The sequence below is a fragment of the Acomys russatus genome, chromosome 3 (assembly GCF_903995435.1).
Source record: "Acomys russatus chromosome 3, mAcoRus1.1, whole genome shotgun sequence".
Lineage (NCBI taxonomy): Eukaryota > Metazoa > Chordata > Mammalia > Rodentia > Muridae > Acomys > Acomys russatus.
In genome coordinates this window covers 37963075-38069743 of record NC_067139.1, presented here as the reverse complement: position 1 = coordinate 38069743, position 106669 = coordinate 37963075, and the positions used below count along the sequence as shown (strand labels likewise).

The 106669-nt window shown below is 44.6% G+C and overlaps 4 protein-coding genes across 5 annotated transcripts; all 4 read right to left on the bottom strand.

Moving 5' to 3' along the window:
* Positions 1-5231: 5231 nt before the first annotated feature.
* Ddx46 (DEAD-box helicase 46) lies at positions 5232-58355 on the bottom strand. Its single transcript, XM_051172419.1, is given in 24 exon segments — positions 5232-5450; positions 7733-7806; positions 8574-8718; positions 9199-9417; positions 11284-11457; positions 12281-12430; positions 12779-12916; positions 18302-18495; positions 19498-19660; positions 20034-20198; positions 23821-23903; positions 25550-25628; positions 29583-29704; positions 30568-30743; positions 31347-31467; positions 31953-32118; positions 32534-32647; positions 39942-40093; positions 42669-42717; positions 42719-42835; positions 45004-45100; positions 52225-52368; positions 54123-54311; positions 58164-58355. Coding segments are annotated over 24 exon segments (3096 nt in total). The 5' UTR covers positions 58181-58355; the 3' UTR covers positions 5232-5402.
* A 5587-nt stretch (positions 58356-63942) lies between these two features.
* Camlg (calcium modulating ligand) lies at positions 63943-72871 on the bottom strand. Its single transcript, XM_051172254.1, has 4 exons — positions 72596-72871; positions 70407-70867; positions 68463-68528; positions 63943-64287 (listed from the first exon to the last, which is right to left on the bottom strand). The coding sequence occupies exons 1-4, from the start codon at positions 72759-72761 to the stop codon at positions 64096-64098; spliced, it is 885 nt and encodes a 294-aa protein (XP_051028211.1). The 5' UTR covers positions 72762-72871; the 3' UTR covers positions 63943-64095.
* A 15112-nt stretch (positions 72872-87983) lies between these two features.
* On the bottom strand, positions 87984-97033 carry B4galt7 (beta-1,4-galactosyltransferase 7). Of its 2 annotated transcripts, XM_051172236.1 has the most exons (6): positions 96897-97033; positions 92549-92911; positions 90209-90434; positions 89269-89352; positions 88878-88982; positions 87984-88473 (listed from the first exon to the last, which is right to left on the bottom strand). In XM_051172236.1, the coding sequence occupies exons 1-6, from the start codon at positions 96944-96946 to the stop codon at positions 88318-88320; spliced, it is 984 nt and encodes a 327-aa protein (XP_051028193.1). In that variant the 5' UTR covers positions 96947-97033; the 3' UTR covers positions 87984-88317. The 2 variants fall into 2 exon arrangements, with proteins under 2 accessions (XP_051028193.1, XP_051028194.1); XM_051172237.1 differs by lacking the exon at positions 89269-89352.
* Positions 97034-98881: 1848 nt separating this feature from the next.
* Positions 98882-102369, bottom strand: Tmed9 (transmembrane p24 trafficking protein 9). The gene is made up of 5 exons (XM_051172313.1): positions 102154-102369; positions 101898-101998; positions 100682-100807; positions 99910-100056; positions 98882-99751 (listed from the first exon to the last, which is right to left on the bottom strand). The coding sequence occupies exons 1-5, from the start codon at positions 102335-102337 to the stop codon at positions 99602-99604; spliced, it is 708 nt and encodes a 235-aa protein (XP_051028270.1). The 5' UTR covers positions 102338-102369; the 3' UTR covers positions 98882-99601.
* Between the last annotated feature and the right edge of the window lie 4300 nt (positions 102370-106669).

Below are 106669 nucleotides of genomic sequence, written 5' to 3'. Positions count from 1 at the left end.
TTTTTTTTTTTTTGAGACAGGCTTTCCAAAAGGTCTCAAACCTCGGCTGAGAACCAACTCTGCCTCAAAAACAACAACAAAAAACAACTCTGAACCAAGGCTCCATTGGGGAAGGTGGGACTGTCTCACAGGAGAACACTGCTGATCCTCCTGCTTAGCGATTGGTGAGTTTTAGTAGGAAGCTTAGGGACTGGTCAGTTTGCCTGCTCAGGGATTGGTAGGTTTTTGTACAGACTTTTCACCTCAAATTAGCATAATCTGGGATGAGTCCAACTGAGGGGCTGGAGTTGACAGTGCTGTGTCTATGGGCCACTGATCTGTTGAGGTGATGGTCTCTCTGCTGAGGTTGTGAGACGCCAAGAGGTTCAAGGCTCCACTGTGGCAGCCAATCCGTCCTCATGGCAATGGGCTCCTTCAGCTATCTCTGCTACTGCTGCCAACACTGTGGGCCACTTTGGTCACAGAAGGCAAGGCAGATGCAAAGCCCTTAGCTCGGCTAGGCTCCAAGGATCTGTGTTGCTCCCATGGCCGTCTCCAAGGCTGAGGCAGTGGGCTGCCATGGCTCTAGCCCTACAAGGACAGCCAGGACTGTCACACAGTGAAACCCTCTCTCGAAACCAAAACAAGACTCAAGAACAGTTCTGCCTTCCCACAGGAGATGATATTATGCCTGCTAGGATTCCCTTGTAGGTAGTATCAGGAGGCTCACTAGTCTTCAGGAGATCCTCAAGGGGCCCCTCCTTTGTCCTACATTACATAAGAGGAAGAGACTGTTCAGTAGTGTTGCTCCTTTCAGCTACCTGTACTCCTGTAAGCAGCCACAACCACTTCCACACCAAGAAGGCAATCAATCTGTTGTCTTCCCAGTCCAGCCTGGGAATAAAGAGCCTTTACCTGCAGATAGCTGGATGCATTTATAAATTTCACAATTCATGAGTGGGTTTCCCTTTTAAAACAGACAAAAACTCTAGTTAATTACTAGTTAACTCTAGTTAATTAACTAACTTGAGTTAATTAACTCTAGTTATTTACATTAAGTTGTGTGTGTGAGACATCAACAAAACCAATTCAGTATCTAGAAAGTGCTACTCCAAAGGAAGACACAAAGGTCACAAAAATACTGTGGTGACCAGTTAGGCTATGTGTACCAATGAGGCCAGTTACATGTGGAGTACTGTAAAGGAGTGTGTGAAATCAGCTGCAGGGAACTTTGTGGCTGTGATTTCACACTCACGCCCCCTTTTTCTTCGACTCTTCTGTGATGATGAAGAACAAAGCCAGGGCCTCGTGCAAAGCAACAAAAGTACAAAGCACATACATTTCACATAAAACATTATTATTAAAAAGAATGTATATTTGAAAAAAAAAAAAAGAATGTATATTTGATAATCAGAGTAGATGAAAATTTTTGTGTTGTTTGAGACACGCTTTCCCTGTGTAGCCCAGGCTATTCTAGAACTTTGTAGACTAGGCTGGCCTCAAACTCAAAAGATTCGCCTGCCCCTGCCTCCTGAGTTCTGGGATTAAACATGTGCACCAACACCATTCAGCTGGAGACAATTAAAAAAAAAAAAAAAAAAAAAAAAAAAAAAAGAATCCTTTTTTTTAAAAAAGAATGTAGTTTTAAAAAAATGTATTAGGCCAAAGAGTTCCAGGAGAGCCTGGGCTACACAGAAAAAACCTGTCTTAAAAAAAAGGAAAAAAAAAAAGAATGTATAGGGCTGGCAAGGTAACGAACTCAGAGACCATCCTGCTCATAGTTCCTGAAGGCAAGGGTTACAGGGGTGTGCCACCACACCTGCTCTAAACCAAGAAAGCTTAAAGAACTTTTCTGTTTCTTCAAATTCTTAACTACTCATAAAGCTTTTTTTTTTCAGTTGACAATATTAAGTTTTTATGTATGAGGGAAACCAATATCCTCTTCTGGCCTCTGCAAGCACTAAGCACACCCATGGTGCACAGATATACATGCAAATAAAAAACAAAAACAAAAACAAAAACAGATCAGGTGTGGAGGCATATGTCTGTAATCCCATCACTTGAAAGGGAGGCAAAGGCAGGTGGATCTCTGAGTTTGAGGCCAGCCTGGTCTACAGAAGCAAGTCCAGGATAGCTAAGGCTATACACAGAGAAACCCTATCTCGAAAAACAAACAAACAAACAAAAGGGGGGCATAAAATTAACATAATTTCTTTTTAAAAAGAATGTATATTTGATAAACATGGTAGAAGAGAATTAAGAAACAAAAAATAAAGATGCACACTATGCATGCCACCAACACTTGGGAGGCAGAGGAAGGTAGATCTCTCTGAGTTCAGGACCAACCTAGTATACAAATCAAGTTCCAGATCATCTTAGGCTACACATCGAAACTCTGTCTTTAAAAACACAATACACAAGCTGAGAGATGACTCAGTGGTTAAGAGCACTGTGTGCTCTTCCAGAGATCCTGAGTTCAATTCCCAGCAACCACATGGTGACTCGCAACCATCTATAATGTGATCTGGTGCCCTCTTCTGGCCTGCAGGGGTACAGGCAGACAGAGCACTGTATACATAAGTAAATAAATCTTTAAAAAAAAAAAAAAAAACAACTATACCAACACTAATACATCTCTTAGATGTCTACAAAATACAAAAAAAGATTAGAGAAAAGGCAAAAGAGAAGGCATTCAAAGAAAAATAATCTGAGACAAATGCAGACTAAATTAAGTTTATTCTGTAAGGAATTTAGAGAACACGAGCACATATTGATATTGCGTTAAAAAACAAAATCTGTACATCATTCAAACTTTAAAAATTAGTCAGTGTTGACACTATAAAATGTACTGAGCAATAGTTCACTTTAGAACAATATACAATCAGTGTTTCTTCACAGCTAGATATACAAACAGAAAATGCGAATGCTGTAGCTTCTGAACCTCAGGGGCCCAGTGGGTTCCAGGGAGCACCATTACACCAGTGTGACTGCCACAGACCCTATAAAGTAACAAACTACACCTGGGTGGTAAAGAGAAGCCAACACATAAACCAAGGCAGGAAGAAGTGCTGATGACTGTAATTCTAGTGAAAAGTTTGGTTTCATATTGTTATTACATATATTTCCTCTATTTTCTTGGAGTGAAGTAACTAGGTATGTGAAGGTCTAAAAGTATTTACCGGGCTGGAGAGATGGCTCAGAGGTTAAGAACACTGACTGCTCTTCCAAAGGTCGTAAGTTCAATTCCCAGCAACCATATGATGGCTCACAACCATCTATGAGATCTGGTGCCCTCTTCTGCTGTGCAGGCCAGAACACTATTAGCTAACTAAACAAATCTTTAAAAAAAAAAAAAAAAAAGGAAAAAAAATTTACCAGTTACATTTTACTTTTCCAGTACAAGTAACCTTATACTTAACAAATAGGATATTCATCTGTAGCTATGACTATTAACTATGTCATTTTTTTTTCTTTAGATTTATTCACTAGAATTAAAGACAACTTTTAGCTGCTATGTGGGTGCTGGGAACAGAATCTGGGTCCTCTGTAAGAGCAGCAGGTGCTCGTAACAACTGGATCACTTCTCTAAGCTTAAAAGCATTTCTTTTAACTATACTATGCTCTGATTTAAAAACAACCTCTAAATCAAGAATATATACATATATATATGTTTGTTCTCCTTTATAAGACAGGGTCTCACTGTGTAGCTCTTACTGGCCTGAAACTCACTATGTAGAACAGGCTGGTCTTGAACTCAGGGAACATTTGACCTCTACCTCTCGAAGGCTGGGATTAAAGGTGTGCACCATCGTACCTGGTTTAAATCAATAAACATCTTTTCTGTCTCTTAATTTAAGGAATGTTTATTTAATACCTGATAAAGCTTTTTTATGATAATATGGAGTTTTCATATATCAAGAGTCTTGAAAATAATTTTAGGTTAATCTAACCATAGCCATTCAGAATTAGACCCCAAAGGTTCTGAAGTGCATTTCTTGGTTCTCTGTGCACTTAATTTTACTAACCGATGTTGCAGTCTGAAACTTAAATACTACTATTTGAAATGTCATTTATTTCCATTTCTACATCTATTTATCTATGTGCGCATGTAAAATGAATGTCAGAGAAAAACTTGCACTTTCTGTTATGTGGGAGACTGAACTCAGGTAACTAGGCTTGGTACCAAGAAGCTGACACACTAAGAACCAGTGATTAACAAAAACGTTTTGTTTTTTTTCTTGTGCTAGACCTTGGGCATGGTTAAGCAAGTGTGTTACCACTGACCTATAACCCCAGCCTTGTTTTGGTTTTGTTTGGTTTTTCAAGACAAGGTTTCTGTGTGTAGCCATGGCTGTCCTCAAATTCACATCAACCCTCTTGCCTCTGCCTCCTGAGCACTGGGAGTAAAAGCCTGTGCTTTGTTTTATTTTGTTTTGTTTGACATGAGGCTTTACTATGGAGGCCCTGGTTGGCCTCAAATTCATGATCTTTCTGCCCCTGCCCAATAGGGTGTTAGGATTACAAGCATGGAAAGCATGTCTTGTTTTAGAGAGGGAGAAATTCACAACCTACTCAATTACCCTGAAGGAAAATTATACTAAAAGTATTAAGGCATCTGTATGCACCGTACTATAGCTGTCTAAGGGGATCATGAGTAGCGTGACTGACCACAGTCACTGTCTCTAATCGAAGTCGACAGACAAGTTTGTTCTTGGGCAAAGCCAGAGGCTGAGAGAACCTGAAACAGCAACACTCATGCAGTCAAAGAACTAGAGAGCCGAGTGTGGCAAAAGCACTGTGAAGGCAGATGCAGTGGGAGCATCACAGGTTCAAGGACAGCCTGGGCTCTACTGCAATTCTCTCAAAAATAGGAAATAAAAAGAAAGAAATGCAAAAATCCCAGTATACTACTTAGCAAGCCAACTACTACTCATTTCTGATGATAAAGTTTAAAAAACTCTGAGCCGATTGTGTAAACTTCTATTATATCATTCTTAGATCCAGTTCATATGTTCCATTCGGTCCAGTTAGATTTAAGCTCAACAGGTGGCAGCAAAATATGACAAGGACTTTTACCTTTTCTTAGGCGGGTGATCACGTGACAGTTTCATTGAGGGAGGATAGATCAGGGGACTTGAGTGGCGGAGACCCTTTATCACTGCATTCAACACAAAGCTGCAGTGTCCCCAGTGTCCCCAAGTGCTGCATGTGAGGCTTGCAGCGCACAGCATCACACCCTGGAAACCGGTCTGATCTGGATGGGGTTTGGATGAGTGTGGCCTAGTACTGACTGACAGGCGGCTTCTTTAATAAACACTGGTTTCTTGTATTTAAAAAATAAACACGACAGAATTTTAACAGTCTTACTTTACAATACATTGTAAACGTCACAGACCAGCACAGGTACAAAGTGGCTCCGATGTTTATAATACTTTATATCGTCCCTTATTTGTCGGTTGGTACGAATTTTGCTGTGATAGAAAATAAAAGACACAAGGTTAGAACAAGCACACACACAAAAAGTAAATGTTTAAGTTCATTTTCTCAAACAATTCGTAAAACTATCAGATAGCTGAAATAAAAAGGCTACTGCTAAAAAAAAAAAAAAAAAAAAAAAAAAAAGCTACTGCTAGCCAGGTGCAGTTGTGCAGACCTTTAATCCCAACATTCCCTAGAGAGAATTCTAGGACAGCAAAAGTTACAGAGAAAGCCCCTCTTAGAAATGAAAAAGGGGGTGGGGGTGGGGCTCCTGTTACTGCACAGAGGCAAAGGAATTCCTCAGTAAAGAAGCCAGCACTTCTTTCCTGGTAGGTCTATCAACTACAAGCATCAAGTCTTTCCCTATTACTCTTCTGCAAAACAGTCACACAAGACCTTTGTATAAGACTGTATTACTAGTACGTCCTGAATTTATGAAATCCTCTGGCCTCGGCCTCCCAAGTTCTAGAATTACAGGTATGAGTCACCACATCTAGGTTGAAGTCCTTGATTGAAAGGACTTGTCTATATTTTCTCTCTAGTTTTATATTCCCTCTTTTTAAAATTTCCCCCTTTAAGCTATGCACACAAACTTAACCCTAGGATTCAGGAGGCAGAGGCATGAGGACCTCTGTGAGTTCCAGAACCACCAGGACTACATAGAGAGACCCTGCCTCCAGAAAAAAACAAAACAAAACAAAAAAATTCCACAAAAAAATAAATGAATAAATAATCTCCCAAAATAATTCAGTAAGTTGTAAATATATCTGTCCATAAGATAACCAACTAGACTCCATTCCAAGGCACCTGCCAGTTACAACCCATAAGTGGCATTTACGGTGCAATGATGTTATCAGTTGCCCTTAGAAATATTATCTTTAACATGCTGCTCTTTTTCCAAAATTAAGTGACAGCCTAAACTTAAAAATACTGACTACACAAGCCAGGTGGTGAAACACGCCTTTAATCCCAGCACTCAAAGCAGAAGCAGGTTGATCTCTGAATTTGAGGACAGACTAGTCTACAAAGCAACTTTGAGTTAAACTGAAAGGGAGAAGATACAGAGGAATTTTAATCCAGCACCACGGCTGCTCTGATCACACCCAAAGACCTTCTAGGAAAGCAGCATGCCCTTAGTACACACCTTTAAGCCCAAATAATAAAGGCAAAGTTTGTAGAAAGAAGCACCCATATTTTGAAAGTGATGTCTAATTGAAAGGCAGACAAAGTGACTAATCAGAGAAAGAGAGGCTACTGAAGGGAGAGCCACACAGAAAGGGGAAGAGAGGAGGTAGTTTTCCCAGGACAGTTATACAGAGACAGGTTGCTGAGAGAGAATAAACAAGACACAGGTGAAGACAGACAAGCCAGAGAATGAGAAGGAGCCAGAAGATTAGAACAGATTGCTAGAGTTAGTTTGAAGCCAAGGAAAGAAATTCAGTAAATTCAGTCAGAAGCTAAGAGAAGCCAGTTTGAACCAGTCAGCCTGGAAAGGAGTTAAGAGCCAGAATAGCTAAGTTGAATCAGCCAGTGAGAGTTCAGAAAAAACTAGTAAGGGTAAGTTTATTTAGCAGTAAATCTCAGAGGCTGAAAACATTCTAGGTCTAGGTAGATTGCATAGAGGAAGCTGGAAGCTTTCAGGACTAGGCCTAGGCTAGAAGACGAAGGTAGTAAGCTTCCAAGCTGACAATTACACCAGGTGAATAAAAGACACTTTTACAAATAGCAAACAGGTATGTAAAGGAATGACCTGTTGCTACCTACACCAACAGACTGGCCACTCAATATAATGCTGACACAAAAGTAGTGGACAGAATATAATCATTACACAGAGGTGAAAATGTACAAAACTAATGTCCACATTTAGTCCCAACGTGGCTGTATCTGAGGGCAATGACTAGTAACATGGAGGTCGTAGGCCAGACTTCCAGATACTGAGATGGCCTTCAGTGATGCACCTATTCTAAAAATTCATCATCCCAGCACTTGGAGAAGCAGAGACAGGTGGATCACGGTGAGCTTGCCAGCCTAGTCTACAAAGTAAGTTCACAACAACGAAGGCTACACAGAGAAACCAAAAACAAAAGATATATTTGTGTTGAGACAGGGTCTGAAATAACCCACCAGCCTGGCCTTGACTTCTAATTTAACTGCTTCCACTTCCCAAAGTGCTGGGAGTGCAGGTTTTATGATCATGATCTCTACATCTGTTCGTATTAAAGTTCAATGAAATAGTCACTAAAACACATAAGGCCTGAGGGCTTCTTTCACTCACCAGTCGGATCAGTTCTTCTTTTATGAGCCTGGTGATTTCCGCCTTCGCTTTCTGCACAGCCAGTTCATTGGCACCTGATGATTCAGCGGAAAACACACAGTTAATACTACAGAACTACACCAGCTGCTTCTCCACACTAAGGATCCAGGGGACAGCACTTCAAGTACTGTTAGCAAGTGCACTGCCTGCCATGAGAGCCAACGATACAGCTGCTTTACTTTCTAACTTAAACTCTGACCCAAATATGTGAGAAGTATGTCGATTCTGTGCTCATGTGGACAGCACCCACACTCAACTCTGAACAATGCAGAAGAGATGGGTATGGCCCTTGCACAAGTCATGAAGTGCTCCATATTTAAATAAAGAAAAGAAAGATGTATGTCCTTAAAAGTTACTCTTTTTTTTCTTTCTTTCTTTCTTTCTTTTTTAAAGATTTATTTATTATTATATATACAGTACTCTGCCTGCATGTACACCTGCAGGCCAGAAGAAGGCACCAGATCTCATTATAGATGGTTTTGAGCCACCATGTGGTTGCTAGGAATTGAACTCAGGACCTCTGGAAGAACAGTCAAGGCTCTTACCCTCTGAGGCATCTCTCCAGTCCCACACTTTCTTTTTTTAGAACAATTTTCAAACTTAAATCCCACGAACAGATCTTTCAGCTTTCTATTCACATGGCTCCTGAGCTCCCAGGACAGACCTCTGGCAGCACATGGTCTTGTTCTTACAGGCGTTCCTCATTTCCAACCTCTCCTCCTGTCAGTTTCATACTGACCCACGTTACCTCTCCATCAACCCTGATCTAGCTCCAGCATCAAACACAAACAACAGTGCGTACTTTCAATCGCCAAGTAGATTTTCCGCTCTCCTTCTTTGGGTTCTTTGCCAGGAGGAAAGTAGGTCCCTCTGATTGTGATGGCAGCTTCAGAGTACTCACTGATCCTCTGCAAGGCTTCCTTAGAGGTGACCTTCCACCTCGCCGTCTGAAAGAGAGGGTGGGGAACACATCACAATAGAAACTCCAAGCTCAGCTCAGAGCAGGTGAGACAGCTCAGAGAACAAATAAAGGCTCCTGCTGCCCAGAGCTCAAGCCCTAGAACCCGCCTGGCAGGGAGAAGGAAACAACTCCTGCAAGCCGTCCTCTGACTTCCAAATGCGTGTCCTAACACTGTGCCCCACCCCTGAACAAGTAAGATGTAACAAAATTAGTGTGAAACCCTGAGTTGAAAAAGCAGAGAGTCAACGTCTCCCCTCCACAGGAAAAAGTCAGGCAGTTCAAGTTCACTCAAAGGCAACCTGTTTCAGGGGCTGGAGGTCCAGCTTAGTGCTAAAGCACTCAAGTGCTAGGTGCCTGGCAGGTGTCAAGTTCTAAGTTCTCTCTAGTGCTGACAAAGTAAATGAGCAGACAGTGCTGTGGTGAAGCATTTCTACCTCACACATAAAACCCTAAGTCTGTTACTTGCCTGTGGGAAGTCATTAATTTCCAATTCTTCCTCGTATCTCTTGAAAGACTCGCTCTGCCCGCCCTCCTGTCTCTCCTCTTCCTGCTTCTCCAAAGGCACGTAATTGAGCTTGGCATTGATCTTCTCAGCAAGCTGTTCTGCAATGGTTTTCGCCGACACCGTGGGAGCCAGAATGGTGCCACCTCTGAGGATGGCATTGGTGGCCTGCTGCATCACATCCTGTGGTTTAAGAAGACCGCCAGTGAAACTTCAGCTCAAGACAGAGACAGAACCAAGGACCTCACCATAAACGATTCTCCCAAAGCCACTAATTTGGCTTAATAACAGAAAGTATCTTTCTAATGCAGCCCCTCATGCATGCAATTTATCCATGTACGTGTGTAACTGACAGTCATTTACCTCTCATCCTGAAGAAAACAACGAAGGGATGTTCAGGGGCCTCCCATGTATCACTGCACCACAGACACTGACCACTACTCACTCTCCATACTACACAGAGTAGTTATTCTGAATCCACATTCGTTGTGACTACTAGGCATTTATTTCTACCGCATTACAACGCTTGTGCTGCCACCATCACCAAACCTCCCCGTACCCACTGATCCAATGAATGACCCATCCATTCAATAAATTATGGTAAATGAACCAGAGTCCTTTTTTTCTTTTTAGTTTTCCAAGACAGGGTTCTTCTGTGTAACCTTAGCTGTCCTAGACTCACTTTGTAGACCACGCTGGCCTCAAACTCAGAGAGATCTGCCTGCCTCTGCCTCTCTAGTGCTGGCATTAATGACGGTGCACCACCACACCCGGCTATCCAGAATCTTGAAAATACTGTCAAAATTAAATCATCCTTTGAGCATGCTATAAAAATACAGCTTTACTTAAAAGCAGACAATGTCAGACATGATTACACTCAGCTCAGGAGGCTGAGGAAAGAAGTGACTGCCAGCTCTAGGCAGGCTAGTGAACAAATGAGACCCTATGTTTAAAAAACCAAAACTTCAGCCAGGCAGTGGTAGCACACACCTTTAATGTCAGCACTCAATAGACAGAAGCAGGTGGATCTCTGGGTTCGAGGCCCAGCCTGGTCTTTAGATCAAGTTCCAGGACAACCAGGGATATACAGAAAAACCCTATCCCCCAAAACAAACAAAAACCACCCCACAACCTCAAAACCTTTCCAAATCACAAGTCATGTAACATATTTAAAGAAGAAAAGCCACTCAACTGTTTAAACATATTATTTTAAATGAGAACTAGGTATTCATAAGCCGGGGAACAGTTTACGTACCCAACAAACCCACCCAATGAAACGGATTAGGAAAGAAAAGGGTTTTTTTCTCAATTTTGATAAAACGGCAGTACAAGCTGGGGATCTCTTATCCAAATGCTTGAGGAGAGAAACATTTCAGAGCTTAAGTTTTTAAATTTTAGAATATCTGCACAAGACTTTACCATTTGAATATATGGAACTAATCACAAACAATCCAAAACCTGCTGTGTGGTGGGGCATGCCTTTAATCCCACATTTTCACTATCAGGTCACCAAAGGGAAAAGTTTCAGATTCTAGACCGGGAATGCCGGTCTGCTCCACATAACCACCCACAGGACTCTGGACCAGGGCTGCTGATGTGTTCCACACAACCACCCATGGCATTCTGGACCGGGGATGTTCTATATAAACCATCCATGGATCACACGCCTAACAGGTTTTCTAGAAGAGGCGCACAGAGAGCTCTTCCTATATTGAGCACGGTGTATTCTTGAAAACTCAATTTCTAAGAAAACTTGTTCATTGTGCTCAATTTAATTCCTGGAAAGGCTCTGCAATGAAATTAGTGTCTGAAGCACAGGGCCAAGGAACACATTCGTAATCTTGACTTGTAGGAAGTACAGACAGGAGGACCAGCAGTCCAGGGTACAACCTTGGCTACAACAGAGTTCAAGGCCAGCCTAGGCTACACAAAACCCTGCCTTTTTAAAAAAGAAAAGGTCATTTTCCCATTTTGGGGTCTTTACTCTGAAGGTGCCCATGCCACAGCAACAAGAGCAGCGACTAAGACTCGGAACAAGTTACTTAATACCTGAGACTCAATGCCCAGGTTCTTCTGAGCATTGATTCTAAGAGCCAGCCTCTTGGCGATCTCCAGCTTCTCAGCATTGCCCGCAGTTGGAGCAGGCACACTGGATGTGCCAGGTGCAGCCATGTCTTTTACTCTCTTTTTTGAATTAAACATGCTTTCAATTTGTTCATCAATCTAGGCCAGAGGGGGAAATCAAGGATTAGTAAACACTGTTAGAAATACTAATTTAGTTGCGTCTACAAAAACAAGAAATGTTTCCATAAAAGGCTAGAATTCAATTTACATAAATTCAAACACATGGATCACCAGAAATATGCACCAGCTTTTCTTTCAACAATTTATGTCTGTGATGGAAAAATTGAAAACAAAGAATATGTAACACTGCATGATTTACTTAGTCTTGCCAACGAGGACATGCAAGCTCAAGTCAGAACAGTACAAATGATGCAGTGAACTACGCACTAAGCCCAAGGCCAGCAATTCTCAGGAGGAGCGATGGAGTGTGTTCCTAAGGCAGGACTCCCAACTCACAAAATGAGGATTTTTCTTTTTCTTTTAAGACAGGATATCATGTATGTAGCTCAGACTGAACTCAAACTCACTGCATAGCTGAAGATCATCCTGAACTTTTTCTTTTAATTTATGCATTTTGTTTTATGTGTGTTTTGCCTGCCTATATGTATGTGCACCATGTACACCTTGGTGCCTTAGGAGGTTATCTGTGGCTATATGAGACAGCTTGCTGTGCCGCCCAGGCTGACCTTATTTTACTCTGGGGTTCAAGGCCTCAACCACAGCCCTCTGCGCAGCCACAGGGAAGTCAAGCATCACCACACCTAGCTTGGAATAAAGTTTACTGTGATATGTAAACAAATGTCCTATGAGCAGGCAGGCTGGAAAATTCCTGCCCTAAACAACGTTAAACTGGTTCCTTTGATTCCTTTTCAACTTTTCATACACTGCTACATCGCACACAGGCAGAGACCCTGGTACTTACATCAACGGCAGCGTCCTCATCATCTGAATCTTGCAGGCCAAGAGCGGCTTTCTGTAACTTTTTCCTCTCATTGGCTAGAGCCTGTTCTGTTTCATCAAACTTGAATCCCTTGCCAGAGAAGCCACTACTCTTTTTAATTATTTTTCCTTCCTTTTAAGAAAAAAGTTAGCAAAGTTAATTTTTAGAGGAAACACCATTAAATATTTTCAAAGTAAGAGTATATATGCCAACTGAACAAAAACACTTAGGCAAAGGAGACAATTCTAATTTCACTGGTTTTCCATTTTAAAAATGTAAGATGTACACCCTTAATGAGTGCACTGGGTAGGCAGAGGCAGATAAATATTTGAGAGGTCAAGGCCTGCCTGGTCTATATCCAAGTTTCAGGACAGCCAGGGCTACCCAGAAAGACCCTGTCTCAAAAAACAAAAACACACAAATGAGCAAAGCACCACACAGCCACGCTAACAACTCATCTAGGGAGGTTTAAGGACTCACTGCTTTCTGTTGATCTTTGAAGTCACTCCAGAGCTTCTCGAGGTCAGGAGGCACCGCAGTCCCTGACAATTCAAGAGCTTTAATTATGTCTCCAGCATACCGAGCTTGATCTTCTGTGATGAAAGTGTAGGCATAACCCTAGTAAAAATGAGAAAATAGAATTAGACAAGATGATTCAAAACCAACATAGAAAACCCAGTACCTTTTGTATAAACCAGTAACAAACACAAGAAAATGAGGAATGCCTCATTCACAGAAGCATTAAAAACAAGAAAAGGAGGCAAAGATTTCCACAGTGAAAACATTAAGACACTGAAGCATTCCATTGAGTTCCATCCTGCACACAGGTAGAGACAGCTACATTGTGAATGCCATGCCCTCCTAGGCTATGAGACTCTTGTCTCCAAAGAAAAGGAGAAACTGAAGACAATTCTACAAGGTGGAAAGACCTTAGTATCTCTTGACAAGAAGGGTTAGCAATGTGACACCCAGAAAATTGCAGTGACATTCACTAAAAACAATCCTGATATTCACAGGAAGCAAAAGTAGTGACAATAGTGAGAGCAACAGTTACTTAGACATCACAACTCTGTCCTTAGCTCAGTGTAGACTTCTGACATCTCTTTGAAAAACAAGATGGTTATGGCTATGTGGTTTTGTTTCTGGACCTTCTATGTTCTGTTTTGTCTGCATGCGTACTTTCTTGTCGATATAATGCTGTGGTGCTGTGTTCATTATTTTGGCTCTGTTGTATAATCTGAGGTCAGACATGATAGAGGATCAGAAAGGAGAGAACAAGCAAAGGTAGCACTACCAAACCAGAAATGGGCTGCGGAGGCTGCCCTGCGCTGCTGTGTGGCAGGCCAGGGTGGAGGAGAATGTCCCCTCCAGCAAGGTATCCCAGTAACAGAAGGAGTAGCAGCAGGCAGACAACGCCATTCACCTGAGCCCTTCAGCCTCTCAGCAGACACTGGGGCAGCAGAGGCAGTTGGCTGCAGCTCCTAGTTCAGAGTGCACTCTCAGCCCCTCCATGGACACACAGCCTTTTGCCTTCTATGGGCTATAGGCTTTTTACATTATGTTCTAAAGACCCTGTTGGAGGTGATTTACTTTTAGCTCTTGTTTACACTGTCTTGCTGCTCTCATCCCTTATGGTTAGAGGCCAGGCCTTTCCTAGACAGGAGGTCTCGCAGGGTACTGTGAGACAAATATGCTTGGGTTGGGATGGGGGACATAGCTCCGCCTCCACAGCTAGCTTCTCCCTGAGCTTCACACATAACAATCTAGCAATGTGTCTACTACAGGTACATACAGGACTCCAACAGGACAGGAAATAACCCCACAAATCGGTAAATGGAATCACATGAGATTAAAAGCTGTTTTATAGCAAAGGAAATAATAACGAGAATTAAAAGACATCATTAAAAAAAAAAATGAAAGAAAGGCTGGGCATGGTGGCACATGCCTATAATTCCAGCACTCGGGAGGCACAGAGGCAGGTGGATCACTATGAGTTCCAGGCTAGCCTGATAAGCCAATAGCCAAGGCTACACAGAGAAATCTGCCTTGAAAAACTAAAAAAAAAGAAAAGAAAGAAGGAAAAAAGAACAAAAGGGAAAACCTATTCATGAAAAAGAATTTTAAATAAGTAAATGTTAATGCATAGGAAAAGAATGAAAGGGAAATTTTTGCCGATTATACTTCAGAAAGAGGCGTAAGATCTCAGACATGCAAATAGCTGACAGAACTACAGCAGCAAACTCAGCTATGCCTATCGATGAACAGAGGGCCAGCACATGCTTTATTCTTTACTTATGTGAAGGTGCATGTTGAGAGATGGCATGTAGTAGGTGGGTGAAGAAGACAGCCTTGGGTGTCCATCCTCAGCTGGTGCAGGGTTGCCAACTGGCCTGGAGTTTGCCAGGTAAGCTTGGCTGGCTGCCAGCGAGTCACAGGACAGTGCCCACTGGTGTGCCTCAGCTTCCTTGGCAGAGGATTGCAGGTGTGTGCTTGCACACTGACATTCTACATGGGTGCTGGCGGCTGAACTCAGGCCCATATTGACTTAACCATCTTTCCAGCTCAACATGCTTAGCAGGAAAAGGCAAATTAAAACTACTGCAATATTTCATCTCATCCCAAAGATGAGATGAGATGAGATGAGCCTGGATGGAAGGTGGTGGCTTTAAGTACTCCTGAAATTCGGGGTCGAATGTCTGTGAAGACCATACCTACCCAGGAACGGTTTGCTTTGTCCCTGTCCTGCCCTCATACTGCCTGCACTAACAAGCTGCCGGAGATCTGAGGGCTTCACTTTGTAGACTCCCAGGAAGGTGGCTTAACTGACTTCACTTTTGCAAAATAGTTTCAAAAGCAAGTAACTACATAAACAATGTGTTTGGGTACATAATCAAATCCAAACACACTTTTTGTATTTTAAAAGCAGGAGCAGACATGAAGGTACGTTCTCTAATGCCAGTGCTTAGAAGTAGAGGCAGAATCAAGACCATCTCAAGCTGGCTATACACTAGACTCTGACTCAGAAAAGAAACCAGAAATGGAAAGCTAGGTATATAAACACCCTAAAACTAAGACGTTAACACCGAGAATGGTGATTCATGCACGCAATTCCAGCACTTAGAAAGCCCAGGCAGGAGGCTTGCCGTTAGTTCCATGCCAGTACTGACTATAGAGAGAGACTATGCCTTAAGAAAAGCAAAACAAAAATAAACAGCTTGAAAGGAGCCGGGGAGATGCTCAATGGTTAGAGCACTGGCTGCTCTTCTGAAGGAACCTTGATGTTTCATAACTGCCTGTAATTCCAGTTCCAAGGGATCCAACGCCCTCTTCTGGCCTCCCCAGGCAGTGCATATATGTAGTGCACTGATAGTTATGTTTTGTGTGTATGAATGTTTTACTCGCATGTCTGTGTGCCATGTACATGTCTGGTGCCTGCGGAAGTCCCTAGAACTGGAATTATAGAGGGATGTGAGCCACCATGTGGGTGACTGGAATAAAACCTGGGTCCTCTGTAAGAGCAACAAGTGTTTTTTAAATGCTGAGCTATCTCTTTATCCTGGGAAAAATTTTTTTCTTAATTTCATACAAAGTAGTGGTTTTCATTATGATGGTTTAATAATATCTTTTTGTTTTGTTTTGTTTTTCCGAGACAGGGTTTCTCTTGTAGTCTTGGCTGTCCTGGACTTCCTTTGTAGACCAGGTTGGCCTCAAACTCATAAAGATCTACCTGCCTCTGCCTCCACAGTGCTGGGATTAAAGGCATGTGCCACCACACCCAGCTGGTTTAATAACATCTTATTGGAGCCAGGCGTGGTGGTGGCGGTGGTGGCGGCGGCGGCGCATGCCTTTAATCCCAGCACTTGAGAGGCTGAGGCAGGAGGGTCACTGTGAGTTCAAGGCCAGCCTGGTCTACAAAGTGAGCACAGGACAGCTAAGGCTACACAGAGAAATCCTGTCTCGAAAGCCCGGAAGGGAAAAACAAGTTTTACTGGTCATTCTCTGCCAGTACTTACTCCCCCCACCCCCTTCCTTCCACAGCCCCCTTCTGCTCTCATGTCACATGTGCTCTACTCACTTCGTTCTTCCCTTTCTTGTCCTCTTTCTCATTCCATGATCCACCCACCCAAACGCATGCATACATATATCAAAACTAAAATCTAAGACCCACGTTTGGTATTTAATCTTTTGAGTCTGCCATATTTCATTTAACCCAATGGCACAATTTTCTAAAATTCCATGATTTAAATACTTTTTTACATCTGTATAAAATTCTGTGTGTATATGCCACCATTTCATTATCTAGTCACTGTTGATGCTGCTATGATGGATCTACTGCTTAACAATCATGAATACTATAGTGTTTTCTGTCATTTGTTCTCTTTTTCTTCTTTCTTTTCTTTTTTCTTTCCTCTTTTAAGTTTTTTGAGACAGGGTTTCTCTCAGTAGCCTTAGCTGTCCTAGAACTAGCTATGCAGACCACGCTGGCTTCAAATTCAAGGAGATAGGCCTGCCTCTGTCTTCCAAGTGCTAGGATTAAAGGTGTGCAGCAACTCTCCTTAACCTTTTTAAAAAATGTATTTATTCACACATTTATGTGTACATATGCTTGAGGTATGCCTATGTACTACATCCATGCAGGAGCTGGCCAGCCAGTCATACTAATAAACACTTGTAATCCCAGCACTCGGGGAGGCAGAGGCAGATGGATATCTGTAAGTTCGAGGCCAGCCTGGTTGACAAAGGAAGTCCAGGACAGCCGAGGCTCTGTCAAACAGAAGAACTCTGTCTCAAAACCCCACCCCACCCCCAAAGGAAAAAATCTAATATATCATTATTAATATTTCTAACAACAAAATATTCTCAGGCCTTTACAATTTTTTTTGGTTTAGGGGCAGGGGAGACTGAGAGACAACTCAGTGGTTAAGAGCACTGACTGCTCTTCCAGAAGACCTAGTTTGATTTCTAGCACCAACATGAGGGGATCCAATGCCCTTTCTGGGCTCAATGGACAATGCATGCACATAATGCACAGATATATGTGTGGGGAAAATATCCACATGCATTAAAAACTAACTAATCTTTTCTTTTCTAAAAAGGAATGATTGGCTGGGAATACAGCTCAGTGGCTAGGGTCCTGGGATACAACCTCCGCACTGCAAAATAGAAAAAGAGAATTGCTTTTGTTGTGTGTGGCGGCATGTATACAATTTGTGGATAGTCTTGATAAAGCAAGATGTCATTCTCCAAACGAAACAGCGAGAGGCCTTAGACCAGCAGTTCTCAACCTGTGGGTCACGACAAATTTGGGGTCACATCCCAGAGAGCCTGCACATCCAATATTTACATCATATCCATAACAGTAGCAAATTACAGTTCTGAAGTAGCAATGAAAATAATGTTATGGTTTGGGGTTACCACAACATGAGAGACTATATTAAAGCGTGGCAGCATTAGAAAGGTTGAGTAACAGCCTTAGACTATATATTGCCTAGAACACAGTCAATCCAAGAGAGCAAATAACAAGCAATGAAACATCCTGAGCACACACAAGTGTCACTATGTACAGAGAGGAGAAAAGCTGCCGAGACACAAACACTGCTACCTCTACCTGCTAGAGAGCTCTAAGGTCCCTGATAATCTCAATTTTAAACTTTAAACGTGTTTGAGTTTTCTCCCGTATGTCTGTGCACCATGTGTAGGCCTGGTGCTCGCAGAGGCCAGAATACGGCATTGGGATCCCCAGGAACTGAAGTTCCAGATGGTTGTGAGCAGCTGTGTGAGTGCCGTAAACATAACACAGGTCTTCTGCCAAAAGGAGCCAGTGTTCTTAACCCCAGCACCATCCCTGATCATTTTAATCATACAGGGGCACATGTATATGTGATTAACAACATCCAATATGTTCTGCTATTTAAAGATTTTCAGAATATTACCATAACCCATTATCTGTCGCTTAAACTAGATGCCTGTGCTTTAATATAGCCATGACTATAAAGACCTTACCTTGTTGCCTGCTCTTCCAGTACGTCCAGCTCTGTGCACATAATCTTCATAATGGTTGGGACAGCTGTAATTTACTACAAGAATTAGATGTTTCACATCTAGACCACGAGCGGCAACAGACGTGGCCACAAGAAGTTTGCAGGTTCCATTCTTAAAGTCATTTATGATGCTGTCCCTGTCATACTGATCAATACCTGCAAGTAAATTAAAAAGACAAATATGTTTAAAATTTCCATTTCCACTGAGAACGTTCTAAATGCAGACACAGGAAACAAACTCAGGGCTGCAGAGATGGCTAAGTGGTACAGAGCACTGGATGTGTCCCAGAAGGTGCAAGACAATTCCCAGCACCCATTTGCTGGGTGCTCACAACTGCAAATAACTCTAATTCCAGGGGCTCTGAACCCTATTCTGACCTCTCAGGGCACAAGGGACGTATGTGGCACACGTGCACACATTCAGTCAACACACTCATACCCGTACAGTAAATCTTTTAAAAAGCCAAGTAATTCCCAACTTTATTACAGACAAATGGAACACACAATTACATATTAACCATGAGATAAGACTACATCTCAGCCTCTGAAGGTAAAACTGGCTTAGCAGAAAGCAACCCTAAATTTGCTACACTCTGGATGGTGGTGATGCACGCCGTTAAGCCCAGCATTTGGAAGGCAGAGGCAGGCAATCTCTATCCCTATAATCTAGTCCTGGATGGCGGAGACAAGCAGATTCTGGCAGCTCAGGAGCCAGAAAGCCTAGCTGGTACAGTGACAGAGACAATCTAAGGCAATGACGTGACGAGCAAAAGAGAGCAGCCTACCCCACCATAAGGTGTGGTGGTCTTGTCAAACCTGAGCAGGGCGTTCTCATTTCTTCCACCTTCATTACTGACAACGAAGTAAATGCTATTTTTCAGAGCACAAGGAAGCTCTTGCCAAGTTAAAGAAAGGCTCATGGGTAAGTTAAATAAATGTCACTACAGCTTCCATAATGAGATGTGGTGTGTGTGTGTGTGTGTGTGTGTGTGTGTGTGTGTGTGTGTGTGTGTTTTGGGGTGTGTGTGTAGCGGGTTGCAAGGGCAGAGAGTACCATGGGAAGGGGAGATGAATGGGACAAGATGCATGATGTAAAACTCACAAAGCATCAAAAAAAAGTTAAAAAAAAAAAAAAGAAAAAGGCTAAGTAAACGTTACCTCCGTGAAGAGACATGCAAGGGTAAGACGCTCTCATCAAGTCCTTCAGAAGACCGTCCGCATGTTCCTGCTTATCCACAAATATGATGACAGATCCTGACTCCTGATAATGGCCTAAAAGCTCTAGTAATTTCAAGAATTTCTTTTCTTCTTCAATCACAATCTGAAAACAACACATTGTAGCAAGTTTATGTAAAAAATCACAAACGTGTCCTAGAACAAAAAATTTGTAGCTTCCTACACCTTAAACCGCTAAGCAAATGCAGACTTCTAACTGGTAGGTTTGTAGCTGCAGCAACTGGTCATTGGCTCTCTGTCCCTTAACCTGGAATCCTACTAATCAAAGGCAAGAAAGCTGTGTACAATCTCTGTCAGCCCTCGGTGCCAGTGGAAAAACTAAAAAGAGCTTTAAGTGAGTTCCATGGCAACAGACGAGCGACTTTTAACTTTACAAGTTATCAGTCATCAACAACAGTAACAAAGTGAGGCCCACAGCCTGAAGGGCAGCAACCGTGGTCTCCTGAGACAGCACCTACCACTTGCTGCTCCACATCCGAGCAGACCACACTCCTGCCTCCAACCTGAACTTCAATAGGCTTGCTCAGGATCCTGCGGGCCAAAGCCTCCATAGCTCGAGGGAAAGTAGCTGAAAACATAACTGTCTGTCGGTCAGGACGAACATTATCCACAATGCGCATGACCTGAGAAAATGATATATAAATACACTGAGTCTCCATCCAGAAACTTATACAATGCCCAAATTAAGCAGAAAAGAAAAAAACTTTGGAGAACTATTTTAGTTACTTTAAAGTCATTATCTTAGAAAATCTGAATTTACTTTATACCTGAATTTGCTGTTCTCAGCTTCACTTTATCAAGAAAGGACAAGCTAGGCTGAGTAAGCATAAGAACCTGCGTGCCAAGCCCAGAGCCAGGTGAAAAGCATAGCATGCACTTGTAACCCAGCCTGGGGAGGGGGAGCGGTACTGGCCGCATCCAAGCGACAGACCTTGCATCACAAAACAAGGTACAGCTCTTGAAGAACACCCAGTGCCACCCTGATTTCCAGACACATCTGCATGCACACACATGTGCATGCAGGACACAGGAAGGAAGGAAATGAGGAGGGAGGGAAGGAGCAAAGAAAGAAGGAACCTCAAAGCCTATTTTAATGTCGACTCAACAGGGCATTCAAATTACAGCTCTCTGCAAGACAGTGGGATCCTTAAAAATGACTGTATAATTGCCAAATACATTTATGGTTCCATTCTAGCAAGCCTTTAACCCAAGCACCCCGGAGGCAAAAACAGGCAGAACTCTGTGCGCTTGAAGTCAACCTGGTCTATGTAATGGAAAAAAGAAGAAAAGAAAGGAAAGACAGGGCTGGCAAGATGACTTAGCCAATAAGAGTACATGTCAGACAATCTCAACTTGATCCCAGGACCCACATGGTAGAAGAGAAGAACCAATGTCCACATATGAACCACAACACCTGCATGACATACACACTATACAGCAAATTAGTAAGTATGCAATGCAAATCAATGTAACTTTTAAAATGTAAAACAAGGGTGAACGGCATTTCACATTGTGTCAACCCCAGCCAAATACATCTACAGAGGAAAAGCATGTCCTTTAAGAAGAGCCGAACCCTCCAGTCTCGTTTCCTAATGTTCCGCTCACTTCCCTTACATCTCTGCTTCTCTCCTCTCCTCAGGTTTGATAATGCCTACTGCCCTACCACCCTTGATTCACTCAAATGCTCAAATCTCTCAACAGTTAAAAATACGTCTATTAATAAGTATATTTTTCTTCAGTCAACTAAAAACAGTTAAGTTTTATGAAAGAAGGAAACTAAGCAGTGAGTCGTCTGTGAGTTTGGCCCTTTATTCCTCAGGTACTATTCGACTTTTCCTTTCCCTTGAGTCAGGGTCTCTCACTAGTCTGGAACGCACCAAGTGGGTTTGCCACTGAGCCCCAGGGAGTCACCCATCTCCAGTGGCAGGCACCAGGATTCACAGCCAATCACCAGGCCCAGCTCTGTGACTACACACACATCCTGGGACTCCAGCTCGGGTTCTTGCAAGTATTGTGTTGACCACACTACCTTCCTATCCCTAAAGGCTTCTTCTTCTCCCTTGAATTTTTGTTTGTGTTTTATTTTTGAAGATTTATTACATATACAGTATTCTGCCTGCATGTACACCTCACACCAGAAGAGGGCACCAGATCACACTATAAATGGTTATGAGCCGCCACCATGTGGTTGCTGGGAATTGAACTCAGGACCTTTGGAAGAACAGACAGTGAGTGCTCTTAACTTCTGAGCCATCTCTCCAGACCCTACTCTTGAAGTTTTAAGTTTAAGGCAATTTTATTGGTTTAAGTACATAGAAAAGTGAAAACCTACCTGCCCCTAACATCTATGCCACTAAACAGTTTACTTCAGTGAAAGATGTAAGCTCAAGGATACGGTTTCATTCTCAGTTTTCATTATTTTCACTATAGACCTAGAGCCCAGGAGAAGATTCACACTCAGGAGTACCAGTTCTAATTCAGGCACAATGACTTTTCTTACTGTATATCTACAGTGATTTGAATGAAAAACAGTTTTGGGCACTTGAACACCTGGTCCCCAGTTGGTAGCACTGTCTGAAGAGGTGCAGGAGGCAAGGACCTGCTAGAAGTGTGTCACTGGGGCTGGGATTTGAGAGCCTAAAGGCACATCGCCACTTTTACACTGCTCTCTGCTTCTTGACTGCAGTCCAGTACATGAGCACTCAGCTTCCTGCTCCTATCACTACACTTGCTGCTTGTTGCCATGACTCCACTCTGCCATCATAAACACCAAAATAAAAACTCTTTCTTCCTCAAGTTCTATTAGTCATGGTGATGTATCAATATCCAACTAGCATTATCCCATGACACCTGAAGCCCTACGTTCCCTGTGTTTTTTAACCAATGCAGCTCACAAAAACCATCACTCTCCTAATTCTCCTTTCCGCAGGTTTTAGTGATAACAAACAAAACAATTGGCTCAGGAGATTAAGGAACTTGCCCCCACGCCTGACTGCCTGAGTTCAACCCTGGGCTCCACTGTATGATGAAAAGGACTGACTCCTGCAAGTTGTCCTCTGACATCCACATCTGAGCTGTGGGGCAACAGCCCACTCACCCCACACACAAAATAAATATGACTACTAAGCAAACAAACACTACTCAGTTCTCCCCTCAATGACAAGGCAGCCAGCTTCATCGTCTTACAACAAAGCTTGTTCAGCCCTCCCTCATGTTAAACTCAGTTCAAGTTCCCTTTGGGAACAGTCACTATGCATCCCTGCAGCACATGCAGCCTCCCAGCACGCTCACAACTTGCACTGGTTTGCATGACTTTGCTTTTGACACAGGGTCTCTTCACACAGTGACCTGGAGCTCACCCTGTAGACCAGGCTGGCCTCAAACTCAGAAATCCTACCTCTGCCTCCAGAGTGCTGGAATTGTAGGCTTTTGCCACCGTGTGCAGCCAGTCAAAAAAAACCCCACAGTTTTAACACCAGTTCTCTAATCCCAGCTTGACCACTACTAGTGTTCTGACTGCTGGGGAATGTCTGAACAAAAACAAGCTTTAAGTTTTTTTTTTTTTTGGGTTGTTTTTTTTGTTGTTGTTGTTGTTGTTGTTGTTGTTGTTGTTTTGTTTTGTTTTTCAAGACAGGGTTTCTCTGTATAGCCCTGGCTGTCCTGTCTCAAACTTACAGAGATCTGCCTGCCTCTTCCTCCCATAGTGTTGGGATTACAGGCATGAGCCACTGCGCCAGCTAAAGTTTTAAAGAATTTAATCTGAGCTTGGCAGTGAGGGCACATGCGTTTAATCTCTGTGAGTTAGAGGCCAGCCTGTCTACAGGCAGAATTCCAGGATAGCCAGAACTAGGCAGAAAAACCCTGTCTTGGGGGGTGGGGAGGAGGAAGAATTTAATCTGAAACATAAATATTTATTTCAATTCCCTATGCTGCTAGCACACTGTAATACCAAGCAACATGGAATGAGTATGAATTTCAAGTCCACACTAATATTTCATTTTCACAGCAATTACAAAATCAACATTAATGAGGGTCAAGAGAGAAGGCCCAAGTCCAGACCCAGTGCCCAGCTAGACTCACCACCACCGTCACTCCAGCTCCAGGGTGATCTAACACTTGCTGCCTCTGTAGGCACCTGCACCAATGTGCATACACTCATACACAGACAACACACAGACACACACACACACACACACAATTAAAAACAGAATAAACCTTTAAAATTACAAAGAATGTAATGATTACCTGTGGTTCAAAACCCATGTCAAACATTCTGTCTGCTTCATCTAAAACAACGTACGTCACTCTTCGAAGATTTGTGACACGACCTAAGGTAAGAAGAAAAAGAAAGACAAAAAGAACCACTAACTATCAGTCACAACTTACGATGACAACCAAGAACTTAAAAAGCCGTAAAGGGAACTAAAATGCCTGACTTAAACACAGGGGCAGCTAGGTCTCTTAAACAGTGAAAAGAGACTTTGGTCTAGAGTCTTAATCTAGTGGCAAGTACTTTCTGACAATGGGTATATGAGGCCCTTTATTTTGTCAAACTCGTCTCTTGCATACCATCATAGGGCCTGAAGAACCTGTAAAATTCAGAAAACAGCCCTCTCCAAAACACATCATAAAACTAAGACTGAGAGGAAGCATCAGCCACATCAGCCATTATCTGACAGCATCACCTAGAAAAAAACATATTAGAGATTACAGCGCATGTGTGGAAAGCAGATTCAGGTGCTAACTACTTCAGAGGCAGATAACCTCTCTCTTACTTCACAGCCTACTTCCATACAGTTAGAACACCTTAAATGGGCACGTCAAACCAATAAAAGGAAATTGCTCAAAACCTCTGGGTAATACTATATTACACAAACTTTAAATAAGTGCATTACATATAAATATACTTTTCTATGCAAAGATATACATTAAATTATTAATTGCTGCCTCTAGTTTAAATAAATAGTCCTAGCTCCTTAGCCAGTTAAAAACTAAAAATAGAGAAAATCTTTTCTCAAATGATCAATATACTAAGCATTGCTATCAATTGCAGAGCCTGGCAAAAATATGTATAAAATAGTTATTAAAAGATAAACAAAAAGAACAAATAAAGGGAAAAGATAAAATTAATCAAGATGGATTTTTGGAGGTTTAATTAATACGAAGGTGAGAAAAAAACAAGGGATTATCCAGTCAACATCCATCCTCAAACCTTCATCCGCTCCACAAGCGCAAGGCCTCACCAAGCCACCTCAGGGAGACTCGAGTTTACCCCAAGCTTCAGGCAGAACACGAGTATAAGCATGCACTTCTTGGATTCCAACACTCAGCTACATACAGACTGAACGCTGCCACGGAAACCTCCAAAAGCCATTTCTTCAAGAACTAAAAAGAGCTAATGCTCACACTGACATCTCCAGCCGCCAAGAGCCTCGAAATGTTGAACAGCATTAGGGCACCTACCTCTGACGATTAATGTCTCGGAAGCCCAGGTCTATAAATCCTCAAGGGCCTTTCTCCACAGAAGTTAAATAATGTCAACAGTTTAGTATCAGTTTTGATAGGGAATATTTTAACAAAGCATAACATTTCAGCTAAAAACATGCAGTATTTACAAAAGATGAATTTCTTGAAGCTGCAATAACTTAATTTGTCTATTATTATAAAATATTAGCTCCTGTGGAGAATTTTGTAATAAAAAGACTATGATGCCACCTTTATAATAGCAAGGAAAACAAAACAACAAAATGAGTCAAGTTAAATAGGAATAAGGTCCTACAGAGTTAGTTATGGAAAGAAATTAATATGCTAAAAACTTGTTAATACTTCTAACAATGAATGTGTTAAAACTCACACTTTAAGATATTACAGCTTTAAGAAGAAACAGAAACCCTCTGTTGGTTTCTCGTATCTGCTTCAACAAAACGTGTCAAGTTCAAAAGAGAAAAGAAATAATAAAATACCTGTGACTTACCACTGTTAGCTGCTAACATGTCAATCATTCGACCAGGTGTGCAAACAATAATTTCAGCACCTCTTTTCAACTCAGCAATCTAATGAGACAGGATGAAATTTTATAGTATCATCATTGGTACTTTTTAAACAGAGGTGAAAACACTGAATGCGGCCCTCACACGGCTCTACCAAGTGAGACAGTGTGAGTGGTAGAACTCAGAGGCTGGCACATGACCCCTTGGGCTGCTAGACACTGACAGCAGGGAACAGCAGGACAACAACGCAAGGTCAGAAATCCAAAACCAATGAAAGTAAAGAATTTCACAATTTTAAGTTTGCAACTATTGTTGATAACCAAGAAAGGAAGGTAAGAATAAGCAATAAGATGTATACTCTAGAGTAGAGACCAATGCTTTCCACATAGGAAACCTCAACATCAGTTTTCCAGGTACAACTAGGAGTTTTCCCAATAGCACCGACAATGAAGGGCACTATGGTCATGGTAGCTTTTGCTTGCCCGGACACAAACACTCATATATGCACCAAGTAATTTTTTGCACGCACTAGGTCATTCTCTTTCCTTTATTTTATGTATATGGGTGTTTTGCCAGCATTTATGTCTATGTAGCACGTAAGTACAGTGCCTGCAAAGACCAGAAGAGGACACTGAAACTGAAATTATGATGGTTTTGAGTAGCCATGGGGGTGCTGGAAATCAAACCTAAGTCCTCTAGAGGAGCAGACAATGCTCTTAAGCACTGAGCCATCTCTCCAGCCCTAAAGCAATTATGATTTCTGGAGTCTTGGCCTGAATACCATCTCTTATAGTTACAGAAACCACCAGAAGTGATTTCTTTTACAGCAAATTTTCCAGATAGCCTACTATTTCCTACATGTGTTTTAAGAAAGTATATTGCCAGGCAGTGGTGACACATGCTTTTAATCCCAGCACTCAGGAGGCAGAGGCAGGTGGATCTTTGTGAGTTTGAGGCCAGTCTGGTCTACAAAGTGAGTCCAGGACAGTCAAGGCTACATAGAGAAACCCTGTCTTGAAAAACAAAACAAAAACAAAAACAAACAAACAAAAAAGTATATTATAGCCAGGCATAGTAGCACATACCTTTAATGCTAGCACTCAGGGAGGCAGAGGCAGGCTGATTGCTGTGAGTTCGAGGCCAGCCTTGTCTACAAAGCAAGTCCAGGACAGCCAAGGCTACACAGAGAGACCTTGTCTCAAAAACAAAAACAAAAACAAAAACAAAAACAAAAACAAAATAACAACAAAAACATATTTTACAGGACTAAGGATATGGTGCAGTGGGTAACAGTGCTTGCTGCCAAGTCTAACAACCTAAGTTCAAGTCCCAGATCCCACAAGGTGAAAGGAGAGAACTGATTCCTACAAGCTGTCTTCTGACCATAACACATGTGTTGTATGGCATGTGCACATGGGCAAACATATATAAGCAAGTTCACACACATGCGCTCAAAAAAATTAATGAAAATTTTAAAAAGTGAACTTAAAAAGACAGAGGATAATAGTCCTTTCCAACAGAACTGAAGTTGTACTGGCAGAGATCACAGGCACACACAGGCTGCTTCTAGCCACGCTTTCACACTCGTCCTGCTTTTTCTCTGACAGGGGTCTGAGAAGCTTCTCTGATCTCAACACTAAGGTGACCCTGGCAGCATCACCCTCACCTGCCCCCTGACCTGTGCCACACTCATGGCAGAGGCTCTAAAATGTATTTCTGTTGTTGTTACTTTTGAAGTTGTGTTTTAGCTGGATGTGGTGGTGCACGCCTGTAATCCCAGCACTCAGGAGGCAGAGGCAGGAGGATCACTGTGAGTTTGAGGCCAACCTGGTCTACAAAGTGAGTCTAAGCCAGACAGAGCTACACAAAGAAACACCCTGTCTCAAAAAAAAAAACAAAAAAACAAAGACAAAGACAAAAACAAAAACAAAAACAAACAAACAAACAAACAAAAAAAAACCCAAAATTGTGTTTTGCTGCCAGGCATAATGGCACATATTTGTAATCCCAGGATTACTGGGAAGATGGGAGAAGAAAGATCAGAAAACCAAGGTTATCCATGGCTACACAGCAAGTTCAAATTCTGTCAGGACTACCAAAGATCCTGTCACAAACAAATACACACAACTTGTTTTATAGCCAGGCAGTGGTGGCACAAGCCTTTAATCCTAGAACTCGAGAGACAGAGGCACGTCTTTCTCTGTGACTACAGGGCCAGTATGGTCTACAAAGAGTGTTCCAGGACAGCCAGGGCTACCCTGTGTCGTCACCACCGTCACCACAGTAGTCGTCGTCACCACCACCACCATCACCACCACCAAAATGGTTTTATAAATGTATTTCTTTACTACAGGTTGTGTGGTCAAATAAACTGGCAAAAATGAACAGTTCAAGTATTTAAAATAGCAGAAAAGTGAAAATTCCCAAAGCATGTTCTCACAACACTAGAACTAAAATAATTTTCTTGCTAGGCATGGTGGTATATGTCTTTAATCCCAGCACTTGGGAGACAGAAGGAGGAGGATCTCTGTGAGTTCAAGGCTAGCCTGGTCTACAAAGTTAAGTTCTAGGAAAGCCAGAGCTACATTATAGGGACACCCTGTCTTGAAAATAATGCCAAATGAAAGACAGTCAAGGTTTTTTTTTTTTAAGTCTTGCTATGTATCATTAAGAATAAAGATGAAAATCTAACACCAAAACCTAACATTAATTAGCACCTTTTAAAGAAGCCAGAATGCATTAGAGAAAGTAAGTGTTGGTCTGGGAATTACAGTAAGTGTTGGTCTGGGAATTACAGAACTAGGTTTTGAGGCAAACTTTAGCTCTAATTAACATAGTTAAGCAATTTATTTCAACATTCTGATTATTTTTCACGTATAAAGTAGAAAAACAGACATGCATTCTTGGGCAGGAGGACATGCTAATACTAAGAATAATTTCAAATTTCTGTATCAGACACATTGTTATTTTTCTTTATTCCCCTGGGCTTTCTGAGACATAATTAACAACAACAAAGTATGTATGCTGGGAGCCAGCGGCTGTAGCTCACCGGTACAGAGCTCTATGCCTAGCATTCAAAGGCCCCTTGGTTTAATAATACTCAGCACACACACAAAAAGTATTTTAGACACACAAATGATGTGTTCTGATATACACACATGGCAAAATGATTAACACACCAATTTTTGTCTTTTGTGGGAAGAATCTTCAGGTCTTACTGTTGGCAAAAGTTAAATCTATAAGAGCATTATTAACTGCAGTCACGCCATGCCTGGTCTCTACAGAGTATGCGCTTGGGTATTACATCATTCATCCTTAGGGGGCCAAGGGTATGAGGCAAGGTCTTGCCATGTATACCTGGCTGGCCTAGAACTCATTATATATACAAAGCTAATTTCAAACTTGCAGTGATCCCCCTGCCTCTGCTTTCTGAGTTCTGGGATTATAGGAATGTCATATCTGCATATATATACACACACCATTTAGAGACATGCCTTAAGCTGGTGATCTTCCTCACTCTGTCTTCATTTTGTTCTGTTTTGTTGGTTTTTCAAGACAAGATTTCTCTTATAGCCCTGACTGTCCTGGAGTCCCTTTGTAGACCAGGCTGGCCTCACAGAAATCTGCCTGCCTCTGTCTCCCCAGTGCTGGGATTACAGGCATGCATGCACCACCACCTGGCTCCCTCTGTCTCCTTAATGCTAGGTTACAGGTACATAATTCATTCTATAATTATTTTCACACCTTTAGGATTTTAAGGGCACCTAGAGAGGCAGAGGCAGTAGGATCACTGTGAGTGAGAAGCTACAAAGTGAGTCCAGGACAGCCAAGGCTGCACAGACACAGAGAAGCTCTGTCTCAAAAACTAAAAAATGAAACAAAAAAAAAAAAAAAGAAAGAAAGAAAAATTAAGGGCAATCACTTACATTCAAACACTAAAACAAAAGAATCAATTCTTAACTCACTGAATCACTCAACATGGAAAGACAGAAAGACTGAACGCTTTGTTCTAACTACCTGCTCGCTGATTCCTGTCCCTCCGTAGACACAGACCACTCTGAGCCCCAAGGTCTTCGAAAACTTCTTACATTCTTTAGTGATCTGTAAAGCCAGTTCTCGAGTTGGAGTCATGATGACAGCTGAAAAGATAAATATGTCAAAAGCCTAACCACCCAAATCCTTGAGGAGAAGCTTTAAAACGCTACATTTAACCTCTGCAGAACAGTTCATGCCTCACAGTCAAGCTTGTCTCGTCTTTATGAAGTCTGAAAATTGTGTTTCAGAAGCTTAGTAATGGCAGAGACCGAGGCAAAGGACAAAGAGATTCTTAAGATGCTACAAGAAAATTAAACACCACACTTAAGCCTCAGAAAAATACTTGAACAAAATGCAAATAGTTTTCAATAGCAAATCATGGAACAAAGAATCAAGTGACTCACTGTGCTACACAAGCCACAGGCGGCTGCCCAAAGCACTTCATTCTGAGGCACTGATAGAGAACACACTGTTACCTTGTATGTGCACAAGAAGAGCTGGGTGATTTTCCCTACTCAATTATGCAAATAGTAACTGCAAAAATGAGAAGAAATCTGAGTCTGGAGACCTAGTCCTACATGACACATGTGTGGCACTACCACCTTCTGAGGCCAAGGATCTCCTTGGAGTTAGGGTCCTCCTCCTCCTCCTCCTCCCCTGAGTCTGGGGTTCACTGATGCTGCCCCAAGAGCACACCTCAACGTGAACGCACAGATGGATGCACGAGGGCTCTACCTGCCGGGTCACAGCTTTAACACTGAGCTGTGCCAGCCTGGTTTTTGTACTTCTGAGATGCCACTCCAGAGCTCTGAAGATTCTCACTCCACCTGCTGGTAAGGGGGAAATCAGCCCCAAACTGCCGTATTGATAAAGGAAACGCACAGAGACATCTTTATTCTCATGATTAATAACTTTCTGACGTAACAACAAACAGCATCAAAGAATCATATAATGAGAAGACTTATACCTATAGGTCCCTCTCCTTCTTCTAGTGACCTCTGATCCATGATGTGTCTAAACATGGGCAAAAGAAAGGCAATCGTTTTTCCACTTCCTGTCTTGGCAATTCCAATCAAATCTCGTCCAGACATGATAGCAGGAATTGCTTGACTTTGGATTGGTGTGGGCTTTTCATAGCCATGCCTTAAGAAACAAAAAGGAAGCAATGTAGAAATCATGAGCTTTAAGCCCCTCAGAGAACCACAGATATTAGCTCTTCTAAATGTGACATATCCACCTGATAAAATATTATTGAGTGGAGAGCAGAAAAGGCCAAGGGCTGAACTGGCAAGACAGTTTAGTGAGAAAAGTGCTTGCACATACAGGCCAGGACCCGAGCAGCCAACACCTGGGGCCCACAAGGTGGCAAGAATACACTGCAGAGTTCTCTTCCACCCTACCCACACAGACAGCATGGTGTGTGTGCTCAAGCAGGGAAGCAATAAAATACATGGAATAAACAAATGAAAAAACATTTAAAGGCCCAGCATGGTGGTGCACTTTATGCCAGCACTCAGGAGGCAGAGGGAAGACCATCTGTGAGTTCAAGGCCAGCCTCGTCTACTACATAGTGAGTTTCAGGACAGCAAGGGAAACAGAGACTCCATCTCAAAAACAAAAACAAAACAACAACAACAACAACAAAACATATTTTTAAAAAATTACCTATGACTATAATTGAAATCCAGAGAGATATTTGTGTGAAATGGCTACTGTGAGTCGCAGGACACTGGAAAATGCACTTACTTTTTGAGGGAATTTAGTATCTTCATGGAAATTCCACACTGGACCCATGATTTAATTGGTTTGGGACAACCTTTTCCTTTTACTGTAATGCCCTCCATTTCCAGCCGAAACACATTCACCTCTAGAAAACAAAGCCCCCGTTAGAAGTTCATACACATTGCTCTGCTGGTACCGTCTACCTATATTAACCAGGAGGTCAAAGGTCAAACATCCTCACCTATGTTTAAGTGGTATCAAATAAAAACCAACAGCTGTACAAGAGACAACAAAGCTCAAAGAGACAAAGTAGTCACTGCTGCAATAAGTTAAGGAAAATGGGATAGGCCCAGATTTCAATACTTTGGTTTTTACATTTTCTTCAATTGCAACAGAGTAACAAATGACTGACCACACAAGACTTGTTCCAGCTGAGCTGCCCAAACTGCCTTTACTTGACCAACAGCAGATTGACAGTCGTTAGTCACACCAACTGTCTGGCTTACAAATGGGCCAGTGGAAACATTTTATTTCAATCTGAGATGAACAGCACTCTCAGAACATCAACCATGCGACTAAATCCCTCTGAAGTCACCATAACGGAGTAAACAATGGGCAGAAGCATCTTACCCTCTTGAGACATTTTTGCCAATTCTGGAACTTCAACATAAAAATTTTTTCTGAATGGCTCATATTCAATTTTTCCATGATCAACTGGTTCTAGAAGTTTCCTCTGTTTTGTCTGGTAGCCTGTGAGGGCCGTCTGAAGATCAACTTCTTCCTCCTCTGAAGAGTACTTGAATTTTTGGAAACAAAAAGGAAAGTGCATTATTCGTTTCCCTTTCCAGAAGACAACAGTCCTGGTGGTCAAAGCGCTCCACTCTCCTGGGAACCACTCAGCACCATGGACCCCAGGAACCTTACAACTTAAGTGTTTCCTTTATTCAAAGTTTTAATAGTAAGAGAAATCTCCTCATGTCGTCATCAGTTAGTTAGACCTTTACAGCACAGGTCAGAGGAAGGAGTGCCATGGCAGCAAGTAGAGAGGAAGGAATGAGAAAGCAGGAGACAGCAAAGGACGAACAGTACCGGAATATTCTCCAACTCCAGACAGTTCTACTACTACCACAGTGCTGAGAGTAGCAAGACTTCCCCCACCAGCCGCTCCTCAGAGGCGAGCACAAAGCAGAGCACAATGACTACAGCCTCACCTCCATGGCATCCTGGTCGTTCTCCATCAGCTCCCCTTTCTTCTTGTCAGAATCTACTATTGCTTTCTTGGTTGTGACCACAGTAACAACTTTTGTGACTGTTGGCCCAGACTTCTAAAATAAAAAAGAAGTACTAAAATGTTTTGCAAAAGTAATACAAAAACTAAAATAGGTTTTAAAATATGTGGACACTTGATACAAAACAATGTTCAATCTCACAATTTGCAACTCAAACTAACATGAGTCAAGTTTGAAGAACACCAAGGGACATGCGTTTTTGATTTGTGTGACCTTTTCGTGGGACTACATGACAGTTCAGATATGCTCACGTGCGCAGAGCTGACTGCAGAATATGTACGCTTACATAACAACGTTTTAAATGTACTTTTTATGTGTACGGTATTTGGTGCTACATGTGTGTCTGAGACAGTTTCTACAGTGCTCACACTTTGTTGTGAGACACCGTGTGGGTACTGAGACATGAACCTAGGTCCTATGCAATAGCAGCCGGTGCGCGTCACCACTGAAACATCTCTGCAGTTCCAACCTTAGACTTCACTACAAACAGAGGTTCATTTCTCATCATTTCATACTTTTAAAATTCTACTGAATGGCTTTTCACTCATTAGACAATCCAGCATTGTTCTGAAGAGCTTCAATAAATCAAATAAAACAGACTGAGGTCCTTATTTGTTTGATGTCTTAAATGACTTTTTTTAAAAAACAAAATTTTTTTTTGGTTTTGTTTGTTTCTAGTTTCTCTGTGTATTCATGGCTGTCCTGAACTCTCTCTGTAGGCCAGACTAGCCTCAAACTCATAAGATCCACCTGCCTTTACCTCCTAAGTGCCAGGATTAAAGGCATGTGCCACCAAGCCCTGCTCTAAATGACATTTTTATTGCTTTCTTTTCTTTCAAAGTACTCTTCAGCCACAGGGAAAAAATGGCGTCTTATTTTTAAATGTTATTAATTTATGTGTACACCTGCCTGTATCTATAGACCACATGCAGATGGTGGTACCTGCCAATGCCAGAAGAAGGCATGCGAATCCCTGAAACTGGACTTGCAAATGGTTGTGAGCAACCGTATGGATACTGGGAATCAAACCTGGGCCCTCTGAAAGAGCAGTCAATGTTCTCACATGCCGAGTCATGTCTATTCCTAGGACTGCTTTCTTAACTTAAGATACTGTACTCTTTGGACCAGGCAGATGGCTCAGCGGGTGATGGTACTTGCTGCCAATAAAAAAACGAGGCATATCTGTGCTTGTTTGCAAGCTGTCCTCTGAAACTCCCGCTCCCGGGCACACTGTAGTATGCACATGCTCACATATACACATAAACAGATACACACAGGAAATGAATGTAATGAAAAGAATTTAATACAGGCTCCTGTTTATTTTTATAAAACAGTGTTTGTTCCTCTCAGCTTGCTTGCTTATTTATTTATTTATTTATTCATTCATTCATTCATTCATTTATTTATCCATCCCCCAAGACAGGGTTTCTCTGGGTAGCCTTGGCTGTCCTGGACTCACTCTGTAGACCAGGCTGGCCTCAGACTCACATCAATCCACCTGCCTCTGCTTCCCAAGTGCTGGAATTAAAGGCATGCGCCACCACTCCCGGCCTTAGTTTATTTCTTAACCCAGCTATTATACAAATAATTGAGACTCTTATAACACAACGCTTTCCAGCACAATGTTCTTTTTTTTTTAAGATTTATTTATTATTATGTATACAGTGCTCTGCCTGCATGTGTGCCTGCAGGCCAGAAGAGGACATCAGATCACATTATAAATGGTTGTGAGCCACCATGTGGTTGCTGGGATTTGAACTCAGGATCTCTGGAGGAGCAATCAGTGCTCTTAACCTCTGAGCCATATTCCAGCCCCATAATCTGTTCTTAAATCTCTGTTATTTTGTCTCACTCCCAACAAACTTCCCAGCAATACTTGTACTTCTTAGCTTTCCACAGCTCTAGATCCTTCCTCCTGATCTTCCTTGGATGTCTACCCCAAGCTGAATCACCTGCTTCCTCTCCTAACTCCTCCTCCCCAGGCTGGCAGGAAGTCCCGCCCTATTCTCTCCCTTGCCCATTGATTGGCTGTGAGCTGCTTTATTGGCATATCAAGGGGACAATATTTACTCAACATTTAGACAGAAACCAGAATTTAAACTACATAGTAGTAACCTTATGCCTATAGCCTCCTGTAACAGCATGATCACGATAAGGAGCTTACAAAGACAGTCTAGGAATCAAAAAGACAAATTTTTTCTTAAAGCTACTATCTAAGTTTTTTCTTTTCTCTTTCCCCCCCCCCTCCTCTGGGGGCAGGGGGTGGGGGTGGGGGGGAGTGTTCAAGACAGGGTTTCTCTGTGTTGCCCTGGTGATGCTAGACTTATTTTGTAGACCAGGCTGGCCTCGAACTCACTGCAATCTGACTGCTGCCTGCCTATGTCTCCCGAGTGCTGGGATTAAAGGTGTGCGTCACCACACCCAGCTCTTAAGTGTTTCTTAATATTGAATAATAATGTCCTTACTCATCTGGAGGATGAACACACATCAATCTTAGGTTTATATAAGATGAAGTTACACTGTCCTAAAAGGTCAGCTAATCTCCTTAGAAAGTAGGGCTCCCACGTTCTGGTGCCAATTGGCATTTTGGCCTAAAAGGGATATTCTGTTAATCAATAGAGGAGCCAAAACTAGGCTGGAAGATGACCGCAAGCTACATGACTCCCTCAGCCAAAAGCTATTAAATGCTGACTGAGGTGAGGTGTCACCCTGCTCTGGATGGCCAACTTATTCCTTTAAATGTGAGGTGCTATCACAGGGGACAGGTGGTGGTCATGCCTGGTGCAAAAAAGACACAGAGGACAATACAGACAGCAAAATACATGCCAGCCTAAGTTAGGTCCCAAAACACAAAGGCAAAACTGCCCATTCCATATGGAAAAAGGGGCAGGACTAAGATAGCCACAGCAAATATAGAAATCCAGATACAAGATTCCTACAGTATACTTAAACACTAAAGGTAAAAAGGAATTTGAAGTTGATTTTAAAAGGCAATGACTTTTCTGATGCTCTGGACACCAGTTTATCCCTTTAGACATGAGGCGCTTTTGCGAGGGACAGGTGGCAGTTCACAACAGGTGCCCAGGGGCCCAAAGAAGGATATTTCGATCTATAGTCATGTTTTGATTTCAACATGAAAATGATTGTAACTCTGTAGGCCAGGCTGGCCTGAAATCACACTGATCCGCCTGCCTCTACCTCCTAAGAGCTGGGATTACAGGTTTGTACCACCATGCCCAGCTTTCCCCATGACTTATTATTACATACCATCCTTCATATGGCAGGAATAAAGATTTACAGATATATTTCTTCTGGTCATACAAAGAGCAAAGAACATCCTTAATCTGTGCATCATGAACATCTGATGTGTTTACTATTTTACAACTATATATTACTTTTGAGAAATTATACATTTTTAGAACAAAAGAACTGGACACTGGTGACGCTGGATCAAACCTAACAAGAATCATCCTCTAGCATGCTGTGACACTGACACACCTGCTCCAGCATCCTGTACGTTCCAGCCCCAGCTGTTTTGGTTGCTGTTCCTCATCAGAGCCTGCTCCCAGGACAACTTCAAAGAAAGCTGCTGGTCTTAATTGGTTCAGCATTTCAGGCTGTTCCAAACAAGACTTGTTTTTTGTTTGTTTGTTTTTTTAAGATTTGCTTATTTATTTATTTATTAAATATACATTGTTTTGCCTGCATATATGTTTGCACACCAGAAGAGGGCACCAGATCTCATTAGAGATGGTTGTGAGTCATCATGTGGTTGCTGGGAATTGAACTCAGGACCTTTGAAAGAGCAGCCAGTGCTCTTACTGTCTGAACCATCTCTCCAGCACAAACATGACTTCTATTAAGCCAGAAAATTCTCAACATTTACAGACTGGACTACAAATGTTGCTAGCTTGCTTAACCATATTTTTCCCAGTTTCCAGTGGGACCCCAAATAGGATTCCTATGCCCCAAATCAGCAAGAAGTGGCCCTGAGAAGAACGACATCCCGTACCTGAAGGTAGGAGGGATACATTTTGGTTCTTCTATGGGACATGGATTTAGGGAGTTGGTTACAAGTTATTACTGCTCTTAATCAGAGGGGAAAAAGATAAAAACTTAGCCTCAGCCAGGCATGGTAGTGTACACCTTTAATCCCAGCACTCGGGAGGCAGAGGCAGGCGGATCTCTGTGAGTTTAATCGCGTGGTATACAAAGGGAGTCCAGGCTATCCAAGGCTACACAGAGAAACCCTGTCTCAGAAAACACAAAACAAAACCCAAAAAATTTAGCCTCAGGGATTTCTCTTTCCTTTTCTTTTCTCTTTCATTCCTTCTTAGGTAAGAGGGTAAAGAGGGAAAATAGAAAATATACAGAAATGATAGGACAAAAGGCAGATTAGTGAATCTACTCATCAACTTAAAGCTTTGTTATTTTCAAATAAGGTTTTTTTTAAATTCATTGGTATAGAAATTTATATATTAATGCAAAAATAAGTTTATTTTGATACACTGGTATATAATTCAAATTTAAGGTTATATTTCTCTCTCTCTCCCTCTCTCTCTCTCACACACACACACACACACACACACAATACTCTGGTATGAGGTACTATATCCATATAACTCATTTAGAATACAAGGTTTACTTCCATTACTTTTAAAACTGCTATTGCAGACTGTTTAGCATAATTAAAATAATACAAGTTAATAGTTAATCAACCTCAGTCTTGTCAGTTATTTGTCTAGATTATCACAAGATTATTCTTACTAAGTTAAACAAATACTCAGTAACTAAAGGTAAACAATATTTTGCTTGTTCAGATATCATATAAATAAATAATGATTATATGCACAGTTAAATAGGTGGTCCTCAAAAGCCTCAGAGACCCACAGAAGATGGCATTTAAGGATCTCTTATTAATTTAAGGACTCTTTGACAACGAGACATCAGTTCCTTGCATCACCCCAGTGTACCTCAAAGAAGATGATGCGCATCAAAGAACTTCCACTAGGAAATGGCTTCAGATATGACAAGCCAGCCACTGGGCAAAGAAATGTCCTAGTCCCTCTCTGACAGAATTTGTCAAAAATGGGCTAAGTTGGAGTAGGGGAAGTCAACTGCCAAGCTCTGTCAGACATACTGGGCCAGAAGGCTGGAGAGGATGCTCCAACATTATAAAACGTTTCTGGTCACTATCTAGGCAGCAAACTGTCTCTGTTATATTTATTTTTTATTTTGAAAGCAGCTAGCCTGCACTTCCTGTTTACTCAGTTAGTTAATTTTATTCCTTCTCACATTTCTGATGAGGCTGAAGACTAGATACAGCTTTACAATAAGCTTAGTTATACAGGAGGTAAGCTGTTTTAAGGTCTAGATAGATTGATAAGTATAAGTTATGATAGAAATAATTCAGGTACAAAACATATTTTTTAAAGATTTTATTTATTAGGCTGGAGAGATGGCTCAGAGGTTAAGGACACTGACTGCTCCTCTCAAGGTCCTGAGTTCAATTCCCAGCAAGTACATAATGGCTCACAACCATCTATAATGTAATCTGATACCCTCTTCTAGCCTGCAGGTGTATGTGCAGGCAAAGAACTGTATACATAATAATAAATAAAAGTACCACTCAGGCACCCCCAGAAATCTAAAGTCAGGACAATTAAAAAAAAAGATTTTATTTATTTTATGTATATGAGCGCTCTATCTGTATGTATACCTACATGCCAGAAGAGAGCATCAGAGGGTATAGATGGCTGTAAGGACATCATGTGGTTGCTGGGAATTGAACTCAGAACCTCAGCAAGAGGAGACAGTGCTCTTAACTGCTGAGCCATCTCTCCAGCCCCCTTAGGTACAAAACTTTAAACTCATCAAGATAGGATAATATTTTCTTTAGGGTTACCTTTTGACTAGACATTATGTATATCTTACCTATTGGTTTTTATAATTACTTCATTATTGTTCTTACTCTATGCTGTTACATAGGCTTTATTTAAAAAAATAGCCTTTTTCATCTGAGAGAGAGAGAGAGAGAGAGAGAGAGAGAGAGAGAGAGAGAGAGAGAGAGAGAGAGAGAGTGTTGTAACAGCATAGTCTGGTGCTTTGTGTTTGATTGTTAACTACGCTGCTCCCCAAGGCCTGCTTGTGGTCTTTTATGAACAGATGCTCACATACCCCAAGTATTGCTATGTGACCTTGCCTCCATGATTGGTTGAATAAAAGGCCTACACCTACCTAGGCAGGGCAGAAGAAGGGACGAAGTGAAGGCTCACAGGGTTTGGAGAGAGAAGGAGCTTGGGTAGAAGGGAGGTACAGGAGGAGGAACCAGGAGGGAGGCAGAGCTGCCATGATGGGTTAACGTGGAGAGAAGCACATGGCCGGATGGGCGAGATGGAGGAAAGCAGCCCAGGTGAAGAACACTAGCAAGTGTTTAGGGACTGTGGACGGGAAGAAGCCCAGATGGGAAGGATTAAAGAGATGGCCTGGGATGGGGGCTGGGAAGTGGTAAGGACAGTTTACAGGGTTGATATCTGCCCTGTCCTAGGTAAAATGAGGCCTATTATAAAATAAAACTGTCTGTCTTTGTTGTTTATAATAGCAGGTTAGAAAATACTGCCGAAATAATTATAGGATGTAAACATTATTAGATATTTTTTTTAATTTACTACTACAGCCTCTTTTTTGGTTGGTTGTTTTGTTTTGTTTTTTGAGACAGGGTCTCTCTATGGAGTTCTGACTGTCCTGGAACTCACTATGTAGGACAGGCTGGCCTGGAACTCACAGAGACCCACCTGCCTCTGCCTCCCAAGTGTTGGAATTAAAGCTGTGTGCCACCACAGAGTCCAGGAGGTTTTTTTTCTTTTTTTCAGGGGGTGGGGGGATTGTTTGATTGGTTTTTTGTGAAAAGGTTTCTCTGTGTAGCCTTGGCTGTCCTGGACTCGCTTTATAGACCAGGCTGACTTCAAACTCACAGCGATCTGCCTGCCTCTGCCTAGGTTTTAACTCTTTGAAAAGTTGTTTTTTTTTTTTTTCCCGTTTTTCTTTTGTTTTATTTTTCAAGACAGGGGTTTTCTCTGTGTAGCCTTGGCTGTCCTGGACTCACTTTGTAGACCAGGCTGGCCTCGAACTCACAGAGATCCGCCTGCCTCTGCCTCCCAAGTGTTGGGATTAAAAGTGTGCGCCACCACCGCCCACCTTGACTTCACTTTTTACTTAACATAAAAACCTCACTAAGTTCTTAAACCTGCTGGAAAACAGAGCGACACCACAGTGGCGAGCACAGCTCACAGCGGCGAGCACAGCGGCAACGAGCACAGCTCCCACATACCTTCTCGTTCCCTGCACCACCCTTCACACTCCTCATGTTAAACTTCTTCACTTCTTCTTTCACTTCCTCCATGTAGGCATCTAACGGATCCAGCTCCTCGCCCTCCATTTCACTCCCTTCCTTTTCAGCTTCGGCAGGATCATCTTCATCATCTAGGAGAACACAACGTATTTCCTTTGTATGAAAAGGCAGTGCACAGGCAGGCCAGCCAGATGCCTGAGGGTAAAAGCATCTGCTGCATAGGCCTGACTTCCTGAGGTCATTCCCATATCCCGTGTGGAAAGAGAAGTAACTCCTGGCAGCTGCCCTCTGCTTGTGTATGTGTAAGCATGTGAATGCACTGCACACACAAGCACACACACGCACACACATTAAGTTTACAATTATTTTTGAAGAGACATGCCACATCCATTGTTACTTCCATCACTTTCCTCCCACTATGCCATCATCCCTCTTCCTGGGTCAAAGTTCACTCCTTGTGCAGTTCAAGTGCTCACACCTGGAAGATCTACGTTTTTAAAAACACGTGTATTACTGTTACATAAAGTAAGCAAAACTAGTAAATCACTTAGCTGAACAGAGGTAAAAGACGACTTATGCTTAAATGTATTTCTAGAACTGGGAACACATACAGCTCAGCAGTAGAGTGGCTTTTCTAGTATGTATTAGGTGCTAGCCAGACTTTCCAACCCCACACCCAAAAAATTCACACCCACCTCCTCCCCAAACACCCCACAGGTTTTATACCCAACACTTTCCCTGATGAAATGACATCTGTTTCTCTCCCTCTCCACTGTGTGCACATGTACCACAGGCCGACTCGGTCTGTCCTTCTTCGGGTGCCAGCCATCTTAGTTTTTGAGACAAAGTCTCTGTCACTTGGGCTGGAACTCAGCACCGAGGCTAGGCAGGCTGGGCCGAGTCAAAGGATGTGTTCTCTCTCTACATCCCCAACACTGGACTACGTAGACTTCGCTATGCTTTTTCCACATGAGTTCAAGGAATGAGACTCAAGTCGGGTCCTCACACTTGTACAGCAAAGAACTTTACTGTACCCGGTCCCTGGGTAACTTTTTTTTGGGGGGGGGGGGACAGGGTCTCTCTGTGTAGCCTTGGCTGTCCCGGACTCGCTTTGTAAACCAAGCTGGTCTCGAACTCACAGCGATCCGCCTGCCTCTGCCTCCCAAGTGCTGGGATTAAAGGCGTGCGCCACCATGCCCAGCCTCAGTGACATTCTTACCTCAAGGAACTCTCCTCTTCCCAGCATGAGCACTTATAACAGAAACTATGTGTTTGGAACATTCACAGAAAATAAACCAAAGCCCCATTTTCCACTTTACTAAAACTCCAAGAGTCAGAATCAGAAAGGAAATGGGCTGGGGTACAGCACAGTGAACAGTGCTCTGACAGCAGATGCTGAGCCTGGATCCAAGCCACAGAACCACAAAAGCAAGCTGGGAGAACAGTCCTCTCCTAGATTACAGGAAGTTACAGGTGTATTTATCTTTTTTAAGGATAAACATGTAGTGCACATGCCTTGGTGCTGTAGTATGGAAGGGGGGCTGGATCCACTGGAGTTCTAGTCAGGGCGAACCATCAGGTGGCACTTACTCTCACGTAACAGCCATACTGGCAGGAATTACATTAGCGCCATCTACTAAACCCGTAAGTGAATATAACTGGGCGCTCTGAAGTCAAATCAGTGATTCTTATTGATGTTATTCCACAAATAAAATTTCTGTTGGGCGTGGTGGCACATGCCTTCAATCCCAGCACTGGGGAGGCAGAGGCAAGTAGACTACTGTGAGTTGGAGGCCCACCTGGTCTACAAAGCGAGTCCAGGACAGCCAACGATACACAGTGAAACCCTATCTCGAAAAAAACAACAAAAAAAAGGAATGTTAGCATCCACTGTGGAAGCATTTAAAAGTCTCCATGTGGCCAGGCACAGGGGCTTACACTTACAGGCCCAACTGCTCACGGGGCTAAGAGAAGGAGCACTTGAGTGCAAAGGCTCCAGGCCAACACAGACAACACAGCAAGGCCCTGTATCTAAAACTCTAAGATTCTTAGTATGAATCCAGCAAACCTTCAGATGTCTAATAGCAAGTGAATAGATGGACAAAACGTAGTGTAAACCGGACATAGGAGCACAAGCCAAAATCCCAGTGTTTGGGAGGCTGACCTAGGAGAATCACAAACTTAAGGCCTACCTGGGTTAGAAAGAGGAACCTGGCCTACAAAGAGCAACTCTATCTTAAACAGGAAAACAAAATAATTCCACACCCCTTTAATCCCAGGACTTTAGAGGCAGAAGCAGGCAAATGACTGTGAGTTCGAGGCCAGCTTGGCCTACAGAGCAAGTTCCAGGACAGCCATCCACAAGGAAACAGCAATAGTATGACTGCACTATGAGGGACATGGGCAAATTCTCAGAGACAAAAAGCAGCACGCAGCACAAGGTGCTGGGTGACAGGATGGTGAGACCTTTAATGAGTAGTTTCTACTGGGATGACCAAAGGGCTCTGGAAATGAACAGTGATGGTGGCTATACACTGCTGAACACAAAGGACATAGGTCAGTGCTAGGGCATATGCTAAGCATGAACAGGGCCCTGGCTCTGACCCTCAGCCTGACAGAGGGTCTGGACAAAAGGCTAAAATGTAAATACAACATTGTTCATATTTTCCACAACTTAAAAAAGCATCACCCACGTCCCAACCATACCATCATCATCTTCTAAACTCCATTTTTTCCCTTGTTTCATTTCTTCAATTTTCCTTTTTCAGTTCCCCTATGTTTTCCATGGCCTTTTTACGCTGTTCTTCTCGCCATTTCTCAACTCTTTCTTTTCGTTTTCTCATTTCTTCCTCCAGCTTATTCTGGTCAAAGTTCTTTGAGGAGAGAAAAAGGGAAAAAATCAGAATCAGCAGGTGTACGTCACATGAGATTTTTAATACGTTCTCCAAAGTATAAAAGAAAAATGGAGCCGGGCGTGGTGGCACACGCATTTAATCCCAGCACTCGGGAGGCAGAGGCAGGCAGATCGCTGTGAGTTCGAGGCCAGCCTAGTCTACAAAGTGAGTCCAGGATGGCCAAGGCTACACAAGAGAAACTCTGTCTCGAAAAACCAAAAAAAAAAAAAAAAAAAAGAAAAAGAAAAAAAAGAAAAAAGGATGTGTATATGAATTTCTAAACACAAACAAGATGTAGTAATCATCCATGTTTATAATTATATGACAAGCACCAGGCAGGTGGTGGCACACGCCTATAATCCCAGCACTCGGGAAGCAGAGGCACAGGTGGATCTCTGAGTTCCAGGCCAGCCTTGTCTACAAAGTGAGTCCAGTGCAGCCAAGACTATACGGAGAAACCATGTCTCCATAAAAGAGAGACAGAGAGAGAGAGCGAGAGAGAGAGAGAGAGAGAGAGAGAGAGAGAGAGAGAGAGAGAAAAAAGAGAAGAGAAGAGAAGAGAAGAGAAGAGAAGAGAAGAAAGGAAAAGACAAAAAAGGAAAAGCAAAGGATGCCTCAGTAGATACAGGCACTTGCTGGCAAGCCTGACAATTTGAGTTTAATCTTGAATCTGCAACATGGTGGAAGCAGAGAATTAACTTGAAGGTTAGACTGACCCTCACACTTGTGCCATGGTATACCATGTGTGTAACCCCCACAAAAATAAATGCAGTAATAGAATCACAAAGGCAGAACTGGTCACTAGCACCTGTAACCCCAGGGGCAAGGGTAGTTCCAGGCCATCCTGAGCTATATACAGCAAGAAAAGAGACACGGTGAGGAATGGCAGGAGCAAAAGAGAGAAAGGGGAAAGTCACAGGAAGAAGCCCTTCAATAAAGAAAGCCAAAAGACTGAGCTAGAAAGGTGGCTCAGAGATAAAGGACACTGGCTGCTCCTCCAAAGGGCTAGAGTTTGACCCCCAGCACCCACAAAGTGGCTCACAGCCATCTGTAACTCCAACGCCAGAGGACCTGGCACCATATTCTAACTGGCCTCTGCAAGTAGAACCAGGCACATAAGTGGACATACAGACACACAGGCAAAACACCTAGACACATAATACAAAATATAACAAGAACACTCATATAATTATCAATACATCCTATTATGTTAATGAGAATAAATGTTGACATCCCCATGTTGGCAAGGATGCAAGAAAAACTACATTGTTGTGTGCCTGGGCCCTTCTTGTTTTTGCTTACAAGTGCATGTCTGTGTGGGCAAATGTGCACAGCATGAGTGAAGCAGTCAGAGAAAACATGAAGTTCACCCTCTCTTCCCACCTGTGCATGGGCCCCTCATTTTAATCATAGGCCACTAGGCCTCTGTGACAATTGTTTTCCCACTCAACCACTCTGTTGATCCTATTGTGCCTACATTCTTTTTTTTTTTTCCCCTTTCTTTCTTTGTTCCCCCCCACCCCATACAGGTTTCCTGGATTCACTTTGTGAGTCCTCTAACTCACAGAGATCCACCTGCCTCTGCCTCTGCCTCTGCCTCTGCCTCTGCCTCTGCCTCTGCCTCTGCCTCTGCCTCTGCCTCTGCCTCTGCCTCTGCCTCCGAGTGTTAGGATTACAGACCTGGGCCACAATGCCCGGCTATGCCTAGATTCTTAAGTCTAAATTTATATATACTCTTTAGGTCAACCTGATACTGTAAACATGGACTGACGACATTTTCTAAGTAAAAACAGTTAAAATATAAATATGCAACATTTCTCAGAAATATTCTTGAAGATTTATCTTCTGGTTTATTTTACATTACTGTTATCAGTTACTTAAAAATAAAGAGTATCATTAAGAAAGAACTCTGGCCAAGCATGGGGTACACGCCTTTAATCCTAGCACTTGGGAGGCAGAGGCAGGCGGATCACTGTGAGTTCAAGCCCAGCTTGGGCTACAAAGCAAGTCCAGGACAGCCAAGGCTACACAGAGAGACCCTGTCTCAAAAAAACAAAAACAAAAACAAACAAACAAAAAGATAAAAAGAAAGAATTGTGTTGTGGAAACAAGACTGTCATTACAGAACTGTTCCCAGCTATACGTACCCCAGCATCCTTCTCTTTCTCATCTTCCTTGTCATCTTTGTCTTTTTTCTTCTCTTTAGAACTGTCCCCGCCTTCTGCTTTCTCTTTGGACCTAGACCTACCAAAGAACAAGAGAGTAAGATAAAATCCACTTGGAAATGCAAGAATCATTTCTTCTTCACTTTAGTAACGTGTGTGAGACAATGAATGTGGGGGTCAGGGGACAACTTGCAGAGCTCAGGTTTCCCCTACACTTGGAACCAGGGATCAAGGTGAGCTCAAGCCTCAGCAGCAGCGTCTTCATCGCTGACCACCCTCAAGTCTTATGATACCCACTTTCAGACTACTTAATAGACTTGGATTTCATTTTATTTTTCCAATAACTAATACAATATCAATCATATTCAATAATAAATACCTTGGCATATGAGAAAAGTAAATAATTTATAGCCAACAATATGAAACATTTGGAAATTTGTCTGAGAAAAGCAATTACAAAATTTAGACAGGATAGAAAATTTTTAGTAAATCATATATGTAGTAATATTTAAGATCACATGGGCAACAGGGTGTGGTAGCGCACACCTTTAATCCCAGCACATGGGAGGCAGAGGCAGGAAGATCTCTGTGAGTTTGAGGCCAGCCTGGTCTACGAAGCAGGACAGCCAAGGCTACACAGAGAAACCCTGTCTCAAATAACAACAAAAAAAATTTACCAGCAAATTTTTAATTTTTTTGCCATTTAATTTGCTCTTTGTTCTGCCCAGGACTGGTGTCTGTGAAAGTAGTCCTACTTTAGTATAGAGCAACAAATGTCTCTAGCACCATTTATCTCTCTTTTTGTTTTTTTTAAGACAGGATTTCTCTGTGTAGCCCTGGCTATCCTGGAACTTGCTCTGTAGATCAGGCTGGCCTCAAACTGCACCATTTATCTGTAGGACCTTTTCTCTACTCACTGCAATGTAACCTGACATTTACCAAACGGTTTCTGTATGCTCTGCCACGGGCTCTTTGTGTCCTCACACTGATCCATTTGTCCACCTCTACACAGTCACTAGAGACTTTCTGAGACTGAAACTTTACACTGTGTCTTTGTAGGAATGGCACAGAGTGTCAGCCCTCCTATCTTGTTTTTCAGATTTCGTTCTTTGGCATGAGTATGTAGGTGCATGTGTGTGTGTGTGTGTGTGTGTGTGCATGCATGCATGTAGAGTCCAAAGGACAATCTGAGGTAGTATTCCTTAGGAGCTGGCCTGGACTTGCTGATTTGGACTGGGCTGGCTGGACAAGATAAACTTGTCTCCTCCACAGTATTGGGATTATTTACAAGTGCACACCATGTCCTGCATTTATTAGCTGGGTTCTTGGGTTTGGGCTAAGTCCCCAAATATTCTACCCAGTGGGCTATCTCTCGCAGTCCCATTTCTTTCTTTCTTTCTTTCTTTTTTTTTTTTTTTTTTTTTTGTGTGTGTGTGTGTGTGTGTGTGTGTGTGTGTGTATGTGTGACAGGGTTTCTCTGTGTAACTATGGCTGTCCCAGACTCACTTTATAGACTAGGCTAGCCTCCAACTCACAGTAATCCACCTGCCTCTGCCTCCCGAGTGCTGAGATTAAAGGCCTATGCCACCATGCCTGGTCCTAGCCCCATTTCTAAATGCTATAATCAGTTTATAAAATATCCTTTTTTTTTTTTCCTCCCCTGAAGACAGGGTTTCTCTATGTAGCCTTGGCTGTCCTGGACACACTTTGTAGACCAGGCTGGCCTCCAACTCACAGGGATCCAGCTGTCTCTGCCTCCCAAGTGCTGGGATTAAAGGCATGCGCCACCACGCCCAGCTAAAATATCCTTTTATTCATGTCTGCTAAGTTAAAAACCATGAACAGGGGTTGGGTTGTTGTTGTTTGGGGTTGCTGGTTTGTTTGTTTTTTAAAGATTTTTTTAAATTCAGTATTCTACCTGAATGTTCACCTGCAGGCCAGAAGAGGGCATCAGAGCACATTACAGATGGTTGGTGAGCCACCACGCGGTTGCTGGAAATTGAACTCAGGACCTTAGGAAGAACAAACAGTGCTTGTAGCCTCTGAGCCATCTCTCCAGCGCTGCTATGTTTTTGTTTTTTGTTTTTTTGAAACAGGATTTCTCTGTGTAGCCCTTTCAGTTCTGGAACTAACTTGGTAGACCAGGCTCACCTCAAACTCAGAGTGCCTCTGCCTCCTGAACGCTGAGATTAAAGACATGTACCACCATGTCCAAAATCAGGCTTATTCTTAATTTGTAAAATTGCTATTTATAACAAGAACAAATTGAAAGCCCCAAAATGGAGCTGGAGAGATGGCTCAGAGGTTAAGAGCATTGATTGTTCTTCCAGAGGTCCTGAGTTGAATTCCCAGCAACCACATGGTGCCTCACAATCATCTATAATGTGATCTAATACTCTCTTCTGCCACGCAGGCAGAGCATTGTATACATAATAAACAAACAAACAAACAAACAAAACTGTTTTTTAAAAAAAGAAAACCAAAAAACCTGAAACTTTATGTGTACTTGGCACCTCAAGTAGAAAATTTCACATCTAACTGCACACACCAGGTTGCAGTCATGCATACACACTAAAAAATATAGAATGGGGGGTCTGGAGGTAGCTTAGTGGGAAGGCACCTGCCCAGCTGTGCATAGCACTGGGTCAATCCTCAGCAGCACAAAAATCAACCAGCCACAGAAACTCCACTTCCAGGTTAGATGTGTAAGATGCTCATAAAATAAATCCTGAGGTTAGACATGGGCGTCCTTCAAGACATCTCCCATTATACATATATAAATAACAACATACGGAAGCTAGAAACTGAAAACACTTCTCATTCCAAGCCTTCAGGACAAGAAGTATTCAACAACTATCAAGTAAAACACAAAAGCAACAACAAATCCCTATAAATGAAATTTTATAAAAGAAATAATCCAAAAGAAAAATGTGGCAAAACAAGGTTCAAGGGTGCCGGGCGTGGTGGTGCATGCCTTTAATCCCCAACACAGAGAAACCCTGTCTCGAAAAACCAAATAAAAACAAGGCTCAGGGTCATCAAGATGTGTAGCTACAATCGCAGAGGATCTGACACCCTCTTCAGACCTCAGCACAAGGCACACGTGTGGTGCACATACAGTCAGGCAGGCAAACACTGTATATATAAAAATATAAAACTTAAAATAACAAAAACTTTTGTAAGCTATGAACATATACTTCAGAATAGAAACCCAAACGGCCAATAAAAATGCAAGCAGAAGGGCTGGGCAGTGGTGGCGCCCGCCTTTAAACCCAGCACTCGGGAGGCAGAGGCAGGCGGATTGCTGTGAGTTCGAGGCCAGCCATCTACAAAGTGAGTCCAGGGACAATCAAGGCTACACAGAGAAGCCCTGTCTCAAAAAAAACTTAAAAAAAAAAAAAAAAGCAAGCAGAGACACGGAGACACGCACAGGGAGCCACAGGGAGGCCTCTGACACGCACAGGGAGCCACAGTGAGGCCTCTGACACGCACAGGGAGCCACAGGGAGGCCTCTGACATGCACAGGGAGCCCACAGGGAGGCCTCTGACACGCGCAGTGAGCCACAGGGAGGCCTCTGACACGCACAGGGAGCCACAGGGAGGCCTCTGACACGCACAGGGAGCCACAGGGAGGCCTCTTGACACGCGCAGGGAGCCACAGTGAGGCCTCTGACACGCGCAGGGAGCCACAGGGAGGCCTCTGACACGCGCAGGGAGCGACAGGGAGGCCTCTGACACGCGCAGGGAGCCACAGGGAGGCCTCTGACACGCGCAGGGAGCCACAGGGAGGCCTCTGACACGCGCAGGGAGCCACAGTGAGGCCTCTGACACGCGCAGGGAGCCACAGTGAGGCCTCTGACACGCACAGGGAGCCACAGTGAGGCCTCTGACACACGCAGGGAGCCACAGGGAAGCCTCTCTCTCGGAAGCCGCCAACCAGCCCGAGTACCGAACCCTCTCTTCATAATGAACTTCTTCCCGATCCTTAGTATCAAGAACACCCTACAGTCGCTTATCTAGCCACCTGGCAGGAACTTCAAATGACTGGCAACTGTAGACACTGGGAAGGTGTGCGACAAGAGAATTCTCACATACTGGGGTGTGAGAACAGAACTACACACACTCTGGAAAGCACCTGGCATCAGCTAGTTAAAGCTCAGCTGTGGCTGAGCCCATCAGGCTTACTTCCAGATCTCTTTCCTAGGAAAGCTCATGTGTAGGTATGCTAGGGCATGCACACAGAAACAGTCACCAGCATTCAGGAGGCGGCGGGAGCAGCTCAGGAGCTCAGGGCCCGTCTGAGGTACACACCAAGACCCCATCTCAAAAAGGCATGGGCCATGGATATAGCTCAGGAGACAAACACCTGCCTATAAATATAAAGCACAAGGTTTTGGGTTTCTCCCAAAGTCACAGTAAAAAGAAATGAAGAAAAAGAGCTCAAGCTGTCCGTCAGTGTCGATCCCCCCAATTTCACCCCTATCACCAGATAGGAGAAAAAGAAGGAGAGAGGAGAGAGGAGAGAGGAGAGAGGAGAGAGGAGAGAGAGAGAGAGAGAGCGCACGAGCGCGCGGAGCGAGAGCACTGATTTATTTCTTGTTTATTCTGTAAGCACGACTACTAACAAACCTCAACTGACCCCCTGAACAACCAACAACCACCCACCCGCCTCCTGGGGCTCTAGCATTTATATACCCTCTGAAAAGTTCCCAGAATTCCAAACACAACACAATCGCAGAAACTATCACACTTCTGTTAGAGCATGAGGCAAATCATAGTCAGCTGCTGCAGACAGTCCAAAGCAGCACCATATCCCCACACCTAGGATCAAAACAAAAGCATATTCTTATAATTTTTCTGTGGTTTGTTGTTTTCCTTTGTTTTTTTACAGTCTCGGTCCTTTATTTCTTTTGTACATTGGGCCATGAATTCATATGGAACGGGCTCCAGCAGCTCAGGCTCCTTCCCGTCAGCCCTCACAAAGGGAGCTTCTCTGGGTGGCGCAGGCTGGCGCTTCAGCTGAACCCAGGTGCGCTTCTCCTTGGCTTCCTTCTTCTTCTGGCCGTTCTCCTTCACTTGCTTCAGGAAGCTGTCCCTGCTCCTAGAGTGTGCATGCACATTGACCCTCTTGGCGAGAATCTTGCCCCTTAGCTGCTTGTTCACAATGACACCCACAGCATGCTGGGTGATGTTGCAGACTTCGGTTTTGCCATGGTAACACTTATGGGGCAGTCCTCTTTGAACAGTGCCCATTCCCCTAATGTCTACAATATCACCCTTTCTGTAGATTCACATGTATGTGGCGAAAGGAACAAATCCATGTTTCCTAAAAGGTATAGAGAACATGTAGCGAGTGCCCCTCCTTCTTTCCCTTTGTGTTTGTCATTTTGGCAAGTTACAGTAAGATGGCTGCCACAACCAAAAAGCACAATTTCTGCATTTTAAAAGAAACTAAAATTCTCAAATTCTAACTACACAAGGCCCTCAAAGCCTAGCCACACACCAGGTCAATGGTACAGTATGCCATATATGGTGACACCACAGAACACTGTTCAGCAGCAAAACTAACCAGCGGCAAGGATCAATGACAGCAAACGAAGAATGCAGGGCTCTATTCATGTGAAGTTAAAAAACAAAGGAATCTCAGATGCATACACAGGTGATAAAACAATAATGAGAATTTCAGCAGTTGCCTCATTCAGAAAGATAAAATGTTAGGTGAAATACTGCTTTGTTTTTGTTTTTGTTTTTGTTTTTTTAGATTTATTTATTATTATGTACACAGTACTCTGCCTGCACATATACCTGCAGGCCAGAAGAGGGCATCACATCACATTATAGATGGTTGTGAGCCACCATGTGGTTTCTGGGAATTGAACTCAGGACCTCTGGAAGAGCAGCCAGTGCTCTTAACCTCTGAGCCATCTCTCCAGCCCTAAGCGAAATACTTAACATTGGCAGCAACCAACCAGGACTGCATAGCAAGATCCTGTCTCAATAAATAAAACACTAGGACAAGTGAATGGAATATTAATTTGAAGCAATTATCAAATGGATATCCACATGTACACAACCAAGGTCAAGAAACACAACGGGTTAGAGAGATGGCTCAGTGGCTGAAAGCACCAATTGCTCCTCCATGGCTGTGGCTTTGTCCTGGGGCCAACATGGCCACTCACAACTGTCTGAGGCTCCTTTTTTAGGGGATCCTATGCCTTCTACTGAATCCACAGCCCCCAGGCATGCACAGGGTACACAGACATACATGCAGGCAAAACACCCATACACATAAGGAAATAAAGTTCAGTATTCTGTAATCTTCCATTTCACTTTCTTTTCCTTTCCTTTTCTTTTCAGATTTTCTCTGCAGAGCCCTGGTTGTGCTGGAATTCACTCTGTAGCTTAGGCTAACCTCAAACTCAAGAGAGTCACCTGTTGCTGCATCCCAAGGGCGAGAAACGAGGCTTATTTTTAATTTCAAGAAATCCCAGCAGTATTATACTGCCCTTGGTAAAATATAAGTACAACTTATAAAGTAACAACATGGAAAAATACAAATAAATAAATAAATAAAAAATAAAGTAACAACATGGGAGAGGTGCCAACAAGTAAATAAAACAGGAAGAGAGCCGGGTTAGAGTCAGCATGTGCACATTCGCAGTTTCAGTGAGATGTGGTAACAGGCGGCAGGAGACTAGGAAGAGCGAACACACTGAACCAACAAGAGGAAGCAAAGGCCACACTTTCCAAACAGCAATTCAACAAGGAATAGCATGAAAGTTACTTGTGGGGCTGGAGAGCTGGCTCACTTACTGCTCTTGCAAAGGATTCAGTTCCCAGCGCGCGTCTGCGCCCAGCAGGTGGCTCACAACCACTTACAACTCCAGTTCCCACAGGCTCTGAGGCCTCCTGCATCCACTGGCACCTACATTCATGCCCACACTCCTACACAGGAATGCATAAATCAATAACAAGAAATCTTTAAGAAGCTGTCAACAAATATCTTAACCATCTGAGAAAATAATCTCAAAAGACAAAACACTGAGGCCGGAATGCACCTGAATGCGGAGGGCTGGCCTACTTCACTAGTCATCACTGCCCCAGCAAAAGAAGCCAAGCATAAGTAACAACTCTGCCAATTCTGTCTCTGCTGCTGCTAAGGATGAATTTAAAGAAGGCGAGACAGGGGACGGGAAGTGTTACCTGTTCTCAGCCTTCTTGCTCTTGCTGCCAGGACTGGAGGAGCGGGATCTGCGGCCGCGGCTCCTGCTCCGTGAGCGCCTCCTCTCTCGGCTCCGAGATCGTCTTCGCTCTCGGCTTCTGTCGCGCTCTCTGCTTCTCGAACGCCTGAAAGGGAGAGTCTTCTTTTATTTTGTGGCCAAAAAGCGTTTTTATTTCAGATTATGCCTGTCCCAAACTGAAAAAAGGTTCTTAAAACTATGATCATTACTGAGGCAGAGTTCTTTTGTGTTTGTTTGTTTGTTTGTTTGAGGCAGAGTTCTCAATCAGCTAACAAATCAGCTAGGTAGGAAACTAGTGAAGCCAGCTCCTAAAACGGTCACTGGAAACATGAGGACGCTGGTTCTACAATGATGCCTGCTAACAAACATAACAAACTGTGTAACATATTTAAAATCTACTGTCTGCAGCATGAAAGCCCACAGCAGGGCTGCAGCTGAGCCCTGAGCACTTGCTGAGCTACGCACGCTCCTAGTCCCAGCAGCATGGATGGAGGTGGGGTGTTGAGTCTAAAGGAGACAGGCAGACCCTGTGCTCAAAGACCGTACTCTGAAGACTCAGAGGCAACACTTCTTCCCGTGAGCTGCTAGTTACCACATGAGAAAGGGCACAGCCCCAACTTCGTGGATCCCAGTTTCCTCACCTAGAAAATGTGGAGAATTCACGCCTTTTTCACTGGCTTGGAACACGGGAGATTCACCTGCCTCTGACTCCTGGGTGCTGGGATTAAAGGTGCAACCACACCCAGTCTCAAAATCCTTGACCTAAAATCTTGCGATTTATTCTCACATAAAAAAATGTCAAAGATCAGCACCAGGTGGGGGTTGCAGAGGCAGGAGGATGGATCTCTGTTGTGTTCAAAGCCAGCCTGGTCTACTGATGAAGTTCCAAAAAAGCCAAGGCTACACAAAGAAACTCAGGGTGGGGGTTGGGAGGATTGTAAATTTGTTATTTGTTAAGTAAATTGGTTTTTCACTGTGAGAAATTGTCTGTGGGGAACACAAAATGTAAAAGTGAATTAGTCTGCCCTCTCTATACTGTCATGAGTAACTGCTTCTCTGGAGTACCAGGTATGAATACCACAGTATTTTCACTTCCAACCTCTTAAGATAAAATCATAACTTAAACCTTCTTGCTTTTCTATGTTAATTAAAAAAAAAAAACTGAGTATGTTAAGAAAATTGCTTTTAAAGACATTTTCACTCTGAGGAAGGTTGTAACTAGTGAAACTAGTGTCAATAAATATGTATGAAAATGTAAAGTACAAAGGTTGAGAGTTTTTCAGATTAGAACTAAGAACAGTCATTAAAGTAGCTTAAAACAGCAAAGAAGGCCTTCCCGGCTCCTTCCCAGTGTCTGCTTTAGTGGCTACTCTTACCATAATGGTCAGCCCTCTCTGGCGGAATCAAATCAACCTCCACAAACAAAACATACTATCTTACTTTTATCTCTTCAGAAAATACAACCTAAAGTTCCCAAGCTTAAAAATACTGTGTAACAGTATTTTTCTTTTTTAGATTTATTTATTATTATGTATACAGTGCTCTGCCTGCATGTACACCTACAGGCCAGAAGAGGGAATCAAATCTCATTGTAGATTGTTGTGAGCCACCATGTGGTTGCTGGGAATTGAACTAAGGACCTTAGGAAGAGCAGCCAGTACTCTTAATCTCTAAGCCATCTCTCCAGCCCCTAAGACTCTCTTAATAGACAAGTCCTGTGTCTAATCAAACAATGGGGGGAAAGCAGGGGCCCCCAAATGGGCCGCTAATTCCCAGAGCAGGACACAGCTTTGGAGAAGCCCAATGTGCCCAGTTAGGAGGGCCCAACATCACTGGTGTCTCAGAGATGAAAAGTCTTACCTCAGCCGTTTCCGATCCCTTGACCGAGATCTTCTTTTGTCCCTACTCCGAGACCTCTCTCTCCTTCTATCTCGATCTCTGCTCCGGGAACGTCTGTCGTCTCCACGTTTGCTTCTTTTGTCAGAAGGTGAGCGGCTCCTCGAGCGGCTCCCAGACCGTCCTCGTGATGCTGAGCGTTTGCGGTAGTGGCTAGGGCAGAATCAAGCTAGAGATTACACTTAGAAAACAAACACATCAAAAGATGAAGCGTAGCAAATCCCATGTATTTATTTCTGTGTTTAAAAAAGAAACTCAGCACCAGGCTGAGGTGGCGCACACCTGTAATCCCAGCACTCCAGAGGCAGAGGCAGGAGGATCACTGTGAGTTCGAACCAGCCTGGTCTACAAAGTAAGTCCAGGACAGTCAAAGCTACACAGAGAAACCCTGTCTCAAAAAAAAAAAAAAAGAAAGAAAGAAAGAAAGAAAGAAAGAAACTCAGCACCAGGCTGAGGTGGCGCACACCTATAATCCCAGCACTCCGGAGGCAGAGGCAAGCAGATCGCTGTGAGTTCCAGGCCAGCCTGGTCTACAAAGTGAGTCCAGGACAGCCAAGGCTACACAGAGAAACACTGTCTCAAAAAAAACAAAAAAGAAACTCAGCAAAACCAGAAAAGGTGCTTTACCTATGAGGAGAAAATGAACTCTCTTGTACAGACAAAGACTGGAAAGGGAAGCAAGGAGCCACGCACGGTGACTTGTGCACAGCACTTGGGAGGCTGAGGCAGGAGGATCACCATGGCTTTGAGGCCAAACTAGGCCAGAAAGTAAAACCCTGTCAAAAGGTCTGGGACTGGAGCTCAGCAGTTAAAAGCACTGGCCATTCCCCCAGGAGACAGCTTGCACTCTGGCGAAGGAAATAACAGGCAAACGAAGACACAAATGCACCTTGTATCAAGCACTGTATTGGAGACAACCAGCTCAGAATAAATACCAGACAAGTAGCACAGCCCTGGCTAGTACAGTGGCATTTTAGAGGCCTCTGAAGGAAATATAAGCAGGAGCCATGTAGACATAGAGGGGAGACTTTCCGGGCACAAGGCACAAGTGAACTCACAGGAAGGAATCTGGGAGGTCATGTGAAGGAACAGCAAGGAAGACAGTTAAACAAGTGAGACACGACATCAGATGTGTGGCACACACCTGAGTCCCAGCAGTCAGGAGTCAGAAGCAGGCAGGTCTGAGTTCCAGGCCGGCAAGGACTACACAGTGAAACTGTCTCTAAGAAAAAAACTCAATGTTTTCAAAATGCTTAATTGTGAAATAAATTCAAAGCAGGGGTGAGCTATACAAAAAAAAAAAAAAAAAGAAAGAAAGAAAAAAACTCAAGAGAGTGCCATGAGACAAGAGCAGAGAAATAACAAAACGGTCAAATATGGAGAGCCTCCCAGGCGCTCACAATGACCATGTCTTTTACTCTGAGAAAGATGAAAATTTCATGGGCCACACGAGGTGGCAGGCACCTCTAGTGCCAGCTAAAACTGAGGAGAGGTCACGTCTGTCAAGCAGTTTAAGAACAACATGTTCCCATCTCTAAATGAATACTTTTAAGTAGTTCACTCATGTGTGTATGTATGTCCCTGAGTACACATATGTGTATCCCAAATGCGCAGGTGCCTATGGGACCAGAAGAGGGCATTGACTCCCCTGGAACTGGAGTTGCAGACAGCTGTGAGCCGTGTGGGTGCTAAGAACTGAACCTCAGTCCTTTGGAAGAATAGCCAGTGCTTTCAACCAGGGCCACCCCTCTAGCACCACAAATATTCTTATAGTAAATTATAAAACAGAGAAAGTTATTGGGAGAGTTTTAAATAAAATAGTGGCATAGCCTCATGATTACTTTTAAAGTATTACTCAAATGTGGTGCTAGCACTTGGAGGTGAAGGCAGGATGACCAGCAGTTCAAAGCTGGCCTTGACTACAAGATCCTGTTTATACTAACTAAAACAACAAAGGAGGCAACCATCCAGGTTAAGAGGCAGTATCAGCTTAGGTGAGAAACAGCAAGGAAGGTGCTGAGAAATGTCAAGATCCGTAATGAAAACAAAACCACGAAAGCCCAGAACACTAGCACAGGCCGTGCTGGGAATGGGCGGGCGGAGAAGCTGTGGTCCAGCACACGCTTGGCACATGTGAGGCCCTGAGATCAGTTCACAGCAGCTTTCGTCACCGCCACTGGAGGTTGCCAGTTACTTGCAATCAACAAGCCACTCCCTTTCCGAGCCCTTTCAGCGTGTCTACCTTCTTCGAGCTCTCCTCAGTCTTCCATGAAAGCCCCATATGCACGCGAACTGAGCTTTGGGGCTGTTTCTCAAATACCCTGCTCTTTCTCACTTCTGAGATTCTCACTGTTCCCTGAAGAAACCAAGAGCAAGAGCCAAGCATGGGAGAAAGATGACAGTATAGGGGCTGGAGAGATGGCTCAGCTGTTAAGAGCACTACCTGCTCTTCCAAAGGACCCGGGTTCAATTCCCAGCACCCACATGGCGGCTCACAACTGTCTGTAACTGCAAGATCTGATACCCTCACACAGACATACATGCAGGCAAAACACCAATGCACATACAATAAAAGTAAATTATTTAAAAAAAAAAAAAAAAAAAAAAAAAAAAGATGACAGTATAAAGGTAAGCAGCTGGAACAGGCCTCCTGTGAAAGGTCTGAGGAGTTTCCATTTCCTCTTTAAAGTAACAGGATCCGACAGAAACGATGCCAGAGGACGGCAAGGCCTTCCCGTTATTTCTGAAGTGTTACTCTGATTCCAGCATACAAACCTAATGATTATCGAGGCAAGATATCAAGAAGGGTATTTCGGGGAGGAAATCAGTTTGAAGCTGTCTGGCAAAGAAACGATAAGGGCCAAAGAGATTAAGGTGTGGAAATAGTGTAGAATCTAACGAGAAGGAATTAGTGAGTGGGAGGAGTCAAACATCACGCCCAGATCTCCAGTCTGGGCAGTCAGAGGAAGAGCAATGCCTCTGGGCGATTTAAGATTGTCACATATGCCACCGGGTGATGGATCACGCCTTTAATCCTAGCACTCGGGAGGCAGAGGCAGGTGGATCAAGGCCAGCCTGGTCTACTAAGTGAGTCTAGGACAGCCAAGGCTACACAGAGAAACCCTGTCTCCAAGTATAAAAAAAAAAAAAAAAAAAAAAAAGATTGTCACATGACCTGACTGTGGTCAAGGTGATACACCAATGCCTTTATCCAGATGGTGCGACGAGCTTTTTATATTTGCAAGATTTCAAGATGCTCCACGCACACTTAGCTCATGTCCCTGAACCTAAGTTATAAGCCAATAAAGTGCTGTTAGCATTAAAAACAAGCAAAATTTTTATTCTCCCTAGACACTGGACAATAGTATCTTTGAGACCGGCTAGAAACATATCAGTAATCTTTCAAGTAACTATGGTGATGACTTTGACAATACCTCAAGGTCCTGAACCTGTTACCCACATCCTAAAGTTTTGAAGACACCATATGATTAGGCCGCGTGAAAAGTTTCAAAAAGAAGCAGGTAACAAAGTAATATGAAATCTATCCGCGAAGAACAGATCCATGAAACAGGTGTTTACTGCAACTCAGTAAAACCCAGTCGTGCACATACTGCAGGTGCGATTAAAAAAAAAAAAAGTCGGCGGCCCACGTGCTCCTTTTAAAAGACGTAGGAGACCACGAGCGCACGAAAGTAAACTAAAGTAGCCCCAAGCAATGTTGCAAAGGCGAAGCGGAAAGGGAGTGAGACCAGGTCAGGGATGACTGAGTGGGATGAGGCTGCTGGCTCCGTGAAGGGGCGGGATGAGATGCGAAGGGCTGTTCCCGCTCAGAGCTCGACCCGGCTATAGCAAGCACCGAGGAATCTGCGGCCCTGCCCCCAGCAGCGCGTCCTCGCAGTCCCGGGCACCGGCGCCTCAGGGGCCACACGTGGGGCCGGCTCCCCGGCACCGCCGTCTCCACCCGCTCCTCTCCGAGCCCAAGAAGCGGCTCGCCCGCGGACTCACCGAGACTCCCGGCCCATGCTGCCAGCCACCAGAAGGCCTGCGCCCTTGGGGACGATGCGCGGGCCTTTGAAAGAGGACAAAGAGAGGAGGCACCAAGCCCTCACAGTGCCAGCAAGGACCAGTCCTACCAAGCGGCCAGAGCTCGAGCAGAGAGCGCCATCAGAGCGCGGCCAACGAAAACAGGATGTGCCGGCGCCGGGCGCGGAAGGAGGAAGCAGGCGGAAGGAAGCGGTTACTTCCGCACAGCGCCTCCCACCGGCTGGAGGCCGCGCGGCGTGGGCTGCGTGGAAGAGGCCCTGGCCCGGTTTTCCCGCGCAACCCTAGGAACTGTTATTCCAGTGGAATGGAGCTTCTGCCAGATCAACCCTGCCAAGTGTCTTAGCTGCAGAAACCACCAGGCACCCTACGCAGCCTGCGGCTGTCCCAGGGAGTGTGTTTGCTTCCCGTAATCGCATTAGATGCTACAACCACCTCCTTACATGCTTTTAACTTATTTTTTCTTTTTTTAAGATTTATTTATTTATTTTGCATGTACACCTGCACGCCAGAAGAAGGCACCACGTGGCTGTCTCATCATATATGGTTGTGAGCCACCATGTGGTTGCTGGGAATTGAACTCAGGACCTCTGGAGTAGCAGTCAGTGCTCTTAACCTCTGAGCCATCTCTCCAGCCCTGTACTTATTTATACATTCACTTATTTCTTCATGTGTATGCCAGATCTTGGGAGCTCAGTCTAGTAGAGGAAATTACTAAAACCACAGGGAGAGTCACACTGAAGAGATGTGAAGACTAAAAATCTGGTGAAGAGAACTAAAATGAGCTAAGGATTATAATCATTCTTAACACTGTCTATACTGGGAGCTTTCGAAGAAAAAAAACAAAAATGCATAACAATTTAGTTGTAATATGAATAAATTAAATAATAAAAATATTTTTTTAAAAAAAAGTTAAGACCTGGAAAAACAAAACAAGCCGCATGGTCCAAAACAAACCACTCCAGAGATGCAGCCCAAACACAAAGGGACCAGACAAAAATTTAATCATGGGCCTCTCTCCTGCTCTGGTTCTTCCACTGGATCACTCCTTCTCTGCTTAGTACCCTCCTCACATTTTCACTCTGTCATTTAAATGTTTACTTACTCCACTCCCCCCCATATCGGAACAAAGACTCCACATACACCCTCCAAATGAGCGCTCCAACGGGTACAGGACCGGAGACTGACAAATCAGATTAAGGGAGACCTGACCTTGGTATAACTCTTCAAAATCAAAAATACTCCCTGCCAACCATGGTCCTCCTTAATGACTGCTGAAAATGAAGGTATCTGTGTCATCCTTGCGGATAAATGCTGTTTTTATGCAAATCAATCTAGCCCAGTACAGGAAACCTCTAAACAAATCTTTTTTAGTTTTTTGTTTTTGTTTTTCAAGACAGGGTTTTTCTTTGTAGATTTTGGCTGTCTTGGACTCACTTTGTAGACCCCAGGTGGCCTCAAACTCACAGAGATCCACCTGCCTCTACCTCCGCGAGGGCTGGGATTACAGGCCTGTACCACCGCACCTGGCAAACAACTATTTTTTTAAAAATCAAAAACAGGCTGGGCGTGGTTGGCTCATGCCTTTAATCCCTGCACTCTGGGAGGCAGAGTCATAGATCTCTGTGAATTCAAGGCCAGCTTGGTCTACAATGCCAGTCCAGACAGCCAAGACTATACAAAGAAACCCTGTCTCTCAAAAAAGAAAAAAAGAAAAAATAAAAAAACAAAAAACCTGTAACTTCCTGGTAGTCATATGTGTGTGTGTGTGTGTGTGTGTGTGTGTGTGTGTGTGTGTGTGTGTGTATGCTATTTATACTATTTTCCTTTCTTACGCTGTCTTGGTTATGGCAGTTATACAGATACATGCATTTGCTGCAATCCAGTAACTGTGTGTTTTAAATTGGTGTGTTTCACTGTGATGAATGTTACCTCTATATCACCTGACTTCTTTTTTTTTTTTTTTTTTTTTTTTTTTTTTTGAGACAGGGTTTCTCTATGTAGCCTTGGCTGTCCTGGACTCACTTTGTAGACTAGGCTGGCCTCGAACTCACAGCGATCCACCTGCCTCTGCCTCCCAAGTGCTGGGATTAAAGGCGCGCGCCACCACACCCGGCTTCACCTGACTTCTTTAAAACATGCAATTGGCTATTATTATTCAACAGCAGAGCACTTGCCTTGCATGTCTGAAGCCTTATATTCAATCTCAGCACAGCAATCAGCTTCTGTATGTTATTCTAAGTGCACATGCCCCTGTGTGCCCGTGAGTGTGCAGACACTTAATGGCACAGCACGTGTGGAGGGCAGAGAAACGTGCTGGAGACAACTCACTTCTTCCACCATTGCGGGTCCCAGTGACCAGCCGCCGTCCTACAGCCAGCCAGCCTTTTTTAACAAGTAAATGAAGGACTAAGATTCCAAGCTGAGTTCCAGCCTTTTACCTACAGGCTGCAGCCCACCTGGGAAGTTGTGAGCAGCACTCTAAAGGCACAGAGACAGCAAGGTCTGCCATTCCCTGCCAGATCTTACCCTTGTGAGCACCTACACTAACGTCATGAGTGGTCAGAGAAGCTGCAAGCTTCAGAAGCACAAGTTGCTTGGACACAGACAGACACAGTATGAATGGGAAAACAGACCCTATGCCATCCCAGCCTCGGTTCCTTGGGAGGTGGAGGCAGAAGGATCACTTAAGGCCAAAAGTCAGAGGCCAGCTTAGAAAACAGAATGTAAACATGTCTCAAGAAAGGGGAGGGCAGAAAGCAGACCCTAAGGCTAGTAGTGTCTTTTTCTTTTTCTTTTCTTTTTTTTTTTTTTTAAGATTTGTTTATTTACGCTCGGGAGGCAGAGGCAGACGGATCGCTGCGAGTTCGAGGCCAGTCTGGTCTACAAAGTGAGTCCAGGATGGCCAAGACTACACAGAGAAACCCTGTCTCGAAAAACCAAAAAAAAAAAAAAAAAAAAAAAAAGATTTGTTTATTTATTAAATATACAGTGTTTTGCCTGCATGTACTTCCTCAGGCCAGAAGAGGGCACCAGATCTCATTATAGATGGTTGTGAGCCACCATGTGGTTTTTGGGAGTTGAACTCAGGACCTTTAGAAGAGCAGTCAGTGCTCTTAACCTCTGAGCCATCTCTCCAGCCCAGCTAGTAGTGTCTAAAGCACAGGAAGCTGAGAATGATCAGAGCATTCACACAGAACATTAGCTAGCTGACCATCAACCTATATAAGCTGCAGGGGGGACAGGGCACGATCTGGGACAGTGCTCTTGTGGACTGTGACGAGCGGTGAGAAGGGCATAGGAACAGCAGCAGATCTGAGGGAGGGCAAACAGGAAGTTCTGTCTCAGTCAAGGAATGTTTAAGATGGCCACTAGAGTTCCAGAAGACAACAGCTGCGGAATAAAAGCTTCTGCAGTCTGGACTTCAGAGAACAAACGTGAGCAAGAAGTGGAGAATACAAAGTATTTGCCATCATGAAACTAGACGATGGGGCCTTGTAGATGGGGATGAAAATAATGGTCTTTCACTTCTGAAATGAACACATCTACAATACTGCTTAGACTTGCACTTGAGGTCAGGTTAAGGTGGCCCACACTTTTAATCCTAGCACTTAGGAGGCAGAGGCAGGCAGATGTTTGTGAATTTAAGGCCAGGCTGGTCTCCAGAACAAGTTCCAGGACAGCCAGGGCTACACAAAGAAACCCTGTCTTGAAAGACTAACAAAAAAATTTAAAGGAAATAAAATAAAAAAATAATAAACTCTCTCATAAGTTACATTAGACATGGTGTTTTATTACATCAACAGAAAAGCCACTAATACGATCACTAATGTAGTTAAGAGTGTTTCTGGGCTGGAGAGGTGGCTCAGTGGTTAAGAGCACTGCCTGCTCTTCCAGAGGTCCTGAGTTCAATTCCCAGCAACCACATGGTGGCTCACAACCATCTGTAATGAGATCTGGTGCTTTCTTCTGGCGTGCAGGTGTGCATGCAGGCAGAACATTGTATACATAATAACTAAATCTTTAAATTAAAAAAAAAAAAAGGTGTTTCTGGGCTAGAGAGATGGCTCAGTGGTTAAGAGCGCTGCCTGCTCTTTCAGAGATCCTGAGTTCAATTCCCAGCAACCACATGGTGGCTTACAACCATCTATAATGTGATCTGATGCCCTCTTCTGCAGATAAAGCACTCATATGCAATAAATAAAATAAGTAAATCTTTTTCTTAAAGTGTTTCTGCTATTGCACTGCTTGCCTAAATTACTCTGATCTCACTTTAACATTTCTATTCTATTCTAGGAGCTGAAAGGATGGCCTAGGGGTTAAAAGCACTTGTTGCTCTTGCAGAGGACCTGGGTTCAATTCCCATTAAACATGGTGGTTCACAACCATTCTTTTTTTTTTTTTTTTTTTTAATTATTATTATCTATACAATATTCTGCCTGCATGTGTGCCTGCATGCCAGAAGAGGGCACCAGATCTCATTGCAGGTGGTTGTGAGCCACCATGTGATTGCTTGGGAATTGAACTCAGGACCTTTGGAAAAACAGACAGTGTTCTTAGCCTCTGAGCCATCTCTCCAGCCCCTCACACCCGTTCTTAACTATAGTTTCAGAAAATCCAATGCCCTCTTTTTACCTCCACAGGCACCAAATACACATATGGTGCAATACAGACATGCAGATAAAACACACAAAATAAAAGTAATAAATCCATTAAAAACAATCTTAAAAAAATACTTGGACATGTAGTTTAATGTCAAACCACTAAGCTAGTGTGCACAAGGCCTGAGTTTGGTTGCAGCACAGCAAGACAAGACAAAAGATCACAACAGCATTTTCTGGCCTTTGCAAGTATTAGATACACACACGATCCAGTGGCAAATATGCAAGTAGGACAGTCATACACATAAAATAAAAATGAATTAACTATAAACAAAACAGAGATTAATATAAGATGCACACAATATAGGCTCTTTCTTTAGGTTTTTTGAGACAGGGTATCTCTGTGTAGCCTTGGCTCCCCTGGACTACTTTGTAAACCAGGCTGGCCTTGAACTCACAGAGATCTGTCTGCCTCTGCCTCCCCGAGTGTTGGGACTACAGGTGCACCACCACCATTTTTTTTTTAAATAAATACCTTTTGCATTCACTCGTATAATTTCCCAACACCACTCAAAATGTCAGAGATTCAAGGCTAGACAAGCACTCTGTCACTGCCACCCACATGTACGGCCTTTCACCATTTCTTCCTTTAATTTGTACATCACGCAAGAGAGGGTAAGACCGGCTACCTGATTCAGGCTTTGTGTTAAAATTTTTAAAACTAAAATGTGCAGACTTACTTTTAGACAATTCAGCAGGGCAGTGGTGACCCACGCCTTTGATCCAAGAACTACAAAGGCAGAGACAGGAGGATCTCTGTGAGTTCAAGGCCAGCCTAATCAGAGTGAGCTCCAGGAAACTCAGGGTTACCCAGGGAAACCCTACCTTGAAGAACCAAAAATAAGAAGACAGTTCAATTTCATTCACTTTATTTTTAGGATGGCTCCATTACTCAGGACAGAATGACACAAATACAAGCTGTAGTCCTCTAGGCAGGCTGAGAACACGTTTATCTCCTCCTTTCAAAGTACTAGCGCAGTCCCACAGGGGACTACAAAACTCGGAAGTGAGAGAGAGGTATGAGACTGGCTTCCTAATTAAACAAGGAAAATCGTTAATGGCCTGTTACTCTATCTGACTACTCACACCAGCACTGGTACAAACCCAATCCTTTTAAACTAGGGAAAGTAATAACTTGGTTTCCTGTAAAGTAAGAGAATTTCTTGCCCCTTTTAGAGACACTGCAATGTAGAAGAGAAATTGTTTTCACTTTGTAAACTTGAGTTGTTCAGGTTTCAGGGTACTTCAGGACCCCAGTAATTGAGCAGTTCATGACAAAAAATGAAAGTGAAAAAGTAGACACAGAGATCTGTGAAGACCTCGCCCATTTTGCTATAGGTATCCATGGAGCGGTTTATCACCTCGGCAGGAATTCCAGAGAGCAACAGCGCAGCCGTCAGAACTGTGGTCTTTACCTTCTTTTCGCCCTGTACGGAGGAGAAAAAAGTTAACCATACTCTTCCAGCAGACTACATGTGCTCTATATAAACATGATTGATGCCGCTATCTCTCCTCACCACAACTGCTAATGGAGTGCCAGAACAGTAACACGCTAACATATACTGCACACAGACTAGGTAAATCAGAGCATTACTAGGCAACAGCAGGCAACACAATCCCCAGCTATTTTTCTAACTGTCTTTTTTGCCAGGCATGGTGGTGCACACCTATAATGCCAGCATTCAGGAGGCAGAGGCAGGCAGATCTCTGTGAGTTCAAGGCCAGTGCAATGAGTTCCAGGACAACCAGGGCCCTGTAGAGAGACCCTAACTATTTAATTGACTATGTTATTTTGGAAGCAGGACTAAAGTAACAACTTTAGAGACATGTAACAGCACAGGGCAAGAAACAAAAACATCTCACTTGTCAGGCTGTAAGTACCCACCACATGAATGAAATGATATTGTGTGACACGGGGATTCAAACGGCACTGAGACTGTCCCGGTGTCTCATGTAACTGAAACATAAGGAAGGGATGGAGAGGCCGGATGCCCTGCACACCACCGCATACAAAACCACAGGCGGAAGGACGTCAGAGTAGAGATGACCAGCCCTCACAGATGAGCAGGAGCTTGGCAGAGGCAGAGGGGAAGTCCATCTAAGTCTGTCTCATGACAACGAAAATCAGAAGCAGAAGAATCTAGGTGTACTGGAGAGTGTCACTGCAAACAAAACCACGGGGACCTCCTGCAGGACCCTGACAGCTGTGAAAGAAGCAGAGCCTGCTGCTCACGTGATGGACATCACTGCACAGCTCAGAAGACTTCTCAGGGAAAAAGACATTCATTCACTGAGTTTCTGGTGTCATTTAAATATAGTCAGCTAGGTTCTTGAGGCAGAGTCTCATGACCCCAGACTGGCCTCAGCCTGGCTACACACCTAAGACCTATCGACCCTTCTTCCCGCCCTTCCCAGGGGTTCGCAGCATAGGCATGAGCTGCCGTGCCCGGATTCGTGTGCTGCTGAGGCTCAAACGCAGAGCTTCACGCATGCCAGAGAGACACTCCACCACCAGGGCTGACTCTCCCGACGCTAGGCTCACTTCTGTAAAGCTATTTAGTTTATATATATGGGTGTTTTGCCTACATGTATATTGACCTACCACATGCACGCCCGATGTCCACAGATGCCAGAAGAGGACAGTATGTGCCCTGGAACTGGCGTTACATCTCTAGTCTCAGCTTTAAAAGAAATTCATAGATGAGCTTTAAATTTTTATTTACTATCACTAAATACCCATTGATGCCTCAGCAATTTTAAATATATAAAAAGCTATATAGTTAACTAATACAAATGAAAACTTAGGTCCACAAAAAAAAATCTCATATTCTTGCCTGGTGGGGTGGCACACATCTTTAATCCCAGAACTTGGGAGGCAGAAGCAGGAGAATCTGAGTTCTGGGCTAGCTTATAGAGTTAGTTCTGGAACAAGCAGGAATACACAGAGAATCCCTGTCTCAGAAAACCAAAAAAGAGGTAGGTGGATAGCTCTGAGTTCGAGGCCAGCCTGGTCTACAAAGTGAGTCCAGGACAGCCAAGGCTACACAGAGAAACCCTGTCTAGAAAAACTAAAAAAAAGAAGAAGAAGAAGAAGAAGGAAGAGGAGGAGAAAAAAGAGAATATACTTAGCTGCTTTAGTCATAATACACCAAGTACAGAGATAACAAAGATTCCCAGCTGGGCGATGGTAGCACACACCTTTAATCCCAGCACTTAAGAGGCAAAGGCAGGCAGATCACTGTAAATCTGAGGCCAGCCTGGTCTACAAAAGCGAGTACAGGACAGTCAAGGCTACACAGAGAAACCCTGTCTCAAAAAAACAAAACCAAAAAAAAAAAAACAAAACAAACAAACAAACAGAAAAACAAAGATTCCCTATCAACAGAATTAAATAAATAAATAAATATTAAAACAATAAGTACTGTTCAGTGCAGTATTGTGTTACAATAAATGGCCCAGTGTTTAGGAGCCTTTACGGCTCTTGCAGAGTTCAGTTACCAGAAGGCACACTGGGCATCTCACAAGCACCAATAATTCTAGTTCTAGAACATGATGCCCTGTTCTGACACAACCAATCACTTGCTTGTGTGATGAGCACACACATACAAACATACCACACACACCACATACACACACACACTCCATACATAATTTTTTTAAAGATTTATTTATTATTTATACAGTATTCTGCCTACATGCATGCCTGCACACCAGAAGAAGGCACTAGATCTCATTATATGTGGTTGTGACATACCATGTGGTTGCCAGGAATTGAACTCAGGACCTTTGGAAGAGCAGGCAGTGCTTTTAACCTCTGAGCCATCTCTCCAGCCCCCCCCCCCCGCCTTTTTTTTTTTTTTTTTTTTTTTTGGTTTTTCAAGACAGAGTTTCTCTATGTAGGCCTGGATCTACTTTGTAGACCAGGCTGGCCTCAAATCTCAAATTCACAGAGATCTGCCTGCCTCTGCCTCCTGAGTGCTGGGATTATAGGTGTGCACCACTGCCCCTGGTTTAAAAGTTAATTTCTTACCAACAGATTTAATTATTAAATTTCCCAATGAATCTGAAGATCAGCCCTGGCAGGTAAAGCACACTCAATGTTTTCATTACGTGTGTTGACTGCTTGGTTATTTGTGTATGAGTGTGAAGGGCACCTTGCACAGGCCACTCTCTGCTCCCCGGTGTGAGTCCTTCAATCCAACTGAAGCCAGGCTCCTTGGGAGCCGACTTTACATGCCCGCCCGTCTTGTTGGCCCTAACCCTGCAGCACTAACTCACATCAAGTGTTCTAGTTCGGTTCTTAGGACATTTTTCTTTTTTTGTTTCTTGAGACAGGGTTTCTCTGTGTAGCCTCGGCTGTCCTAGACTCACTTTGTGGACCAGGCTGGCCTCAAACTCACAGCGATCTTTCAGCCTCTGCCTCCTGAGTGCTGGGATTACAGGTGTGCGCCACTTCCCCACCCCACCCCCCGGCTCAGGACTTTTTTCAATTAAAAAAATACTTATTTTTAACTATGTGTATGCATATCTGTGTTGGTAAGTGCAGGTACCCACAGTGGCCAATGAGTTGGATCCCACTGGAGCTGGAATCACAGGCAATTACAAACTACCTGATGTGGGTGTTGAGAATCAAGCCTGGGTCCTCTGGAGCAGCATGTGTTCTTAGCCACTAAGCTGCCTTCCCAGCCCTTAAGGTCTTTTGTTTGTTTGTTTTGAGAAATGGTTTCTCTGTGTAGCCTTGGCTGTCCTGGACTTGCTTTGTAGACCAGGCTGGCCTCGAACTCACAGCAATCTGCCTGCCTCTGCCTCCCGAGTGCTGGAATTAAAGGCGTGCGCCACCACCGCCCAGCTTGGCCTTAAGGTCTTAAAATGAGTTAGTCATGAGCCATGAAGAAGGCTCAGCAGGTAAAGCATTTACTGTGTGACCCCTGGAAGCCAAGGCAGCAGAGAACCAGCTCCTAAAAGTTCTCCAAAAGCTTGTCCACACTCACATATCCTACAGACACACACACACACACACACACACACACACACACAAGTACACGTCCACACTCACATATCCTACAGACACACACACACACACACACACACAAGTACACGTCCATACTCACATATCCTACACACACACACAAGTGCACATCCATGCTCACGCATACTACATACACACACAAGTGCACGTCCACGTTCACACAACCTACACACACACACACACACACACACACACACACAAGTGCACATCCACACTCACACATCCTACACACACACACAAGTGCACATCCACACTCACGCATACTACACACACACAAGTGCACATCCACACTCACACATCCTACACACACACACAAGTGCACATCCACACTCACGCATCCTACACACACAAAGTGCACGTCCACACTCACACATCCTACATACACACACAAGTGCACGTCCACGTTCACACAACCTACACACACACACACACACACACAAAGAGCACATCCACGCTCACATATCCTACATATACACACAAGTACACACACACACTGATAGATTAAATTGTAGACAATTACTTAATCATGAGTCAATGTACATATAGTGTAACTAAGAAGAGACTTAAATTTACCTTGGGAAAGTATTTGTATAGTCCCATGTACGCAAGTTGCAAAGTAAGAAATGGAGCGAATATAGACTGTGAAGATAGAAAATAAAGTTAAGTGTTTCCAACAGAATCATCCACATCACAGTAAGTTAACATAACAAAGGCTGTAAGTTCCAAGCAAAACAATACAGGAGGCTGTTGAGTGCAGCGACATGAAGTTTTCTTGTCTCTGTGGAAGAGTGAGGAAATAGACGGCTGATTATCTAACCATCAATGCGCTCAAGCCATGTAACCCTTCCTGTGCGCCCCTCCCCAAATGTGTTCCCTCATACAAAAATTTGTTTTCTTTGTATGAGATAAGGTCTGTCTCTGTAGAGCAACAGTTCTCTGACCATGGGTTGCAACCCCTTTGGGGGCAAACTTATCTTTTAGATATTTAGTGGTGCAGTAACATCTCCCTCCCCTAGAGGAGACTGACAAATTCAGCCAGGCTTGGTGGCACACACTTGTAATCCCAGCACTCGGGAGGCAGAGGCAGGCAGATTGCTGTGAGTTCTTCGAGGCCAGCCTGGTCTAAAAAAGTGAGTCCAGGACAGCCAAGACTACACAGAGAAACCCTGTCTTGGAGGGGGGGAACCCACAAAAAAAGCCTAGCACTCAAGGACAAGCCACATGTCCCTCAGAGTTCGGGGCAGAGTTGACAGATCCAGCTTGGCTCTCAAATGATGGGCTATTCTTAAGATAGTTTGGCAGTCTGACATCATCCACAAAGCGGAAAAATATCAAATTGGTGCTTAATTTACATAATTATTTCTAAGATGTAAAAGGTTATCAAGGGGGCAAAGGAACAAACACTGTTGTGTGGCAGAAGCAAGAAACAAAAAAAAAAAAAAAAAGAAACAAACAACTGAATATCTGATAGTGAAAAAAAACAGAAAAGCAAAAGACCAAAAATCCTGAAATGAAGATGAGGCCTGGGAACCCTGTGCATTGGCGCACGCCTTTAATCCCAGCACTTGGGAAGCAGAGGCAGGTGGATCTCTGTGAGTTCGAGGCCAGCCTGGTCTACAAAGTGAGTCCAGGACAGCAAAGGCTACACAGAGAAACCCTATCTCCAAAACAAAACAAAAGAAAAGAAAAAAATGAGGCATAGGGGCTGGAAAGATGGCTCAGTGGGAAAGAGCCCTTATTGCTCTTGCAGAAAACCTGGGTTCTATTCCCAGGGCCCACACGGTGGCTCACAACCACCTGTAACTCTGGTTCCATAGAGTTCTGTCACCTTATTCTGACTCTGCAGTTACCCAACATATACAAAGTATACATGCAAAACACTCATACGCATATGATAAACAAATCTATTTTTTAAAAAAATAGCCTTTAACACACAGCAACACAGAACCCTTAAACAAGAGGAGCTCCCGGCCCAGATACTAAAAGCATTGATGATCTTTGCTATGGTGACAATTTATCATCGGGGAGACAACCAAACCTGTTGACAGATCCTACTTAAGTGGGTTTCATCCCACCTGTCAGTTACTGTGACCTTGGGTAAGTAAATTAATCTGAGTCCTCCTGGGTTCAATTGACATATAGTTCATAGCCAGGCGTGGTGGCTCATGCCTGTAATCCCAGCCGTTGGGAGGCAGAGGCAGGCTGAACGCTGTGAGTTCAAGGGCAGCCTCATCTACAAAGTGAGTCTAGGACAATCAAGGCTACACAGAGAGACCCTGTCTCGAAAAAACAGACATAGTTCATGAACCAATGTGAGACAAGCACGTAAAATGGTAGGCAGCACGTAGACAGATATAGTAATAATTACTATTAAGAGGCTCTCGTCTGTAACTAGAATAACAGGATTTATAATACACTTTCAAATGGTCCATAGGTCTGCTAATGCTGGCAAGTAATCTCCATTATTACAATTCACCTTACATTTTCCTAGTCGCTAACTTGCAGCTCTTGCCTTACCAAATACTTGCAAACAAATGCTCTGACGCCAAGAGCAAGAAGAGCACACCCCAGCAATCGAAATATTCGGAAAGAGTCAAATTCTTCTGCTGCACTTCCGTCCTCCTGGCTCGGCTTCTCGCTGATGAGCTGTTTGCGCAGCTTCATGGCTTCTTCAAACCTGGAGAGGTACTGTTCCAGGCTGTGGCGGGAAACCCTCGGGGCCGTGTCCACTGTCAGGTCACCCCTGGCGCGCTGCCGGAGCTCAACGCCCTCGTTACCACTGCACTCTGGAGATTTAATGAATGAGTCCAGTTTGTCCCCAAGCTGGGTCCCCTTTACTTCAGCCACACTGCTGGGCTGATCGGTTGCTCCTCCACTGACTGTATCGCCGAGCACTACCCTCTTTGAAACCGAAGGAACGCTGAAGGAATTCAGTTTGTCACTGTCCTGTGGCTTTGATTTTGTTTGATTTTCTTCTTCTGCGGAAAAAAAAAAAAAAAAAACATTAAAGCCTTGTGTATTACACACACTCACAAACACCAACCACTAATACCTAAAGATAGATACACTGTTCCAGATGAAGAGATGGCTCAGAAGTTAAGAGCACCATCAGCTCTTCAAAAGGTCCAGAGTTCAATTCCCACCAAGCACACGGTAGCTCCCCACAATCTGTACTTAGATCCAGTGCCTTCCTGTGGCAGGCAGGTACACATGCGGGCAGAATACTGTATAAGTAATAAATAAATCTTTAGAAAAAACAAAAAACAAAAATACACTGCTAGAATTTGGTCTCTGAATCAAAATACATACTGACTGCAGAAAACAAAACTAGCTCCTTCCTCTTCACCTTTAAAAATACACCACCCCAGAAAAGAACTCTGGCAAGGAACGTAGTCAAACCTGAGGATAGAAAATACAATACACCTGGGAAGCAAACAAGCAAAGAGAGTAAGGGATGACGCCAAGAATAAAGAACAACTTTTGCACAGACAAAACACCCAGAGATATGACTGAATTTCTGGCAGTAACTGATACTGATAAGAACATAAAATCATTAAAGTTTCTTAAGGTTTCTATATCACAGTGCATTTGTGAGTCCAGGGAACGCTGTGTGCACAGGGTGTGGCATGCCTGCAACCACGGATGCTGTCCCTGGGCAGCCATGAGCAGGCACTTTTAGGACGCAGTTCTAATTTTTATAGAAAGGACTCTAAAACTGAGAAAATTTGCAAAGCAAAAGAGTAGAAAAAGAAAGTGACTTAAGAGAGACAAACACCAATCCTTTAAAGATGTCTTAAGATTGAGCACTACAGAAAATGTTCCTCGTACTGTTTTAGACGGTTTGAAAATGGTACCTGCAACTCTCATTTGTACTGTCTCAAAGTTTAATGCCTCGCAGAAATCTGAGTTCTACCAAGCTTGCAAACAGTGACTGACGGAAACACTCCAATAGGAACTTAGAGAAGTCGAGCAGTTATATGCAACTGTGTTCAAGAAAGCAATGGACTGGACACAACTTTGCAAGAGCGATGAGCTCCCTTTAGGGTAAATGCAGTTATTGAAATGAGTGGTGCACTCTCAGCTAATGAAAGGAAATCTCATCTTAGGGACGATCTATAAAGAATGATCATTCATATATATCCACCCCTTCTAGAAGAATCATAAGTGACAATGTTGAAGGCACTAAGCCCAGCCACCAAGATATGACTATAAGGGTCCCTGATCCACAAAGGACAGACTAGCCAGTATTTGAGTAATGACAAACTGATGTGGGTAGACAAAAGTTACAAGGCAAAAGGCAAAAGGCAGACGTCAGGGAAAAAACTGGAAGGAAAAGCATTTGGAGTGTATATGAAAATCATCTCCCTTGGGGGGGCAGTGGGATGGTAAGTCTGGGGATAAAGTACGCAGCCTTCAAGAAAGGCGAGGAATAAGGACTAAAGGAGCTGTCCCAGATAACAGGACACGGAGACTCTGTGGCCAGGGTGGAGACAATCTCGGGGCGAGGATCCAATAGGAAGCAACAAGGAACGTCCTGGAATTGAGTGACGATATGATATGGGTCGCCACCTAAGGGGCGAGGACAGAGCACGGTCAGAGCGCATTGTGGGGTCCAAAGGTTTGCGCGCTAGGGGGTGGGAGTGGGGGGGGGGATATCTTGAAGATTCAAATGGGGTGGGCAGGAGACGGGAAACCCAGGCTCTCACCCGCGCCGCTGCCAGGCCTGTGAAAGCCCATGATCCGGTTGATGCGCTGCTCGGAGTTCATGAGCAGCTTTCTCCTCCGCAGCTCTGCTCGACGTTGAGAAGCTGACATGCCGGAGGGGGCTGCGGGCCTGTCCCCGCCGTCGGGGGCCACAGTCACCGGCTCCATGCTTGTTCTACAATCAGGAGCAGGGTGAAGCTAAAGGCAAGAATGACTTAAGGCAGGGCCGCAGAGCTCCGTCCCACTCCCACCATAGTTCCGCCCCTAAGGGGCGGTACTGAGGAGTAAGCATGCGCAGACGGCCTGCACGAGGCTCTGCCGCCATGTTCAGTGTGGGCAGCCCCGGGTTCAAGGTTTCTCTCTTCCTAGGTTGGCTCGCAGGGCTTTTGTTACTCAGCGCCAGGCTACCTCACAGGTGCTCTCGAAGGTGAAGAGACCGACGTCCTGCTGCTGGGTAAAATGCCAGTGAGGAACAGGTCCGTTTTATTCTCTGCCAGGAAGGAAAATGGAGGTTGCAGCGGCTGGAGCTTGTTAGCGGTCTTCACGTGTCTTTGCTCCTTGGATACGTAACTGCGAGTGCGACGCTTTCCGGGAACTTCGCGCTGTGATTTGATGGTGGTCGTGGTGGGTCTAGTTCTTTACAGCACTTCGGCTGGATTTTCCCAGTCACTTCGCTGTCCCTGTCTCTAACTTGCCAACACTCCCTAATCCCCTTCTCCTTAGTATTCTCACTTGCAACCCAGTTGCTTAAATATCCTTGTAGAGGGGAACTTTGATGTTTGTATTACATTATAGAAAGGATCCTGCAGTATACACTAGTAGTTTCTTCTCAGTCGCTCTGCAAACATACATTGTTAATAACCCGTTTGTTCCGAGTTCCCTCTCCTGCTCAGGTGGTGGAGAGCTGAAATCCAAAGAGTTAAAACCCGTTAAGATTAACCAGATTTAGTATTTCGGGAAGTGCAACCTTTAGCAATTAAAATTAACTGTTTCATTCCTTGTAAAACTGCTAGTTTGGAGCCTTGCGTGGTGTTGCACGCCTTCCACACTCTGGAGTTCGAGGCCAGCCTGGTCTACAAAAACAAGTCCAGAATAGCCAAAGCTACAAAGAGAAACCCTATCTCGAAAACAAACAAACAAAAAACCTGCTAGTTTTACATGGAGTGTTAAAACTTTTTTTTTTTTTTTTTAAAGAATTCTAACTCTCCGAGTTCTCAGCTGTCTGGCCCTTTGAATAAAGCGCAGCTCTCCACCCAGTGCCTTCTGTGTTTTCCTACAAAAAGAGAGCTAACACCTTGCCTGAAGGGTGAAATGGCAGTAAGGAGGCTCATTTTACACTCATGTTAGGAAGGAAAATGGAGGCTGCGGGGCGGGGCTTGTCCTTTTTTCATAGCAGAGCCTGTAGTGCGACTCTGTCTCTATAAGCTAGGGTAAAAATAAAAGATTAAATTTAACACACACACACACACCTCAAAAGTCAAAACAACATACTGTTTAACTCAATTTTCTTGCTATCTAAAAGACCTTTTATTGGATTGCCTGGCTTGTCATATCAACATGCAAGACAGTTATGAAATAACCAAGAATAACCAAGGAACCTAACTGGCTCCTACTACACAAAGATGCGACAATTTAAACAGAAAAATGAATAATTGGAACCAACAGGAAATTCATGTCTAGGAGTATACACTTGACCAAAAGCAGATAATTGGGCTAGAGAGATGTGGTTTCAAAAGCCTTTTAAAGCCAGCAACAGGAAGACAAATGAGGCATATCCATGGGTTCCTGCCAGTGTGGTCTGCTTAGTGAATTCTAGGCCAGCCAGGGGTGTGTGGTGAGGCACTGTCTCAACAGTCAATGGGCCTGGAAAGATGGCTCAATTGTTGAGCACTGGCTGTTCTTCCAGAGTATCTAGGTTCTGTTCCCCATACCCACATGGCAGGTCACACTGTCTGTAACCCATTTCCACAGGACCCAGTGCTCTCTCCTGGCTGCTGCAGGCAATGCACCATATACATAAAATCAGTAATAAGTAATTTAAAAATCAACAACAACCAAAAAACCAGACACAATAACTGATAAGTGATAAATCTGAAGTATATGGGCTGGAGAAATAGCTTTGCAGTTAAGATCACTCACTGTTCTTTCGGAAGATCAGGGTTCAATTCCCAGCAGCACATGGCTGTTCACAACTGTGAACTCCAGTTCCAAGGGACCCAACACAGACAAACATGCAGGCAAAACACATGAAATAAAATAAAATTTTAAAAATCTGAAAGTCATAGAAATGTTAAGTCATATGTTTATGACCATATGTATCCATATGATTTTAATTATGTCACTTGCTTGGAACCAAATTGGCACAGACATTCATGAATGAACCACAACAAGCTAAGAATCTTTCTAGGAGACATCCAGAAAATGCAAGCACATTAGCACACACCGGCTTGACTTGACTTGAGTGATGTCTACGGCCCCGCTGAGCAGGGCTGACTGTGTGGGCACCGCAGATCTTTGGGAGGCAATGGAAACGTTTTTGTGTTGGATATTTTTGGCTGCTTGTGCACTTCTTCAGTGTAGACCTGGTACCTCTTTTTGTGAAGCACCAGCTGAGGAGACTCCCTAAAGCCTACGATGCCGATGAAAAACCCAAGGAAGGAGTCAAGCCTGAGTAATCAGATTAGTTTGAAGGTGTTGGGGCAGCATGATTTTGTCATGCAGTTTAAGAGTAGAGACGCCAGGCATGGTGGCGCACGCCTTTAATCCCAGCACTCCAAAGGCAGAGGTAGGCAGATCTCTGTGAGTTCAAGGCCAGCCTGGTCTACAAAATGAGTCCAGGACAGCCAAGGCTACATAGAGAAACCCTGTTTTTGGGGGGCGGAATAAAAAAGAGTAGAGGCACTGAGGAGGTAGGGAAGGGTAGAGGCATTGGGGCCTCTACTCTTAGGATCGTACCCAGTCTTTGTCCTCAGTGTAGTTTATCATAGAAATATACATCCTATGTTAAACAGATAGTGAATAGCCAGAAACAAGCAAAGTTTGTGTATTCAGATATATTATAGATAGACAATGATTATGCACTATGTAAATGTGTATAGATAGATGGTCTTCAAAACTCAGAGACTTACATAATATGACATTTAAAGATTATTTTAAGTTATGAGCTATCAGAGAAGAGTCTAGTTATATGACCTGGGTATTTATAAACAAATACCTTGAGTCTCACGATTCATTATTCTGGAAGCTTGAGACCAGGAGGAAAAACCTTTCCTACAACATATTAAAACTTCCTCTGGGGCTGGAGAGATGGCTCAGTGGTTAAGAGCACTGAGTGCTTTGCTCTTCCAGAGGTCCTGAGTTCAATTCCCAGCAACTACATGGTGGCTCACAACCATCTATAATGTGATCTGATGCCCTCTTCTGGCATCCAGATGTACATGCAGGCAGGGCGCTGTGTACATAATAAATAAATCTTAAAAAAAACAAAAAAAAAAAAAAAAAAAAAACTTCCTTTAACAGAAGAGAGAAGAGCACAAAATGACTGGATTGTATAGGGAAGAGCCTCTGGGGCATGGGGAGTTCATGGCACAGGGAAGGGTATGGCAGCTTGTCTTTGCAACAGGTAGAGACTGAGGGATGCTGGGAGAACCTGGAGCCAGCTCTGCTTTGATATGTTAAATAGATACCTGAGCTACTTGTCCCAAGTCTGCCTCAAAAAAAAAAAAAAAAAGAAGCAAAATGAAACGCTACTATTTGGCCCCATGCCTCCTTTCAAAGAGTAACTGATGTTCTTTAAAAAAAAAAAAAAACTAACTGGCCAATGCTATTGTCTTAGCCACTGTTCTACTGCTGTGAGGAGACACCATGACCAAGACAAGTCTTATAAAAGAAGCTTATAACTTGGGCCTTGGTTAGACTTTCAAATGGTGAGTCCATGACCATCATGCTGAGGAGCATGGCAGCATACATGGTGCTGGAACCTTAGCTGACATCTTACATCCTGATCTGGGTGGGGGGAAGAGGAAGAAAGAGAGACACACACAGAGGGGGGGGGAAGGGGAGTGTGTGTGGAGAGAGAGAGAGAGAGAGAGAGAGAGAGAGAGAGAGAGAGAGAGAGAGAGAGAGAGAGAGAGCGCCTAGCATGGGCTTTTGAAACCTGTGCACTTCCAACAAGACTACATCTACTCCAACAAGGCCACACTCCTAACTCTTCTCAAGTAGTGCCAGTCCTTAGTGACTAAGCACTCAAATATATGAGCCTATGGGGATCATTGCTATCCAAATCACCACAGTTGTTTTGGTTGATATGAAATGAATATGGTATGGGGAAAGTTGTTTGGAAATATCACTTTCTGAGTTCAAGGCCAGCCTGGTCTCTAGAATGAGTTTAAAGACAGCCAGGGATACACAGAGAAATCCTGCCTCAAAAGAAACAAACAACTCCTTTTCCTCTGCATGCTCCTTCAGCTCCCCCCCCCCCCAACCGCAATACAGGGTTTCTCTGTGTAGCCTTGGCTGTCCTGGCCTAGCTTTGTAGACCAGGCTGGCCTTGATCTCACAGAGATCTCCATGCCTCTGCCACCCTGAGAGCTGGGACTACAGGTGTGCACCACCACTCCTGGCTCAGCTACATAGAGCCCTGGCTGTCCTGGTCTCTCTTTGTAGACCAGGCTGGCCTGGTACTCATAGCAATCCACCTGCCTCTGCCTCCCAAGTGCTGGGACTAAAGGTTTGTGCCACCACGCCTGACTCTCAGCTTTTTCTGTTTTTCTTTTTTTAGGTACTTACCTGTGTGTATGTATGTTCATCACATGAATGCAGTTTTTGCAGAGGCCAGAAGAGGACTCTGGAACTGGAGTTATAAATGTATAAATGGGAGGCTGGAAAGATGGCTCAGAGGATAAGAGCATTGGCTGCCTTTCCAGCAGCCCTAAGTTCAACTCCCAGCAAGCATTTGGTGGCTCACAACCATCTGATGGCCTCTTCTGGCCTGAAGGCATGCTTGTATAGCTATGAGATAGCACATTCATGAATAAAATACATAAATTAATTAAATTATAAATGGTTTTGCACTAAGATGATGTGGGTGCTGGGGCCTGAATTCTAGTCCCCTGAAAGAACACCATGTACTCTTTACAATTGAGCCATCTCTCTCCATCCAGGCTCCTCTTTCAGCTCATTTGTTTGTTTGTTTGTTTTTCTGAGACAGAGTTTCTCTGTGGAACCTTGGCAGTTGTGGACTCGTCTTGATGACCAGGATGACCTCCAACTCAGAGAGTTCCACCTGCCTCAGCCTCCCAGAGTGCTGGGATGACAGTGTGTGCCACCCCGTGTCCTGCTTTCTTTTTTCTCTTTCTTTCTTTTTTTTTTTTTAAGCCTTCCCCACAGGTGGCTCCTGGCAAGTGCGGGAAATGGGAGAGCAGGACGTAGAGAAAGAAATTCAGATTTAGACAACGGAATGGTCCTCTGGATTTTGTTTCAGAGTTTCAAGGCACCAACTTTATGTTTAATAAGGTACCAGATGCCATATATAAGAATATATACGGTTTATTAAATGAACATGCGGAAAGAGAGAATGGGGAGGGGTACCCCAGAGAGAGAGAGACAGAGACAGAGAGAAGAAGAGGGAGAGAGAGAGAGAGCTCTTTCTTTCTTTTCTTTTCTTTTGTTTGTTTTTTTGTTTTTTTAGTTTGGTTTTGGTTTTTGGTTTTTCGAGACAGGGTTTCTCTGTGTAGCCTTGGCTGTCCTAGACTCACTTTGTAGACCAGGCTGGCCTCGAACTCACAGCAATCCACCTGTCTCTGCCTCCCGAATGCTGGGATTACAGGCATGTGCCACCACACCCGGCTGCTCTTTTTTTTATTATTGTAGTATTTCGTTTTGTTTTTCAAGACATTATTTCTCTGGGTAGCCCTGGCTATTCTGGCCTCACTTTGTAGACCAGGCTGACCTCAAACTTACAGCAATGTGCCTGCCTCTAGGTCCCAGGTGCTGGAATTAAAGGCATGCACCACCACAGCCTGGCTAAATAGATACATTTTAAAAATTATTATTATTATTATATCTATAATGCTCTGCCTGAATATACACCTGTAGGCCAGAAGAGGGCATCAGATCACATTATAAATAGTTGTGAGCCACCATGTGGTTCCTGGAAATTGAACTCAGGACCTCTGGAAAAGCAGTCAGTGCTCTTAACCTCTGAGCCATCTCTCTAGCCCCCTAAATAGATAAACCTTAAAAAGAAAAGAAATCCTGTCTCAAAAAACAAAACAAAAAATCAATAAATAAAACAAACCAACCAACCAGTCACTGAGCTGTAAAACATATGGTATTAATTATACCTCCATAAAGCTGGTTTGTTTGTTTGCTTTTGGAGACGAGGTTTCTCTGTGTAGCCCTGGCTATCCTGGAACTCTCTTTGTAGATCAGGCTAGCCTCAAGCTCACAGGAACCCACCTGCCTCTGCCTCCCAAGCGCTGGGATTAAAGGTGTGCACCACTATGCCCAGCTCCGTAAAGCTGTTTTAAAATCTGGCACAGTGTTAGAGGACTCCTGAGAGAGATGGCGTCAGTTTCTTGGTTCAGATGTTCTTAGCCTAGAGAACTAGGGGTTGAGTCAGTGGCTCCTGCGCCCACTGTCGCATAATTGCAGAGAATGAAGAGCAAGGACAGTGGGGGGTGCGGGGGGTGGTGTGCAGAAGCAGGAAGATCTCTGTGAGTTCAAGGCCAGCCTAGTCTACAAAGCAAGTCCAGGACAGCCAAGGCTACACAAAGAAACCCTGTCTTGAAAAAACAAAATAATAAATAAATAAAGTTAACCCTAGGTCAAGAGGCGGAGCAAGAAACCAGCTGAAAGGGATTAAAGAATAGGAGGGACTTTGAGTTGAGGGGTATTTAAGACAACTCGTAGCAGTAGAAGGGACTTTAGCTCTGGCTCTTGGTGCTCTGCTCTTGAGCTCCTCAGCTCCTTGGCCTTCAGGGTTTTAGGTTTTGAGCTAGCCAGCCTTTGGCCTTGAGATTTTTAGCCTGAGATTTTGGGCCTTTTCCATCAGGACATGAGCTGAGTAGGAAGGACAGTTGGGGGCTTTCTCTGCCTCTCTGCGCTAGCAGATTTTTCACCACAGCATCCGGGTCCCAAGTCTTTATTGGTAAAATAGACCGATTTAGGATTTTCAATTAAAACTACAAAGAATCTTGGGGGACAAACAATTAACAAATACAAAGCACCATACCGTACTCCAACATCCATCTCAAAGTGACTGGGAAGCTTCTTTCCCACTGGCTAATGTCCACAGTATCAGAGGCGCTATGCAGGCTATTCAGGGAGTGCTGGACCCTGCATGCCACAGTATTGGCCTGCCAGGTTAGATGTGTCTATGGGGGCTGAGAGATGCTCAGTGGTTAAGAGCACTGTCTGCTCTTCCAGAGGTCCTGAGTTCAGTTCCCAGCAACCACATGGTGGCTCACAACCATCTATACTGGGATCTAATGACCTCTTCTTGGCATACAGGTGTACATGCAGATAGTGTACCCATTTACACAAAATAAATAAGTAAAATAAAAAAAAGATGTGTCTACAGGTACAATACTGGCATGACTGATAAGGAATAACTAACCACTTTCTGATTGGATTTGAAGCCTGAATCACAGGAGATTTAAAAGATTTATTTGCTTATTTTATGTATATGAGTGCTCTATCTGCATGTATGCCTGCATGCCAGAAGAGGGCATCAGACTCTAGTATACATGGCTGTGAGCAACTATGTGGTTGCTGAGAATTGAACTCGGGACCTCTGGAAAAGGGGCCAGTACTCTTAACTGCCAGTACACTTAACTACTGAGCCATCTCTCCAGCACACAAGAGAGGATTTTATTCCTGCTTTCCAACTTTAGTCAAAATCCATACCTGGTGAAATCATAAACCCTAAGGTAAAACCTGCTGTGTAGACAGAAGGTTATTGTGTAATTCACTTCTGTATCCCATATCTGGTTGCAATCACTGTTCTGACAATCTTCTGTCTCAGTGTTTTTGTAAACACTGCTCCCCAGTTGTCCCCTCATATGCTAATAAAGCTTTTTCTTTTCTGGGTTTTGTGTGTCTGTTTGTTTGTTTTTTGTTTTTCAAGACAGGGTTTCTCTGTGTAATAGCCTTGGTTGTCCTAGACTCACTTTGTAGACCACGCTGGCCTCAAAATCACAGTGATCCACCTGCCTCTGCCTCCTGAGTGCTGGGATTAAAGGTGCGCACTGGGACTAATAAAGCATCTTACAGCCAATTGCTGAACAGAGGAGAGAATGGGGCTGGACTTCCTGCCAGCCAGGGGAGGAGTTAGAAGAGGAAGTAGTGGATTCAGCCACAGGTGGAGGTTGATTATGTAGAGGAATGTTAATTCAAAACATGGCTATTCTGGCAAGATATCACATCCAAAGGCCTTCTAGGTCTATGTGATCTGGCTGAAATACAAACATGCCTTTAATACAGGAGACAGGCAAACATATCCAAGTTCAAACCCAGCCTGGTATAGAGCAAATATCAGATAAAGAAAAGCTTAGATTCAGGCGTGTTAATACGTGCCTTTACTCCCAAAGAAGGTAAAGTTAGTTTGTAGAAGGAAGCACCTATGTTTGAAAGTGATGTCTAATTGAGTGACAGAAAAGGTGACAAACCACAGAAGATTTGACAGAATAGGATATGCCCAACTCTCACAAGAAGAGAGAGGAAAGGGAAGCTACTTAAGAGGCAGTTTTACAAGGACAATAATAAAGAGGCAGGTTGCAGAGAGAGAACTCAGGTGAAGACATACTGAGCCATAAAATGAGAAGAAGCCAGAAGATTAGAGCAGATTGCTGAGTTAGTTTAAGGCCAAGCAGAGCAATTCCAGGCCAAGAGAAAAGCCAGATTAAATAAATCAGCTGGGAGAAGTGTTTGAGCCAGAGCAGCTGAGTTGAACCAGCCAGCCCAGAGCTCAGTAAGAACAAGAAAGGGTGAGTTTATTAAGGAGTAAGTCTCAGAGGTTGAAAACATTCTAGGCCTAGGTTAGATTGTATGGAGGCTAGAAGCTTCCAGGACTAGGCCTAGGCCAGCAGAAGGAGGCAGTAAACCTCCCAGACAACAATTGAATCAGGAGAATAAAGTTACTTTTATACCAGTAGACATCAGAAGAGGAGCTGGGTTAGGAAAAGCCACAAAGAACAGTATATCAGGGATTAAAAAAAATTTTATTAGGTATAAAGTGTTCTGCCTGCATGTATACCTGCACACCAGAAGACAGCATCAGATCTCATTATAAATGGTTGTGAGCCACCATGTGGTTGCTGGGAATTGTACTCAGGACGTTTGGAAGAGGATCCAGTGCTCCTAACCTCTGAGTCATCTCTCCAGCCCCATATATCAGAGATTTTGAAAAAGAGGAAGTCATAGTAGCTTATAGGGTTAAGAGTAGAGTAATAACTGCTCAGTTATTGTGTTGTGAACCTTATTAAATAAATATAACAAGCCAGGTGGTGGCGGCGCACACCTTTAATCCTAGCACTTGGGAGGCAGTGACGGCTGCACTGCCCTATAAAAAATAAATAAATAAATAAATAAATAAATAAATAAATATAACAGAGGCTCAATTATTTTAGTGCCAGCTGAGGTAAGAGAGAAACTGAGGAACAAATACTTTAAAAAATTTTTAAATCCAGGTATGGTGGCATACACCTTTAATGCTAGCACTTGTGGAGACACGGGCAAGTGGATCTTTGTGAATTTGAGGCCAACCTGGTCTACAAAGCAAGTCCAGGATAGCCAAGGCTGCACAGAGAAACCCTGTCTCAAAAAAACAAAAACAGGGCTGGAGAGATGGTTCAGAGGTTAAGAGCCCTGTTTGCTCTTCCAAAGGTCCTGAGTTCAATTCCCAGCAATCACATGGTGGCCTACAACCATCTCTAATGAGATCTGGTGGCCTCTTCTTGTGTACATAATAAATAAATAAATTAAAAACAAACAAACAAGCAAACAAAACCTGTTGTTATCTTGCAGATTGGCCACATTGTGAAATTGCCTTATAGTCATGATTACACCTTAGATCTGGGCTACTCCCAACCTGGGTCAGAGAAACTTCTTTCTACAGCATGCTGCAATCAGTGCAGACACATAACTGACTAGTCAAAACACTGAGAAGAATAGATTGAGTGCTCAGCTTTAAATGGGACATCTTTATAACCCCTAGCCTTCCCCACCCCTGTTAACACTCAGGAAACACGGAGAAACAGGCAGTGGAAAGATTGTGAGAGAGGGAGAATGGCAAGGAGTGGTGTGAAAGGCCCTCTCCCGGCCATGGCATGGCCATTGCACTTAGTGTGAACTCATGGCAGCTGTAGTTACCTGAACAAGACCTACAGTCGATCAAGCCAGTTAAAACCCCCGCGTAGGCAGGGTCGATGATCTCCAGGTCCCACCTTACACTGAGCAGCTTATGTTAGTTGGTAGCTGCTGGGGAAGAGAATCATTCCTTGAGGGCGTGGACAATGGTAGGTTTCCCATGCTCCAGCGAGCGCCCCTCAACCCCCATGTGCACATATGAGCAGCACTAATTGGATGTGGTGAGTTATCAAGTTTAAAGAAGAATAAACAAAAGAGATAAAGAAGACATGAAGTTAGGAGGGGGAAGTGTTTGTGGATACAGAGGGAGTTGGAGGGGGAAGTGGGAGTGTATATATTTCATTGTATGTGTGCACAAATTTTTCAAAGAATAAAAAATGTACACATACAGGAAATTGATTATTTTAAATAGGGAGGTGGTTAGGACAGGGTCTCACTATGTAGCTCTGGTTGTCCTGGAACTCACTAAGTAGACTAGGATGGCCTTGAACTCTCAGAGATCCACCTGCCTCAGCCTCAGTCAGGAAAGGCACTGTAGTGCACATTTGATCCTGTGAGGGCCAGGGATGGGCAGTTCCTGAGTGGAGAACCAACAGGTCTCTCCATGCCACTTCACAATGTCATCTCCGGCGTCATTGCTTCTGAAACCCACCCTCCAGTTCAGCCTGGATCCTTTTTGATGTTGTTTTATGGGATAGGGTCTCTGTGTCACCACGGCTGTCCTAGAACTCAGATATCCACCTCCCTCCTGAATACTAGGCTTAAAGGTGTTCATCACCACCACCCAGCAAGATTTTTCTTGACAGGATCATTTGAGCTGGGAAGACACTCGACCCACCACTCACCCCTGAAATCTTGGCCACACCCTCTGGTGGTAGCCTACATAAAAGACATGTGTTGGGGTACACTGTGTAAAGGTGTGTCTCTGTATATTCAATTGTTGATTGCTAAACTGACAGAAAGCCTAGAGCCAGATCTTGGTATAGTTATTTCTATGGACCATCACCCATCTTATATTTTGTAAATATTTGTCTTTCCTCACTTGTCTATTGGCTGTAATAAAAAGTTGATGGCCAGAGCGAGTTCCAGGACAGCAAAAGCTACAGAAAAACCCTGTCTCAACCCCCCTCCTCCAAAAAAAGAGCTGATGGCCAATATCTGGGCAGGCCATGGAAGGTGGAACTTCAGGACTCTGGAAGAAGAAAGCAAAGGTGGGAAGGTTCACCAGTGGGTTATGGAGGTGAGTGGACTGAAGTTACCAGGAGAAGCAGAAAAGTAGAGCTAACCACATGGTGGGCTGGAGTGCTAGCATTGCTCAGGTCAAGTCTAGATGGTAGTTGGGAATCTGCCCAGCTAAAAGGCTTAGGGCCTTTAATGTATTAAAAAGCCTCTGTGTTATTATTTATACAGCTGAATGGTCTGAAAGTCCCACTATAGCCATGGAGGAAGGAATCTGCTTTTTGCCTGTTTGCCCTCACTCTTGTGGGGAAGTTCATCTACCCTGCTGCTGAAGCATTCCTTCACTGGTCTTAGAACCTACTTCTTTGGAATTCCAACATAGGCTGAAGGCCAGCTGAGCCACCCAGCCATGTGTCCTGAAAACTATTAGGTTCTTGACAGACAGCCATTGTTGGACCACAGCCTGTATGCCACTCTAATAAAACCCATATTATTCATTCTTTAGCTTCTGTTTCTCTAGAGAACCCGAATGCAGGTAGAGAAGTGGTGATTACTCACACCCACACTGGCCAGGTGTGCTATGTCCCGGCACATTTTTATCTACATCCTCGGTAGCAAATCAGGGATATTAGTTGATCACTAGTGCATAAAGTGGGTGCGGAAGACACAGGGCCAGGCTGTCATCTGCTCCAGCCCTGGCCCATCAGGGTTCAACACTCTTCCATTCTCCAGGATTCGGAGGGAGGCCACACCAGCACCTGGCAGGATGCGCACCAGCACAATGACAGTGGTGATGACAGCAGCCATAGAGGAATGTGGGGCACAGAGTATCTTCTTGGCCTTTCTTCTGCTGGTTCCACAATCCCAGTACAGGTAAGCAGGACCTACACCTCCTCAGGTTTTTCCACATGCCAGGTAACTGTAGAGCTGGGGGTTTGCTGTCACATCTGTGTCCACCAATCCCAAGAGGCACGAGTCATTTCCCAAGGAGACATGGAACTCCAAGATGAGAAATCTAGAGCTCACAGGCAGTGCCTCCTCTCCACATCCACAGCTCTGTGTTGTAAGCCAGGCAGACTAGTGTCTCTGCTGTGTGTGAGGCTCTGTTCCTGAACAGGCTCAATTTAGAATCACAATGAGCCCAAATTAGACTTTGGAAGCTGCAACTTTGCACTGTCTCAGCCTACATCTCTCAACTTACATTCAGGTTGTCAGGACACTGTCCACCCAACCACACACAGCAGCCCTGAAGGCATTCCCTGAGCCTTGAACCAAAACCGTGGACACTACTTCTCAAGTCTGGAATGCAGCCCGTTCCTTCTATGGCGTTTCAGCATCCCAATGTTAAACCAACCACCTTAACTGCACCAAATGCCCTCTAGCCGCTGCTCTCCATGTGAGGTGAGCCTTGCTAGGGGACCCCATCTGCAGAGCCACTCATTTCCCATTCTTGTTGGTGCTAGGTGTGAGGGCTAATGGTATGTTTTCAGTCTCAATTACTGTGCTTAAGAAATCTATGACACGGGGCTGGAGAGATAGCTCAGTGGTTAAGAGCACTGACTGCTCATCCAAAGGTCCCGAGTTCAATTCCCAGCAACCACATGGTGCCTCACAACCATCTCTAATGTGATCTGATGCCCTCCTCTATCTGATGTTCTCTTCTGTCATGCAGGCATACATTCAATAGAGTGCTTATGTACAGAAATAAATAAATCTTTAAAAAAATCTATGACACAAACATGCTTCCAACCTGTGAGCCCCACTTGCCCAAGGACAGACAGCTTCCTGGAATGTTGGGGGCTATCCTTCATGGAGGGTAATGAGCCTCATATTTTTGATTCTGTAAAGAAGCCTGGCTGCGCTGGGCAGCGGTGGTGCACACCTTTAATGCCAGCACTTGGGAGGCAGAGGCAGGTGGATCTCTATGAGTTCAAGGCCAGGCTGGTCTACAAAGTGAATCCAGGACAGCCAAGGCTACACAGAGAAACCCTATCTCGAAGCTCCTACCCCCCAAAAAAGAAGCCTGGTCGCTCCACCTGCACAGGATGTGCTTGATCACATGTAGGCAGAAGGTACATAGGCAGAAAGTATGTCAGGGTTATGCTTGCCCCTGATTGGGACACAGGTGGCAAAACCTTGTGGGGTTTTGTCTTTGTTAGAATTCTGCTTCAGTCTGCCTACCTGTGACTCACTGCCTATCTGCCATAGGGGCGTGGCCCTGCCCAGTATATAAAAGGACAGACCTACCTCGCCCCTCCCTCTCTCTCACACCATACTCCCTTTCTCTTTACCCCTTCCTCTGTCTCTGTCTCTCCCTGGGGTGCCTCTCCCCCTTGCCTTCTCTCCCCATGCTCATTTAATAAACTTCATATAATCTAATATCTGGTATCTTCTTATCATTTTCATATGGGCCTCGGCCTAATGTGATTTGCAGCTATTCTCTGGGAATCCCAGGAATGGACCTGGCCAGTGTCCATTGTTCTGGCCAGTATTTAATAAAGCTCGCTTCAAATTTGGCTCAAAAGAATTGTGGTAGTGTCTCACTCTCTGCTGTGGGATTGACAGCCGGCTTCCGCTGACCCCAATCCCATGCTCTTCCTCAGCACCTCATCCTGTATTCCAGCTGGAAGCCTCCCCTGTCCTGTTTCACCCCCTATCACTAGATAGGAGGGAAAGGATAGAGGGGAGAGCCAGAGATAGAGATCTCTGAATCTAATTTCTTCCTGTTTCTTCTTTGCATGTAGCTGGTCTTTACTACCTTGTGGGTTCTTCTTTTTCCCACCCTTTCCCGCCCTCCCCAGTTTCACCCCCTATCACTAGATAGGGGAGAAAGAATAGCGGGGGAGAGAGTAGAGATCCTTGAGTCTAGTTTCTTTCTTAGAGCACAACTACTAACAAGTTGTAACCAACCCCCTCTGAATGACCAACAACCACCAACCCTCCTATTGGGGCTCTAGCATTTATATACCCTCTGAAAAATTCCCAGAATTCCGAATGTCACAAAATCCCAGAAACCATCTGCAGCTGGCAAAACCACACCTTTGTTTCCAGTTAGCTGCTGTGAAGCATCCTCACATCCCCACACCTGGGGTTAAAGTGAAAACATCTCGGTGTTTTTTTTTAAAGAAATCAAAACTTGCCAGGCACTCAAGAGGCAGAGACAGGAGGATCTCAGTGAGTTTGAAGCCAGCCTGGTCTACAAAGCGAGTCCAGGACAGCCAGAGCTCTGTTATTCAGAGAAGCCTTGTCTCCAGAATTCTCACTACACACCAGTCAGGTCCTGTCCTTTTGCTTCTTCAGTTCTTTCCTTCTGCTTCTTCCCTCGTAAAGCAGGATGGGCACCATGCCAGAGACAGAGCCCAACCAGACAGATCCAGAAGCCGAGGGGCTGCCTATGAGGTCAGGGAAGTGCAGGAATTGGTGCCTTTGGCTTTTCTTTCCATCTACACCTGTCAATTTGCCCCAACCCAGATCCAGTTCCTTGCCAGTGTACAACTGACAGCATCACCTTTGCAGCATCCCCCTCTCAGTGGTCCACAAAACGTTTGTTTGGCCTGCCATAGCTTTTTAAAGTTTTCCGTTAGTTGCTACCATTTAAAAATCAGGAAATTCTGCTTAGACTCCAGCATTCTAGTTTCTTTTGAAAAGTGAGATCTGGTGACACACGGCCCCTGTTCTTCCGTGGTGACAACCAGCTACACCTAGTGTCAGCTGCTCCTTTGCATGGAGCTCATGGTCTCCCTTCTGATGTTCTAAGCTTCCTAGTAGCAACTGCCATCATACTGGCCATGCGACTTCCGACTACATCTTTGTGAGGCTGATCTTCCTGAGGAGCAGGCAGGCTGCTGAGGCTGTCCTAGCCCATCTTTCCATTGTCTCAGGCCTCAGCATGGGTGGGCAGGCAGAGCATGGTGAGCAGGAAGGCAGGGTAGAGCAGGTCAGTCAGGAGCCACACCTCCAGCCTCTCTCTGACAAATTTTTCCAGCAGCATCCCAGGAACTAACTACCTGTGTTGGGTCTTGAGCCTGGCTCTGGGGGCCAGGATGCTGAAGACACAGACCAGCTTTCGATTCCTTCAGGCCAGTCTGCATCCTCTGAGCTGGGCCTAAGGTCTGAGGGTTCCTGAGCCTGAGCAGCATTGAGGTCTGGAAGCACAGGCTTCCTTACAGTCTAGCACTCAGCCAAATATGCACCATGGGGTGGCTGTCTTGTCACAGTCCAGCATGATATTGAGAACAGTGCAGGGGGCCCCTCCTACAGCCAGCGCTGTGCGGGAATCCACCCGGTACTTCACAGTGTTCAGACCTCCCTCCCGGTCCACCTTGAATTGTTCCTGGAAAGAAGAGAAGGACAGCATGAACTCACACTTCATGACACCAGCTGTTCACACACCCATTGAAGGAGAGGAGCCCAAAGCTGACATGGTGCCCAAGCCTGCAACACACTAAGGAAAACACAGACTTCTCTGTAGGATGACTACACCTACAAGAAAGGAGTTCTGGCACCCCAGCCAAGCCTTCCCGCCCAACCTGTAAGGTCTCTGAGGTCTGGGCTGGTGCACGGTGCTCAGATGCACACAGCAGGCACCCAACAGGGTAAGCTGCACATGGAGAATGCCTGATGAGTGACCTGGACCCAGCACAGGAGAATGGCACCATCTGGGCCAAAGGGGAACTTAGTGAAATCCAGCCTATTGGTTCCTGCCTATCCCTCACCACTGAGGAGACTAGCCAGCACCTGTTTTTGAGATGCAATGCGTTTCTGGTCCCTCTTCCGCCAGGCTGGGTCATGCAAGTGACGAAATGTCTGGTAGCCAGTTGTGATTCCCGAGGGGCGGAAAAGCTGAGGAGAACAAAGGAAGCAGGGGTCAGGCTGCCTCGCGTGTAGTCTTGGCCCTTACCACTGGGATCCCCCTGGCTGCCATAGGCAGAGGCTTTTAGGAGCCATCCTATAGGAGAGGAGACTCTAGCACAGGCCTGGCTAGATGAGCCCTGCAAGTCAGGGTGAGGGCAGGATCAGAACCACGGGGACCAACTGCAAACCCCAAGAATTTTGATGCAGCAAGTAAAGGGAGCCTCAGGACAGCCAGGTAAGCCAGGACCAGGCAGAGCCACGAAAGGAGCCTTACCTGGAGGCCAGCTCCTTTGATGCGCCGGTAGAATTCATCATCCTCTCGGCCCCAGCCCCAGAAGCGGTTGGACATCCCGTTGCACTGACACAAAGACAGGCAGTGTCTGTCACATGCCCCTCCTCCCAGGGTTGTACTTTGTCTCCTATAGCTCAGGAGAACCAAGCCTGAGGCCAGCCAGCCAGGCTCCCCTTTCCTCTTCCTGCCCTGACTGGTCTGAGTGATACAGGGTGCTGGCCGATTCCTTCACTTCTGCAATGGGGATGTGGGGCAGAAGGAAAGGCTCAGCGCATCTTAGTTCCCCCCACTTCTAACTTGTATGTGTTTGGAGTCTCAAGTGTCAGCTCTCTTCAGAGGGCAAAAAACACCAACTGCTACTGCCTTTTGCCTTCCTCCCATGACATTTCTCCTGAGGTGGCTCTGCCCAGGTCCCTTCCTTGTTTGAGGGACAACTGGCTCTTTGACAGTCCTGATCGGCATCTGCTCAGGGGCTTCATTTACAAAACAGGCTTCAGCCATGGAGGACTGACAAGAGCCACTCTGGTCTCATCAGCCTGTGCCCTGGTTTTCCCATCAAGAGCCAGTGCACTTTAGTTTGAGACTCCTGTCTAGACTTCTGGGAAGGGGAAGGGGGCTCCCCCTCCCGCCAACCGGGCCATGTTTTATAGGCTGTAAGCACAGCCTTCTCACCTGTGAGGGATGGAGAGAAGCAAGCATGGAAAAAGAAAGGAAGGCCTGGTGCCACTGATGAGAGGGAGAGCTTCTGCAGGCTGGCACGTCTCCAGCTCCCTGGGGCCTGCTGGCACCGGGGCTCTCCTGGCTAATATGCTCACTCCTGGCTCCCTCACATGTCTCTGGCTCCTCCACCCTCCCGACTGCCTGGACCCGTGGTGGAGCAGATCCCCAGCCCGTGAGTAGCGTCAGTAGGGCTGGGCCTCACCAGCTGATAGTGCTGCTTCGAGAGCAGCAGGATGCCGCCCACATAGGTCTTGTAGTGGTAGAGAGGGTGGAGTTCTGGGGAAGCCACATGGAAAGGCCCAGCCTCGGGGAAGCCATAGTCCAGCTCCTCGTTGAGAGGGAGCAGGTCCACGTCGTGCATGGCGATGTAGTCTGTGCTATTGCTGCTCTCCAGGAAGCCCACGTTGATGAGTGCTGCCCGGTTGAACCTACACAAGAGAAATGGTGTTGAGTACGGGCTTGTTCACAGCCAAGCTCTAGCCTGCACTGGGCATGAGAGCTACTTCGCCGTCACCACCCAACACTGATTTCACTGTGGGGGCGTTGTCCCCTCGCTTGTTGTACACCAACTATAAGCCAGAAATGGTTCAAACTATACTGGAAGAAACAGAAGCAGGAAACAAATCTCTGTTCTCAAGGATCTTCCAATAGGAAGAAGCAAGTCAAACAAGGCACTGAAGAGGAAACAGGCAGTGAAGGTGGGCAGCTCTTCTAGTCAGGGCTGTCAGGAGGGCCAGAATGGCAGGGAAACATCTAACTGGGAACTTGAAGGCCTGAGGGAATGCTCATGCGCAAGCTGGGAGACAGGGCTCCACACAGAGCAGAGTGACTGCCAAGGTCAGCACACTGAGAGGAGACTAGGGCACTAGATGGAAGCTGACAGGCAAGAGGTGATGGTGGCCTGGCTCAGAGGGGCAGCAGAGGAAACAGTGAGAGGTGGGCAGATTCCAGATGTGTTTTGCTCATGGGCTGGATGCTGTGACAAAGAGCAGGTGAGGTGAGTTCAAGCCTTTTTGGCTAGCTTAACTGGAAGTCTGCAGTCTCCACTTCCGGAAATGGGGAAGAGAAGAAAGAAAGCAGGTGTGAGGGGCATCAGCCAGGAACTCAGCCACAATAGATACTGTTAGGCTTAGGCTGCCTCAGAGAGTACCAAGTGAAGGCAGAATATTCAAGCCTGGAGCCCAGAAAACAGATTAGGGAGTTCTCAGGGACTTAATGCCATGAGATGAGATGGGATGGGACTCCCCAGGGAGAGGGGAGTGCTGAGCTCTAGGGAATAAGGATGAGCAGTGAGAGATGGGACAGGGGATGATGAGAAGGGCAGGGTGGCCATCGACAGGGGAAAGGCAGAAGTTAATAGGGGCATTAGAAGGAAAAGGATGTGCTTAGCAGAAGCCACTGATGGGGAAGACCAAAAACCAGAGGAGGAGGGGGGAGCCGGGGAAGAGAGAGAGAGAGGAGGCGGGGACATCTTGAAAAAAGGAAAGGGAAGGAATACAGAAGTAGGTTAACAGCAATGGGGAGGGTATCACAGAGAAATCTTTCTCCTTCTCTTTTTCTCTTCTTCTTTCTTTCCTTTTCTTTTTTTCCCCCTCTCTCTTTTGGGCTTTTTGTTTTGTTTGGTTTGGTTTTTTTGCTTTTTTGAAACAGGGTTTCTCTGTGTAGCTTTGGCTGGCTGTCCTGGACTCACCTTGTAGACCAGGCTGGCCTCAAACTCACAGCAATCCGCCTGCTTCTGCCTCCTGAGTGCTGGGATTAAAGGTGTGTGTGCGCCACGACTGCCCAGCAAGTAAGTATTGTTGATCTTTTCTTTCTTTCTTTTTATTTATTTATTTATTTTTGGAGACAGGATCTCACTATACAGCCCTGGCTGTCCTGGAATTTGATATGTACACCAGGCTAGCCTTAAACTTCAGAGACCCACCAGCCTCTGAGATTAACGGCAGTGGCCACCATTGCTGGCTTCCTTCCTTTAAAACATTAATTTAGAATGTATGTAAGTTACAGAGTGGTGGAGGTCAAAGGACAACTTGTGAGAGTCAGACCTCGAGGCCACCATGTGGGTTCATCACCTTTGCCTACTGAGTCACCTCACCTCCCAATCCTGCCTGTTTAGAAGAGACTTATCTTGGTGGTCTCTGTGCTTGCTGAGGAAGAGAGGAATAGCATCCCATGCAGAGAGGGCCCAGTGGCCAGAGCACTGACCTTGGGTAAGAGAGAGGAAGAAGCGTGCAAGGCTACAGTGGGAGAGGCGGCCCTAGAGAGGGCTGGGACAGTCACTGCTGGAGGTGAGTGGCGATGACAGGACCGAGCAAAGAGCGCCTCCAGGTATCTGTGTCATTGCTTCTCAGTGTCATTCCACAGCCAGTGATCTTTCTGAACCAGCTATTAGATCAGGGCCCACCCCAAAGGCTCCCACTCCACCCAGTGAGAAGGGCCTCTCTCCTTCCAGTAGGCCCACATAGACCGAAGCCTACTGAGCGCTGGGAGCCAAGGAGAGGGAGAGGCACTGGGACATGCCGGCTAAGGAGCTGGCGCTCACCTGAAATGATCCACCTGGTTGAGCACATAGATGTGGTGCTGGATCTTCTTCCTGCTTAGGAAGCGATGCATGTGGGGCACAAAGACCAGCAGCTCCTCAAAGCGTTCCCGGAAGGGCACCAGCACCGCCAAGCGGTGAGGCCCCCATGACTCATCTTCTTCCCAGTGCTCAGGGGGCGGCTCTGGGGGGCAAGCCCGGGGAGGACCCGAGGTCTCTTGTCCTTGCCCTCTGGTCACCTGGGCCATATCTGCAGAGCAGCTGAGCTGCAGCCAGAGCAGAGAGAAGAAGACCAACAGGAGAAAGGCAATGAAGAGGCGGAAGATGGAGCATTTCCGGTGGAGGCTTCCAGGAAGCAACCTGGCCCTGGGATAAGAGCGGGAATGAAGTCAGGAGGACAGGGCCAGCTGAAGTCCTTTCAGGACTCTTCTCTGGCCTCCTTACATACCTGGGAATTCATGCAGAAGCAATGTTTAATGTTTTTGCTCATGCGATTACCACATATGATCAGTCCATTCACCTCTGTAGGCCCAGCCTGTGCAACCCTCTGGGCCTCCAGACCACTCACAGCTGTCAGGGCTGCCCCAGTCCTTCAGTGATTTCTTACATTCTGATGGAATTTTGGTCAGAGTGCTCAGGGAAAGGGGCAAGGCTTATTGTTTAATATTTGTTTCTCCCTAAGACAGTGTCTTGAGATCCTGAGCCAATGGCAGGGGGTGGGGGGGATTCCAGTTTAGAAAGATACAACCCACTGATTCAAAATTCCAAACTCACTCCCCAGAAAATTCACTCCAGCAGAAATGTTATTTTGTCACACTGCTAGTGTGCCCAGAAAGGTCCAAGAGAAAGGGTGTGTGCTGACCTAAGCCCCACACAAAAGGGCCACTATTTAGTGTAGGAAGCTCAACACTGCCCAATGTGAGGCCCAGAGGGTAGTGGCAGATCACTGGATAGATAGCCCACGGGACAAGAGATTAAGAAAGCTGGAAAGAACGACAGGGCTGCGTTCAGCACTTACAGCCTAAGATGTAAGAAACCAGACAAACCGTGAATATCTCAGATTCTGCCCTTTAGCTTATCAATTATGAAACAAAACAACAACAAAATCCAGCTGACAAGCCTTGCATGAAGCCAGGCGTGGAGGCACATGCCTTTAATCCCAGCACTCAGGAAGCAGAGGCTGGTGGATATCTGTGAGTTTAAGGCTAGCCTAGTCTACAAAGTGAGGCTAGGACAGCTAGGTCAGAGAAACCGTTTTGGGAAAAAGAAGAAGAAAAAAAAAAAAAAAAAAAAAAGAAAAAGAAAAAGAAAGAAAGAAAGAAAAAGAAAAGAAAAGAAAAGCCTTGCATGGTGGCCATGGTGGATTTTGAGGTCAAGGCCAAACTGGGTTAAACAGAGAGACTGTCCCAAAAACAGACAAAGAAACCAAAAACAAACAGTGAAATTCACCTTTGCCCTCCTCTGGAAGTTCCTAAGGACACTAGGAAACGACATGAGAATCAAAGTGGCTTCCTCCTTCTCCGGCCCACACCCAAGTAACCAGCAAAGGAACCTACTTTGTAGCATCTAAGGCTCAAGGACTGGTCACAGGTCCTGTGGACTCTGCCTCCTAGTTCGCCAGTGATCGTCTTTTCTTCTGGCCCTTGGCCTGCTCTTCACTTCAATTTTATGGCTGTTCTGCCTCTGCTTGCAAGACAGAAGCCAAAACCCTTAGTCTAACAGTCAGAAGCCTCCGACAAAGCAGTCTGGGATTTTGTCAAATCTCCAGTTTCTCACAACCATTCATTCTCATCCTTGATAACAGAAGGCCTTTCCCCTTGTCACATTTCTTCCTGCTCCAGCCCTCTCTCACCATGCCTTTTTCTCTTACATGATATCCCTGTATTTTAACTGCTTAACAGTTTTCTTTCTTTCTTTATCTTTGTTTCTTGAGACAGAGTTTCTCCGTGTAACAGAGTCCTCCCTGGCTGTCCTAGACTCATTTTGTAGATCAGGCTGGCCTCAAACTGACAGAGATCCACCAGCCTCTGTCTCCCAAGTGCTGGGATCAAAGGGGTGTGCCACCACGCCTGGGTAGCAGTTTTCTACCAACCTTTTAAGGCCAAAGATCTAAGATCCATGTCCTGCTCCTCACTGCTCCCTCTGTGATCCTCCGTGATGCTCCCTCTGTGGTGCTCCCAGTGTACCTGGCACTTCCCTCCTTACAGCACTCATATGTGATGAGCTGAACAATCCTACTTCAGAACATGTCATCTTCTTATCCATGGCCTCAGGCCCAGCCAGACAGAAGAGCTTGTCAATTGAGTTAGGAGAAGCATGCTTTAAGGCATACACTGGAGCCACATCCATGCCTACCTTTCTCTAAAGACACAACTGCACATCTGGAAGCCAGCAGCCATGAAGCCAGGCTCAGGTCCCGCATGCAGCTGAGAGGTTGCCCAGTAGGACTCCCCTCCCAGGGTCTCTGACTTACCCCCCATTGTCCTGTGATGATGGTTTCCACTGTGGAGCAGTAGAACCCAGACCTGCAAATGGCCTGACAAGCCTGGAACTTTTATAGGTTCTTTCTTGCACTGTGGGCTCTTTCTGGGAGCGGGACTGAGACTTAGATGATGAGCAATGGGTAACAGACCTCCTTTGGGGGAATAAGCAATGATGATTATCAAGGAGGAAGGCATGGGTTGGATGATCCATGCACTTTCTTGTGCTGTTTCTTCAATTCAACATACCCTTTTTTTTAGGGTCACGTGCCCAAGGACACTCTCATTCTTTGCTCTAAAGGCCAAAACCACTAAGGGTCCCAATTCTAGCAATAAAAGTGATGGTAGCAAACAGTGAGAACAGATACTGCTGGTGCCACTTGGTGGCAGTCCCTACAACAGAAGGCTGGGCTGATTCCACACCAGGTTCTCAGGGGGCAATTTAGAAACGGGATGATTGCCTTTTATAATCACTGCCTAAGGCTGATTAGAGATGCTTCAAACCAAAGCAGGTTCCTTCAAGAGCTAGTACCCAATTACTACACTACACTATATTTGTTGCATGGATCTTTGCCACTGTGTCAAAAGCACAGAATGGTCATCAATCTTTTTTTTTTTTTTTTTTTTTTTTTTTTTGAGCACACAATAATAGAAAGTGATCAGAAGATGGAACTTCTCCATTTCCTCCATATATAACCATCAGTAATCCTCAAGGAGCCCTTCCAAGCAGATATTGATTCCTCATTTCAGAGATGGAAAACTGAGGTCAGAAAAATTAGGTGGTTTGTTTCTGGCCAGGCTTCTATTATATTACTGTCACGTTTTAACACCAAACCTGAAACAAACAAATTGTGTCCACTAAATTCAAGGTACTTATGACACCTAACAAATAGGTCACTCATTAAGTAAATATCCACTAACGTGTGTTTGAGGAAAGAAAAATGGGGGGTGGGAGCATATTTCAAGCCTGCAGTGTAATGTCCCCATAAATCTAAGCAGGAGAATCACCTCCCCCGGTCTGCTTCAGTGAGAAATATCTTCAACTCAGGCCCAAGCCAGACTGACACCTAACACTCAAGGCAGGCCTCACTCAAGTACTACAGCACAGGAAATGAACCAATGGGTGTGTCTAGTATAAGAGAGGCAACGGCTAACCAACCAGGCAGAGAACACAGGAAGCTCTGTCTGGTGTGCTCTTCCGGGACAGCCGCAAAGTATGAGAAAGCATGAAAGAAAGGGGCAGGATCTGAAGTCACATGGATGTGACTGGGACAGGCAGAAGAAAAATAAAGACCCTCAGCGCCACAACATAGAGAGACCCACTGTAGTAAGTGAACAGAATCTGTGCCCCGCACGAAAACATAGACGAACCAGTGAAAGGAAATCACAAGACACATGAGAGAAAGGGACTAGTGATCAGTGGTTCTCAGCCTTTCTAATGATGCGTCTCTTTTATAGTTTCTCATATGGTGGTGATTCTCCATCATAAATCTCGTTGCCACTTCATAACTGTAACTTTGCTCCTGTTATGAATAGTAATAGAAATATCTGATATCCGACCCCAAGGGACCACGACCAACAAGTTGAGAACCGCTAGACTAGCTGGAGGAACACACACACACACACACACACACACACACACACACACACACACACACTCAACGGAGAGAGGAAGGCAGACACCGAGAGAGACACACGCAAAATGGAACCTAGTAGAAAAAGAGAGCCATGCAGACAATACCAGTGACCCCCCCCCCCCCAGGGAAACACAGACCCTCAGGATGACAATCAGAAATGCAGACGCGTTCCTAGATTCTGCGGGAGGCCAGGAAAAGAGGCTGCGCGTGCTGCTGGCTGCCGCCGCCGCTCACCTGCTATCCTCCCAGGGAAGCTGGCCCATTTTCCTCCGGGAGGGCAACATCGTGGGTAGACACAGCCGGACATGGGGCTCCAGCTCTCAGACCCAACGCCCGGACGGCCCGGCCTACGCGGCGTCTCCGCCCTCGCCCCGCCCCCGGTCCGCTGGATCCGTCCCTCCGGCCGGGCCGGCTGCACCCCGGAGCCGCAGCCTATAAGGTTCTGCTACTGCCAGGAGCAATGTGCTAGCTTCTCAGTACATACAGGTGTCCGGGGAATGTCAAAAGAAAGGTAGCACCCTCCCCTCACCCAGATCAAAGGCCAGCAAAAAAGCAAGAGGCTAGCTCAGACAAGATGTGTACCCCAGAAGAGCACCTCTAAGATAAGGTGTCTCTTCCTTCTTTTTCCCTGGTGAAAGGCTAAACAGCCCAGCATTCCCATTGTCAGTCCAGCCTTTAGCAAGTACACTTGGAGCACAAGACCCAGTTCAGGATCCAGGGCTGGGTTGGGTAGACTCACCAAATAGTACTTAGGAACTGAACTGATTGTACTTCAAACAATGCTCTGATAATTCAACTATGTCAATTTTCCTGTGACCGTTTCACCACTTGAGAATATAAATTGTTCTTATTCTGTATGGTCATTGTAGGAAATGTAAACCCATTTGGTGCAGTACCTGGCACACAGTCAGCACTATATAAATGCTGCCGCCCAATATTTAAAGAGAACTGAAGGAATAAATAGGAGACTGAACTCCCCATCTGCCCAGTCTGTGTGGATTTACCACTCCCTTACCCTGACCCGTTGCCAGCTTCTCACCTAGGAAAAGAGAGGCAGTTACTAGACTTGATGTCTACTCTTCTTCCAGACAAAATTCAATATTCTAATAAATACTAACACTTATTAGGTCCTACTTTGTGCTTGTCATTATTCTAAATTCTTTACTACTGTACTCTTATGTGCATTGGTGTGAGGGTGTCATCAGCTGAAACTGCAGTTAAGAGTTGTGACCTGAGCCAGGCGGTGGTGGCGCACGCCTTTAATCCCAGCACTCAGGAGGCAGAGGCAGGCGGATCGCCGTGAGTTCGAGGCCAGCCTGGTCTACAAAGTGAGTCCAGGACAGCCAGGGCTACACAGAGAAACCCTGTCTCGAAAAACCAAAAAAAAAAAAAAAAAAAAAAGTTGAACCTGCCATGTGGTTGCTGCAAATTGTACCTGTGTCTTCTGGAAGAGCAGCCATCTCTCCAGCTCCACTACTTTTATTCAGTCCTTATGAATAGGTATTATTTCCATTGTAAAGATGAGAGAACTGAGGCACAGGCAAATAATTGATTTGTTCGCATAACCTTTTTTTCCACCCACAGTTTATGATCCCAAGCATTGTTTCAAGGCAGAGCTTCACTACTGCTGAGAAGTTAATTGTCCTTGACTCTTTCTTTTCTCTCTTACACCCTTACACATTTAACTCAACCCTTCTCTACCCTGTGGCTCTCTTCGTGCTCCACATTCTATACCAGAAATTCATCAAGTCCAGCTTAGATGTGGCAGACCTTTTTTTGTTTTTGTTTTGTTTTTCGAGACAGGATTTCTATGTATCCTTGGCTGTCCTGAAACTGGCTCTGTAGACCAGGCTGGCCTTGAACTCAGAGATCCACCTGCCTCTGCCTCCTAAATGCTGGGATTAAAGGTGGTGCCAACATGTCAACTGATGTGCCAGATCTTAAAGGCGAGCTTGGTAAGAATGGCACTTTATTTCTTGGTATTCCTTTAAAAACCTTATAAACCCCTAAGAGAAAAATACCAGCAACACAAAATTTATCAGATGGTTTTGACAAACCCGTCACCACATGCCTGCTACAAGAAAACATGGAAAGGACAGAGAGCGGTCCACAGGTGGAGACTGATCCTGGAATGTGAGGCCCTGTGCCCGTTGGAAGATGCTCCACTCTCATAAGTCCATGTAGTATCATTCCACTGAGAGTAACCACACACAGGCGAAGTCTGTGTTTCTTCTTTTAATTGGGAAACCAATGTAACAACCCCAAATTCATTGAAAATAAACTCAGTAACCAGAACTCTGCAGGCTCTCTCTAACCAGCACCAAACTCTCTGCTTGGTTTGATACCAGTTGCTCAAGCCCCAGAAAGGACAACTGTAAGAAACTAAGATCAACCTCTGGGCCCCTTCCCTACATTGCAACCCCTCCACATCCTTAAATTGACACACAGACACACCCTAGATTAGCAGGCTGGTTCTAAGCCAAAGGTTAAAAAAAAAAAAGCAAAGGTTCTAGAATAGCAAGGAGTCATCATTGATATACCCTGACCTGCTCAAAATCCCATGTTAGCAAAGGAAGACAGAAGGAAAATCAGCTCGCTGGTCCACCCCCTTCCCTCCCACAACCCACCCCACACAGTAGCCTCGCATTCCTCATCAGTAACACTGAGATTCTAAGACACCAAGGGCATCACCAGCCCCTGAGTGATTACTGCAGAAGGTCCAGAGGGGCAGGTGGGGAGGGCTTGTCACACCACCTGTCCAGCATTAGCCAGCCAAGACGCTGTCCTCAGCCTGAGCCTGAGGAATGGTGACATGCTTGCAGTCCCTCTCCCCTCCAGAAATATCTATGGCTGAAAACCAGTCCCCCTCCCAGAGAGGAATTGATTACAGGTCCATTTTCCACAGCCTGGAAAAAAACTGCCCTTGAGGCTTGGGACAGCTACACCAACTTCTTGGCTTCGAAAAAGCTCTTGAGGTGCCGCATCTGCCAGACGCCAATGGCCACGAGGATGAGAGTCTGCAGGATGGACCACCACAACACTCGCTGGTTGGTGCTCTCACTAGTTTGTCTGAAACGTTCCTCTCGCCACTGTTGGGAAAATAAATGGCAAGTCTTAGTAGTCTAAGACTGACTGCTGTAACTGCTGGGTTCCCAGCTTACAAGGATGCCCCAGGGCCCCCATAATGCTCCAGGCTGAGCAGCTTCCCGCTCCCTCCCGCTCCTCCCACTCCCTCCCGAGCACTCACCCGCTGGTAGTTCTGCTCCTTCTGGATCTGCTCCACTTGCTCTACCAGCTGTCGGACTCTCAGCTGCAGCTCACTCAGCTTGTCTTTGGCCGCAATCTCTGCATAATCGTTCGCATGTTCGCCCACTTGGATGTCAAGGTGGACTCTCTGGGGATGGACATGTGAGATAGGACACTCTTCGGGCAGTCCTGCTGCCTTAGAATGCCTAACTGGTGGCTGATCCCCCTATTCTCTTTCGTTTTTTTTTGGGGGGGGGACTTTTGTTTTGATTCAACTCACAGACTAAGACCCCATGCAATGTTATGGGGCTCTAGGGATACAAGCAAAAATAGTAAGCTTGGACTGATGCTCTGAAACAATGCTTAGACAGTCTGTTTTCTGCAACTCTGGCTTCCAAAGATAGGTTTGTACTGAGTATGGCGACTTTTTTGATCATTCTCTAAATCAATTCAGTATGTGTGTATATACACACATATACACACATGTATATATGTCATATATATCCCTGACATTGCATTAGAGATTATAAGTAATCTAGAGATGATAAAAGTATATGGCAGGATATGCACACATTGTATAAAAAATAAACTATTAGGGTCCTAAGGAATGGCTATACAAATTGATCAGCCACTATACCCTGTGTGTCCACTGGAAATCCAATGGCTTTAAAAGGCACAAAATGCAGTATGGCCCTCCCTCCCAGTACCAACAGTTCCCAGTCCTATCCAGGGTATACTGGCTGAAAGCCTTTAGTCTCACATGATCTACTTACCAGCATGCCTCCAGCAAAGAGGGAGAACTTGGTGGAATTTGAGTGAAGACAGATCTGGTGCTCCCCAGGGGTGTGGGACGTGAACGTGAACCTGCCCTCAGAGCCGTACTGCCGAGCCAGGATGACCTACAGATGGGGAGGCACTTTAGTCAGGGGTGGTGAGATCAAGATTCTCAGCTCCAAAAAAAAAAAAAAAAAAAAAAGATTCTCAGCTCCACAAAAGATGGCAACAAGAGCTCTGGGCACAACACTAAAAGACCAAAGCTATTCAGCTGCACTTGCACTTGTGACATAATTGCTGTGAACTATTTGGGGTACAGTTGAAGGGTCTGACATCAGGCTAGCACCTGACCACTCCCAGGAAGGGCTTACTTTAGGTCTTTCACTGTTATTTTTGTTGCTCTTGGTGCTGTTTTTTTTTTTTTTTTAATCTGTTAGTTATTTTTAGTTTTATTTTCTTCATGAGTGTTTTGTCTGCATGTATGTATATGCTCCATGTGCATGCCTATGAGTGGCGTTACGTGGGTGCCAGGAACTGTACTCAGGTTCTGTACCCGAACAGCAAACGCTCTTAATTGATGCTGAGCCATCTCTCCAGGCTCCTTTATGAAAGGTGATGGTTAAGTGGCCATTACAACTATTTTGATGGTAAGTGACAACAAACTATTTTGTCTTTCGTTTTAAAAACATTATCTGTCGAGCCAGGCATGGTGGCACACGCCTTTAATGCCAGCACTCGGGAGACAGAGGCAGGCGGATCTCTGTGAGTTCGAGGACATCCTGGTCTACAAAGGGAGTCCAGGACAGCCAGGTCTAAAAGACAAACCCTGTCTCAAAAAACCAACAAATAAATATATAAATTAAAAGGCACTCCTTTTTGTAAAGTGTTGTTTTACGAAATTATGGCCTAATTAACAGCTTGAGCATTAGCAGCTTTTTGATAGTCATCACTACAATTAATACACTTATCACTAGAAAAAGTGAACTTCCATTTCACAGGCTAGAGGTGTGGTTCAAGGCCAGTAACTAACTGGGGGGAAATCACTCAGCCGTGACTGAGAAGTTGAGAACACTTGTCCAGCAAAGGTGGCCCATGTTTCTAGTGAAAAACTCCGGCGTTTTCCGATAACACCAACTGTGTCGCTTGTTCGACCAGATATGGAAACTACCGGAGCTTGCTTGACGCAGGGATCGGCGCGGGTAAAGGCCAGCTCACCTTGTCCTCGGGGTCTTTTACCTCCACGAACATGCCTAGCCCAGGAGTGGCTGGCTGGTACTCCTCCCGCTGTTTGTCATACAGCTGCGTCCGGTAATGTCCTGGAGACAGGCGGAAAAAGGAAGATGAAAAGAGCTGGATCAGGTGTCGGGTTCACGGCGGACAGGACAATGCCAGGCCAACTACCCTGGACGGGTCGCACCCCTCCGCCCCAATACCACTGACTTGTCCCGAACGCTTCCCTTCGCCCCCGCACCGGTGACCATGGTCTCGTCCGGAATCTCCTCAATAAAGCACTTCTTCTCTGTCTCTCCGATGTGGAAATAGAGCGCGTCTCCGCGGGCTGCAAGCCACAGCAGCAGCAGAAAGGCCCGCATGCCTCTTCCCAGCAAGAGTCCGGGTGGGGTTCCCGCAGTCCGCACGCCTTGCTCCTCAGCCATCTTGTCCCACCTGCCTGCGCAGGCGCAGACTGACGAGCCACGTAGCCCAGCGGAGGCCACCCGCAGTGCCCGCCGGGACTGCGAGTTTCGCCGTGCGGACTACAAGTCCCAAGATACTCCACGCCTCCGCGCGGCAATACCTGATTGGGGCGGTTTCTACAGGGCGCAAATTGGGGGTCTCCAAAGTGGACAGCTTTCCTTTGATTCTGCCAAATAGCAAGATGACTGATAATGGTTCTCAGCCTGCGGAACGAATATAAGCAGAGGCAAGATTCGAACCTGTTTCGCCCAGTAGTAATACAACTCTCCCTCTTCCCCACCATCTCCCCATCCCACGTTACTTTTGTTTGTTTTGAGACTGGGTCTTGCAAGCTGTGTAGCCCAGCCTAACTTGGCACTTACTATACAAACCACGCTGGCCTCAAATATGTAGTGATCTTCTTGTCTCTGCCTCCCTAGTGCTGGGATATAAGCATGCAGCCTTATCTTCAGCCAGCCTGCTCTCTTTTGGTTACTATTTGCAGAGTCTTACCCTTTTCTGTCCATATCTTGTTAATTTATTTATGTCCTTCTATAAAAAATGAATCCCTTAGCCTGGCACTATGGTGCACAACTGTAACCCCAGCACTCACTTAGGCAGCTGGATCTCTTGTGAGTTGGAGGCCAGCCGGTCTACTGAGCAAGTTCTGTTAGACAATAGTTCTACCATTTTAGCTCATAACCTTCATTTGATCTAATGTTCCTTGCCCTAACATCTTGTTGAAGCCCTCCATTAGACCTATCCAATCAGCTTAAAGGTGAGAGAGCACGGCTTTGTCTAGATAGCCAAAATGTTGGGTTTTTGTTTGTTTGTTTTGGTTTGGTTTTTCAAGACAGGGTTTATCTGTGTAGACTTGGCTGTCCTGGATGCACATTGTACATCAGGCTGGCCTCGGACTCACAGGGATCCACAAGCCTCCCGAGTGCTTGGATTAAAGGAGTGCAACAATACAACCTGGTGATAGCGAAAATGTTACAAATGCACCTGTTCGTGGGTTTTCCCTTTAAAGGCCACCAGCCTCAGAAACAGCTGGGATTGCAGTTTGGCTCCTGAGCCCTGGCTGACCCTGATTAATCAGTCTTGGGGTGTGCATTTAATAAACCATCCATTTCTGACTGAGATTAGTGTCTGAGTGGTTTGTATGGCTATTCCTGAACCCCAGCAGTTCCAGAATAACCAGAGCTACACAAAGAAACCCTGTTTCCAAAAATCAAAAAAGAATTTCTTATGGATAACTTACAGTTAGAGCATTCCTTTAAAAAGCCATTCTGTCACTGGGCATGGTGGCGCATGCCTTTAATCCCAGCCCCTGGTCTACAAAGTGAGTCTAGGACAGCCAAGGCTACACAGAAACCCTGTCTCGAAAAACCAAAAAGAAGAAGAAGAAGAGGAGGAGGAGGACGACAACAGTGGTAGAGATGCGTTATGACAATAGAAAGTCTGTCCTGTAGTCAGATTTTGCTGGCACAGAAACCAGCGTTTGAATAATACAGAGGCAATGTTTACAGATTACACAGACACACCACTCCAACAGCTGCTCCAGTCGCCGTGCCTTCCTTGTCCTAAAGAATCACATCCTACGGAACTATGGCCCAAAAGGTGATCAAGGTGCTTCCCTTAAGATGCTAGGTATTTGTTAGGTATTTGGCCACAGAGATGTAAAAGTAACTAAGACGGTGCCAATCAAATGAACGGCTAAACGGGATGGAGAGATGGCTCAGGTAAAAGCACTTGTTGCTCTTGGAGAGGACACAGGTTCAGTTCCATGCACCTACGTGGTGATTCATTACCAACTCCAGTTCCAGGGTCTCTAGTGCCCTCTCCTGGCCTGCTTAGTCACCAGGCAGGCCGTGTGGTACACATACACACACGCAAGCAAACACCAAACACAGAAAATAAGTTCAAAGAACAATTTTTTAATTTAACTTTATTTCTTTAGTTTTTCAAGACAGGGTTTCTCTGCGTTATCTTGGCTGTCCTGGACTCACCTTGTAGGCCAGGCTGGCTTCAAAATCACAGTGATCCACCTGCCTCTGCCTTCTAAGTGTTGGAATTACAGGCCTGCATCAGCACACCCGGGAAGAACATTTTTTAAAAGTACACGACTATCTAAATGTAAGGCAGTTTCTAAGTACAATAAAATGTTATTCAGCTTTTAAAAGAAGGAATTTTACTGGCACATGCTGCAGTGTAAATGAACCTCGGGGGTCACTTTTTGTGCACTGTGTGAAGGTTGTCTCTGTCTATTAAACAGTTGATTGCTGTACCAGCAGAGAACTGAGTACCGGCTGGATTTTGGTATTGTTATTTTTATTTTATCTTATTTTGGTTTTTTCGAGACAGGGTTTCTCTGTGTTAGCCTTGGCTGTCCTGGACTCTCTTTGTAGACCACGCTGGCCTGGAACTCACAGGGATCCACTTGCCTCTGCCTCCCGAGTGCTGGGATTAAAGGCATATGCCCAGCCTCTTTTTTTTTTTTTTTTTTATTCTGAATTTTTAAAAAGATTTATTTATTTATTTATTATGTATGGCGTGCTCTGCCTGCATGTACAACTGCAGAGCAGAAAAGGGCACTAGATCACATTATAGATGGTTATGAGCCACCATGTGGTTGCTGGGAATTGAACTCAGGACCTCTGGAAGAGCAGCCAATGCTCTTAACCTCTGAGCCACCTCTCCAGCCCGATATTGTTATTCTTTTTGTTTTTTTTTTTTTTTTTTTGGTTTTTTGAGACAGGGTTTCTCTGTGTAGCCTTGGCCATCCTGGACTCACTTTGTAGACCAGGCTGGCCTCGAACTCACAGCGATCCGCCTGCCTCTGCCTCCCGAGTGCTGGGATTAAAGGCGTGCGCCACCACGCCCAGCTCGATATTGTTATTCTTACGGATCATCACTGGCCTCATATTTGTAACCACCGTTTCTCCCTGGAACGTTAGATCAGAGGAAAAGGAGGATAGAGGATAGAAAATGAAAAAGAGAAAATCCCTGAGTCTAAGCTCCTATACCTTGTCTCGTCCCTGACCAAGACCATTCAACTTGTAAACACCCCCCTTTTAATGATGACTAGCATCTGTCAGCCATAGAACAATAAGGAACCACTCACCCCTTTTGGGAAACTGGGCATTGTTCTCTTAAAGTTCTTTCTGTTCTTTTGGGGGGAGATATTTCATTTTGGGGGGTGCCCCAAGAATGCTGGGACAATCGGCTAGCTTTAGGAGAGCTAGCTGTGGCATTTGTTGCCCAGTATCTGTGGAAAGGTTTATTTGAAGTCCCGAGTGGAACAGTCTGCAAAGCTTGACGATTTGCCATATAGAATTTTTTTCTGGATTCAGTGTTTTGGGGAAGCAGATATTAAAGCAGTCTGTAAGGGCGAATCAAGTAAAATGCTGTCATAAATATGTCTCAGCATCTCAGCATCCTTGATAATGACTCTTGCCAAGGCTGCTTCAACTTCACTAGTATCTGGTCTTTTTTTTTTTTTTTTTCTGTAAACACACAAACTTTCATAAGTAATATACATTTTTTGCACAAGCACAGAAATGGAATGTGCAGTATGCACAATTATCTAAGGATGATTCTCTGCTTGGTGAAAGGTATCTGTTTTTCTTTATGAGCCAGTCTGGATTGTATAGCCAAAGTGTGATATAAATTTTTATCTATACCATATGAAAAGATGGCATAATAAGTCCTGAGGACTCTGTAGCCAATAAGATTTATTGGCCAAGCAATATTGAGGTCTTAACTGGAGACCTCAGCCAGACTCAGAGCTGTTCACATGTAGAGCAATCAGCAAATTATGGTACCTGTTTTGTTTGTTTTCTTGATTTCTTTCTTCCTGTCTGCAACCAAAACCTTCAGGGGGTCTCCCCCGCCAATCACATCTAATTTTTATCAGTTTAGATATAACCCATAGTTTTTCTTGATACAAATATAAAGCCTCTTACCCAATGCAACACATTTCCTGCCTTCCATTCTGAAGTTAGGATATATATATAGACGGATCTAATTCAACAGTCCTTTCTAAAATCCAGTGGGTTTGTTGTTGTTGTTGCTGCTGTGTTGGTTTTGTTTATTTGGTTTTTAGCAGCTATGCTACTTGTTTCATTGACATTTAAAACATTTAAAGTCAATAAAGCATTATTTAATCTATCTCTGGGAGATCACATATTCCCATTCTGTTCTATGAGCATTTTCTACAAAGTTCTGTTATAGTTAACCAAAATTGCTTGTCCTATAAGATTGTAAGATACGGCTGTAACGTTTTCTATGCTATAATGTCTAAAATATTGTTA

Excerpts from the sequence above, each read along its gene's own strand:
- Camlg (XM_051172254.1), bottom strand. The coding sequence starts at position 72,761 with ATGGAGCCGGTGACTGTGGCCCCCGACGGCGGGGACAGGCCCGCAGCC. Across the intron at positions 68,529-70,406 it reads CATTTGTTTGCAAGTATTTG|TCTATATTCGCTCCATTTCT; the intron begins GTAAGGCAAGAG and ends CTATCTTCACAG. Across the intron at positions 64,288-68,462 it reads TATACAAATACTTTCCCAAG|GGCGAAAAGAAGGTAAAGAC; the intron begins GTAAATTTAAGT and ends TCCTCCGTACAG.
- Tmed9 (XM_051172313.1), bottom strand. The coding sequence starts at position 102,337 with ATGGCTGAGGAGCAAGGCGTGCGGACTGCGGGAACCCCACCCGGACTC. Across the intron at positions 101,999-102,153 it reads GGACGAGACCATGGTCACCG|GACATTACCGGACGCAGCTG; the intron begins GTGCGGGGGCGA and ends GCCTGTCTCCAG. Across the intron at positions 100,057-100,681 it reads TCTTTGCTGGAGGCATGCTG|AGAGTCCACCTTGACATCCA; the intron begins GTAAGTAGATCA and ends GTCCATCCCCAG.
- B4galt7 (XM_051172236.1), bottom strand. The coding sequence starts at position 96,946 with ATGTTGCCCTCCCGGAGGAAAATGGGCCAGCTTCCCTGGGAGGATAGC. Across the intron at positions 92,912-96,896 it reads CTTCCCTGGGAGGATAGCAG|GGCCAGGTTGCTTCCTGGAA; the intron begins GTGAGCGGCGGC and ends CTCTTATCCCAG. Across the intron at positions 88,474-88,877 it reads GCATTGCATCTCAAAAACAG|GAACAATTCAAGGTGGACCG; the intron begins GTGCTGGCTAGT and ends TCTTCTTTCCAG.